The 144,179-nt window shown below is 44.1% G+C and overlaps 1 protein-coding gene across 1 annotated transcript; it reads left to right on the top strand.

Annotated features, from left to right (window-relative positions):
* Window positions 1–71,963: 71,963 nt before the first annotated feature.
* On the top strand, window positions 71,964–136,213 carry R3HDML (R3H domain containing like). Its single transcript, XM_086929039.1, has 5 exons — window positions 71,964–72,224; window positions 106,591–106,709; window positions 110,114–110,246; window positions 127,550–127,665; window positions 135,716–136,213. Exons 1-5 carry the CDS (start codon window positions 71,964–71,966, stop codon window positions 135,846–135,848), a joined length of 762 nt encoding a protein of 253 aa, XP_086785165.1. The 3' UTR covers window positions 135,849–136,213.
* The last annotated feature ends 7,966 nt before the right edge of the window (window positions 136,214–144,179 follow it).

Below are 144,179 nucleotides of genomic sequence, written 5' to 3'. Positions count from 1 at the left end.
TCCAAGTCACTCCATAATCCTGTGGTATTGCAATTGAAATAGACATAAACCTCAATCCTTCACATAATGACAGAACACCAGAGTGACTATCAGTATTATGCTAATGTACGGCATGGGGCACCTAATCGAACACATGACCATCACTTTCTTGTCATCCCACATGAGATCTTTCAAGGCAAGTGCTACTGGAAATCTGAAGAGGAATTTGGTTTGTCAAGGGCTGTAAGATGGCTTGCCTAGATTCTATGTACATGATTTACAGTCTACTCTGGAAGTCTGCAGTCACGTACAAGGTCAGTGCAGCAATCACTAGTATTATTGGTATCAGCATGAAGGAAAAGTATTTGAAGATAAGGGATGTGGATCCATTTTGGTAAGTATTGAGCCTTAATTGGAAATACGGGCAGGTAGTAAGCAAAACAAGAATTTATGATGTTACAATGCAAACACTTACAATGCATGCCTTTACAACGCAGCTTTTAGATCGCAACATCCATTACAATGCATGATTTTACAACACATGCCATCACAACGGATTTTTAGAAACTATATTTACAACAAATTACATATTACTTTTAGGGCAACAGTAGGGTAAGTGTTGGATAGTGTAAGGGTAAAATGTACTATTCTCACTGCAGTGAGTGCAACAGTAGGGTAAGTGTTGGTTAGTGTAGGGGTAAAAATTACTATTCCCTCTCCCGTGAGTGCAACAGTAGGGTAAGTATTGGATAGTGTAGGGGTAAAATGTACTATTCCCATCACGCGCTCGTGTATGGCACCATTACAACAGTGATACGAGCCGCACACACACGCCATGAATGTTGGGGTACGGTGCGTTTCCCGCGCTCCCGTATGGCACCATTGCAATAGTGATACGAGCCGCACACACACGCCATGAATGTTGGGGTACGATGCGTTTGACACGCTGATGCCAATGGAGGGGTACGGTGCCTTCCACACGGTGCTTTTCACACGCAGGGGTACGGTGCGTTTAACACACTGATGCCAATGCAGGGGTACGGTGCCTTCCACACGGTGCTTTTCACACGCAGGGGTACGGCGCGTTTCACATGGTGCGTTTCAGACGCAGGGTTATGGTGCGTTTCACATGGTGATGCGAATGCAGGGGTACGGTGCGTTTTACATGGTGATGCAAATGCAGGGGTACGGTGCCTTCCACACGGTGCTTTTCACATGCAGGGGTACGGTGCGTTTCACATTGTACGTTTCACACGCAGACGTACGGTGCATTTCACATGGTACGTTTCAGATGCAGGGGTACGGTACATTTCACATGGTGATGCGAATGCAGGGGTACGGTATGTTTCACACACTCACGTATGGCACCATTAAAATAGGGATACGAGGCAAACACACGGCAGGGATATAGGGGTACGGTTCGCACAAGGATGTCTATCAAGTACTTGTCATTGCATACTTTCATGTGCAGGCCCTAGGTGTGGAAGCCAGTGATATTGCACAGGTCATCTTATCTTGTTGCACAATCGATGTGTGATGACCTGTGGACACATGTCATGTGTGATGGGGCACTATGTGGCACACATCACCTTGACACTTTTCCCATGTGTATCATTAGGCAGATTTTGTCAAGCACAGCAACACTGGGATGGCACAGTCATCACTACCGACACCTGTCTCCTGATGCCAGAGACTGGGGCGCTTTGTCAACTGACATGTCACGCTCAGCATGACCCTATGTGACTATGTCAGGTGTGTGTCATGTGTTACTATGAGCTTGCTGTTTGTGTTCCGTAAACTACATCTGCTGTTGGTGCATCTAACATGGGTCTGTGTTGAGATGGGAATGGTTTCACATCTACACACACCATGCCACATGTGCATTCCCATGGCTGTTGGGTCTGATGGCATCAGACATCATATTTCCCCAGGCATACATTTTTGCGTCGTGACAATGGCTGTGTTGTTTTGTTGTCACATTTACACCTTAATCGCAATGTGTTTGATATGTACATTTGACATTCCATGTGACCTGTGCATGTGCCTTGCAGTCATCTGTCTGAATGGGATGACATCCTTCCACTGCAGGTATGGTGATGTGTGTCACTCCAGTGATATCTCGGGCTGTTCACTCAGACCGGCCCGCCAGCTCATTTCAGGGCATGTCATGTTTATTTTTCTATCAACAGGTGTATCTGGTTTTTTTGTAGGAGTGCCAGCAAACTGGCATATGTGTCCTGGATGTATTGCACACTCCAGACTCCATAGTGACATGATGTCTAGTAGCAGTTTTGCATGTGCTATGTACATTGCCATTGATGTTGGCTGACTCTTAATCTCCATTATTCCCAAATATGTCCTACAGGGCACTGCCTCTACCAAGGCCATTCCCAGACTTCTCTACCATGAGGGAACGTGCCTGCATCCGACGTTACAGATTTACTCAACAGTTGATTCAGGAGTTGATGAACAAGCTGGCACCACATCTCCAACCGCAAAACAGGTATCCTACTGTGCTAACCCCCAAGATAAAGGTGATGGCAGCACTCAATTTTTTTGTTCCAGGTACGTTTCAATTATCCGTAGCTGATGTTGGTGGAATGTCAAAGACAATGTTCAGCTGTGTCCTGTGTGATGTTTTGGCTGCCATGTTGGAGCGCATTGATGAATTCACCTACGTTCCTACTCCTGAAGAGTTGAGAGATGTCAAGGGTGATTTCTATGCCCTGGGAGGGATGCCACGTTATTGGGTCCATTGATGGGACACATATGGCTATGGTGCCACCACAGGCACAGGAGCAGGCTTACCGCAACCGTAAACATTATCATTCAATAAATGCCCTTGTAGTGTGTCTTGCTAACATGCTGATTTTCCACGTTTGTGCATGTTTTCCAGAATCTGCACACAATGCATTCATCATGCGGCGTAGCAGGGTGCCTCAAATGATGCTGCAGCTGCGCAACGAGCGGGCATGTCTTGTCTTGTTGGTGGGTAAACTCTGTTTTTCCTGTGTGTTTCAGTATCTTTTGCTCTGACGGCATCTCCTGACCCACTTATTTACATGATGTATCTATGTAGGGGAGTCAGGATATCCCAACATGCCATGGCTAATGACACCTCTCCGCAACCCAAGAACAGCTGCAGATCAGCGGTACAAAAATGCACACAGGCAGACCAGGCGAGTGATTGAGAGGACGTTTGGCCTACTGAATAGCCGATTCCGGTGCCTCAATAAGACCGGCGGATCCCTCCCATATGCACCGGACAAGATCTGTAAGATCTTCATCGTGTGCTGCATGCTGCACAACATGGCAGTTGCCACTCATCGTGGATCCTGAGGTGCAGGAACATCCACCCGTTGAGGATCAAGGGCTTGGTCACGATGCAAGTGATGAGGTGGAGGAGGATGATATCCGGAGTCAGCTCATACGCAACTTCTTCTAAAAATTGTGAGTCACTGTGAATGAGTGAGCAAGCTTGTAGCATTGAGTGTCATGTGTTGCTATGTGTGTGTCCAGCTGACTGTATGCAAAATGACTTTGATGTGTGTTCTGATGTGTCATGCAAGTGCTGATGTCATGCCACACAGTAATGCGCAATGAATTTCCTTGACATTTGCATGTGTCCTACATAGTTCCTGTTTCGTAACTGCCCATGTCTTTTGCAAAGATTTTTACTGGTGAACTCTTGTGTGTCTGTCATTCCCAGGTTGCTGTGCCGGTTGTCTGTTCGTGTCATCTTTGTCATCCCGCTATTCCTCCTGATGATTGCAACGTGGGCTGAATCAGCGTGCAATGCACGAACATGTGTAAATGTCAGTTCGGGTAAGAGATCCAAACAGGCTTTATTGTGTTGGTATGGTTTGGGAATGTGTGGGAACTGTTTCTATGCATGTTGTAGTACCATGCATACATGTCTCATCACCATGGATCAAATTACATGTTGCACCACTCCCATGACATGATAATCACCCTTCGTGACAGCCATCTGTAGTGGAGTGTGGACTCTGGTGTAGGCATCAATGTGTGTAAACCTTGCCCCTGACACATTGCGGATACCACATGTTGACATTGTGTGGGACATCACAACAACAGGCCCTATGGGGAATTGCAGCCTCACTGTGTGCAGCAGGATGTGTTTGGCTCATTCACTTAATCTTGTGTGCCAGTACATTTTGATTTCCAACAAACATGTTGTTGTACATGCGGTACATGCCAGCGTATGCACCACATGTTCTGTCAACTCTCCTGTGAGTCTGTTAGTATGGATGCATTGCCCTTTTCTCCCAGTTCTCTTAGGAACAAGCAGACTCCCCCTTCTTCCGGCATCACCCAGACCCTAACAACTACTTAGACCTATCCTCCCCTGTCCCCCCACCCAATTGCCTGACCCCACTCCCCTCTGTTGCATGTTGATTAACTGCCAATCCACCTCTTGTCACGCTACTGAGATTGCGGAGACTATTCTAGTGAAAACATAGACATCGCTTACCTAACTGAAACTCTGCTCAACGCCCACTGCACTCCTATCCTCGACTTACTCATTCCCCCAGGCTATTCCATCATTAAGAAGGACAGGATAGATCAAATAGGGGGAGGCCTTGCCCTAATCTTTAACCCCTTTGATGCTCATGACGAGCTCAACTCGTCATGAGGTACAGTGGAGCTGTGCTCATGACGAGCTGAGCTCGTCATGACCACACCCGTTTTCATTGACCTTCAGCACAGAAGATGAAGATGTGCAGCATCCATGTGGTTAAAGATAAACTTAACATCTCGCTAGTCCATCTACAAAACCCTTCCACCTTCGAATACCTTTGCGCCGATCTCACAATTCCTGGCTCCCCCACCATTCGGTTACACACTATTTACCACCGCCCTGGAAACTGTATCTCCTTTACTGAAGAGATGTTTAATCTTATTATTCAAGCTTCACTCTCCCACTCCAAGAATCTCTTCCTTGGGGATTACAACATCCACTGGAATAAAAATAATGACCCTGCTGTCATCCGATTTAAAGACGCCATGGACATCACTGACCTTACCCAACTCTGCCATTCCCCTACTCATATCACAGGTGCCACCCTCGATGCCATTTTGTCTAGCAAAGATCTGGCCTCTCTCTCTAATATCCTTCTCATTGACTGGTCTGATCACCACGTTATCCTCTTCACCTTGAATAGCTCCATAACTCGCCCCACCCCTACCGGCAGTCTACCTATGAAACCAACTCGCAACCTTCTCCTTATTCCACCTGGCGAATTGGAATCCACAATTAAAACTCGCTTACTTCTTCCCCTCTCTCTCACAGCACCAATGACCTAACCGAACATTAGAACAATTCTATTCTTGAAGCCCTCGACCAAATTGCCCCAATCAAACTCAAACAACAAAAACAACATCCCTCCCAATCATGGTTCATTGCTGAACTCAACAATGAAAGACGGGCCCTTAGACAATCAGAACGTGCCTGGAGGAATCATCCCACACCTAATAATCTAGCGCTCCTTAGAAATGCCAGAGCCCAATACAAAAAACACATCTTCAATGAGAAAGCCTCCTTTCTCCGGTAACAACTTGACCAGGCTAGAAACCGTCCCAGAGAACTCTTTAACATTGTTAAAAAACAAACTTCCTCTGGCCCTCCTAAAATAGTGGCCTCTGTTGAAAGATGCAAAGAAATTGCCAGCTTCTTTTCCAATAAAGTTAACAAGATCGAACTATCCTTCTCTTCCCCCCTTCTCTCACTCCAACATTCCCTCAACCAACACACCCTCCCTAACATTCCTAATATACCTCTGTCCTCTTTTACCCCTCATCACGATCCCTCTCAACCCCTCCCTGCTCTCCCCCAACTTGGCTCCGCTCTTATGGATCACCTTGCTAGAAACAATGCTTCATGGAGTGAATTTAGTCTAGTTTCAGAAAACACTATCATCAACATCATTTCTAAACTCAAACCATCCTCTCATTCCAAAGATCCTCTTCACGCCCACTTTGTTCAAGAACTCAAATACATCATTGCCCCAATATGGACCAACATCATCAACTCCTCTCTTTCCACTGGCTGTGTCCCCGCCTCCCTTCAGCTAGGTCAAATCTCCCCCTTTCTTAAAAATACCTCTGCTGACCCTAATGACCTTAACAATTTACACCCTATCTCTAACCTTCCCTTCCTCTCCAAAGCCCTTGAAAAATGTGTCCTGTCACAATCAGATAACCACATCATCTCCTTCAATCTCCTTGACGCCTTCCAATCCGGTTTTCGAAAGGGATGCAGTACCAAAACTGCTATGCTCAATATTACAGATGACATTCCTTGCTCTCTAGACAAAGGTGAACCCTCAATACTAATCCTCCTTGACCTCTCGGCTGCATTTGACACTGTCCACCATCCCACCCTTCTTAACACTCTCAAAGATCGCTTTGGTTTTTAAGACACTGTATTCAAGTGGTTCTCCTCATTCCTTCAAAATAAATCTCAACAAATTAAGCTCAGTCACTGCCTCTCTAAACCCCAACCTTTCTCACTTGGTGTCCCATGAGGTTCTATCCTCTCCCCAACACTATTCAATCTTTTCATGAAACCACTCACCTTCATTCAAAAACAAGCTAAAATCAGCTACCACCTCTACGCCGATGATACCCAACTATACTACAAGATCAAATCCCACAATGACATCCTTCATCTCAATGATACCCTGAATAGAGTCCAATCCTGGTTCCATCTTAATCATCTCAAACTGAATCTTAAAAAAACTGAAATCATTTTCACCCCCAAAAACAATTCCCTTCCCATTCAACTCTGGATGAATGACATCAAAGCTCTTAACTGCTCCCTCTCCACCTCTAAATCTGTCAAATTTCTAGGCATCAGCATCGATCAGAATCTTACTCTCATCCCCCACATAAAAAATGCAGCCAAAACTGCTCTTTTCACCCTACACCACCTCAAAAAAATTAAACTTTTTATTCCAGCTGATGACTTCAAAATCGTTTTTCAATCACTTTTCCTTTCCAGGATTGACTATGGTAACGCCACACTTGCTGGCACTCCTAAAATCCATCTGGCTCCGATTAAATCTGTTCTCAACCTAGCTGCCAGACTTATTTCTGACTGTAAAAGATTTGATCACATCTCCCCAGTCCTTAAAAAACTCAACTGGCTCCCAATAGAAAGTCGATCCACCTACAAGATTGCATGCATTACTCACAAAGCCCTTCACCACAACACTCCCTCCTACCTTTCAATCAATTTACAAAAATCAGGGTGCTCCAGATCCCTGAGAAGCACTAACTCACTTGTCCTGATCCCTCCAAGACTCAAATGTAAAAAGACCCAATCCTGTGCATTCTCGGGTAATGCTCCTTCGATTTGAAACTCTCTCCCCAAAGATCTTCACTGCAACCCCTCTTACCCTCTTTTCAAAAAAGGCTCAAAATACTTCTCAACAAATATTGGGGTACCTAATGTTACTGATTCCGACCCTGCTCACTCTTTGTTTCCATTCTTGCATCACTCCTATAACCACCCATCTCCCTCTTCTCTTATTCTCCCTCCCCCTCTCTAGACGCCCATCTCTCTTTTAAATTCCAACATTCAACGTCCTCTTAGTGATCTTTCGGTTTCTTTCTCCTCATCGCTCCTTTGAATGCTAGGTTTTAACCCATGTGAGTATTCTGCACATTGTTATTCTTATCCTGATATGTTGACCTACTTTGTAAAGCGCTCTGATACTCTTGGGTCTAGCAGCGCTATAGAAAACCTTTTAAATAAATAAAATAAAATAAATAAATACATTTGTGCCAGTATGTTATGTCACTGTCACGTCGCTTCCTCAGGGCCGGTGGAGAACACTGCTTTGCAAGCCTTCTCTGTAAGTTGATAAGAAATTTCTATTCCCACGAAGCCAAGAACGTTGCGCTGATGACATCACAATGTTGCGCTGTAGCAAATTTAAACGCTTCCTTGGCACCAGTCGGGTGCCGTAAATTCCAGGATTCTCCTGTGATGTGCTGCATATCCTGGGGACAGTAAGGGTGCTTTTGTGCCATTGTTCCTTATTATTATCTCTGTTGGGTTCCGGCCCAGCAGCTTGTTCTGTTAGGCATATGAAAGCCCAGTTGGATGAGCCGACGACTGGCTCTTGCGGAGTTTCCTTGTGTTTACCTAATTCTGTCTCTCGTTGGACGAGCTTCATAAGGCTCTTGCGGGGGATGCGTAATTTCCATTCTTGACCCGCACTGATTCCCTGGGGTAACTTCGGATTGTTGGCTTTGTGTGAGTAATGCTGCATCGCTTTTGAATTTCTGTTTATTGGACCTTATTCACACACTGTAATTTTCAGGATTACCGCATGGCTTAACTTGCCTTGAAGCAGCCTGCAGAGCGTCATACCCCCTTCATATCGCTGCAATACTCTGCTTCCTTTTATGTGTCTTCTTGGATCCCTGTGCTACTTTCAAAATCCTTGGACCAGGAACATAATATTGGCCATTTATATTGCAACTCGTACAACATGATCTTTGGTGTGTTATGGTGTTTCATGACCTTTCCATGTGCTTTGAATTCATGTGCATTGTTCATCTCTGTTTTTACAGCAGGGGCTTGTAGAGCTCTTCCAGAAGTAAGCTCAAATTCCCCAGTTACCTGGCTGTTAAGACTTGTTTGGGTATGTTGATAACTGCTGGATAAATACATGTAAACGTATGGAACATCCTTTGTAAGTGTGTAGTGATGTCCTTGTTTGATCCTCAGATCTAGTAGCTCTTTCATTACTGTGATCCCAACTAGGATACAGTGGCTGTTTTCCTTTATATGTGTAACTGTTACAGTATAGGTTCTGAGGTATTCTGCGATTCAGTGACAAGAAGTGTTGAATCCTTATGCTTGTTTACCTTTGTTTCAGATCTCCCTACCTGCTGTTCCCTTCCTTTCCTTCCCTCGCCTGATCACCCTTTTGAGTCTGCCATTTCTACTCAGACAAAGGGGCTATCGGGAGATGGACCACCTTGAGCATCACATGTTTCAGAGGATTCAAGGCCCTGACAGTCACAGGCAGTCCTGTGCACATTGTTTCATCAGTAGCACAGGTAAACTCATTACATGACTGTTAATTTATTCTGAGCAATGGCACTGGCCATGGACATTGGCTCATACAGCATGGCCTCAACACATACTTGATCCGTTTGTGTAGTAAATGTGTTCAACACAGTACAATGTGCCTCATCACTATCACCACAGATCTCTTGCCTCTTTGCATGCGTCATCTATGGAATAATTGACAAAGATTGTGCATATGGGAGTATGTGTATTTTGCCAACATGCATGCAGTTCTTCATGGCTAATGATCCCTATTGTGCATGAAGTACTTGGTTGTATATGTATTTGTACAGGTTGCTACCCACAAAGGGCCGACAACACCTGCTGACGCTGTGTGTCCTGGGCGCCGTTTGGCCTTTTGGTGCCTGATCCTGTGCACGTCATTTTTGGTGACTTTGCATCCATTTTTTTTGAGTGACCCATGAGTAACCAGACACTCCTTCTTTCCATACACCTGTTACACTGTGCCTTTCTAACCTCCTTGTCTTTGTGTGCTACTTTTTGCCTGGTGTCTCACCCCTTACGCCGTCAGGTGTTTACTCATTCTTGCTGCTGCCTCCCCTGCGGCACCGCACCACCGAGTGCCCTGATTCTGTAACCCACATGCCTCCCAGATGCTCCTCCCTCCACCCATTCCTAATGCAAGCAGCTGGTTGTCTGTGCCACTGTTTTGCAATCTCCGTGCCAAAGGCAGGATCGTCAGCGCCTGCAACGTGCACAGTGCAAGACCCTCTGGTCCTTGCATGACCGACGTAACACAACAGACTCATGCCCCAGCCACCCTCCAAACAATGAACACCAGACAATCAACCACCTGCTATCAGGCAACCCCTAAGCACACGCACGACAGCTTCACATGCTGCGTGTGCAACTCCTACAGCCTATACCGCGCTGCCCCGCCTCACAGACCATGTCCATACAACCTGGTCATGTGCCTCCTACTGCACACCCGCTCCATCCACCAGCACGCCATTGGACTCTGTTACCTTCTCAACACAACAGCCCCACACAACGCCTTCATTACAGTAACCTGGTTGAACGCATTCTCAGTACACAACTTCAACATTGCCATCACAGACTGATATAAGATCACCCGTAGGGACCCACCAACAATCCAGGAGGATGAATTGCAATTCATTCTGAAGTACATCCTCAGAGCCACATACAACAACAGGGACACACTCAGCATTGTGAAACACCTGCACTTCAGGTTTCACACCAACCCCCTGACCACCCTCAGTCTAACACTCATCTACAGACATCCAGGCCTACACTCACAATTCCGCTAAGCCATCAACAACTACATCAGCACGCAGGCCCTCACCTACACAGACTACATGTGGCAGGAGGACAGCAACTTCTGGCTGGAGGACAACCACACCACCATCCTTCATTGGTACATCAACATTTGCATCCAGTTCTCCAACAAGCAACACACAGCCCCACACTCTGCTACAGATGCCCAAGAGATGCTTGACTTAAGTCACCACAGACAAGCTGTGTGGCACCCTCACCCAGGACACTCCAACCAACGCCAGCGCCACACCCTGCAACCTCACACACTGGATCAGCGACTGATACAACACTCTTGCCACATTGGCAGACTTTCCTGTGAAGTACAACAACAGTTAAGGCACCTGGGACAAAGCAGACCTACTGGACTCATACAGGTCTAGCCGGACTCTCGTGAAAACCTTGCGAAACAAACAACCATCAGTTACCTTTCAGTCCTGAAACCCGCCACACACAGCCATCACCATATCATCAATATTTACAACAAGGGGTGGTGAGGGACAGAGTCTCTGAATTAAGCAGAAAGCTCTCACCCAGTCAAGAGATCAGGGCTAGATCCAACACCGTTTTTTAGCTCACTGCACCATCCCAGTTTCAGAACCTGGCTGTATGCAAATTAGTCTGTTCCTGTCCCAGTGCATGATGGGAACAGGGCAAACCAAACTACAAAAGCCAATTCTTACACTGGGAAGGAAACAAGCTCCCGGGGACCGGTTTCTGGCATTACAGCCGTCTTCGGCCCGGTTTGCTTGAATCCTGATGGTGCAATGAGCAAGGGTCTCACATCTGAGAATACCCTTCCACGCTTAGGGTGGAGAAAAATATTTACAACAAGGGGTGGTGAGGGACAGAGTCTCTGAATTAAGCAGAAAGCTCTCACCCAGTCAAGAGATCAGGGCTAGATCCAACACCGTTTTTTAGCTCACTGCACCATCCCAGTTTCAGAACCTGGCTGTATGCAAATTAGTCTGTTCCTGTCCCAGTGCATGATGGGAACAGGGCAAACCAAACTACAAAAGCCAATTCTTACACTGGGAAGGAAACAAGCTCCCGGGGACCGGTTTCTGGCATTACAGCCGTCTTCGGCCCGGTTTGCTTGAATCCTGATGGTGCAATGAGCAAGGGTCTCACATCTGAGAATACCCTTCCACGCTTAGGGTGGACAAAAATATTTACAACAAGGGGTGGTGAGGGACAGAGTCTCTGAATTAAGCAGAAAGCTCTCACCCAGTCAAGAGATCAGGGCTAGATCCAACACAGTTTTTTAGCTCACTGCACCATCCCAGTTTCAGAACCTGGCTGTATGCAAATTAGTCTGTTCCTGTCCCAGTGCATGATGGGAACAGGGCAAACCAAACTACAAAAGCCAATTCTTACACTGGGAAGGAAACAAGCTCCCGGGGACCGGTTTCTGGCATTACAGCCGTCTTCGGCCCGGTTTGCTTGAATCCTGATGGTGCAATGAGCAAGGGTCTCACATCTGAGAATACCCTTCCACGCTTAGGGTGGACAAAAATATTTACAACAAGGGGTGGTGAGGGACAGAGTCTCTGAATTCAGCAGAAAGCTCTCACCCAGTCAAGAGATCAGGGCTAGATCCAACACCGTTTTTTAGCTCACTGCACCATCCCAGTTTCAGGACCTGGCTGTATGCAAATTAGTCTGTTCCTGTCCCAGTGCATGATGGGAACAGGGCAAACCAAACTACAAAAGCCAATTCTTACACTGGGAAGGAAACAAGCTCCCGGGGACCGGTTTCTGGCATTACAGCCGTCTTCGGCCCGGTTTGCTTGAATCCTGATGGTGCAATGAGCAAGGGTCTCACATCTGAGAATACCCTTCCACGCTTAGGGTGGACAAAAATATTTACAACAAGGGGTGGTGAGGGACAGAGTCTCTGAATTAAGCAGAAAGCTCTCACCCAGTCAAGAGATCAGGGCTAGATCCAACACCGTTTTTTAGCTCACTGCACCATCCCAGTTTCAGAACCTGGCTGTATGCAAATTAGTCTGTTCCTGTCCCAGTGCATGATGGGAACAGGGCAAACCAAACTACAAAAGCCAATTCTTACACTGGGAAGGAAACAAGCTCCCGGGGACCGGTTTCTGGCATTACAGCCGTCTTCGGCCCGGTTTGCTTGAATCCTGATGGTGCAATGAGCAAGGGTCTCACATCTGAGAATACCCTTCCATGCTTAGGGTGGACAAAAATATTTACAACAAGGGGTGGTGAGGGACAGAGTCTCTGAATTAAGCAGAAAGCTCTCACCCAGTCAAGAGATCAGGGCTAGATCCAACACCGTTTTTTAGCTCACTGCACCATCCCAGTTTCAGAACCTGGCTGTATGCAAATTAGTCTGTTCCTGTCCCAGTGCATGATGGGAACAGGGCAAACCAAACTACAAAAGCCAATTCTTACACTGGGAAGGAAACAAGCTCCCGGGGACCGGTTTCTGGCATTACAGCCGTCTTTGGCCCGGTTTGCTTGAATCCTGATGGTGCAATGAGCAAGGGTCTCTCATCTAAGAATACCCTTCCACGCTTAGGGTGGACAAAAATATTTACAACAAGGGGTGGTGAGGGACAGAGTCTCTGAATTAAGCAGAAAGCTCTCACCCAGTCAAGAGATCAGGGCTAGATCCAACACCGTTTTTTAGCTCACTGCACCATCCCAGTTTCAGAACCTGGCTGTATGCAAATTAGTCTGTTCCTGTCCCAGTGCATGATGGGAACAGGGCAAACCAAACTACAAAAGCCAATTCTTACACTGGGAAGGAAACAAGCTCCCGGGGACCGGTTTCTGGCATTACAGCCGTCTTCGGCCCGGTTTGCTTGAATCCTGATGGTGCAATGAGCAAGGGTCTCACATCTGAGAATACCCTTCCACGCTTAGGGTGGACAAAAATATTTACAACAAGGGGTGGTGAGGGACAGAGTCTCTGAATTAAGCAGAAAGCTCTCACCCAGTCAAGAGATCAGGGCTAGATCCAACACCGTTTTTTACCTCACTGCACCATCCCAGTTTCAGAACCTGGCTGTATGCAAATTAGTCTGTTCCTGTCCCAGTGCATGATGGGAACAGGGCAAACCAAACTACAAAAGCCAATTCTTACACTGGGAAGGAAACAAGCTCCCGGGGACCGGTTTCTGGCATTACAGCCGTCTTTGGCCCGGTTTGCTTGAATCCTGATGGTGCAATGAGCAAGGGTCTCACATCTGAGAATACCCTTCCACGCTTAGGGTGGACAAAAATATTTACAACAAGGGGTGGTGAGGGACAGAGTCTCTGAATTAAGCAGAAAGCTCTCACCCAGTCAAGAGATCAGGGCTAGATCCAACACCGTATTTTAGCTCACTGCACCATCCCAGTTTCTGAACCTGGCTGTATGCAAATTAGTCTGTTCCTGTCCCAGTGCATGATGGGAACAGGGCAAACCAAACTACAAAAGCCAATTCTTACACTGGGAAGGAAACAAGCTCCCGGGGACCGGTTTCTGGCATTACAGCCGTCTTCGGCCCGGTTTGCTTGAATCCTGATGGTGCAATGAGCAAGGGTCTCACATCTGAGAATACCCTTCCACGCTTAGGGTGGACAAAAATATTTACAACAAGGGGTGGTGAGGGACAGAGTCTCTGAATTAAGCAGAAAGCTCTCACCCAGTCAAGAGATCAGGGCTAGATCCAACACCGTTTTTTAGCTCACTGCACCATCCCAGTTTCAGAACCTGGCTGTATGCAAATTAGTCTGGTTCTGTCCCAGTGCATGATGGGAACAGGGCAAACCAAACTACAAAAGCCAATTCTTACACTGGGAAGGAAACAAGCTCCCGGGGACCGGTTTCTGGTATTACAGCCGTCTTCGGCCCGGTTTGCTTGAATCCTGATGGTGCAATGAGCAAGGGTCTCACATCTGAGAATACCCTTCCACGCTTAGGGTGGACAAAAATATTTACAACAAGGGGTGGTGAGGGACAGAGTCTCTGAATTAAGCAGAAAGCTCCCACCCAGTCAAGAGATCAGGGCTAGATCCAATACCGTTTTTTAGCTCACTGCACCATCCCAGTTTCAGAACCTGGCTGTATGCAAATTAGTCTGTTCCTGTCCCAGTGCATGATGGGAACAGGGCAAACCAAACTACAAAAGCCAATTCTTACACTGGGAAGGAAACAAGCTACCGGGGACCGGTTTCTGGCATTACAGCCGTCTTTGGCCCGGTTTGCTTGAATCCTGATGGTGCAATGAGCAAGGGTCTCACATCTAAGAATACCCTTCCACGCTTAGGGTGGACAAAAATATTTACAACAAGGGGTGGTGAGGGACAGAGTCTCTGAATTAAGCAGAAAGCTCTCACCCAGTCAAGAGATCAGGGCTAGATCCAACACCGTTTTTTAGCTCACTGCACCATCCCAGTTTCAGAACCTGGCTGTATGCAAATTAGTTTGTTCCTGTCCCAGTGCATGATGGGAACAGGGCAAACCAAACTACAAAAGCCAATTCTTACACTGGGAAGGAAACAAGCTCCCGGGGACCGGTTTCTGGCATAACAGCCGTCTTCGGCCCGGTTTGCTTGAATCCTGATGGTGCAATGAGCAAGGGTCTCACATCTGAGAATACCCTTCCACGCTTAGGGTGGACAAAAATATTTACAACAAGGGGTGGTGAGGGACAGAGTCTCTGAATTAAGCAGAAAGCTCTCACCCAGTCAAGAGATCAGGGCTAGATCCAACACCGTTTTTTAGCTCACTGCACCATCCCAGTTTCAGAACCTGGCTGTATGCAAATTAGTCTGTTCCTGTCCCAGTGCATGATGGGAGCAGGGCAAACCAAACTACAAAAGCCAATTCTTACACTGGGAAGGAAACAAGCTCCCGGGGACCGGTTTCTGGCATTACAGCCGTCTTTGGCCCGGTTTGCTTGAATCCTGATGGTGCAATGAGCAAGGGTCTCACATCTGAGAATACCCTTCCACGCTTAGGGTGGACAAAAATATTTACAACAAGGGGTGGTGAGGGACAGAGTCTCTGAATTAAGCAGAAAGCTCTCACCCAGTCAAGAGATCAGGGCTAGATCCAACACCGTATTTTAGCTCACTGCACCATCCCAGTTTCTGAACCTGGCTGTATGCAAATTAGTCTGTTCCTGTCCCAGTGCATGATGGGAACAGGGCAAACCAAACTACAAAAGCCAATTCTTACACTGGGAAGGAAACAAGCTCCCGGGGACCGGTTTCTGGCATTACAGCCGTCTTCGGCCCGGTTTGCTTGAATCCTGATGGTGCAATGAGCAAGGGTCTCACATCTGAGAATACCCTTCCACGCTTAGGGTGGACAAAAATATTTACAACAAGGGGTGGTGAGGGACAGAGTCTCTGAATTAAGCAGAAAGCTCTCACCCAGTCAAGAGATCAGGGCTAGATCCAACACCGTTTTTTAGCTCACTGCACCATCCCAGTTTCAGAACCTGGCTGTATGCAAATTAGTCTGTTCCTGTCCCAGTGCATGATGGGAACAGGGCAAACCAAACTACAAAAGCCAATTCTTACACTGGGAAGGAAACAAGCTCCCGGGGACCGGTTTCTGGCATTACAGCCGTCTTCGGCCCGGTTTGCTTGAATCCTGATGGTGCAATGAGCAAGGGTCTCACATCTGAGAATACCCTTCCACGCTTAGGGTGGACAAAAATATTTACAACAAGGGGTGGTGAGGGACAGAGTCTCTGAATTAAGCAGAAAGCTCTCACCCAGTCAAGAGATCAGGGCTAGATCCAACACCGTTTTTTAGCTCACTGCACCATCCCAGTTTCAGAACCTGGCTGTATGCAAATTAGTCTGTTCCTGTCCCAGTGCATGATGGGAACCGGGCAAACCAAACTACAAAAGCCAATTCTTACACTGGGAAGGAAACAAGCTCCCGGGGACCGGTTTCTGGCATTACAGCCGTCTTCGGCCCGGTTTGCTTGAATCCTGATGGTGCAATGAGCAAGGGTCTCACATCTGAGAATACCCTTCCACGCTTAGGGTGGACAAAAATATTTACAACAAGGGGTGGTGAGGGACAGAGTCTCTGAATTAAGCAGAAAGCTCTCACCCAGTCAAGAGATCAGGGCTAGATCCAAAACCGTTTTTTAGCTCACTGCACCATCCCAGTTTCAGAACCTGGCTGTATGCAAATTAGTCTGCACCATCAGGATTCAAGCAAGCCGTGCCGACGACGGCTGAAATGCCAGAAACGGGTCCCCGGAAGCTTGTCTCCTTTCTGCTGAAGAATTGGCTTGGTAGTTTGGTCTGCCCTGTTCCCATGATGCACTGGGCCAGGGACAGACTAATTTGCATATAGCCAGGTTCTGAACTGGGATGGTGCAGTGAGCTAAATAACGGTGATGGATCAAGCCCTGTTCTTTGGACTGGGTAAGAGTGGTCTGCTTAATTCAGACACTCTGTTCATCACCACCCCCTTTTCTGAATCGTTTTTGGCCACTATCGGTGTGGCAGGGTATACTCAGACATGAGTCCCTTGCTCACTGCACCATCAGGATTCAAGCAAGCCGTGCCGACGACGGCTGAAATGCTAGAAACCGGTCCCCGGAAGCTTGTCTCCTTTCTGGTGAAGAATTGGCTTGGTAGTTTGGTCTGCCCTATTCCCATGATGCACTGGGCCAGGGACAGACTAATTTGCATATAGCCAGGTTCTGAGCTGGGATGGTGCAGTGAGCTAAATAACGGTGATGGATCAAGCCCTGTTCTTTGGACTGGGTAAGAGTGGTCTGCTTAATTCAGACACTCTGTTCATCTCCACCCCCCTTTTCTGAATCGTTTTTGGCCACTATAGGTGTGCAGAATATATTCAGACATGAGTCCCTTGCTCACTGCACCATCAGGATTCAAGCAAGCCGTGCCGACGACGGCTGAAATGCCAGAAACCGGTCCCCGGAAGCTTGTCTCCTTTCTGGTGAAGAATTGGCTTGGTAGTTTGGTCTGCCCTGTTCCCATGATGCACTGGGCCAGGGACAGACTAATTTGCATATAGCCAGGTTCTGAGCTGGGATGGTGCAGTGAGCTAAATAACGGTGATGGATCAAGCCCTGTTCTTTGGACTGGGTAAGAGTGGTCTGCTTAATTCAGACACTCTGTTCATCACCACCCCCTTTTCTGAATCGTTTTTGGCCACTATAGGTGTGGCAGGGTATACTCAGACATGAGTCCCTTGCTCACTGCACCATCAGGATTCAAGCAAGCCGTGCCGACGACGGCTGAAATGCCAGAAACCGGTCCCCGGAAGCTTGTCTCCTTTCTGGTGAAGAATTGGCTTGGTAGTTTGGTCTGCCCTGTTCCCATGATGCACTGGGCCAGGGACAGACTAATTTGCATATAGCCAGGTTCTGAGCTGGGATGGTGCAGTGAGCTAAATAACGGTGATGGATCAAGCCCTGTTCTTTGGACTGGGTAAGAGTGGTCTGCTTAATTCAGACACTCTGTTCATCACCACCCCCTTTTCTGAATCGTTTTTGGCCACTATAGGTGTGGCAGGGTATACTCAGACATGAGTCCCTTGCTCACTGCACCATCAGGATTCAAGCAAGCCGTGCCGACGACGGCTGAAATGCCAGAAACCGGTCCCCGGAAGCTTGTCTCCTTTCTGGTGAAGAATTGGCTTGGTAGTTTGGTCTGCCCTGTTCCCATGATGCACTGGGCCAGGGACAGACTAATTTGCATATAGCCAGGTTCTGAGCTGGGATGGTGCAGTGAGCTAAATAACGGTGATGGATCAAGCCCTGTTCTTTGGACTGGGTAAGATTGGTCTGCTTAATTCAGACACTCTGTTCATCACCACCCCCTTTTCTGAATCGTTTTTGGCCACTATAGGTGTGGCAGGGTATACTCAGACATGAGTCCCTTGCTCACTGCACCATCAGGATTCAAGCAAGCCGTGCCGACGACGGCTGAAATGCCAGAAACCGGTCCCCGGAAGCTTGTCTCCTTTCTGGTGAAGAATTGGCTTGGTAGTTTGGTCTGCCCTGTTCCCATGATGCACTGGGCCAGGGACAGACTAATTTGCATATTGCCAGGTTCTGAGCTGGGATGGTGCAGTGAGCTAAATAACGGTGATGGATCAAGCCCTGTTCTTTGGACTGGGTAAGAGTGGTCTGCTTAATTCAGACACTCTGTTCATCACCACCCCCTTTTCTGAATCGTTTTTGGCCACTATAGGTGTGGCAGGGTATACTCAGACATGAGTCCCTTGCTCACTGCACCATCAGGATTCAAGCAAGCCGTGCCGACGACGGCTGAAATGCCAGAAACCGGTCCCCGGAAGCTTGTCTCCTTTCTGGTGAAGAATTGGCTTGGTAGTTTGGTCTGCCCTGTTCCCATGATGCACTGGGCCAGGGACAGACTAATTTGCATATAGCCAGGTTCTGAGCTGGGATGGTGCAGTGAGCTAAATAACGGTGATGGATCAAGCCCTGTTCTTTGGACTGGGTAAGAGTGGTCTGCTTAATTCAGACACTCTGTTCATCACCACCCCCTTTTCTGAATCGTTTTTGGCCACTATAGGTGTGGCAGGGTATACTCAGACATGAGTCCCTTGCTCACTGCACCATCAGGATTCAAGCAAGCCGTGCCGACGACGGCTGAAATGCCAGAAACCGGTCCCCGGAAGCTTGTCTCCTTTCTGGTGAAGAATTGGCTTGGTAGTTTGGTCTGCCCTGTTCCCATGATACACTGGGCCAGGGACAGACTAATTTGCATATAGCCAGGTTCTGAGCTGGGATGGTGCAGTGAGCTAAATAACGGTGATGGATCAAGCCCTGGGGGGCGTGGCTTGGGCGCCGATGGCGATGGTCGCCTGAGAGCTCGGCTCCGGGACTGAGCCCGGGATTATCCTGTTAATCGGAGGCCGCGGGGCACCCTAGCCCCCGCAAATCATCGTTCGGCCCGACTGGACCCTACTGAGACACCTGGCACAGCCTGGACCGGTGGTGATCCGCCCGAAACTCGAAGTTTGTGGTCCCGAGGAGAGCGACCCAACATGGCGCCCGGACCCCTTTGTCCCCTTGGACGGGACCATTAGCCTGGAAGAACGTCGCTGGTCACAGCGTGCCCTCCGCTCTTTTGTCTTCCTGGAGAGTGAGGAGCTGGACTTTGCCCTGCTGGGACTCTGATATTGGTGATTGCGCCGGGACGGTCGGAAGCCCCTACCATAGTGAACCCCAGCACACGGGCGCCTGGAGGTCCTGACGGTGGGGCCGACCCCCGACGCGGCGCTTGGCTGCATCCCCCGATCGACCCGATCCCATGGGAAGCACAACCCCCTGGCGCCACAAAGTCTCTGGTGGTGTTGGTGGCCCTCGCTCCGGATCCTCGTCAACCAGACGGGCCTGCCCGGCCTGGCGCCGAGTGTCTCCGCCTCCTCCTCAGCGCTCTCAGACGACACGGTGGTGGCGCGAGCCGAAACTGTGGAGATCCACCTGGCTATGGAGAAGAGGATCACCGGCCCTCACCCCGAGGGCCAGCATTCGGGAAAGTTATAGCCGACGCCCGCACTCGGTGGCACCTTCATCTGAGTCCACACTGTGCGCTTCCCGCGACATGGGGAAGCCGAGAGGGGCTAAGGGGACTACCCCGGCCGCCTCTGACTCGGAGACCCCGGACAAGGAGGGCCATGGAAACCCGGGAAGTGCTGGTGGCGCGCCGCTGCAGCAACAGTTTGATCGCGTCCTGGAGGCGATTGCGACCACACGCTCGGCCCTTCAGCAGGACATTGCCCAGGTGGCGACGAGCCTGGGCCTCCTCAGGGCGGATCACGGCAAGTTGTCGGACAGGGTCAAAGAAATGGAAGGCTCGGTGAAAACCTTGGAGCCGGCGCAGCGAACCTTGGCCGCGACAATGAAAGATGCCCTAACCCGGATTTCTGCCCTGGAGCAGCGAGCGGAGGATGCGGAAGGCCGTAACAGGCGCAACAACATCCGAGTGGTAGGCCTGCCGGAGAAGATCGAAGATGGCGACATGGTGGCCTACTTGGAAGCCTGGCTCCGAGACACAGTGGCCCCGGAGGGCCTATCCTCTTTCTACACCCTTGAACGAGCTCATAGAGTCCCAGCAAGGCCACCGCAACAGGGCCGTGCACCGCGTCCAGTGGTGGCGCGCCTCCTGCATTTTCGCGACAGGGACCTCATCCTCAATGCCGCTAGACATAATGGCCCCTTCAAGGTGGAGAACAGCCAGGTGAACATCTTCCCGGACTACACCTATGAAACCCAACGCAGGCGGTTTTCATTCTTGGCGGTCAAGCGCGAGCTCCGGAGCGAGGGCATCCAATACTCGCTCCTATTTCCTGCAAAGCTCCGCGTCATTGTCGATGACAAGACTCAATTTTTTGATACCCCGGAGGATGCCTGTAACTGGCTTGAACTCTATAGAGCTGGGAAAGATGGTTTCGCCTCCGCATCTCAGCCAACGGCGGAGCCGGGACAGCGACGGCGATCTACGAGGGTGCGGAGTCGCCGGGGCCGGTCGGGCGGCCCTTCTACTGCGGAGACATCGACGGAGCGGAAAGGAGTACTGGAGGTGTTGTCTGCACTGTCTGGATCACGAGATGATACCATTGCGGAAGAAGAGAACCCTGGTGACGAGGGGGCATCGACGGACTCGGAGAACTCGGTGACAGATAGCATCAGCACACCGGTGATCACGCCGAAATCGGTTGAGGACCTTCTTGATGGACAGGGTTGACGGGGTGAGCTGCATCCTTTTGGGTGGGGGCCCGTAGCGGGGGTGGCGGGAGCCGATGGTTCAGCATGATCTCCGGAGAAGCGGGGGGTGGGGTGCCTTGCCTTTGCCCCGAGGGTTTCCGTTACTGTTTTGGGCTTGCTTTAGTCCTGGTAGCCAGGGCATCGAGGGCCCACTGCCGCCACCCAGCCCGCACCTGGCCCTTAAGGCCTCCCTACGGTGGCGACCGTAGGATTAGTTGGGGACGAAGGGTTTTTCTGAGGGCATGGTTTGGATGGGAACTAGATGGAGTTATTTGGGTCCTGTTCTGGGGAGGGTGGGCAGGGGTTTGGTTAACATGAGAGTTGTTGAGTTTTGGTTGGGGGAAATGACCGCCATCAGTGCTGGGGTGATTGTTGTTCGCTCTTTGTTGGGACCCAGATGGGGAGACTTTGCACGGACAGTATGGGACAATGGCTGACGTTGCTAATGTGAAGTGTATTACTTGGAACGTGCGGGGGCTTCATACCATGTCTAGGCGGCACAAAGTCCACGCTTATTTAGTGCGTAGGGGAATACAAATGGCGCTGCTGCAGGAGACCCATCTGAACAAGGCGGAAGGGGCGGCGCTACAGCGTAGGTGGAGGGGGCAGGTCTTCTACACGTCGTACTCCGCGTATGCCAGGGGGGCGCTAATCTGGATTAGGGCGGGGGTTCCTTTCCAGGTCACAAACTCAGTGGTAGATCCAGAGGGGCGCTACGTGGCCATCTCGGGCACTCTGGGGGGGAGGGACCTGAACGTTTGCTGTGTATACGCACCTAACATGGACCAGATTGCCTTCCTTTCTAGGTTATCGGACTCGTTGGCCCACTTTTTCACGGGCCCCTCCTGCTCGGTGGGGACTTCAATTCGGTAATGGATGTGGAGACCGATCGCTCGCATCCGCCCCTCCCTGATTCTCCGGTCCGCCGTGTGGCTAAAGGTCGTAGGGACTGGCAGACACGTTGTATTGTATTGTATTGTATGTTGGATTTATATAGCGCTTATAACCCAGGGGTCTCTAAGCGCTTGCCTTGGGAACCCGTCCTGGCTTTTCCCTGTGAGATAGCCCCTACAGGGCATCCCCAAGGTGAAAGCCAGGCATCCCGCCGCGGGGGCCGTTGTGGAGATTAAGCAAGCTTAATGCCCAGAGTTGCAGAGTGTGAACCCATGATTAGGTCAGGCACCGAAGCGAGAGTTATCGAGTCCGTGGACATTTGAGCTCAAGACCCTGCCGCGTCGGGAATTGAACCCTGGTCCCGGGTCTGACCTCTGCTTCAGGGTCTGCCTGCTATAACCAGTGAGCCACACTTCTCCACGTTGGGGTCTGACGGATATTTGGAGAGCGCAACACCCCGACGCTAGAGACTACTCCTACTTTTCGGGCCTACACGAGTTGCACGTTAGGCTGGACTGGTTTCTTAGCTCGACTGAACTGGTTTCAGCGGCGATCCGTTCCGAATACTTGACTAGGACCATCTCGGACCATAACCCCCTCCTGCTGGCCCTTCGCTGGTTTCCGGGGGCGCCGGCGGTGCCCACCTGGAAGTTACGCCCTGAGATCCTCGAGGACACTGTGTTTAGAGCGGACTTAGGTGATAAGATCGAGGAGTATTTCGCGTCCAACAGGGGCTCTGCGAGCTCGAGAGCGCTGGAATGGGACGCTTTTAAGGTGGTGGTGAGGGGTTATTGCATCACCAAGAAGGTAGGTATGAGGCGGGTTATCCTCGATGACTTGGACGTGGCTGATCGGAGGCTTCGTGAGTTGGAACTCCGCCGCCCCGGGCACCCTGAACTCCAGGGACGCACGGCAGAGGCGAAGGAGGCAGTGGCGGCAGAGGTCGAGCGGCTGCGCTGCTTCGACTATAAGGCCTATACGGTTCGGTCCCTCGCAGAAGGGGATAGATCGAGCGCATTGCTGGCATGGCTGGCTAACCCTACGCGCCAGACCTCACTGACGACGTCCATGCGCATGGCGGACGGGACCATGGTGCACACTCAACCGGAGATTTTAGGCTGCTACCGGCACTACTATGATCAGTTATATCGCAGTCGTGCTGCCAAAGACCCTGACCTTCTCGAGGACTATCTGAGGCCCCTGGAGCTCCCAGCGGTGGAGCCTGACGTGGCGAAAGCCCTGGGGTCCGATATTGAACTGGGGGAGATCCGCAGCGCCATTAAAAAGATGGCGCGGAATAAGACCCCAGGTCTAGACGGTCTTCCTGTGGAATTTTACGCGGCCTATGCCGACCTCCTAGCTCCGAGACTGGTGATCGTATATAGAGAGGCGAAGAGGCTTGGCCGACTACCCGGCTCGATGCGCGAGGCCCTGGTGGTTCCCCTCCTCAAGCCGGGGTGGAACTCGACCGATCCGGCGTCCTACCGTCCCTTATCGATGCTGACGGTCGATTATAAGATTCTGAGCAGCATCTTGGCCTCGAGACTGCTGGGCCACATGAGCTCCCTGGTACATGAAGACCAGGCTGGGTTCATCCCCAAGCGCAACACGACAATGAACATCCGTAGGTTGTTCCGCTTGCTGGGTGAACCGCTTGTGGATGCTCCGTGCCCGGTGGTCCTATCGGTGGACTTAGAGAAGGCGTTTGATAGCCTGGAATGGGACTACCTGCACACTGTGTTGCGGCGGTTCGGCCTCGGCGAGGGTTTCATCAGGTGGACCGCGGTCTTATATACCTCCGTATCAGCCAGGGTTCGGGCGGGTCCGTTAATTTCCTCGCAGTACCCGGTAGAAAGAGGCACGAGACAGGGCTGCTCGTTATCCCCACTTCTCTTCGCGCTGGCGGTGGAGCCTCTCGCACTGCTACTCCGATCGGGGGGTCATTACAATGGCTTCTGGACACCTTCGGGCCCGCACCACATTTCGTTATATGCCGACGACCTGTTGCTCTTCCTTGAGGACCCAGTCGAGGCCCTACATGGAGCTGAGATGGCGCTCACGGCGTTTGGGGAGGTCTCGGGCCTACGGGTGAATTGGGCTAAGACATGCCTTTTCCCGGTTCGCAGAGGCACCCCTAGTCCAGTCCTCAATAGAGAGCTTAGATGGGAACCTGACTGCTTCAGGTACCTGGGAGTGTATATCTATCATGACCCATCTGACCTCCTGGACGGAAACATTACCAGATGCAGTCGAGCGCTACGGGGTAATATGGACTTCTGGGCTACGCTACCGCTTTCGTTGGCGGGACGGGTCGCTCTCCTCAAAATGGTGGCTCTTCCCCGGCTGCTGTATTATTTCCGGGCGCTACCGGTTTGGATCCCGCCAACCACATTTAGGCTCCTACGGTCGATGATAGTCGGATTCCTCTGGGGCTCGGGCCGCCGAAGAGTGGCCCTTAAAACCCTGATGAGGCCGAAAGCCGAGGGTGGGCTCGCGGTGCCGGATTTTGAGAAATACTATCTGGCGGCGCAGCTCCAGACCCTCACCCAGGAGATTGCCAGGGAATTCCGAGGCCCGGAGGACAGGAGAGGTATGGGGATGGCCAGGCATGTCCTATCCTTCATAGCTCTACGCCAACGTTTGACCTTGCAAGACCTGACGCTGGAGGAGAAGACCATTCGCCTGTGTTGGAACCGGGCCCACGCCCGGGGCCACTTGCGGATACCGTATGCGCCTGAAATACCATTAGGGATGTTGACGGCCTTGCCCCATGGCGGTGATTGGTCACGATTGGCGGACTGGGAGGACGCGGGGTTGCAGTTGGTGGGGGATCTTTATGAGGCTGGGGTACTCTTGCCCTTTCAGGAGCTCATTGACCGCTTCGAGATTCCCCGTGGAGACTTCCTATTGCACTCGGCCCTGGTCCGAGCGATCCAGGCGCACTGGAAAGGCGGGCAGGAGGAACCTCCTACGTCTCCGGTGTGCCAATACGTCATGATGTCTGCGGGCACGGTGAAGGCGGTCACCTGCCTATACGGTAGACTGATCAATGAAGGGCTGACCCCCCTTACGACCCTGAGGGCCCGTTGGGAGGCAGACATAGGCAAGGAGATCCCGGAAGCGACCTGGTCTCAACTCGTGCGGCGAGCTTGGAAGGGGACGCGCCACGCCCGTTTTCAGTTGGTCCACTATTATATACTCCATCGGGCATACCTGACCCCGGCGAAAATCCAACAGTACTTCGCCACGGGCTCGGCAACCTGCCCCAGATGCCCGGCGCCGGAGGCAGACCTCCTCCATATGTTGTGGGCCTGCCCGGGTTTATCCTCCTACTGGGTGGAAGTGGGGAAGACCCTGACGGAGGTGACGGGGAGACCCCTATCGGTCGATGCGGCGGTGGGACTTTTGCATTGGTTTCCACATACCCCCAAAAACAAAATTTCCAGTAAATTTATTGATTTGGGGCTTCTCTTGGCCAAGCGAGAGGTGACCAGGAACTGGAAGGCACGAGCTGGTCCGACTGGGAGCAGGTGGCACAGTGAACTCTTGAAGTGGGCGGCGGGAGAAAGCACGCTGAGATACCAACTAGCTGGGAGACAGCGTAACGAAAAAGCACAGGAGGCAGCGCTAGAATGGGAGACACTAGTGCAGGCCCTCAGGGACTATTGCGCCCCCAGCGATTCTGATAGCGAGAATGCAGCGCGCCCCGAGTCCCGATAGGCGATTGCGTTTTCTGTTTCTGATACGCTCCTCTTGGGTCCTCTCATGAATCCTACTGCGGCTGCTACCATACACTGATGGCGGGGTTGGGTTGGGGAGGGGTTTCTTTGTAATTTAGTGTTTTGTGGGTGGGACTTTCTTTTGGGTTTTGTGGGCTTGTTTAGAAAAGCAGATGACGGACAGTGGATCATCCGGACCAGCTTTGCTCTCCTGCTGAGCCCCCACTGGATTTTGTCGCCCGACCTTTGGACTGTGGGCTGAATGATTGTATATGAAAACATGCTGCGGGGGTGGGTGGGATGCAGTTAATTGATTTTATTGGATTTATGATGCTGGTCATATATGTAACAGTTTGCTGATTCCTGCAATAAAAATATATTTCACAAAAAAAAAATGGATCAAGCCCTGTTCTTTGGACTGGGTAAGAGTGGTCTGCTTAATTCAGACACTCTGTTCATCACCACCCCCTTTTCTGAATCATCACCATATCATCAGCAAGGACAAGAGGACATTCTTCAGGTAGGGCATAGGCACCAACACACACAACATCAAGGAGCTCATAAACATCGTGTGTGAACTATCTAACCCCCAGCTCTCCATCCAAAAGACATCCCACCCTTGCAAGGCCAAGGGGATCCCTCACAACATTCTACCACTGCAAGCTCATGGACGTACACGGCAGCCTCGCCACACAGAGGCAGACAGCGCTATTATCCACAGGACATACCCCCCTCAGTTCCTGGACTCCCGTCAGCAGCAAAGACACCACCCGGCTCATGTACACAATCCACTCCGGCTCAACTTCAGGACCCTTCCCACACAACATCTAAATCACAGCATACCCCATCCTTGGGGCCCACCTCTGGCACGTCATGAATGTCTCCTTTGAGTACACCACATTCCATGGGAGCTGGAGGCATGTAGAGACCCAGGCCCTTCTTTAACAACGGACGGCAGTACCGCAGGATCGGCAGGAACATCACTCTGCTTCCCTACCCGGCACATGCAATCAAGAAGACCGTCAACGAGCAACTGACCATCTCCCTCAAAGCAAACACCCCCAGGCATCCCGCCCCAATCCATCTTCCACTGTCATCACCCAACTACAACAGCCCTCATTGCCACCACCAACGACATCTTGGACCCTTCTCAACAATGGTGAGACCACCACCCTCACCCCCTCGACCTCTCAACTGCGTTCTACACCATGTGTTACCACACTGTCAGATCACACATCTTCAACACTGGGATCCAGAGGAGGGCCCAGGATGAAATCTCCAAGTACCTCACCAGCAAGGCCCAGGGAGTCTGCCTCCCCCCATCAGCACGTAGTACACTGGGGTCATTGGGCCCATGCCCCAGGGCTCATCTCTCAGTGTCACAATCTTCAATGTCTCTATAACCCCGCTCTCCACCATCACATGCGCACACGACCTCATCATCATGTTCTATGCCATTTACACCTAGCTGCTCCTCACCCTCACCAGAGACCCAGCCACTCCCAGATTCAACCTTCAAGAGGGCATGAGGTGCATTGACGAATGGATGAACATCAGCCACCTGGGGCTGGACTTGGACAAGACTGAGGTCATCATCTGAAGATTGTCCCCTTACAGCTGGGACAACTCCTTGAGTCACACCAGCCTGGGCAGCGCACCAGCACACAGTGCCCATGCACGCAAGCAGGTGTTTATCGTACACTCCTCGCTCACAATAACCATGCAACTCAACACAATCTGCACCTCATGCTGCAACTCCCTCCACATGCTGCAAATGATCTTCAGATAGATCCACTCCTAAGCAAGATAGACATTCACCCAGGTCCACGACACCAGCCGACTCAACTACGGCAACGCCCTCTACGCAGGAGCAACAGCCAGACTCCAGGAGGACTTGTGCATATCCAGGGTGCATCCACACACCTCATCCTCAACATCCCCTGCCACAGCCACATGACTGTCCACCTGAGATACCTACAATAGGCTCAATGTCAACTGCAGAATCACCTTCAGACTCCTCAGCCACACTCAGGAGGCACTCCACAACCCCAGCCCCAAAGACGAACATGGACGTCTCCCATCCAACACCCCATTGCCCCAACTCCGTCCAGAAAACCTTGACCTGGGCACCATTCATCACATCCACAGTACAACTGCATGTGGGAGATAGTTCTCCCACCTCACCAAACAGACCTGGTACTACCTCCATGGGCACCTCCACATGACCCATGACCTCTACGCCTTCATAAAACTCTTCCAAAACTGTCTGTCCAAGCAGTATGGCATGGCAAGCCCACCCTCCTCAGCAGCTCGAAACCATCATGGGTGAGTATTGCACTCCATGTATGTATTTGATGATACATTGTGACCTATGTGTGTCCTCGACCAGACTCAAATCCCAGTGTATGGATGGCTTGAGTTTTTTGTACCACACTTTTTACATATCCCCACACGTATGTTGTTGACGCATGCTAAATGACTGCAACACCAATTTTACTTGTGATTGTTTTGTTTATTTGTCTGTCTTGTGCGTGAAACGTGAGTAAGTGATAGGTGCTGTACATAAATGCCGGGAATCCAAAGTTCACAGAGGGAGATGTGATGACTTGCAGTTCGAGTCAACAGAGTCCAGACCACAGTGCTTGGCATCATTGTTCAGACTGCAACCAGCAAGTCCATGTGGGAGAGTAGACAGTCAATGAGGTGATGCTGTTGCACACAAGGTCAAGGTGCCAGACCAGGTGACATGGGAGATGCGCATGGCCCGCTGCCTCTTACTCTCATTTCCGTGGACGACCCGCCTTCCTTGGGGGACCCTCATATGCAGGCCTTGACGATGCATGGGACGCTCTGTCAGACGATTCCTCCTCCTCCTTCCTCCCTGTGCCTTGTCGCGGTCTTTGCTTAGATGTTTCTTGCCTGGTGACACAGAGAGGTTGCTCCATGTTGTCTGCGATCTGATGGAGTGAATGGCTTATGTCCCTTTGCACCACCAGGAGTACACGGCAGCCAGTCTTGCCTCCATCTGTCCTTGGTTTTCTTGTTGACTGGCGTGTAGCTTGGCCTGCAGGTTTTTAATCTCTGTGAGGGTCCCCAGTACCTGGCTGAACTCCCTGGTGTCCCGCCGGTATGCCTCCATGATGTTGCGTAGTTGAGACATACCGGGCTCTACAGCTGGCTGGTCAGGTTCTCGCCTCCACCTTTCGCCACTCCCACCACCCCTGCCCACACCAGCCTGGCGTGCCGTTGTGGGCACATCGGGTCGACGGGACCCCTGAGGGATGGCAGTGGTGGAGTTATCTGCCACCTCCTGGGTGCCGCCAAACCTTGCCCCTCATTGTCAGACTGGCTCAGTTGTTGACTATGGGCAGGGCTCCGAGATGTTTGCTGGGATGTGGCAGGAATGGTGGTGGTGGTTTGCGCAGATGTTCCTGATCTAGGTGCTACACGGGTTTGGGCACCAGAGGTGCCATGTAGGTCGGGGTCATCCGTGGAGTGGTGAGAGGCGTTGATGTCTGTGGGATGAGGGTCCTGTGGAGCCTGGGACTGTGATTCATCTCCCCCATTGTTGGGGGTAGATTCCGCACGTTGCCCTGCGGGTGTGAGAGACAATGTTAATGTCATTTAATGCAACATCCATTTTTCATACACATTGTAGTTGGCACTGTTCCACCTGGTAGTTTTCTATGCTTTGGATTGTCCTCAATGTTCACTTGTGGATGGGTATGTTGTGGGGTCAGATTGATCTGTGCTCGGGAGTTATTGACATGTGGGGGCATATTTACAATAACTGGCACAGCCCTGCATATCAGCAGGGATTGGCCAGTCATTGTGCACCACATCTATACCAGCATGGATGCAACACATTTACAATGCGGAGCACCATGGGGGAAAAATGTCACAGCTGCAACACGCATCTGTGCCATAGAAGTGGCGCATTGCTGGAGTTGCGTCACCGGCCCAACGCAGCTCCAGCAAAGCTCTGTGGGGCCCTATATGCACAATGCTGCATCAATCCTTATGCCTGCTTCAAGCATGCACTGGGTTTTGATGCAGCATGTGCTTTAAAGTGACTGAGTGAAATCTTGTAGGTTTCACTCAGCCACTTTTGGGAGGCGATTCTGCACCAGAATGCCTAACCCCCCGCCCCACCCACCCCACCCCAGAACACTTACTTCTGGCGCAGGGCTTTAGAACGTGACACATCTCCCAGATGCGTCACCTTGTAAATACACAGCACCATGGTGCCACTTTTGTGCAGCCGCTGCATCACAAAGGTGATGCTAGGGCGGCGTGGAAGAAGCGCAAGGGACTTGTAAATCTTACCTTGCATTTTTGCTTGGATGCTTCTGCAAATCTGTATTGGTTTTGTTGTGTTACATGACCATTGTGACAGTGGGGCACTCCATTGCCTGTCCCAGGAGGGTATGTTTGTGTAAGGGGTGTGTGACAGGCCGTGCTGGTAGTTGCAGTCTTATTTGGAACTGGGAACAGACTACAAGCAGCAAGAACTTGAACCAATGACATGAATGCTCACCTCCTAAAAATACCCCCATGCTGAGATGGGACTATTCATAAATACAACTATTAGATGAGCAAGGGGTGAGAGCGGAAGGGCTAACTACAGGGGAGCTTCCACGACTAACTGAAGATTTAGCAGGACCAGCATTCAGCGATGCGAGTGAACCCTCACCTTCCGTTATCCTGGCCACTTTCAAGCAGATGCAAGAGGAGGTCAGGAACGACAATCATTGGGCTCACCAAGTTTTCAAAAAACTGCTGGGCGCTGTCAGAAAGATAAACAAAACCTGCTCTGAGATTTCAGAGAGAATGACTATGGTGGAGGCATGCACCTAAACTCTTGAAACTGAGGTTGCGCGTATATCCCAGGACCCTAAGCTCTAAACCTGGTATAGAAACTTGAGGAGCGAGAGATCAGGCCGAAGAGAAATAACCTGAGATTATTGGGAATCCCCAAGGGCATCGAAGGAGGAGATCCCAGAGGCTACATAGCCTAACTATTGAAGGGTGCCTTTCCAGAACGTATACTCTGGAAGTGGGAAAAAGAAGTCCAGGGGGCACACCACTTTCCCCTAACCCTCAAGAAACAACAACCGGGTAATACTGCATACTCCCAGGCAGTGTTTGCGATTCCCAATGTGCTCACAAATTGCGCGGCTCAATATTATTAATGAGTCTCTTGCAATTTGCGAGCCCATTGGGAATGCCTGCCCTTCCAGGGATGGTGGCCTGCTGGGCTCAGCAGACTACCATGTCTGGGACTGCTTTTCAATAAAGCAGTTTTTTTGTTTTTTAAATGCAGCCCGTATTCCTTAAAGCAAATGGGATGCATTAAAAGACAATGAAACGTTTTCGTTACATTTTTTAATGGGCAAGCAGTGGTCCCTGGGACCACTGCCTGCCCTTAAAATATTATTGTGCATGCATTTGCAAAGAGGAAGGGGCCCCCTTCCCGTATGCAAATGCATTACCACCTACTTGAAGTAGGTGGTGACTGCTAGTGTTTTACGATCGCAATTGCTGTCGAGAAACATTTGTACATGGTTTTGAGACTTGCTATTTGGAAGGGAACGCCCCTTCCTAATAGCGAGTCACAAAAGCTATTTAGCGAGTCGCAACAAAATTGAGACTCGCTAAATGCAAAAACGGGTTGTACATCTGGCCCATAGTCCTATCCATCTTTGCGGCTAATTAGACAGCACTTTGGAAGGAAATAGCTAAAACAGGTTTAAGGGGTACAAAAAGCAAGATGATATTTTGAAAGCTGAACTATACGTAATTCCTGCTTAACTAAACAGGTGGAAGAATCATACACAATATGCAGAAATGGCATAAGAACTTTGTCAAAATAAGCCTACCTGCCAAGGAGTGGCCAATTATGTTTTATCTTAGATCAATGTAGGTTTAACTCGCTTGAGATGTTTCTTCTTCCAAGAAGCCAATTCGGTGCACTTAAGATATTCCATACACTCTCCATACTCCTTTGGTCACCATACACACTCTGTTCTTTCTTTTCTAGACTTAACATTGGAATCTGGATATGCCACCTGCACCGCTTTGCCCTCTTCTCCTGCCTTTACTTGAGATGTAAAAGATGTTGCCACCAGGATGGTAGTAACTGTAAAGGGTAGCAGAGTCTGTGCAACCACATTCCAGTGTTTGCCTCAAGTAGGCCAACTCACAGTATAGAAACTGGATAGATGAGATGCACACATAGAAATCGGCAGTTGCCCTTATCACTCAAGACAATACACACAAAGTTTTTTACACCATGTTCTGCTTTTGCTATCAAGGATTTCCTTTTACTTGTCGGCAGCACTTTAAGCCCCTGGAAGTTTCCAGCTCAGATCCATAATGAGCCAAACTGTGTACTACTTACTGTGAATTAATACACACTAACTGCAGATTTTCTATCATGGGAAAGGTGATATTTGCTCCACTTTCAAATGGTGGTTATGGCTGCATATGTATGATATCATTCACTCGATCTCTCTCACTGATCTAGAGTTACATTGGGAAAAAGAAGTTCTACACAGTAAAGATAAGATGAATACAGGGGAAAAGGAGACAGAGAGTGTATGGGTGGAATAAAACTATATGTAGTCCACAAATAAAGATAACATTCTAATAAAGGTAATTTGATTGACGTTTAAGAACCTCCATCATTGGTCACAGGCTATCCTTTGGGGAAAATCTCTTCTTCTGTGCATTTTGTCAATCGTCGTTTATCAAGGAGCAAGGGACGGAATGGTCTAGAAACCTGAACCTCGGGCAAGGCTAGTAGGTCAACCAATGGAGGCGGGACTAACACTTTAACCAATAAAACTCCTTGAAACCAATAAAAGAAAATAGGATGATAAATTGTGAATTTTAAACATTTTGTTCAAGCCCAATATGATTTACAAGAGACATATGGATTTAACAAATGCCTATAGGTTACTGACTGAGATCTTTAAAAGGGGGATTTATCAACTGAAAGGCAGCTTCTTCAAATTTCACTACAAAGCTTTCAATATTCAGTCTTCATAAAGTTATTAAAAGATGCTAATGCTTTTTTGCCAATTCTCCAAACATTCCTTCTGTGAAATGACAATGAGCTCATTAAATACTTTTGATTCCATTTCCAGAAAGAGGCTTCTGTGTGACTGTTAACCAAAGGTTCTTTTTAATTCTGCTCATCCGGAAATTGCAACATATGCTCGTTTGAGGCCACATATGTGTACCTATTATACCCAAAATCAGAATTATGATGCTTTTGAAAGAACCAGGCTTAGTTTGACCACTGGCTAAGGTTTCACAATAATTTTTCTACGAAACTTCACTATTTGAAAAGGCTGGACACAGCTGTACAATGTCTTCATGAGGGAAGTGTAGGTGTATTGCCTTTGCATAGATGCCACCCTTGAGGAAAACCACACAAGGCTTACATTAAAGCAAATTCTACATTTGTCTTACAGGGCACTCTGAGAATCTGATCATGGAGGAATTGGTTTTTGGTGGCAGAAGTATGCATCTGTTCAGAAAAAGTATACGTTCAGGCTTCACATAGCTGAGCTATCTCTCAGTCTACACAAAAGGTAAGGCACCAGACACATGAGCTATCTTCTGATGACAATGATTTATTACCACAAAAAGGATCCACAGTCCATCACATGTGCTAGATTTGTTCTGATTAGGGGCTGATTAAGACGTGTGGAACTTTCCGCCTGACTCCTTGTCGGATTCAGTTCTGACTGACCCGCGATCAGCGGTTCAGCACGAACAAATACAATGATTCCAAACACTGCTAGAAAGGACTCTCATGGACTTCTATGGGAGCCTGTGTTCTGACCAAGAACACAGGCTCTTATGGGGAAAAGGGGTGCCTGGGGAAAACCTTGAACCCTGTGGCGGGCATTCTATGGTGCCTGCCACTCAGTGCATGGTCTCACAGGGGGTCCCTTGGGTGCCTCCACGGCCCCCAACCGGAGGCCTCAGGATGAAGAGGTCCCACTAGGGGCCCCCAAAGTCAGTTTCAGACAGCCTTTTCGTGTCGGATAGCCCGAGTCGGAAAGGCTGTCAGGATCCGACAGCATAATTGGTTGGTCGGAAACACTGCCCGTAGAGCTGTACGAATTGGCCTTGACCGACTCAGATTCTTTCACTGCCGGTCGGAACTGATTTGGAATGACCGATCTGTTCCACTTCCAACCACGAGCATCGTAATCAGTCGGTCTAAATTGTTTCCGGCTACGTCGGGTGGATGGGTTCCGACACAGTCTAGGTGAATCCAATTGTCGGTAGGAGCCTTTTCGCAAGACATCATAATTGGTCCGTAGTGTCTTAGCGCACCGACTAAATATACTGAAAACCTATACATCCAGGATTTAAGTTGAGTTGATTTGTTATTTTTAAAATTCAACAAAATTCCTAAGGAATCTTGGTGCTGAACTAGCAACATAATAAAAGCTATGAAAATATTCAATTAAGCAGATGGATGTTAACAGCCATCCTCAACATAGAATTGTCCTCTTTTTTGCGCAGGCCACAATGGAGTGTCTTCCAAATATATTGAACAACAGTAGAGAAAAAGCAATCCTGCCTACACCCACCCTCCAACTAAGTATTTTTAAATTGGGGGACTGCTAGAGAGAGGGAGTAGCCCAATGGAAGAAATGGCTTAGACTTGGAAGCAAACACAAGAGCAGCATGGGATCTGTTTCATACTAGGCTTTGTGAGCAAAGCAGACTGTCTTGAAATTGGTTTATCAGTCATTTGAAAAGGTGTTTGGGAGCCAGTATTTGCTTTGATTAATAGGAAGTTTGAGGCAGGCATTAAAGAGTAGATACATATGCATTTATCCAAACTGTTCCTAATGGATATATGACGTTACCACGCGTACTTTTAGCACGCATACCATTACCACGGATTTTTTACAACGCAGGTCATGTTACAACGGATACCCTTACAACGCAATACACTACAACGCACATACTATTACAACGCATACCATTACAACGTAAGTATAGGTAAGTATATATATTTTTAAAAAAATATTTTGGTAATATTTAATTTAATTATTCATTATTATATTTTAAATAATTATTTTTAAAATATTTTATTTAATTATTCATTATTTAATCATTAAATAATTTTTTTAATGAAATTATTTTTAATTGTAATTTTTTTAAATATATTAAAAATATCCCTGTACCCCAAAACCCATACCCAGCCCTAAAACCTAAAAATACCCCTGTACCCCAAAACCCAAACCCAACCCTAAAACTTAAAAATACCCCTGTACCCCAAAACCCAAACCCAGCCCTAAAACATAAAAATACCCCTGTACCTCAAAACCCAAACCCAGCCCTAAAACCTAAAAATACCCCTGTACCCCAAAACCCAAACCCAACCCTAAAACCTAAAAATACCCCTGTACCCCAAAACCCAAACCCAGCCCTAAAACCTAAAAATACCCCTGTACCCCAAAACCCAAACCCAACCCTAAAACCTAAAAATACCCCTGTACCCCAAAACCCAAACCCAGCCCTAAAACCTAAAAATACCCCTGTACCCCAAAACCCAAACCCAGCCCTAAAACCTAAAAATACCCCTGTACCCCAAAACCCAAACCCAGCCCTAAAACCTAAAAATACCCCTGTACCCCAAAACCCAAACCCAACCCTAAAACCTAAAAATACCCCTGTACCCCAAAACCCAAACCCAGCCCTAAAACCTAAAAATACCCCTGTACCCCAAAACCCAAACCCAGCCCTAAAACCTAAAAAGACCCCTGTACCCCAAAACCCAAACCCAATACCCCAATACTTACCTTTAAACTTACCTAAACTTACGATGTAATGGTATGCGTTGTAATAGTACCTGCGTTGTAAAAAAATGCGTGGTAAAGGTATCCGTGGTAATGGATCCTGCGTGGTAATGGATCCGTGGTAACGGTACTGCGTGCTAAAAATTCTGTGGTAACAGTTACATACCGTTCCTAATGCATGTGTGCTGCACTGTACAGCACCCATATGAGAATAGTTGTAAAGTACACCTCAATATAGTTTATACTAGCAGGGTTATCTATGGTAGAAGGTAAAATTCTACATTTGTCTTATAGGGCACTCTGAGAATCTGATCATGGAGGAATTGGTTTTTGGTGGCAGAAGTATGCCTCTGTTCAGAAAAATTATACGTTCAGGCTTCACATAGCTGAGCTATCTCTCAGTCTACACAAAAGGTAAGGCACCAGACACATCATCTGGTGACAACGATTTATTACCACAAAAAAGGATCCACAGTCCATCACATGTGCTAGATTTGTTCTGAAATTGCTCCAGCCCTACATTTAGGGGCCGATTAAGATGTCATTGGCTGACCATTGCCATGGTTAGCCAATGAGAGGAGATGACAGGATCCACTGGTTCTCACTTTCCTGAAGACTTCAGCTCCTTCCAGAGCCACCATGCTTCTCCCTCCCTGCCACCCGCATGTCCTGCTTTCAACTACTGTGGCCCACCAGGTAAGTGCTTCATTGAACGTTTAATGGATGCACAGGTGTGTGTGTATTTGCATGTGTGTGCTTCTGAATGGGTGTGTGTGTGTGTGAATCCTCATCCCGCATTCATCCCACTGCATCCGTTCAAGGAAATATCAACAATTGCATTGTGTCACTTATCATTTACTGTTAAATGTGGCATTTGCTCGGACAGTCAGTGAAATTCAGAAATGTTAATCAGAAAGTGTACCCACACAAGTACAATCTGGGATGTCCAAATTCAGATGCTCTAGCATAAGTGAAAAAATTTACAATTTGACAATTGCTACAGTCACAGGTATTTTTTGCCACCCGACATATTTACTTTAAATTTAGTCATCTGGGATACAGTAGCCAAGTTAAATGAGTTCCCCAGAATTTCTGTTTGCCAGGTGCTTTTTATGTCAAAAGGAATGACTTTACAGCTAAAAATACAGCTGTGCTGTCATTTGATTAAGGGATCATCGATCTTTTTCAAATAAATTGTGGGTTGAGCTGGAATGGTTCCTAGACGTCTGACGTGAGAGGTCCATGAATACAACTTTATATTTCACGTACCCGCTGAAACTGGAATTCCAGAGCGAACTGGGAAATAAAATATAGAGACCTAGACCCATCAGGATATACAAATTGGAATTGTTAATTTTGCTAAACAATAAGCTCACATACATTCATCATAACCATATGCAAATATCTCAAGAAGTCACCTATCACTTCTACCCACATCTCTTCCCTGAGACCATTTTGCATTTAGCTTGACAACTTGTTTTTGCTAGATCTCATCACCACAACATACAGCCTATGAGGTACCACCCAAAAGAAAGGGTTTAGATTAGCTGGTGTTAGTGGGCACTGGGTGATAACAAATGAGTAAGTGCACCAGTGTGTTGCTATGAATGAGTGTACATGGACAGCAAAAACGCCATTAGTCTTAGTTTAAGTTTGGAGCCAACTGAAAATCCACCGATTTATGAAGGAAACTATAAATATGGAGGATATTCCACTGACCAAATGTCCTCCTTAATACTCCTCTAATTATGGTGTATCCTACATGTCGACCATCTTGGAATGGATATAGGCAGTAGACTACAAAATGCTTTCAAGTTACCTAAAAAGACTTGTGGAGAGAATAAAGATCACCTAACACTTTCAGTTTAAGAGTAGCCCAATTAATGGTGTCCATACAGTAGCGGCTGCTACTGGATGGGGGTGGGGTTGGGTGAGGGGTTAAGGAAAAAAAATAAAAAAGCACTTACCTTCATCTTCCTTCTTCCTATTTCCGGTCCCGGCAGCAAGAAGCACCCAGGCTCCCCTAAGCCAATTGGTCTCAGGGCCGTGGTTTGACGCTCATACGGAGCCAAGTAGCATATGCATGTTCTATGCAGGGCTCTGCATTACAGTCTGGTGGGGAACATACAAAGTGTGCATGAACTGTCATGCGCACTTGGGGAGTGCAAACCACTCCTCCCCTGCTCTGGCCTTCAACGGCCCACATGAAACAGAGCCACTGAATGCAATAGGAAACATAAAATTATAATAATGATACGTTATTGTCATTTTCTTTTTCCTTTTGAGCTGTGGGTTGACCCGCCACTGGATCCATACCTAATTACTGGCAGGGAATGCGTTTGAAAACCATTTTAAGTTAAACAGTAGGTGTGGTATGTTGTGGTAACAGATTGTACCTAAGCTATTTCCACAGTGACTACTTAAATTACTCACTGGTGTCTTTGTGCAATTTCACAAACCATAAATATTTTGCTTATTTGGGTAGTGTAATAATCTTAACTCTAGGAACTTGTACCTGGATTATGCATTAGGGCTAACATTAAACATAACAATATAGGTGTATAACGAAGAAAAGACGGAAAGCAATTGCCTAACTTGTGAATACATCAAAAGTGAGGCACAATAAATGTGACAGCCAGAATCTGGCTTCCGTCTACCAGTTGGTTTGAGTGATGTGGTTGTACTCCTTATTTATTGTACAGTCCACATGGGAGGACGATCCTGTTCTAATATTTTATATGTGTGTCCAAACATTGCTTAATGTGTTTAAGATTGAATGACTTCCCCAAAAGGTGGCGTTGATTTGATTTGGTCCTTGTAACTTCGGGCCTCATCAGAACATTGGAAAAAAGGAATTACCTTTTAAAATGATATATATACAATTTCACCATCTGTACCAGTGCTTAACCTTTTTATTGTGCACCAGGAGTTTAAAAAACCAGGTACAGGTACCTGAAGCCATAGAACATGCAGAACCGGTAGTGACAAGTAAAAGGTTTATGTGGGCGTTGAAGTTTGCCAATGGTACTCAACCGTTTAAACGGTGGGGACCTAGCTGTTATGCAGTCCCAGCTCTAGTGAAAGATCCAGCTAGGTGAGGGGTGCCATTAACAGTGACTATAGGACCTGGCAAAGGTGCTCTATGTTTATCACTTGACTACACTATGCAGACGCATTAAAGCTTAAAAGCTAAATGCTTCGTAGACACTTGTTTGGATGTATCTGTTATTGCTGTTCATAGTCTTTTGAAACTGTGAGATCATACCATGCACCTATATCTCAAACATTTTACAGGTGGCAAAAGCCTTTGTCCGCTTGGGGGTGTGGGTCTGAGAAGAAAGTTTGACCTGGGGTTAAAAGCATGGTTTCTCTGATGAACAAGCACGTGGAGTGTCTCGAGGGAACTTACATCTCCGTCTGAACTCTGGCTGGCATCTGGGACTGAGCAGTGTAGGTCTACGTCCGCTGGTGTGGGTTATTCAGAGTCAAGGAGTGTGTGGTGCATTGTTGCAGGGGGTAGGGGGGCACTCAGCATGTGATGGAAGCCACCAACTTCTGTGGGGTAAGTGAGGAAGCATGGATTGTCAATGATTGCTGCAGCAGTGTCAATACTGCTTTTGTGAGTAGGACAATGCCTGCTATAGACAGTAGATGGGCCAGAGCTATGGGAGAGCTACTTTGACAGCTGGGCACCAGGGGCTGAGCTGGCAGGGAAAGGAGAATCTAGAGGGATCTGTCTACGATGTGACATCTGCTTTAGGTGGAGTATGCTAGAACACCGGCCCGGCACCTAGAGGAACTACACAGTCACACAATTGAGCATGGACTCAGCTTACTGCTCGATTACACCTGGATCTAGCCCAGTTTTTAGTTTTATTTGTTTCCTTCTCTCACTCCACAGCCCACATCCAGAGCAGTATCCATATGCCCTACCAGGGACGTTTGACCCCGACCACGGCACCCAAGCGGCACACGGAGCGTTGCTGCACCACTTGGAGTAAGTGCAGTCACCATGCTTCCCATTTACAGGTGCCCAGCACTCATTTTGCTTTTCTCAAAGACCTCCCACACCAGCCCGTCTAGCCTTCAAGCCTGCACTTTCCTTTGAGCAACACATGCATATGTGCAGCCACTCTCCCCACCGGCCCCAGTCGCCTCCTACTCGCAGTCTCATCTATCTGTTTCGGTTCACCCACCTGACCAGCCATATGGACTTCATTCTCAGCTGTGCCATATGCATACTATTACAGTCACCCCCCAGACCCTAGCAAACACCAGAACACATCACTCGCCTTCTGTAGAACTCCCTTGTCTTGCCTCCAGAGTGGCACCTTTCACCCTCCAACACGCATGATCCAATCCATCCAGTTGCCCTGAGATACAAACACCTCATTTACCTTTTACTTCTAGCACACTCTGCCCAAAGCAGACAGCGCATAGAAGACAGATCCCACTAGCTTCTTTCCTGGCCAGCTCAGTCCCCAGCGCCCAGCTGTCAAAGTAGCTCACCTACTGCTCCGGCCCACCTCCTATCAACCCCTGGTGCACCAGACACAATAGAAGACACTGTCCTACTCACGAAAGAGGTATTGACATCCCTGCAGCCATCATTGACAATCCATGTTTCCTCCCTTGCCCCACAGAAGCCAGTGCCTTCCACCACATACAGAGTGCATCCCATTCACCCTGCGTCAATGCACCCCGCCATCCGTGACTCTGAGCAACCCACAAAAATGGACGTAGGCCTACACCGCTAAGTACCCAGAAGCTGACCAGAGTTCAGAGGGCGATGTTAGTTTCCTCGAGACACTCCATGCGCTTCCTCGCTGGACAGACCTTGCTTTTAACCCCAGCTCATGCTCTCTCCTCAGACTCATGCTACCAAGCAGTCAAAGGCTTTCACTGCTACCTGGGCGTGACCACCTCTCCCTGACTGGCGTACTCAGCATTTTCCTGTTGCCCTAGAAGACTCCAAGGCACACTCCAGTGGACTACAGCATTCACAGCTTCAACACACACCTGTGTTGCCAACTTAGCAAGTGTATGGACAATGAAACCCCATTCACAGTTTGTGCACCTCTGCATGCGGCCATTCATTTACATTATGGCAATAGCCTTGGCCACCTGCAAAATGTCTGAGACATAGATGAATGGCATGATCTCGGAGTTTCAAAAGACTATGGATGGCAATAACAGATACACCCCAGCCCATGTGTCTATGATGCATGTTGCTTTTCATTGTTTATGTGCATGCATGGCACAGTCAAGTGATGAACATGCAACACATTTGCCAGACCCCATAGTCACTGTTAATGGCACCATTTAGCCTGCTGGAACTTTCATCAGAGCTGGGACTGCATTACAGGCAGCTTGGCCCTCAAGGTAAAAACAGTTTCAGAACCATTGACAAACGTAATCTCCCACATAAACATTTTACTTGTCACTACTGGCTCTGCAAGTAAAAATGTAAATTGATACTTGTATAGCGCACTACTCACCCGCAAGGGTCTCAAGGCGCTTGTACAAATACCGCTGTGGAACCCATCCTGGCTTTCCCTGTGAGGTGTCCACTCCTAGGCACCCCCAAGGTGGAGGCCAGGCATCCTTAACATTGTGGGGGCCGTTGTGGAGATTAAGCAAGCTATTGCCCAGAGTTGCAGAGTGGGACTCCATGATTGGAATAGGCACGAGGCGAGAATGATCAGGTCCGTGGAATTTTTGAGCCCAAGACCCGCCGAGGCAGGGAATTGAACCCTGGTCCCGGGCTAGACCTCTGCATCAGGGTCTGCCGCCCTAATCATTGAGCCACACTTCTCCAATTTCCCCATTTCTCCATGTTCTAGAGCTTCAGGTAACGAAACACAGCAACGCCGCCTTTTGAGGAAGTCATTCAATCTTAAACACATTAGGCAATGCTTTGGAAACACATTTCAAAAAATTAGAACAGGATTGTCCTCCATGTGAGACAAACCAAACATCTACCTCCTATGTGGACTGTAAAATAAATAAGGAGTACAGCCACATCACTTAAAGCAACTGGAAGATTGAAGCAAGATTATAGTTGTCACATTTATTTTGCCTTAATTTCGTTGCTTGTAGAAGTTAGGCAATTATTTTCCCCATGTTAATTTGGTATTTATGTATATTGTTATCTTTAATGTTAACCTGAATGCATAATCCAAGTACCAGTACCTAGAGTGAAGATTATTACGCTACCCAATGAGAAAAATAAGTTATGGCTTGAGAAATTGCACTAAGACACCAGTGAGTAACTTAAATAGTCATTGTGGAAATAACTTATATTCAATCTATTACCACAACATGCTGTAGCTTCTGTTTAATTTGTTTTCATGCCCAGGTATTGTGGGGGCAATGTGACAAATGTTGGCACATGAAAGCCATGCTAAAGGTATACTTACCTGCCTTACTGCTGCTGCCCTTGCCGGTATGGAAGATCTTAGCCTGCTCAATAAATTCAGAGACACAGATAGAGCATTTTCAATCACGTTTTACCTCTAATCAGCATCATACAGAGGGAAGCACTAACGGCCACATGCATCATTGTTGGAATTTGCGATTCCTAAATTGCGAAAATTAAGGAATCGCAATTTAGGAATCGCTTTACATTGATTGCTATGGGCCTAGAGGCCCATAGGAATCAATGGGAAGGCATTCTCATTTTGCGAATTCTCAATTAAGGAATCGCAAAATGAGAATGCAATTTCAAGGGTGCTGGGGGGTCCAAAGGACCCCCCTGCACCCCTGAAATGTCACGTAAGTACATTTTACTCACACACATGTCCCAAGGGCATGTGTGTGTGTAAAATATAAGTTTCAAAAATCCATTTTTTTGCATTTTTGAAATTTTTTGCAAATTACCATGAAGGTTTACTTCATGGTAATTTTCCCCTTCCTAATTGAGAATTCACAATTTTAAAAAAATCATGCATAGCATTTAAGAAATCGCAAAATTTGCGATTTCTTAAATGCTATCGCAATTTGAGAAATCGCAAAAAATTGCGATTTCTTAAATTGCTAAAAATGAAAAAAAAATGATGCATCCCAAAACAGGTTTTTGCATTCGCAAACGGCCGAATTTTGCGATTCGTGCCGTTTGCGAATGCAAAAAAGCTTGATGCATGTGGGCATAAGAAACCTGCCGCTTAAGGTGCTGGTGATGCCTGTTAAGCAGACTCTTTTCTGGACCACCTTTTTAATTCTCTGTCATTGAACCTGTTGTGCATGGTGGTCCAGCACCATATTTGCTCATCAGATATTTAGACCTAAAGAGACCCTAATGTGCCTTATATATTTTGGGATTGTACCCATTTGCTTCGGGCCAGAAAATCTCTCTCCCTTTTTTGCATTCTTGCTGGTACTCTGAACCACTGGAGAAGTTTCTGACCTGGAGCAACTTAGGTCTCCAGGTAGTGACGTGTACCTTTGCCCCAGGCTTCCGACCGCCCACTAATTCTTAAAATGAATAATTTAGTCTTCTCTGGTTCTAGTAGACTAGCACTCACACTCCGAGTCACTGCCTCCTTCCAATCCAGGACATCAAATACATTGTGAATTTCCATTGCTTTCACTTGTTTCTGAGCTGTTTCAAATATTCTCATACTTCTTTGGACACAAAACGTAGTTATCACTAACTTGCTAAAAAAGTAACTACTATAGTATTCTGATGGCTTATAGCTATTTTTGAAAGCATTGCCTGCTTAAAAACTCTGCCATACTGTATTCATTTTGGAATTCAGACTCCTGATATAGTTTGCATTAGAGCTCACAAACATTTGATCTCTGTGACCATTAGGGCTTTACATATTGGGCTTGGTTATCTTGGAAATATTTTTCTTTATATATTAAGATATTATTAATGTTATGTGTTAACACATTATCTAGATGGCCGTTTACACTGTTATTAGAACTGCAATGACTGTGTTGTACTTTACCTAGACTTGGTCAAAACCAGCTCCTTTGATATACACCTTGACTGCTCGTGCGTGTGTACCCAGAAACTCAAGGAAGCTTCAGAGGCAAATGTTCTTATGTTGATTCAGGACCCATCACCAGGACAAATTTACTAGTCAAGGAATCTTTATTCGATGATTAAAAATCACCATAAAAGCACATACATAGTTACATGATAAAAAGTCATTAAACATTTTCAAGATCCTGATACAAAAATATTAATGTTAACATGTGACACAAGCGAAGAAAAATACAACACTTTAAAAAAAGGTAAAATCAGGAACACATCATTCATCTCCCCTAGTTAGCCTGAAACGGACCGCTACCTTGATAAAATTCATTATACAACACAGTGTAAAAGGGTCCGATGCTTTTTGTAAAAATACTAATGCCTCCCTGGCATGTACCAGTTTAGCTTGCTTTAAAACTTTTACAAGAAATCTGCGCCTGGGCATTGTAAAAAAAGGGCAGAGTAAAACAAAGTGAAGGGAATCCTGCGGAGACCTATTGTTGCAGCCGCAGGATCCCTCCTGTTCAATTGATGTTGCAAACCCTGCTGGTGATGCCAACATAAATGGGAGTAGGTTCAGCCTAAAACGGCACATCAAAAATCTGTCCTGTGCATTGTACATAAGGTACAAATATGGCTCCATTCCCTCAACGCTCTTCACCAGGTTGTGGGCCCTCACTGTCTTTTTAAGCACTTCAGCCTCAGCTCTACGTTGACATTTCAGCTCTAGGAAGATTTTCTTTACTTGCATCTTGTGCTGGGCTACAATTGTTGTCGGGTTGGTGAAGAGATTCCCAAAGCCTAGCTCCTCTAGGGTGTTCTTTACATAATTGAGCCAGGGAATTCGCATACATTTGTCCCTCTCTAAACAATCCGATAAAATTTCTCTGCTTAGAAACGCATCAGGATTGACCCAGATTTTTAACCAGGCCACGATTGGCCTGAGTTATACCAAATCATATAGGTGTAGCCTCCCTAATTCCCTGTGTACTATGCAGCCAGCGGTACTTGGGGGTACCCTCAGGATGGATTTTAGGTATTTGTTTTCCTCCCATTCGATTCTTGTGGTGTTAACAAAGCCCCATACTTTTGCCCCATAAATTACTTTAGGGCATGATATGGAGCTATACAGGTTCATCACTGAAATGAAGATAAATTCAAGGATGATTAAGGTAGAAGCTTATTTAATCGAAGAGCACAGTACAATTAATCCAGCATAGATCAGCATCAATGGATAACTGACTCTTACAAAGAATGCACATCAAAATGACATATGCAAGGTTCTACATTCAGCAATGACATAGGAAGGAATGTGTGTGGTTAAAGGAGCAGTACAGAAGTAAGCAACACAACACATCCCCCTATCTATAATAAAAAGAAAAAAAAGAAAAGGAAAGAAAAGAAACATATAATGAATAAAACAAATGCAGCAACACTAACAAGGTTGTGATAAGGCTTTGACTGTTACTAATGATATGATCTTTAACTGTTACTAGTAATATAATCTTTAAGCCACGAAGGAACCACCCTCTTCCTCGAGGAATGGCGGAGAGAAGAATCCTCACCAGAAACCAAACAATCCTCCCTAGGGGTGACGACTGACTCCTCAGAAATACCGCTGGGAGAATCTGAGTTATTGCTTCCAGTGACAACCAAACTATGATCTGGGACTTCACACGAATTTGGGCAACTCACAACTCCAGAACCATGGGAAGAATCCAAATCACTATTAGAGTCATCAACCTCCAAATCTTCAGGTTTCCACACTCGACTGGGAACATCAACCTTAAAAGAAGAACCAGGATTGCATCTGGCAACTCTACTTAAATTCCAAACTTTCCCATTACTGAGTTTAACAGAATTTTTCAACACTTCCAAAACTTGGAAGGGTTCAGAAAAAGAAGATTCACCCTTCTGTACCTTGAAAGGTTTTTTAATTCTGACCCAGTCACCAACATTTATTGTCACCTCCTTTGATCCATGTCTCGAATCATGATATCTTTTACTTTTATCGTGGACTTGAACTAACCGTGCCTTAACTAAATCTTTTGAGTAGGGATCAATTTCACCAGAAAATAACCAAGTGGGAATGGTTTTAGAACGTGGGTTCCTACCCTTCATCAAGACAAAAGGAGAAATACCTGTAGAGTCATTCACAGTAATGCGATAGTTCCAAACAACTTTTCCAATCTGAGTTTGCCAATCCAGATTGTTACTAATAGAAAGTTGAATAGTGTTCTTCAAAACCCTGTTAAAACGCTCCACAACACCATTGCCACCAGGATTGTAAAGGGACGTAGTCCTATGTCTAATACCAAGTTTGCTAAAATACCTTTTTGCCTTAACTGATAAAAATTGAACACCATTATCGGTGAGAATGCAAGAAGGAATACCTTCAGTGACAAAAGTTTCATCCAGAAAACTTAAAACAGAATCAGTATCTGCTCTTTCTACAACTTTGACCACAGGCCATTTAGAAAACAAATCAATGATCACAATTAAATACCTCTGAGAACCATCCTGATCCTGAACAGGACCCATAATGTCTACGGAAACCGATTCCCAAGTAGATTCTGGAGGAGAACACTCCAACATAGGAGGACGGCAGGTACGCAAAGTTTTGTCAGCAGAAGCACAAATGGTACAGTCTCTAACAATTTTTTCTATATGAGAATCACAACCAGGCCACCAGAATAAATTCTTTACTAAGGATTTGGATCTAACAATCCCAGGGTGACCTTCATGGCAAAGTTCAATGATTCCTTCCCGCAACCCACCAGGGGGAACGATTCTTTCACCCCTTAATAAGGTGTCATGAGAAACAGAGAGTTCGGACCTAATCTCCCAAAAAGGCTTTAAATTATCATCAAGAACATCTTTTTTATCTGGCCAACCCTCAATAGTGAAAGAGATAACTTTCTGTAAGCATTCATCAGCGAGATAGTCCTTGTTCCACTCTTCCTTGCTAAAGGCTGAAAGTCCTTCATCATGAACATATGCTATTTGTAATTCATTCCACTCATTATTATCAACTTCCTCTAACATTACAGGCATTCTTGACAGAAAATCGGCCAGAACGTTGCTTTTAGCTGGTACATAAATAATCTTGTATATGAAATTCTGTAACCTCATAGAAATCCTAGCCAGGCGAGCAGAAGCATTGATAACTCCTTCGGTAGTCAAAATCTTTACTAATGGTTTGTGGTCACTTCGTAACAAACACATTTTGCCCCATACAAAAGACTTGAAATGATCAAGTGCCCAGGCACAAGCTAAGGCCTCCCTTTCTATTATAGGGTACTTCTCTTCACAAGGAGAAAGGGATCTAGAGGCATAGGCTATTATATTTTCCTTCCCCTTCTCATCAATCTGCACTAAAACCGCTCCCAAACCCTTGTTACTTGCATCTGTGGTAATTACATTCTCGAAAGATGGATCAAAACTGTGCAAAGCAGTGGTCTGGGCAATAGCATTCTTAATATTCAAGAAATCTTCATCACAAGACTTTGACCATTCGAACTTCACACCTTTTTTTAAAAGTTGCCGAATGTTGTATGAGACACTCGCAAAATTAGGAACATATTTTGAGCAAAACTCAGCCATTCCTAAGAACGACTTGATGTCATCTTTGCTTGCAGGAATAGGAGCCTCGGAGATTGCAGAAACCAAAGAGGGTTTGGGTTTAACCCCTTCTGCGTCAATGATATGGCCTAAATAAGTTACACTTTTCTGAGCAAATTTACATTTGGAATGTTCAACTGTAAGACCCTTGCTTTCAAGAATATTCAAAACTTTATGTAGCCTTGATAAGTGCTCATTCTCATCGTCTCCAAAGACCAGAATATCGTCTTGAAAATATCTGACACCTTTCTCTCCCTTGAATAATTGGTACATAAGCCGTTGAAAAACAGCAGCCGCTGAGGCTAAGCCAAACGGCATGCGTTTATAACGGAAGCATCCAAAAGGCGTCACAAAAGACGTAAACTTCATTGAATCAGGGCACAGAGAGATCTGGTGGTATGCAGATGACAGGTCTATGGTAGAGAACCACTGGGCATTACCAACACTAGAGACCATCTCATTGATTTTGGGAAGTGGGAATTTATCAACCACAATGTTGTTGTTTAAATACCTTAGGTCTACACACAACCTGATTTTGCCGTTGCTCCGTCTTGCGACGACAATTGGCGAAACCCATTCACTCGCCTCAATAGGTTCTATGATGTCAGTAGACACAAGTTTATCCAGTTCTTTACTGACTTCATCTCTCACCAAGATAGGCACATTTCTACACTTGTGCACTTTTGGACAAGCATCATCCTTTAGTATGATTTTATGTTCAAAACCAATTAAATTTCCCAAAGTTTTACTAAAAACCTTTGGAAATTTCTTTAAAATGCTATCTGTAACTATAGAACAGTCATCAACTACTAAGACTTGTTCTTTACTATTAGGATCCAAGATAATGTGGAGTTGTTTTTGGTCGAACCACCCTAAAACAGGTGGTCCTTTCTTTGAAATGTACAATTTCCCTCTACATTCCCTGTCTTTGAACCTGAAAACAAACCAACGAAAACCCAGTATGGAAATAGGGTCTCCTAAATAACCTTCAGGGTGGATATCTGATGGTAATAATTTCTCCCCCACCTGTTGAATAAATGAGGATTTCCACATATCTTCATTAACAATGGTATAAGGTGAGCCCGAATCGGCATAAATTTTTACAACCACACCACCAATACTCATTGTACAAATAGGTTTGTTAACCATGTCCTCATCTCTTATTCTTAGAACCAACTTATCATGGACATTCATCACTAGATTATCTTCAACATCATTTTCAAAATTCTCTTCCTCATCAATGTCATTCACGAAATTAACTTTGCTTCTCTTTTTCCTATTACATGCTTTCGTTAAATGACCTTTCAACCCACAACTAGAACACTTGGTTTTCAACCCAGGACATCCTTTAAAGTCAGCCAAATGGTCTAAACTGTTGCATCTATAACATTTAAGTTTAGCATTTGAGGAAGACTGAGGATGTTTAGAAAATTTGTTGTTAGGACCAAAGGATTGCCTAGAACTATAGTTAAACTTTTTCCTGTCCGTAGCGTTAATTTTGCAAACTACATCATTGGACAAAGCACTATTATCATTCTTTATCACATTAGCGCATCTGCCAGACATTTCTGCCTTGCGTGCGATGGCAAGAATATCATCAAGAGGAGAGTCCCCATTTATCCATAACCTATCCTGTATGGAGGTATTGTAAGAATGCATAACGATTTGGTCTCTAATTAACTCTTCTTGTATAACACCAAATTTGCAATCCAAGGATAATTTCTTCAAATCAGCTAAAAAATGATCAATATTTTCTTCTTTAGTCTGTTTCCTAGAGAAAAATGTATACCTTGTTACGCCAATACACACTTTAGGAGCGAAATAAGTGTCTAAATGTAGAAGTGCTAACATATAAACATTTAAATCACCAGGAAAGGAGGGTTTAGTCATAGTTTCATAAACTTTTAGTCCAACAGGACCTAAAGAATGAAGAAGAAGTCTCTTTTTCTGAGCATGAGACATTTTTCCATCCTCATCTAATGCATCAATGTAATTACAAAAATAAGGCTTCCATTCCAACCACTTAAGTGGTGGTTCATTACCAGAAACCCAAAATGCCTGAGGAGGACTAATATTGTAGTTAGGTTGAGTCATCCTAAATTAACCTACTGCTACAATAATTCAACAGAATGTAAAATTAGCTGGATTAATGCTTTAAATCTATCACTAACTGTGTTAAAACACACTTACAATGAAAGCTATGCAAATAAAAAAATGTACTGTAAATCAACCGATCAAAATGTACTGTAAATCAATAATAAAATATTACAATAACAAGGTGTGCGAATCACCGTGGATGGTAACTCGCTTGAAAGTAGAGAAAGTGTGCGAATCACTGTTACTTGTAACACGCTGTTGAAATTGCACTGATCCTTTTCTTCTCTTTTGCGAATCACCGCCGACAGTAACTCGCTAATCAGGTAGGACAAGGTGTGCGAATCACCGTTAAGGTAAACCGCTATTAAAATAATCCAATTAGTTACTCCGTTTCTAAGGTAGAACTGTTTTGTTGAAGTTATCAGCAAACCATGAAACGGCGGTGTCCGCGCCTTCAAGCTTTACTAAAATGGCCGCCGTTACGTGTTACGTCACACGTAAATTCCCAGAATTCACAGCGAAACTCCCAGAATTCACAGCGGAATGTTGAAGAAGCTTTGATGAAGGAACACCGTGGCACAGCAAAGGTACGTTGATTAGAATTGTTTACCTTCGAGATTGATGTGCGCGCTGGAGCAAATTCGTCGGTCAGAATTGTTTACCTTCAAAATTAGTGCGAGCGCTGGAGCGAGCTGAATGCGAATAGGCAAGCGTATTAAATAACGGTAACGCTTAAACAACTTAAGACACTTCTCAATAAAAGCGGTAAACAAACAAAAAAACACTTTCTTTATGTCACCAAATCCATTAGGACAATGTCGTTTCTGTTAAACGAAATGCTGATTTTTAAAGGAGAAGTTAAAGTCAAAGTTCTTGTTACTCTATTCGCAAAAAAGGCTCGTATTTAAAAGTTAAGCGCTTAAAAATTAAGATATGCAAGAGCATATAAGATTGATCCAAGGTAAATGGAGAATACAGTATAATTACCAAGTCCAAGGTTGGATGAAGTCCTTCTTAGAGAATTGAGGAAATGAGATGAAATCCCAAATTAGATCAGGTATCCACGTGGGTTCTGCTCTTCGAATCCCGTCGCCAGTGAAATGAAGATAAATTCAAGGATGATTAAGGTAGAAGCTTATTTAATCGAAGAGCACAGTACAATTAATCCAGCATAGATCAGCATCAATGGATAACTGACTCTTACAAAGAATGCACATCAAAATGACATATGCAAGGTTCTACATTCAGCAATGACATAGGAAGGAATGTGTGTGGTTAAAGGAGCAGTACAGAAGTAAGCAACACAACAATCACCTGTTCCGGGCTCCATCTACCTAACCTCCTGCCGTAGCTTGCTATTGCCCCATTAGAAGCGATCATTTTACTGCAGCGCTCCTCCGCCAGGGAGTTAAACTGTAAGGCACCATCAAAAGTTACACCTAGGTAAAGAAACGTTTTAACCTCTTCTACTATGTGACCTCCTATTGTGTAAGTGAATTTAGAAGGAGTTTTTTACCAGCCAGGAGCACATAGGATTTGCCCAGGTTAACAGAGAGATCTAGGGCACCCATGAACTTCAAATCCGTCAATCAAGATTTGTAAGCTCCTGAGTGTGCGTGCGATCAGGACCGCACCATCTGCGTAAAGCAGAACAGGGATATGACGCGACCCCACCCTTGGGCAATCTGCCTTTAAACCTAACAGATACTGCTCCAGATTGTTAATATAAAGGGAGAACAAAAAAGGGGCGAGAATGCAGCCTTGCCGGACTCCACTCATGCAGGGAAAAGAGTCGGTCAGCCCCCCCTCCCTGTTAAATCGAACCCTAGCCGTGGTGTCACTATGCAGTTCCCTAAGTATGTTGATTAGGCCACTCTCTATCCCCATACGAGACATCATGACCCACAGTTTCTCCCTGTTGACGTGATCGAATGCCGCTGCCAAGTCCATGAATCCCATATAGATCGATTCATCACTGGCCATGGTGTATTTGGCAGTCAGCATGTAAAGGTTCAGGCATTGATCACTGGTGGACCTCCCTGTCCTTAATCCATATTGAGTGTCCGAGAAGATGTTATTTTCTTCGGTCCACTCGGACAGTCTGTTGAGGATCGCCCTACCTAGGAGTTTAGCCGATACATCAATCAGGGAGATAGGACGATAGCACTTGGGGTCGTCCCTATTGTCCTTCTTGAAAATCAGCACAATTATAGCTTTGGAACAGGACGGTGGCAGACCACAGGTGATGGCAGTGTTTATGACCCTGGTCATTAAGGGGGCCCAGAGTTCTATGTTACTCAGAAACAGGTCGGGGGGGGATTCCGTCAGGGCCAGGGGCTTTGTTTTTGGTCAGACCCTCTATCCCAGCAGTAATCTCCTTGATAGTAAATACAACCGTTGAAGCCTGTGTTGGGATTTCAGGTGGCTCTACGGGAGTGCCGGGCTCATGATTATACAGACCCCTATAGTGAGTGACCCACTGTTCTGGAAGGATGTTAGACCCTATCTCAGGGGTGTCGTTTTCCTGGAATGTGGGTTTGTTGATGATTCTCCAGAAACCCGCTAAATCCTTTCTTTCCCCTGCTTCTCTTAGGTCTGCCCACGCTTCTCCCTGCAGAGCGAGTTTCCTCCTCTTGGTCTGTTTCTTATATTTCTCCCTGCACGCCTTGATTTTTTGGGGGTCCCTTGGTTTAAATTTAAGGCTACTTTTAAGCTCCCTCAATGCTTTTGAACAATCTTTATCGAACCATCGAGGGTTACCATGGTTCCTTATGGGCGCACTAGTTTTTAATAGACCATCAATCAGATTGACAATCTGACCGAATGCTTCCAGTAGCCTTGGTCCATGGACTTCTGTATCTAAACAGTCATTGATAGCAGATTTACCAGCGTCCACCAGGGCCTTATAAAACTTTTCCCCATCTATTTTGGACCACTTTAATCTCCTGCCTTGATCTGTTACCCTCTCCGTGATTGTGCGATGGTCTCTGCTTTTTGAACCCACCCTATACATCAGCTCCAAAACAAGTGGGTTGTGGTCGCTGAAACTGCTCCATTCTAACCCTACACTAATTATCTTATTTAGCAGGGATCTTGAGACCAGGATGTAGTCTATAACGGATGAGCATCCTCTGCCCTTGAATGTGGGTGGGAGTGTACCATCCTTCTGTGTGCCTATCATATTAATAGTATGCTCAAGGTCATACTTGAGTCGGAGCATACTGAAAGCTGACCCTGTCGACGTGTGGGAGAAATGCGGCCCCTTCTCCATGGGGCATTGGGACCAATCTGTATTTGGGACCAATGCCGGACAAAGGTGGCAATTAAAGTCTCCCATGACCAGCAGCGCATATGACTGCCCCTTTTTCTGGACTGTTATTTCCTGACCCAACCTATAATCCAATTCAGCTACAAATGAGGTGTGGTCTCCAGCGATCTCGTTGTTGTAGATATTAAAAACAGTGAATCTTAGCCCCTTCCCGGTGAACCGAACTGCTTGAATCCCTTGGGAATTCCAATCTAGGGAAGACCAACTGGCCGGGAGGTCTAAATCTATGTAAATGGATAGTCCTCCCATGGCTCTCCCTGATCTAGATTTTTGCGCGGGTACAAAGAAACACTTATACCCCTGCAAGTGAAAATTGTTCTCCGGGGCCCATGTCTCCTGCAGGCTGATTACATGGAATTTTCTAACGTAATCAAGCCACTCTTTGTTGTTAAATTTGGCTGCCAAACTTGCTATGTTCCAAGAAATCATTCTCAGTTCCTCACAACTCTGCTCTGTTCCCCCATGAGGCCCCATTTGTATCTCAATCTCTGACCCTTTTGCGTCCAGCCCATGTCTCCCTCCTATACTTTCAATGTCTATAACCCTGGGCCCATCTAGCACAAACTTCCCGACCCAGCTAGATGAAGTTTGCTGGGCCAAAGGAACTTTGCTGCTCCATCTCCTCTGTCAAAGCCCCTTTTTTCCCATCTCCTAAAGGGACAGTATCCGTTTGTCAATCAACCCCCTCAAGGCCGTTCAAACAATCGAACCAGTTGAAAGTGTGAAAGGGTGGCTCTGGGCGGCTAAATAGTGGCCTGGGGTTAAATTCGTGATATCTTCCCCTCCGACCAACCCTCGTCCAGCTATCATAGATTTGAGACGGGTGTACAGGGGCAGGGATAGGGGGAAAGAAGAAAGACACATGAAGGGTTTGAATAGTTGATTCCCGTGATCTATTCTTTCCTTGACATATGTGAGAGACAGTTCCAGCATCCCTGAAGCTCACCAATATACAATCCCCTATTATGGATTTGTGTGTTCTCCCCACCCAGGGCACTCTTCTAACCATTATGATTTCATTGTTTAGGTGTACCAGGAGGGGTCTGTTCACGTTTAGCCACTTGATTACCCTGCTTTTTAAGAAGCAAAAGTCCTCAGCTTCCCCCACTTCAAGTGGGGGGACGCCCGCCATGACTACCGTGTAATCATTTGCCTCTGGGGGTAGATTAGGCCTACGTGGCCTGGGGGAAGGCTTTATTAAAGGTGCTGCAGCAGCACTGTCTGCAGGTTGTGCTAGAGCGACAGGGTCTACGGGGGGAGCGGACCTATTGGAATTAAGTGACTTGGTTGGTACAGAGTTAGTCCTTGAGGGTTGTAGAGGGTCCTCGGCATTCGCAGCCTGTGGGGGGGGCTGAGCTCACTGAACTGTTTGGAGGCTGCTGGGGAACCGTAGGAATGGGAGTGAGCTCCGGAGATCTTCCCTGGAGGCCAGCCGGGGTTTTCATGCTGCTTAATGTAGCCTCCAGGATAGTAAGTCTGATCTCAACCTTTTTGATGCTCTCGCTGATTGGTAGTAGTAACGACCTGAGCAGAAATTCCAGGTTACCTTGCGGGACAACAGAAAGGGGGACATTAGCAATATTATTTCCTGTGTCTTTTGTCAAAGCGGGAGCAATGGCAGCCTGTACAGAGGATTTGGGGTGTACTTCATCCACTGATCTCTCAGTCGGAGGGGGGAGTTTTGATGTCATCCCAAACTCAGAGTGAGGAATTTTTGATTTATTTTTACCCTGAGCACCCCTCGACTTCCTCCTACGTTTGTTTGGGGGGGGGGGCCATATGCTCCTTGTGCAGCAGCTGGCTTGGGTTTGGCTTTCCTAGCTTTGGGGGCTGGGGGGGTTGGGAAATTAAGTCAATGGTCACCCTGCTTGGGCTCGGGTTGATGGCTGGGGTTAAACTCGTAGATGGGACTAGTGGGGTGTTGGTGCAATCCCTCAGCAGGAGGGGGACATCGTCTATAGAGGTCGGCTCTTCGCTGAGTGAGGTAGAATGTTCACCAAGGGGCCTGTGTTTCAAGTTATCTATAGAGCGTCTCCGCTCTGCCCTGAGCCGGATTAAGGTGCTCTCCTTATCCCCATCTCCCACGGCCCGGGGAAAGTAGTTATCTAGGGTCCTGTTTTTAACCCCTCCCTGCTTCATGGGGGTACCCTCCCTTGCCGGAGAAGGCATTTCTACTTAAGTGAGATGGTAGTGTATGGAGAGCTATATCAGATGATAAGACCAGAACTCAGGTATCTAACGCAAGAGGGTAGGCCCAGCCCAGCCTACTCCGGCCTATGACAGCCTTAGACGGTCCTGCCCTTGTCCCGGGCTTCTCCCGGGACGCTCCTGCGCTCCTGCGCAGCGGGGATAACAAACGCAATTTATGGGAGGAGGGGTGAAAAGGGGGCGTGTCCAAACAGGGAGAGCTGCCCAGGTGACTTGGGCAGGTCAGCAACAGCAGGGACTCCTGGGAACCGGAGTCCAGTTGCCAACACGCTCGCAGCCCTGCAACACTTACGCCCACAGCAATCCTTTCTGACTCCTGCACCCAAAAGTCAAGGACCACGAAGCGGGACCCGCGGAGCGGGTCCGGCGAGGAGCAGCGTTTTTCCAGCTGTAAGCACGCGGGGCTTCACATCGCAAGTTCGCTACACCAGCAGCAAGGGTCCAAATCCCATCAGGCAAGGCAGTAGAATGACGAATCCCACGATGTTAGCAGGTCCGGTGAATTTGAGCAGGCTGATGGGGGCGTGTCCAAACAGGGAGAGCTGCCCAGGTGACTCGGGCAGGTCAGCAACAGCAGGGACTCCTGGGAACCGGAGTCCAGTTGCCAACACGCTCGCAGCCCTGCAACACTTACGCCCACAGCAATCCTTTCTGACTCCTGCACCCAAAAGTCAAGGACCACGAAGCGGGACCCGCAGAGCGGGTCCGGCGAGGAGCAGCGTTTTTCCAGCTGTAAGCACACGGGGCTTCACAGCGCAAGTTCGCTACACCAGCAGCAAGGGTCCAAATCCCATCAGGCAAGGCAGTAGAATGACAAATTTACTATTTTAACTCCAGTTCTAGCCAATTTAGGTGCTAGAGTCAAGTAGTGATAATGGCCAGTGTTTGGCATTCAGATGTTCTCTTTAAATTAAAAGTTTTCAAAATAGTTTTTTTTAACTAAAGATATCAAATGCTTTTGAAACTAAAGATCTTCAGCTACTTGCATAATACGAGAAATACCTCTATCATCACCTTCCATCATTTTAAAAGAAATGTATTTCTTACAAAGAGCTGCACTAAAAACGGAAACCTAATTCATATTTGTACTGTTCTGTTTAGATGTTCTCCTCACTCGCATTGCTTTTAGATGTGGCTGACTTATCTAACTGAATTGACAGGGAGCAGCAATTTCAAAGATGTTTGGAAATTATAAGTTTGTTATTAGAATGTGTATAAACACCCCTGCCTTTAGGATGACCTTGAAGTACTATGGTCTGTATGGGCTGTGTAGATTGTGTTTCCAAATGATTTTGGATTTCTTTGCAAACTGGAGTGTGGGTTGTCATATGAGGAGGTATTTGTTTTTTTTAATTCGGTTTCGCTCCTAGGACTGTTGTTTACAATCTGTGAAGGAAAGTTTGTGCATTGGGTTGCACTGCAGGAGGTCATTAAGTGGCCATATTAGTTTGGTGTCTCCTGTTGATTGAACTATGTGTGCATAATTTGAGTGTGGTTGGAGTGCTTTACCGTTTGTTTATGACTATCTTCCATCAGAAGGATACTCATTGCCTGGGTTAGGTATATTGTGTGTGATTGTGCTGGTTATGTGGTGTGTCTGAGCATTTGTGGGTGCGTCGGTGATGCTCTGTCTAATGCGTTCTTTTGTGTTAGAGATGTGTATGTCTCCTTAGCTATTAATGAAGCTGGGAGTTAATGATTTATGTTGTTGAGAGTTATGTGTTCACTTGCATCTGGAAAATCTGTGACATCTTGACTTAGTGTGATACACATTCCAAAGTGAGCTTGTGCATTGAGTAAATGAATACTTCAGGATATTTCTTGTCTTTCTGGTTAGTGCATTTTGGAGGCTAGTGCTGTTAGTTGGACGTGATAGCAGACAGTTTGATGTTGCTGTACTGTTCTATTTGCATAAAAGATTTTCTCCTTAATGTGTTATGTTGCTTTTCTGTGTGGCCTATCTTTGCTCTTGGATTGTTGGGAACAATGTATGGTTGACGTATTTGACATTCTCGTGCTGATGTGGAGGTATGTCGGATTTGCACATATTTGTAGTTAGTGCTGTTAGAAGCCAAAGGATTGATAACTACATACCTGTATTTGCTGCACTGGATGTATGTGTCTAATACGTTCTGTCTAAGAGAAACTCGTGTCCTATTAAATTGTTAAATGCGGGGCCCACCTGAGAGCCAAATTCGTGCTCTCCAATAACTTAAATGTAATTGCAAGACACATCTCAGGGTGAGAAAAGGTGGTTCCGGGAATAAGCAAACTTCTTTGGCTGGGAAATGTGCATTTGTTTTAACTGATGCATAGTAAATTTAGTTGCACATTTTTTTGTAATGTGCTGTGACTATATGATAAAAGTGGTGAAATACAATCTAGCTCCAGTAAGTAAACTGTAGGTTAGTGTTCAAAATAGCAGCTTATTTTTGGCGCAGTCTAAGATGCTGATAAAAGGGTTCGCCTTATTACTTGCATTGTCAGTTACATTTAGGCATGAATACAAAGTATACACTTTACTTTTAAACACCGGGCACGTTTACAAGAGAACCCCTCACTTTACACAATGTATTCATATACTGAGGATTATGCAATTTTGGGAGAAATGATACAAGCGTTTACTGTTTCTAGTGTGAATATTTCTTTATAATATGGTAAATAACAACAGGATTTTGGGGGGCAGCCTTTCTATCAAACATCAGAGAGGTGCAATAAAATGGCAAACGTTTAACAGCCTCTACCATTAGGAAGAAATATAAACGTTGCTGTTTTAAGTCTCCCATCTGCTTCTTTCTGGTTTCATCAGCGCTTGGAGACCATATTTTGTGCCATTGGCGCTCTAAGAATCCATGAGGAATGAAATGGAATGTAGGGCACAAAGCACTATAGTCTATTTAAGTTAACCAAGTCTAGTGATGATAGCTATTTTTAGCTACAATTCTTTTCGGGCACTGGCCATGATAGAGGTAAAAGGTCAACAGAACAATGAACAGACGGGCGCCATTGTTATGGGTAAGTATATGGCATGAACCTGCGTACGTTTTCATTCTTTCCTAGTTAGCGGAATGTTAAGTTTGAATAAGTTGCTGACGTTTCTCAAACCTTTTATGCTGACTGTCAGAACAAAAGGCCACGTTAAGACAACCGAAAGGGGCCATTTGTTCATTCATTCAGCAATAAAGACATCCTTTTCGATTGTCTCATTGGCTCATTGGGGAGGGCATGGAAACACAACCTATGACGTCACCGCCATTGTCCTGGGCTTGTTCCATTCACTGCTAATGACTGAAGAGCGGAACTGAAATCTGATGCCTTGTCTGGTCTTTCATCAATTTTGTCTGAGCAATTGTTGTCAAAATATTTGAAACCACGCGTTTTCACAGTACAGCATTAGAACAAAGAATAATCGTTTTGTTAGCGTGCTTAATTGTACGACGACTTTATAATTTTTTGTTTTTTCCACAAGTGCCAACATTTCATCTTTTATCCACTTCCAAGCGCATCTGTTCGTATTGGGTGCGATTTCTGAGTGGATACATCTAAGTGTGACATGGTGTGAAGTGAAGAATTAGTGTGATTAACTAGATTACTTCTATACTTCCAAATTGTCTCCTTAAGTACAATAGTAACTTTTTTTTATCGCTTGCTACTAGAGTTTTTCTCCTTAGCACTTTAAATAACATATGATGCTTTTATCTTGCGACTCAAGATCCTAAATTTATCAACTCGCCAGTATAAAGGGCTGGCAGACTTCAAACTTCTATGCATTTTAGTGGAGAGTGATTAACTGCCACAAACATGTTGCTGGTAGTTTATGGGAAGGACTGAGAAAAGAAAGACATTAGCAGAGGGGTGTGTAGAGCAAGGTCCTGGAAGTTAGGATCTAAGAAGTTAGAAGTTACTTGTTTACTGGGTCCAGTGCATAATTTGTACAAAAAATAAATGTATATGAATACACACAAGTGCTTGGCCCAAATATTTTCTTGGCCAATGCTGGTGTTGCAGAATAACAAGGCTGCTGGGTTTTAAATCCATCTCATGCCTATTTCTTACACCACCCTACACCCCTGTCTCTCAATCTTACTCTTTCAGTTTCCCTTTCACCCTTTGTGACTCATGGACGTCATTTAGAGGTTGCCAGGGTTCACCCTGCTACCGCCATTGTGACCACTTACCTCAAAGGTGGCAACATTATTGCCAGGAACATAGTGACGGTTCCATGTTCCCTGTTTTCATCCAAATTTTTTATCATACTGAGAGTGAATAGCATTTTATTATTCACTATTAGTGTAAGAAAAAAATGGAGCACACTTAGGGGGAATGAGACCTTTGTTGGCAGTTCTGGTAAGTAAAAATTGTGTAAAGAGTATGTTTTGTGTGTGCTTGTGGGTCAGAGTGTGTTTATATGACAGAGAATGTGTATATGTGAGACTGTGTGTCCGTATGTGTAAGCATGAGTGTGTTAGTGAATGTGTTAGAGGCAGTGACAGGTGTAGAGTGCCACATTTACTATTCTTTGGCAACTCTGCACCTGCTTGATGTGCTGTCTTGCATCAAAGTGAGAGAGAACAATATGTCATATGTCAGCTATGTGCCAACAAACACACACCCCTGCACCATAGTGTAGGGTGTGTGCGTTATCTGAAGCATAGGTTGTGTACTGTAGACAAACTATGCTTCAAACCTTTTCCAACTTTGTATGTGTACTATACAATAAAGATGAATTAGGAAACACAAGGTGAAATGAAATCATTTCTCCTTGTTAGGCCTGCCTCAATGAGGCATATGATGTTGTGCAAATTCCTCACTACCAATTTGCGTTAAAACCCATGAGTGGTTGCATGTGACAGCCTGAAGGCTGAAGTGCATTACCAAATTAATGGAAACTGTGGTTCTGCATGTGGGGGGTGGGTCAGAGCGTGAGAGTGGGGACAGGGTCAAAGGTGTGTCTAAAAAACTAAATATTCTGTACATTTTTAAATTTTTCACCTTTAGGTAACTACATATGAAATAATGCACAACTTAAATGAAAAATAAATGCAAGTTAAGTTAGTTAGTGGGAAACTATGAGACATCTATTAGTTAATACAATGTAGAGGTTTGTGTGTATAACCAGAGAACCACAGAATTGAAACCTGGTTGGTGCATCGGAGAATAGTGACTTATAGTGACTTGTGTATGTTCAGTCCCAGTCTGTAACAGAAAGCATTGTGCAAATGCAAGTCATTATTTTAAACTTGCATTAGACACAGTATAAAGTAGGCTGCTATAAAATGTGAAAAAAGTTTTCAGATAAACAAGTGAACGAGGATGGGGTCTAAGGGGTAGGGCGGTCGATCCCAAATCTAGGGAACCGGGGTCGAGCCTCGGCAATGACGCTCAACATTCTGTGATTCTGGGCAAATCCCTTAATCTCCTGGTGCTCATGTAAAGCGCTCTGATACTTTTGGGTCAAGTTTGTGCTCTGTAAAACTCAGAAAAAAAAGTGCTTCTAAAAATATGGATTTTAGAAATACCCAGACTGTACGTATTGCAAATTTTTGTCTAACTGGCTTTTAAAAGCACACACTTCACAACTCAGCTGGAAACTCCCTTGCAACACCACTCAAATAGAATGCATATGTGTCAGCAGAAAGCTTTAAGTGATTCCATCAGTTAAAGCCAATACTGGCTTCCAAGCACCGTTCACTTTTGCCGATTGACCAGTTTGACACTTTTACATTTCTTTCAGGCTTGCACCCTGCAAGAAGGCTTGTTTAGTGGTCTGCCCATCCCTTCATTTAACAGCATAGGAGACTTGCTGCTCTACACTTCAGCGAAAGCCATTCAGCTGTTGGAACTAATTCAGGACAGTTGTCTTTTCAAAAAAGGTAGAGGAACTGTTTTTCTTAAATTAAAAAGGAAAGGGCGTATTGTGCCCCTCAGATGCCACCCACTTAAACCACTGGGATTGCCCACGCACCACTCATGGAATTCCCCCCTTCATGCAAAGTAATGCAAAGCACAGTACAACAAAACATTGCATTATTGTGGGATACTATCCAATGCAAATTCTGGTTTGTGTTGGATAGTAAATCCTATCTTAACGCATTGCGCTAGTATTACATCCGAAAAGTGATGCAAACCTGGTGCAAAGATTTAGTAAACTTGGGCCTGAGTTTCAATGTGAGATAGTGGATTAATAATTAGCCTGGTTGTGAAACCTCACCAAGTGAAAATGTTAATATTGTATATCAAGTCTAGTTACGTTTTTAATCAAAACTTGCTTTTTTACTTATGAGCCTTTTATGCCAACTGAGATGGAGTGTGGGTCGGATGCAGAGGCCGAAATGGTCCCGTTCTAAATTTTACCTTTGCATATAGAAATACTTTAGTTTTTTTTCTGGTTGACTGGCTAGTTGGGGGTCTTTAGCAGCTTAAATCCAGAGTTGGGATCAACGTCAGTGGAACAGATGTCGTCCAGCAGTCCAGTGGGAAACTTTGTTCTCGATGGGAGTTCACGGTTACCTGCATACCAGTAAAGCTGCTCTAGTATATGAGCCTCTGATTCTGTGTCAGAAATGTTTATCTTTTATTTTTAGGTTCACCATTGCAGTCCTGTTGGAAGAACGAGTGCACCAGGCGCGGCCCATGTAGGTAAGAGCAATAGGGTAGGGGGCGGGGTGGGGGGAGTTGACATATGACGACGCAGGAAACTTAAATGAAAAAAAGAGGGATACAAATTTAAAAAAAGGAAACTACTTACCTTTGATGCGGCAAGTGCAAGTTAAGTGGTTTCCTTTTTTGTATTTAAGTTTCCCTCGTCGTCATATATGTCGAATTAACCCTCAAACCCACCCCGCCCCACCGTTCTCAACTGCACAAGTTGCACCTGGAGTACACTCTAGCACCAACCAAGGGTACAGTACCTGGGGGCGCCTCTTAGGTGCTAGAACCTGATCTCACAGGCTGTCCAGGGCAGGTTCAGTGGTAACTGGTCAGCTGGGCATATGCAGGTGCAGGACTTCTTCACCTTTTGTGCCTCAAGAGGCTAGTCTATTAGCCATTCAAATACACTCACTTGTCATTGGCTGAAGTGAGAGCAGGTCCAGCCCTTAGGAGTCTCTTTCTCCATGAAGTCAACAGCAGGAACACCTCATTTCTTTCTGGAATCCTGTCTTGGTTCAGCAAAGTGCACCTTCCTTTGTAAGGTCCACAGGTTCAGCATATGCTGTCCTACTTGTGCTCTTCGGAGTCAGTAGTGTCCTGAGGCTGGTAGCTAGGGGTGCCACTTTTATGACAATTTCGAGTTTGTGGGAGGGGATGGCTCCATATAAAATGAGGTAAAAATGTCCATGGCCAACCCTAGCCATTCCTACATCACTTCCTGGGAGATGGCAATTTAACAATCCCACAGTGCATCTCTCTGCCCAAATCCAAATCCAAGGTGTCAGAAACTTTCTTTAGTTGATCATAACTATGGGCACACCCCAGAGATGTGTCCAGTTAATGGGCAATACCTCCTAGAATCCCAGTTCAGAAACAGGTTTTCCCATCTGGAATAAATGCCAGTCTGTCTACCTACACAAAAGAGAGGGAAAGCTAAGGTGTGCCTTGCATTTGCCAGTGACATGCAGCTAGCCCACTGAAGCTTGCCCATTTGTGACCGAGCTCTCTGGCCATCTTATCAGGAGGGAGGCCATACCTCCACACACCAATAGCCCTTTTGATCCCCTTTCCTGTGAGCCATTGATACCTTCTGCCAGGAATGGACCAGGCTGTATTGGTTGATAACTGCTGCTGTGAATCAGCAACCGCTATTAGAACTTTGGGGCAAGAAAGTAGTGACTTTCTAAAGTCACCTTAATATTACAAGTTACCTTAAAACTGACTTCAGTAGTATGTTGAGTTTAATGTAACATATATTTGATATCTTAAAGTAATATATTTAATGGTCGCAAATGGAGTTAGCAATTAACAGTTGGGCTAGTGTAACCCCATGTTGGCAAATGGGAAAACCAGCCTTTTTAAAGTGATTACGACAATGGCAAGTTTATACAGTCAGGCCATGTAAAACATAAAATAAACATATCAATATTTAGCACCGTGCCTTATGGGCTACTAAGCCCTTCCCTATGGGTGACTTATAATTATTAAAAAGGAATGTTTGGACCTGGCAAAAGATTTATTTTGCCATGTTGGGTTGACAATTTAAGAGCTGCCCTACTAGTCTGCAGTGGAAGACCTAGAGACATGTTTTTACCTTGCTACTGCACTGAGGGCACAATTGAATGCTGCCGTCCACTAGTGACATTCAACTTACCTGCCCTGGGTACAGTTTGGCCCATAAAATCGGGATTTGTAGGTGAGTTAAATATGTCAATAAGCGATTAGCCAATTGATTAAACACTTTGAGGGATACAAGCACATGCACTGGGACCTGGGCAGCAGAGTCGAAAAACCAGCATCAGTCCAGAAATTTGGGAGGAAGGGGTGATCACACAAAAAGAGTACTTTCCTTACAGCCAGTAAATATGCATGAGTGAGCATTCATGAGATTAAAAGTGAATGCACGTGAGTAAGAATGAATGAGTATAAGGGGGTGTAAGCACTGGGTATTGAGTTTACAGACAGAGAGTAAGGGGTGTACTAGAATATCCATTCTGGGTTTCCAGGAGTCATGATTTAAACTATAGCAGTTACTCTTTGTGCTTGATGCTCAAGAGACAAGGCCTTCTTTATATTTTAGCAAATAGGAGTTGTCTACTGTGTCATGCACCTGAAGCTGACAACCCCCACATGGTGTGGAATTGCCCGATAATAATGTTTTATTGGAGCACAGTGTTCGAAGTGCTGAAGCGCATTCTAACCAGAACATCCATGCTAGATCTGAAATATTGTAAGTTGGGAAACTTTTCCAAGGAGAAGAAGCTGGGGAATAAGTTCTTAAGCCTAGCATTGTTCTTAGCAGAACATAGTATAGAAATGTCATGGGAGACACCACAGGCCTGATAGTGCAGAAATGGCCAGGGCAGTGACATATTGGGCAGAGTTAGAGTTGGATGCCATGTACAAGGACAACTATAAAGGCAGAGTCAAAGGAGAAGACATCCCAATTTTGGAAGGCATACTAACAGAATTTAATAAACAAGACCTATAAAGTATAGTGAGAGTATCTTTGACAATTGGATGATATATCACATACCAGAAGGGTTGTAGGCATAGGTCGTAATATTCAATTGACCCGTGGTCTACAGGCTCTCTGAGGCCCAGTGTTGCCTGTTCACAGCTCACAATCACGTCTTGCTTTACCGACATATTGGACTTTGCTAGATTCCATACAACCACCACCCCCACTCCTGCACTGATTGCCTGTTGTATGAAACTATCATCAGAGCTGAATGGCATAATGAGACATGTATGTTGTTGAAATCAAAGGATAACAGATGCCATAATGGTGGTGTACATGATGATTGATGTACTGTATTACTTATAAAAGTTTAATAATGTTTTTGAAAAAGTTGTAAGAGAGTGACTGTAAGAATACGTGTGCGTGAGCGAATGTGAGTGTGAGATAAAATGTGACATGATGTTTGAGAGTTTGTCATTGAGAGGTTAAGGCGGCAAATAAAAGCAAGCAGGCACTCGAAAATAAACTGGATGCGCTGGAAAATTACAAATGGAGAACCAACTTGCGAATAGTCAGAGTCCTGAAAGGGCTAGAGGGCTCCAATACAGTACAATGGGTCACCTCATTCATAAAACAAAAAGTCATTCCAGAATTTGAAGGGGGCCTGACTATTACTCGGGGGCACCGGGTACCTGCATGCCCTTTTCCAAACTTTACGCTGCCACGCACAATATTATTACATTTTACAGACTTTCATATAAAAGAAACAATACTATCCAAAGCTATACAGCAAAGACAGTTTTAGTTAACGAAACAACAAAGTGTCGTATTTTCTCGGACATGTCTGCAGCGGCGGCACGCAGGAGGAAGGCATTTTTTAAAATTCTCCATCTGGTCAAAGCTAATGGAGCTCAGGCCACTATCGCCCAACAATCCAAAATGAAAGTTCTGGTGAAAGGCAAATTCTTTATGTTCTCTGACGTGGATGAAGCTCAGAAATTATTGAAGGAAATTTCACAGGGCCATAAGGGGTGAATGAAAGGAAGTGAAGCAGAGCTAAAACCTCTGTTTTTCCAAATTGGTGTGTTCAGTATAAAGACTAAGCTTTATTTTCATAATTTTGGTTATGGATAGCTGGTCTGTATGCTATAAACCAACAAGTTTAGATTTTGGATTAACTAATCCTCCACTAGATATTTAATGAATCACTAGAGGTTAAGCATGCTAATGTCTTCCCATGGCTGGGGGGGCGAATGAGGGATTACATGGGTGTAATAACAGGACACCCAGGATGCTAGGGGGAAGGGAAGTGTGGTTGGCGTGGGGGAGGGAGGAAGGACCACATTCTTGGGGGAAGGGACACTGGGGTAGGTTTAGGAACACTATGGAGGGGGGAAGGGTCACAGGGGGTGGGTAGGGAGCAAAAGCAAGGAAAAAATGAAGTCCTTTATTTTGTTGGTTTGGTTATTTTTTGATCAACGTTTTTTATATTCTCTTATGAGGGTGAATCTACTGCAAACTTTGTTAAACTAGTTTGATGACTAGCAAGGAACAACTGAAAGTGGTATCATTTAATGTTAATGGTTTAAATAATCAGAAGAAAATGCGGGCCATAGAGATGTGGATTAAAACAGAAAACCCCCCTGTAATTTTTTTTACAAGAAACTCATATTTCATCCATATAATTATCTGATTTCTCTATGTTTAGGGCCTGGGCTTTGTACCGAGATTTCTCCTCAACCTCTGCGTCCCATAGAGGGACAGCTATTTTTTTAAACAAAAATATTCAAGCAGAGGTTATATATTCTGAAAGTGATCAGTTGGGGCGCTGGTGTTGGGTTACATGTACAGTTAAACATAGACAGAGACCTATAACCTTTGTTAGCTTCTATGGGCCGGTTGAAGACAACTTTAAGATATATGAAGAGCTGTTTCAATCTTTATTGACTGTTATAGGTGATGTGATTATTGGGGGAGATTTTAATATTCTTATCAATCCGATAATAGACTCCTCTACTCAGGCAAGAAGACAACTAAAACCTACATCTTTGAAAATTCTCCAAAACTACGGAGTTACTCTTGATTTGCAGGATCAATGGCATATGAACTTTCCAACTAAAGCAGAATGTACGTGTTGGTCAGGTAGATTCAAGTCCTCATCTCGTGTAGATTTTATTTTAGTCTCTAGAAATCTTTGTTTTAGTTAGCAGAGATTTCTCTATAATGGATTTTCTGATCATGATATGTTAGTCTTAGAGATTCATTTAGAAAATTCTGTAAAAACTCCCAAGTAGTGGGTCTTTAACAAACAATACTTGAGTGATGAAGTATGGCTGGATTCTATGAAGGTAGAGATTAAAGAATGTCTTACTCGAAATTATGAGTCCGCTCCATTAAACATCATTTGGGACTCACTCAAGGCCTTTATCTGGGGAATTATCATCGGAAAGGATGCAGCTAGCTTAAAGGAAATTAGAGCAAAGAAGAAAACTCTAGAGGAAAGAGTGCAAGTACTTAGCACTATAAGGCTTCATAATCCATCTATTTCTAACCAACATCAGCTTGATCAGGCCAAACATGATCTTAGTGCTAATTACTACGGTCAAAGTGAAGCTGTCTTTCGGCAACAATATCAAAAGATATATGAAGAAAGCAACTTAACGGGCAGATTTCTGGCCTGGCAGGCTGGGGAACATGATGCCGCTAACCTAATTAAAGCTTTAAAATGTCGTCTCACTGATTTAGATACAGACGACCCGGTTAAAGTAGAGGATATAATGCTTAAGTATTATGAATCCATCTATAGTCAGCATCAGAGTGTAGATTCCTTTTTGCTAGAAACCTTTTTACATAATAATGAACTACCTGTGCTTTCAGAAACAGAACAACAATCCATGGCTAGTCTATTTTCCATGGAGGAATTAAAGAGAGTTATTAAAGATCTTCCTAATGGTAAGGCCTGTGCCCCAGATGGGTTTCCATCTGAATTTTTAAAGTTTTTTTTGTGCATTTGCTGATTTCTTTCTCACATTAATAAATTCCATGTTAGAGGGAGGTACAATACCAGATTCCTTCAGACAAGGAAATGTAGTCAGTTTCTTGAAAAAGGGGATGGACTACAAAGACCCAAATTCTTATCGTCCGATAACATTATTAAATTCAAATTACAAAATAGTAACGAAACTTCTATCATTGCGTTTTAATCAATGTACAGCAGAATTGATTCATCCAGATCAGAATGGTTTTATTGCGGGCAGACAGTTAGCTACTAACACTCATTATTTAATCGAGGCTCTGGATTATTTTGAGACATGAGGGATTTCTGCTTTAGTTTTATTATTAGATGCCGAAAAGGCTTTTGACCTTGTGGTTTGGGAGACACTGTTTATTATTTTAGGGCTCTTTGGGGTTTCTGCTAAAATTATATCTTTGATACGTAATCTGTATACTAACCCTAAAGCTAAAGTAATCATTAACACCTCAGTGGCTGGGTCAGTCTTAGTTAAACGAGGTACAAGACAAGGATGTCCCCTATCGCCAGTCCTTTTTGCGGTTTTTAATGAGCCCTTGGCAATAGCATTGAAGAACTGTGCGGAACCCCCCCCCCCAATTATATGCAGATGACATCATGCTTATTATAAAACCTGAATTGCGAGTTCAAGCTAAAGTATTTCAACTTTTCCAGGACTTTGAAATCTTAGGGGGATATCGTATAAATAAAAAGAAAACGAAAATACTGCATTGCGGGGGTGAAGCTTTGGAGTTACATTCTGACATTCTTTCTTGTACCAACACTAGACCCAAGAGATATCTGGGAGCTTTTTTTCGGCATCGGTTAGGGATTTATATAATCTGAATTTTGATCCCCTTCTTCGAAGAATTCAAACATTGTTCTCACCTTGGAACTCTCTACCACTATCTATTTTAGGTCGGGTGGCTTTGATCAAAATGTCTGTTCTTCCCCTGTTTAATTTTTTGTTTTAAACTATCTCATATTTTTTACCAGGCTCTTTCTTTACTCGTGTAGAATCTATGTTTACAGCCTTTATTTGGGCAAAGAAAACGCCTCGTATTGCACTGAGCACCTTTTATGAGGATCAGGGAGAGCTTGCCCTGCCAAATCTCAGGGATTATTACAATGCATATTTTGCACAGTATCTATCCAGATTTAAATCTCAACTTCATACTAAAAAACTATTTATAAATACTTTTATTGACTTAATGTGCAAAGAAAATCAGATACATGCTCCTCTGCAGGTGTTTAAATCTCCCAAATTAGTCTGCTATAAGTCCCTACAGTGTTTTTTTTTTACAAACGTCAGGCTCTGTATAAAAGACATTCTATCCCCGTTATCAACTTAACACCCTTATTATCCAGCATTCTCCCACTGACTGGTGTTACACAATGTGTAGATCTCGCTGTTAATTGGGCTGCGGCAGGGCTTCCGAAAGTTTCAGACTTTTTGAGAAATGGGAAATGGATTACCCTGGTGGAAATGTCTCAATTAATTAGTAGAAACTTCATCTTATTAGGATCATACAACATTGTGTATAAGTTACTTTCTCAATTGGATATTACTCAGTTAGATCAACGAAACCAATTAATAAATGAATTATTAGTTGATGTACCCGATAGAAAACCGGGGGTATGGACGTACCCAATAGAAAACCAAGGGTATGGTAGCGCCATCTTGCCCAAAGCAGGAAGCTGGATCTTAGCCAGAAGCGATTAAAAAATGGCTGGATCAGGAAAATCAGGCAACGCCTTTGAATGTTTGGTCAGTTGTTAATAGATTTAAGTTTAGCACATTACGAGGGGCGACTTGGCGGAGAATGTTATTTTTAGTAAGTGGTTACTTTATCGTCCACCTGCTTCCATTTCCAAAATGTATTCTAATCATTCTCCACATTGTTTTAGATGTATCCATCATTCTCCAGCTAACTGGTCACATGTCATGGTTCACTCCGCTAAGATTGAAAATTTTGGGGAAGAGATTTCAGCTTTTTTCAGATTGAATGTGGTATCAAGATCGTAGTGAATGAGAAATTAATTTTGTACGGTTTTGATCCTGATCTTTCTTTTCCTGACCAGATGGCTAAATTGCTATATATCGCTATGGCAGGGACTAGATCTCTTTTGTTACAACAATGGCATACAGAGGAGATTCCATTCATGTATAAATGGTTACAAAAGATGAAACGGGTTAAAATTAGTGAGCGGACCTTTTCATTACGAGTGGGGGTTATTAGAAGATTTGACAAGATCTGGGGACATTTTTTGATTAGATTTGATAGGAATTACTGTTATTATGGGAGGGAGCAGTTCTTATAAGCTTTACAGCATATTACATGTTTATACTGTGACTCTAATTGCTTTGCTACAATACTTGGTGTATGCTATATGTTTTATCTGTCAGGCTTTTGTAAATGTCTTTCTATGCTAAAGAAGTTTTAGAAATGTTGATGGATTGTATATTATTCATAATTTTGTATTGTTATTAAGGACTTCAATAAAAAATATATATAAAAAATAAAAAAGACAACCATTGTAGCCATAGGCAGGCATCTGTAACACTATATTGCTTCATTGTTCTTGGCTATTTATAAACACAGCACAAAACCCTGTAGGTATCCTAGCGCAAGTGAACAAGTGCCATAGAAATAAATCTGGAAAAATACTTTACAACTTTAATTATCACAAACAAAAAAATGTGGCTAAATACTGAAAACCATGGATATTTCATAAGAGAAACTTGCCATTACACTCATCCCTCATCTGTGCAGCCATTGGTCTAGAAGTCCTTTTGAAAGTTTAATCAAAAGCATATTTAACTTTTTTTTCCCTCAAATGTCATAAATAAATAGAGATAGAATAACAGATTTGTGTCTATCTGTATTTATAGGGAGAAATCAGTAAAAATTAAAGCTGCAAGTAATCAGTACTGGGGCTTAGATCTTAGACCAATCCTCACAAAGGAGAATTTGATCCAGGCTGTCTACTATGGAACTCCAGGTTCCTTACACCCTTCCTCAGCCTAGATTGTATAAGATTGTCTGAGTACTTCGGAATTTCTAACTGGTATTTGAATAGTTAAGACTGCAGGCAACACTGATGGCTCTAATTAGATAATTACTTGAAACAGTGGACAACTGTGGTCGTGGTAAGGAGGTCGTTTCTTGGGGCAACAGTGGTGGTACATGACAAGTTATCCTTTGCCCATATGACTTAGGGGACCCTACCCTGGTTAGCTCACTGTGGTTAATAAGGGAAACTTTTCCAGTTACTGACACTTACGTCTCTTCGCCTTATCGTAGATGTCACTGACAAATGAGCAATAAGATTCCATTTCATTGTTTAATCCAAAGGGGGTGGTATTGTATAGTGACTTTCAAAGAATTTAGTTCTGAGCCACAAAAAAAGAAGTCTATAATAAGAAGTCCAAAAAACAAAAGTTTAGGGCCATTCACTGTTTAACTATTTTAATCAGAAAGTAGAGATGATTGCGTGCATAGGTGAATGGGTAAGTACGCAATGTGGCACCATATAGCCTTCAGGCCCTCTTTTAAGTTGGGATAGGAATTCTGATGATGACAAAACAAAAACAAAAGATTTCTCAGTGTCAAACATGAGGCATTAATGGACTTTGCTGGCTGAACAGAGTTGAGTGCGTGGTTTATGCACCTGCAGTACACAAAGTGAATTCATTTAGGCTGATTTTTTTCTGAATTTGTGTTTTCTTTTAAGCTCAGAAACAACGAGCAAGGCTTGTCTGTCTCTGCGCTTCTTGAAAAAAATAGAAATCGGCTATCAAGTTAAATTAATTCACTTTACACACTGCAGGCGCCTAAAATAGGCGCTGAGCGCTAGATAAGACCATAGTCCTGCAGACAATGGTAATTTTTTTGCATACAGCAATGTACTCACCTCTCCTTGTGACCAGTCACTTCGACATCTCCATCTACATTTTCCCACTCACATAACCCCCGCAATTCGTCACTCGCCCATCTCTCCAGCCCCCAAACAAACACATTCTTGTCTAACTTTCATCTTTCTCCTCTGCGCGCCGCGCACCGCTCGCAACAAGCGCGGAAACCTGGAGCGCCCGCGCGTGTCAACAGAGACCAGCAGTAAATCACCAATGGGGAGACGCTCCCAGCGGCAGCGCGCGCCGGGGGGACGAGCCAAGGATGCACGTTTTGCGTCAGATGTTCCTGACAGAAGTGCTCGAAAGAGGCTCGGCTCGACCTCTCTGCCACATGTGTCTGACCAGGCTGCAGGCGAAGGTCGTCCCAGTCTCCATCCCGCGCAGCCCAGCAGCTCTTGGCTTCTGCAGCGAGGTACGTACAGCCGGGACATCTGTTCCCTATTCTTCACAACTTTAAACGCATAACTGCCAAATTTCTATTAAGGTCTTCTTCATGCATGCGAGAAGTTGAAAACCCGTAGTATTTATGTTCTATTTCATTTTTTAGTTTTTCTGGTAATGCACGTTTCATCTAAAACCTTAGTTTATTGGTCCTTTAAAGTTTGAGAGTTTAATCATCAATGGGAGATTCTGTCTGTCTGCATTAGAAAAACAAAAATGTAATTTAGTTTCCTGTATTATAATAAACAATTGAGCACCTATATAATGATGGCAGTTATTTAAAAAATAAATCTATATACAATCTTGATTTGCAGTGGTATGTATTAATGTATACATGCAATTATAAAAAAAGTTAATAAATTAGTATAATAAAACTGAAATTTAAAAAAAAAAATAGTCACCTGCATAATACTCAAAGAACTCTGGTCAAACGTGTGGAAAAAATGCAAAAGTTCAGTCAGGTTCCATTTTTTCCACAGGAAATCCTTTTAACATATTTGTTTCACTAAAACGTGTTTTACCAATATTTAATAGATGTTTTATAAGTTTATAGAATGCAGCTACATCAAAGTATTTCAGAAATATAAAATGTGTCTTTTTTTATAATTCTTTAGCAGCACTAGAGTGGAGCAAAGAAGATCTGCAGCACTGAGAAGACAAAAACAAAAAAAAAAGATTCAAAAATGACTTTGCTGCACATCCATCTGTACTTGACTGGCTTGGGACTCTGGGTCATACAGAAGTCCAGTTCGCTGGTGCTCACCAATGCGAGTGAACTGCTCTATCCAACCAACAGAACTGAGGCAGACCTTACATATGGCAGTGGGTTTCCACGAATCAGACGAAGGCGCTACATTTCTCCGCGGGACATGAGCGCTCTCTTGGACTACCATAACCATGTGAGATCACAAGTCTTTCCCCCGGCAGCAAACATGGAGTACATGGTGAGTAAAGAGTTAAAAATTATAGTATTAGCAATGATAATTCAATTTTCTGTAACATTCATCAAACTGAATTGTCTCTAAGCACTAACATGGTAGTTGCTATGATTACACAACTCAATAGCACTCATCCAGTAAAGATTTTCAGCCAAACACATGGTCAATCATTGGTCATCCATGGGCGGGTTTTGGCAAAATTGTATACAAGTATAGTTTGTTCATAAATCAAGACTGTGCAAAAAATTGCAAAAAGTTATATGACGCAAAATCACAATTTTTTTCAAATGTTTTCCAAATTTGCTAAGAGCAAAGTTGATGGATAATCAATAAAAAATTCAAGCTGAAAAGGGGGTGTTGTGCTAGGGCAGGAACTTTCCCATTGCCTTACAAGACTCTTTTCCCTAACTCTGGTCCCAGGGAGAGAAGGTGATTCATCTGGGCAGCTTGAACTGTCGGTCTCCGCTGTCACCTGAGGGGTTCCAGGGAAAAATCAGGATTCCTTAAAAACAGAAGGATGAAAGGCCTTGAATTTATAAAAAGTGACCTGCAGGTTTCTGTATAGTTGATGAAGCTTCCTCACCAACAAATCACTGAGACAATGTGCATGGTTTGTAATGCCCAGAAAGGATGGATTCATACCAGAATGTCTAGATTTCCAAACGAAATTCAATCTCGATGGAAATATTTTACATACTCAGATCTGTCTAAACTACAGCCATGAGTCATTATTTGTCCTACAACTGACTTTTCAAGACCGCATGTCCATTTAGGTTTAACCATATTCTCTAAAATACATATCTATTTGTAAAACTGATAAAAAGTTAATTTGAAATATGTTGGGATACATGTATAGTTAGTCTTACATTATTTCAATGCTTTACGTTACTTTGCTTGAAATTCGGTCTCTCTTACGAAGACCTGCATATTTTTTAATGGCGATTAATCAGGATTGGCTTTACCGTGGATGCTTTTTGTGTACCTATGTGTTAACCCACACTGCAGTAATCATATGTTTGCATGTGAGTAGGGGAAAGATACTGTCACTTGTCAGAGGTCTCGTAATGCATCATAACTCATCAAAATCTGACTAACTAATTGTACTAGCCTGGGACTCCACCCTGCTTTTATGTTCTTTGACTAATCGTCTATCGGGTAGACACAGTCAGCCTGAGTGCTATCTAGTGGCGGTACCTTAGGGCTGCTACCGACATTCTTGTATGGAGGCGCTGGTTCTTTGCATCAGTGTGTGTTGTGTTGTGTGTTTTTGTGTCTCCAGGTGTGATAGTGCAATAGCATCAGGTGCTGCTGCATGTTTGGGCTGATATACATATGGAGAGCTATCTGTTTACCTGCCTACTGGAACAGCAATGGGTTTTAGTAGTTGAAATGAGGTGCTTGGACAGAGCTCTGGCAGCGGTATACAATCCCACAGAACATAGACAGATCTGGCCCTCATTTCCAATGAATATGTTTACCCTCACCATTACCACAGAACAAAGAAAATGCTTCTTGAATTTTAAAAACAACTTAAACCGGATGAGTGTGCGATTCATACACATGTGCACTTTTGTACAATGCTCTGCAAGTACTCATTAGTAGAGGTGGAAAATATGAAGTTTAATGTCACTTCATGTTCTAGGATCCACTCTTGCGTCAAAGTGTGTGTCAAAATCAACAAGCAGTGCCAAAGCAAACAGGTCTGCCTTCTTATTTAGTGAAACGTGATTGGCAACTTATGGGCAGGCTCTCTGTGCTTGTTTAGGTATTTATGGGCGAACCAATCACAGAAACAGGGGTTATCTGAGTTAATAAATATGGATGGATGAATGCTAGGTGACTGTGTACATGGATGGATGAATTAATGAGAATATATTGCTAAGACACATTCACCCACCCAACGATCCACTCATCAATTTATTCATGCACCCTATCACGCAGTTTCCCATCCCCCACTGAACTATCCAGACAGATACACACACAAATCCCTCATCAATGCGGCAGTACATTAGTTCTTTTTCTAACAGACCAATTGATTTCACCAGTGCTTGTTTACTGCTTTGCCTCCTCTTCCCTTTTTCGCTCCTGCTGCTCTGCAATTACTTGCATTGTAGTCAATGTCTCCTCAAATTGCCTTTGCCTCTTGCCCACTGGTCTTCTCATCACCACCGCTTCACGTCTGCTGTGTGTGGGTCTGTCAGTGTGTCCTTCAACAACCGACTCAAGAAATAAGTAAAAACAACTCAGTAAAAACAGCTGATCTTTAACTTCTGGGAGAGTTGATCTACGATGCATTTGCCCATGTTCACTTCATATAGACAAAGTAAATATCCCCTGTGTTAAAAGTATACGATAAACAGCTGCAAACATCACGGCGTTTTTCAGAGTTCCCAAACTATGGGGCTGAGTAGAGTTCGGCGAGCGAGCAACTCGCCACAAACGTGACGGATGTCCCGTCAGCCTCATGACTAGGAACATTGAATATCACGCACTTGTAATACGGCGAATGCATTGCACCTGGTTTGATTTTAAGAGTTGTACCCTGCAGAAAGCACACTCTTAACACCTAAATAACATAAAGTAATATTTGTTTTAAATCAACGCAGCAGGCTCAGAAAATAGTTATAATCTTAAAAATTGTTTTGGCATTACAAAACAGTGTTTAGATATTTAGGTAGGTGGAGTGTCTTTATACAATTTTGTGACAGGGAACTAACCCACGCCTCTGTAGTGCTAGGTACAACCCCCACTTCTAGGAATTTCAACATAAATAATGCTACATAACCCGTTTTTTTAAAGTAGAGCACACACGTGTGAAGAGATTTGTTGGTACACATCCATTAAAATTCACATTCTGGACGTGCTGGCTCTGCACCTGAATTTTTTTCAGGATTTCTTTTTTATAACAACCAGATGTGGCTGCTTCTGCATCTAATTTCCAATGAGGTTTCTAGGTATTTTTGCCTTGGATTTTGTTTACACTGGTATAAGTATTTAGGTTTGAGCTGTTGTGATTTGGTGTTCCTCTCACCTGGAAGCTTTTGCTCACAGAAATCATAACATATTTGCTTATTGGGGGAACAGAGGTTGAAATGTCAGTGACGATATCTTACGAGTTTTTAGCATTTGCTTAAAAAATATGAAGTTTCCTTTTTTTTAAACAATAGTCAATGGAGGTGATAACATTTTCTAGTGATCCGATCAAAAACCTTGGATAAAAATCAAACATATAATCCTTTGATGAACAAAGAAGTGTTGTAAAGAAGGAAGCACTCTGAACATACTAATAGTTTGTTTTTAAATATCTTTCACACGGATGTATGACGTTACAACGCATACTTTTACCACGCATACCATTACAACGCGGTTTTTACAACGCATACCATTACAACGCATAGCGCTTTGGGGTGCTGGATAGTGAATAGTTTAATTTACTATTCCAACTCCAGACCCCGTGGACACTAGGGAAGGTGTTGGATAGTAAATTAAACGTATTCCCTATCCTAGAGCGCCCCCCCAGCGCAATGCGTTGTAATGGTTTGCATTGTAATTACTGCATTGTAATGGTAGTGCGTGGTAAAAGATTTGTTGTAAAGGTTGTATACCCTTTCACACCCTAAGCGTTGTGAATAACAGGTGTTCTATGACATTACCTAATTTAATGGGTCTCAATGTACCTACACACAAAATAGAAGGCAGAGTAGGACGTGCTGAGATTCAGACTTGTTATGTGCAGGCCACACAGAGGCGCAACTAGAGACAAATTTCGGGGGGCTACAAAAAATTTCGGGGGGGGCTGATTCTTCCAGCAATATGAAGAGTGGAGATGCAGGGGCTCTAAGAAGGGGTGAAAACGCAACAAAGCCTTGTTAGCAGGTAAATGGTCTTTTAAAGACCTGTGAAGTACTCAGTGCAGCTGTGTGTGTGCCCGGGAAGTTGTCTTAGCCGGGCTGACTCACACAACGGGGGGGGGGGTACTGAAGCCCATTGAGCCCAATGGGCGTTGCGCGCCTGAGGCCACAACAGATGTCAGTGTGTTTAGTCGCTGAATCCCCTTCCTGATATACTAGAACACACACAAAGTCAGTGTTGGCTTTGGCGGTGCTTCCAGACAGCCGCGGTCTGTGCAGGTAACAGCGGTGGGGCCGGGTGAGGGGGGATTTCGAGGGACGATGCTGAGAGAAAATGAATTATTTATGTAATTTCCCCTTGGCATTGTCCCTCGAAATCCCCCCTCGACCGGCCCCACCACCCCACGGCTGGTACCTGCACGGACCACAGCTGCTTCCAGAATCGCAAAGCAAGCATCCCAAAGCCAATAGCAGTTAGAGCCTACCCTAAAAAAATATTTTGTTTACTACCAGGATTCCAATCACATGCGTCATATCGGCCCCTCGTCACAAACTGCTCTTTGTAGTACGTTTATTGGTGCTAAAATAGTACAACTCACGTACTAGAAAATGCTGTTCATTAACCTGTGTGCGAAGACCTCCACCTTTGTCGCTCCTATCTTTTCTATCTATGTTTGCAGGTTTACTTCGCCATTCTTGCAGAGATCTCTGCAAACGTACGCAGGAGCTTTTTAGGTTAATGTGGGACGGGCAGCTGGTAATTGGGGAATGCTTACTAATAAACTTTCCCGGGAGAGGTTTAAGCTGGGGTAGGAGGGTTGTAGGGAGGTTTAAGGAGGGGGCATATAAACACCCCCTATAAAAGAGTAAGTCCATTTCGATTCACAAACTGCGCTTCTAACATTAATACAGCTGAAAATGTCCCAAAACAGTCTTAAGTGTACTGCAGTTTCGACAAGGAGTAATTCAAGCCACTAAAACAGAAACACACTTCTATAGAAAATAATTTAGGCAGGGACTTAAAATAGGAAATAATGTAAAAATAAATTAGCTTATTTCAACTTTAAAAATATATATATAAATTTTCTTTATTACTAAAACATACACCATATTAAAAATGAATAATATTTTACTATACCTTTGAATGCAAAAAATAGATTGAACTTTTATTTTTTGGGGCTTTTTTTAAATTCAAATTAATTTTATACCTAAGGTTTAATATATTTTATACATATTAAGCAAGAAATAACCATTGTACTGTAGGTGCATAGATATGAAGTAAATCTTTAAATAAATAATTATACATTAACAAAATATATGTAAATGTATTATTTTTAACATACTTTTCAGATAATAGTCCTGTAACATTTTTGCTCATTTGTTCTAGGTTTAAAACAATATTAAATGATTGTACCCATGTATGCCCATGAAATATTTTTACTAAATTATTTTAAAGCTAAGTAAATATTTGTACTTTCCCCTATAATTTACCATAGGGAGCTGTCCAACCTATTTGTGGAGACTTCCACCTATTTGTGAAAAGTTACTAATGGTCATCTTACACTGATAAACATTGCTCTACCACATGTTTCAGGGCATGGGGACAGTAAAGTGTATCTACGCATGCAAATGTACCTTTGTGAACATGGTCTATTCATGTAGGTTATTTAGGGGTCACCAGGGGTCCCAGCTGCGACCCCGGGCTTGCCTCTTGCTACCCCTGGCCTCAGAAATTGCAAAATCAGTGCCTAGAGCACAGAGGCAGCTCTTTATAATGGATGCTGGTTGGAGCTCCACTTGCCAGGTTTCTGTTCATTTTTTTTATTAATCAAATAGTGAATAATATTATTCACTATTAGTTTAATAAAAAATGGAGTACAATCACTGGAATATGACCCTATCTGGAAGTTAGGGTTAGTAAATGCTGTTAAATGTATGTGTATGCACGCTTGCGGCTGAGAGTGTGTTTATGTGAGTGTGTGTGTGAATGCGTTAGTAGGTGTGAGCATGTGTGCGTGAGTCAAACTTAAGGTCAAATAGCCTGCAATGTCACTTCTGCGACCCCAGGCATTTTGGTGAATTGATGTCAATGGGCATATTGTGTTTGGATGCAAAGTGACGGCCATCTTAGAAAAGTATAACAAAATAACATTGTTATCTAGTTAAAAAATTGCCTTTTTTTCCTAGTTTAAAAGAGTGTAGATTCAACAGACTCTACTTGTAGAAAAGCAGCTATGGCACAAGACTTATTTGTGGTTATTCATTTATTGGTACAGCTGAAGACAAAACCCAAACAAAATAAGTTATGATATGCTATGCAAAAATCCAGAATAAAAATACCTACTGTCAGAACTTCCTTATTATAAATAATTATGGTCAGAAAATTGTAAGGGCACATTAGTATTCCATGTATTTTGAACAATGTTTTTGGCACTACAAGAAGAATACATTTTGTTTCCATAACAGATATCCCTCCCACTAATAAAAAAAATGCCATTTTATTGTACTAAGTGCAACCTGGTAGTGCCACCCTGTGGCTTTTGGATTATTTTACCTTATTAAAGTGCTGGGCTTAATTGTAATTGTGTTATGGCAGTGAAAATGGGAAGTTGGTCGTGCCATAGCAACGATTTTAAAAATAGATTTAGTTTGCAGCAGGGGGATTTACCTGACACCAGAAATAATGAACAAAAGCCTTCCAGTATAGCTTAAAGAGGTATGGCTGAGTATCAGTAAATAGGGGGTACGTGGTTGACAGAAATATTCAGAGTGGATAGATTGGGAGGGCAAAGTTAGAGTTCTCGATGATGTCACTTAGGAAACCTAGTTGACAATTCCTATTTATTTGAGTGTACATTTATGTTATGTACGCCCCTCACCCTCTTACTTAGCTAATGTGAGCAGTGCAGGGCTAGAGGAATTATTTGTGATTCGTGCATAATCTAGTTTCTTTGCATCCAGGACCCCCACCCGATGCATTAGATTCCCCATCACACTTAAATATAAAGAAATGGTTTGGTCTCCTGCCATTCGCCCCACTGCGTATGACATTAACCCCCCCCCCCTCCATCAAACAAATATGAAAAACACCACCCACCTATCCACATTTGACATTGCCCTTGCCCTTACATCCAAACAAATAATAAGTATCAATTGTACTGTCGCCATCCCCATCAGCACTCTGTCATTCCCTTCTCTTGCCCTTCTCCCCGTATAAAGAACACAATACCTGGCATCCTGCCAGCCTCCCATGCCACCTTCTGCATATTCCTTTCCCTCACCTTACCCCATACCCAAAAGCAGCTGCTTGTCGGTAGCAGGAGTACCTGCCGGGCGGTGACGTGGTGAGGGGGAGGGTCAGGGTGGGGGGTAGTAATCTATGGATTACGGAGCTTTACAGGTAAGTAAACATATACATAAATAAAACGAATTTCGTTGCGCGCACGTCATCGCATTTGGGGATGCAGGTACACCCACTACCGACTCCGGCTGCCCAAAGACCTACATGGCTGAACATCTTCACAACATCGTTTAGGATGGCCTAATGCTTACCGAACTCTGTTTTCAAAATCATGCATGCAAGCCTCGTCCCCAATATCTTATCCACTGGTTTGCCATCAATAGCTACTCTTGCAGTACAGCACACCTTCCTCTACTCACTACTGCTTTCATTTTCTCAATTTTCTCCCAATCCTGCTTTCATACAAATTCGTCCAATAAAACCCAAATAATTACATCATTCCAATATTATATTGTTTTCAGCAACTGTAGGAAGCTAAACCCGTTAGCGCGTCGAACATTCCGCCCCAGTGCGGACGTTCGATCGCGCTAACGGGATTCGGACGTCCAACGGTCGTGCACAGCACCAGCGAGGTAGTGCACGCGACGACCGTTGGACGTTCGCAGCACGGAAGGGGTTAATACAATTTCAGTGAACGTTTTGCCAATATTGAAGTACAGGACCATGGCATTGTGGCACGAACAATGCAATCCTGAGTCATAAATGTATGCTATAAATTGTCCTTTAAATGAGTCGGTCCTAAATCATGATTAATCACAGTAACACATCAGCTTTGAACAGTCTGGCAAACACCAAGGGGCTATTTCACGAATATTTTACCATCAATTAATCTCGTAGTACTTCTGAATTCCAAGAGTAAGCCAGGAGTTAGCCAGGAATACTCCTCGCCTACTCATGAAGCTCATGAGTAAATCGCAAGCACTATAAACCACACTAAGGACCAGATTTTGATGTTAGCAGATTAAATACTGTGTCACAAATATGATGGATATTTCGTCTTCCGTTTTACAAGTTCCATTATATGCTATGGAACTTTTAATACTGCGGATGGGTATGTGATATGTTTGTGACGGAGTATCCCATCTGCCAAGATTGTAATCAGGCCTTTTGTAAAATACCAGTCTTTGTGAATTGGAACTAACAACTCTTGTTGCACGCAAGGGTGGAGCGTGCCTTGGGGTTGCACGCGACAACTTCAAGCCTTTAAGCATTACAAATAAATTTGTAGTCTGAGTGCATCCTACCATTTTTGCAGTTATACTAACAACTCTTATGCCTGCATAAGTGCCACTGGCTAACATTCTTCTGCATCTGCCCCAGTGGTCCCGCCAACATGAGTAGCAGTTCTCCAAAATGGAGCAGTAGCAGAAGTGACATTACCCAAGCACGTTGGTCACTGAGGACATCAAAGAGTGTCCCGTTGACCCAGTCTTAGCCATTCAACAGCCCACTGACATAAAGGAACATGAGGCCCCCCCCCCTGCAAGGTACGTGGATGGGGGCCACTCAGGAATCAGTTAGGAGCTCTCGGCCAGAGTACTGTGCTGAGGGGGGCCCCTGGAGGTTGGGGGGGGGCCGCACCGCTGGGGTTTTGGGAGCCTGTGTCATGCCACTGCAACTGCTGTGTATTTGCTGCTAAGAGGCTAATGAAATGGCAAGGAATGCAAATCAAAGAAAATAAACGCTGTTCTTATCGCCCTGTTTGGTTTCTATGGCTTCTGTTGCCTTCATGTCCTCTGATACCAATGGCATCAAGAGCAGAGACATTTATTTGCAAGAGAAGGCAAGCCAGAGATAGCAGATACTACCCCTGGTGACCCCAAATTCACGCCAATGTCCATCATGCTCTACTTGCTACACTGTTGAAAGGTTGTTGGCCATGATGGGTTGCTAGTTCACATGCTTTGACTGCCCTGTGGTGAAACCTTTAAAATGGAGTCTCGACACTTATATCTAGTATCTTCTAGCTATGTCACAACAGCGTTGACTTTGGCAGAGAGCTCTTTTACGTCAATAAATCATGTTGTATTTGCTGTATTTGACCTCTCCCTGACATTTAACAAGGTTTTGATTTCTCTTCCTTGCCAACATAATGTACTCAATTCACATCAGAACTTTGTTAAACTAGATTTATTCTTGTAGCCTCCGGCCAGCCAGCTGCTTCCTTCGCATAGTTCATGCAATACCAAGGACACATAACAGAAAGAAAATCTAAAAATTCCGAACACACTAAAATGTGTTACTACAGAATGTCAGCAAAGGACACACAGGTAGTAGAGGAAGTTTAGTTTCTTGTATTGCAGGCCTACATTGTAAAATATTTTTTATTTAGAATTTGGAACTGACGCAGAAAACAAAGTCAGTACTGCTACCTTGTTGAATGTTGTACAGCACAACTTTTCATTTGATGTGGTCCTTACAGTCACATTCAGGTCACATGGAAATTAGGGGTTATACATAACGGGCTTTAACTCGGGATTTAAGGTGCAGACCCTCTGACTCCGTATCTTACAATATACTCTCATATAATTTACTGTCTTTAAATAAATAAATAAATAAATTGACAACACACTGCAATAAATATAAAGCTTTGCCTTCTATGGTTGTCCTTATAAAAGCAAGAAAGTGATGGATGGAAAGACTGAATGAATTTCAGACACTTCTAGTTACTTGGGCTGCTTTCCAGTCCATTGTTTTCTTGGCCACCATGTCACTCTAAACAGGAACCATGTGTATGCAAATCAAACTTGGTCCTGGTCCAGTAGGAACAGTCCCACCAAACTGCCAGGCCATGCCTCCTCCAGATGGGACCTCAAGCAACTCGTATTTAACCTATTCATGCCTCATCGGTGAAGTGCAGCTTGAGTCCAATGACACACAGAGTACAACTAGTATGACCCAGATCTGGGCCCAGTGATGGGAGCTGGAGGATGCAATTGTTGTCTTCTATGAGCCACATCCATCGTTCACATACCATGCTTTCAAACAAGTAAGTGTTCCTGATCAGTTAAAGGTAATGATAACATGTGGACGGGTATTAATTTCAGTAGATTTTCTGTAGACACATGTTCAATATTCATGATCAATAATGACAAACATATGAAATTACATTTTTGGAAATTTAAAAAGTTGAAAACCATTTAACACATAGGGGCCGCCATCCGCCCCAAGCCAATGACTTAATTTACACATTGAAACCACTGCATTCAGAATGCTCTAATAAAAATAGAGTTCCCTGGATTCCCAGGAGGGTTAATAACTCCCTTGGCTTCTAGCATTTCCAGCTTCCTTTATTTATGTTGCTCCTTCTAGTAACTGATCGAGCCACGGCATTGGCCACTCTGTGTGTGACGCTTACATTGTCCTGCTTTAACTTTCATTGAGATACCAATGAGAGAGACAGGAGCAGACAGAGCAAAGCCAATACTTTGACAAAGGACAGCTAGCACTAGCCTGCCAATCTACTGGGCACATCATCTCTAGATAATGGAGAGACACGGATGGAGTAGGGGGTTGCTTGTGCTCCCAGCTGGAGAGGACCTGGCTAGCAGTTCCCATCCGAGGAAGACCTAGGGGGATTTGCAATTGGCAGGTTTCCAGCTCTAGAGCGCTATAATGGATGATACACAATGGACTGGAACATGACCCTGAGTGATCACCAGAGGCTGAGAATAATTTAAGCAGTACATTCATCACCTTGTTGCTTGCCGCAGTTTTCCAAATTTAAGCCTCATATATTCCTCTAAAATTGTGAGTACCAATCACAACCATGCTTTCCCTTCTTTCCATTTGTCTTTACAAATATAGAGCGCCTAGTTTATCTTGCACCGCGTTGATCAAGTTACTATCTCTGCTCTTTTGAAAATTGAGACTATTGCATCATTCGCTTTACACATGAGTCTATAGATGCTTATATAATCGATAGTAGGCTCAAAAATCTATTAGCATATTTCTATTATCTGGATGAATGCAGAGTAGTATTTCGCCCATAGTCTTTGATCAGTTTTGGTCCAGCAGTGGTGGGTGATGTTATAGGTGGGGAAGGTGGTTAGGTTGGTAGTACGCAGTGGATTCATGGACATGGGAGGTCATGTTCAGACCAGAGCTTCCTGTTCTCCAATCATGCCAACATTTTCAAGTTAGTGCTATTTAGTAGGAGTCATAATGACCTGCGCGATGCACTGATATGTCATCCTATTCCTGAGACATTCAATGGTCTCCCACAATCCACACCATTCTCTCACAGTTCACTGCCATTCTGCCTTGCAGTATCAGGCCAGGACTCAAGCACTTACTGGGTTTACACATTAGACCTCCACAATGACCTCCTCCATGCACTAATAATCCAGTGCTGAGAGGGTAGAACAAGGTGGTAATTGATGAGTGAAGTGAACACATATTGCAGAGAACGTTGCCTCCTTCAGGCTGCAGGTTAACTCTTAATAAAGTAGATAAAGGGACTGAACATTTGCCAAAGATATTTGTATGTGTATATGCTGGGCAGAGGCGCCAACGTGAATAAAGCAGCTTGAGGGTCAATACACTAGCTGAGGAGATTTGTTTGAGTGTTGCACATGCGTATATGCCCATGTACATCATGCACGTTGTAGGATGCAATCTATGTACAAGGAATAGCACTTGTTACAATGCGTACCAATACAACACGTACCATTACAATGCGTGCATTATTAGAGAGCATGTCGGGTTAATTTATCAGCTGTTGATGTTTGCATTTACTGATTAGATAGCATTTTCCATAGCTAGTGATACAGTGAAGATGGTATATGTGCTTCACTGCCAATAGAATGGCTTAGATCAGACGTGCCTAAGCTGAGATCCACAACGCCTGTTCCGGTGGTCCACAACTGTTTAGAAAAATAAATAATAATATATAGTGTCATGCATATTGCTTCGTCTTTCAGAAAAAAAACTAAGATGTGAGAATGTCTTACCTTCCCACTAAATACAAATTTGATATTTGTATATTTGTGTTGGTGAAACAAATACAGGATTTCATAATTTGTGCATTTGTTTGATGTATACTGGGTTCTATATTTTTGTGTATTATCATGAGGATCAAATTGTAGAAATTGCTTAGTCGGGGTCCTCAGCTTCCAGTAATGATTCAGTGGGGTTCCATAGAAATCTAAATGTTAAGAACCAATGGTTACATTTCCCAAGGAAAGATGTGTGTCTTATTTAGGGGGTCACGTGCTCTCTTACCAGTAACACAATTCTAGTTTTCATTTGTCTATTGCTTTGTCTGCTTTATCCTGCAGGTGATAGGTTGTATTGTATTCAGTAGCGACCTGTCCGCTGCCAAAGTTGCGGGGCATGCCGTGCCGGCAGAGGGAGGTGGGGGGAAGGGGTTTAGGTCGGGGAACAATAAAAAATCAAAGGAATAAACTTACCTGCTCGCCGCCGTCTCCGCTCTTCTGTCTTCTGGGAACAAGCTCCCAGAATGCACTGCGGCCAAGCCTGATGCTGCATGAAAGTAGCGTCAGGATTGGCCTGAGCGCCGGCAACTTGCCCCCCAGGCGGACTGGAAGCCTGTGCCAGCTCTCTCCAGACCCAGCAATGCAGCTGGAGAGAGCTTCACTGCGTATGAGAGTTTGGTGAGCCCGTGGCCCCTGGCCAAACACCTCATACGCAATGAAGGGAGTGCCCACCACTCCCCCACCAGCAGTGTCACCCCCTGGACCCGCCCCAAGACTCGTCAGAGTCATGGGGGCGGGTCCAGGGGATTAAAATAAAACGATAATAAAACAGGTTTAGAAACTGTTTTATTATCCCTTTATTTGCTGCTGGTGGAGGGGGCGGCGCTCCTTCGCACTGATAGAGCAACAGCCACTGAGGATTTATCAAAGCTTAGAGCAGTGTGCTGGAGATGGTGGAGCCTGATGCAGAGGTCAGCATAGTGCCCACACCGCCAGCGCTCGCTCCGCATTGCACTTTATACACTTATATACCCAATAAAACTCATGAGACATAATTGTGGGTAAACGGTGCTGCAGGTTTATTTCGTACAAACAGGTAGTTGTTAAGGTGGGTCATCTTACAGGCGATCCAATGCGGCAGCCCCTCGCTGACCCGCATGCCTAAGGAGCCATCTTGCACGGCGAGTCGATGCTCTGACGGTGCAGTAAATTACCATTTCGTTATACTCCCGCCCCCCCTGTCAGGGCGGAGCGATGAGGCACACCCCCGGTCGGTTCAGGCCCCCCGACCGCCCGAAGGACTAACGGGGCGCCGACGCTGTTTCCTGGGCCTCCTTCGGCTCCAGGTGCTTGGCTCAGGCACCCTTACTGTGCCAGGCAGAGGTATCTAGACTGTATCCTTCTGCCGCAGAGGTACCCTTACTGTCCATCTGCTTCCAGATCGCCCTGTGACTCCGCCTGCAAGACAAAACATAACCATTAAAAATTCACAACTTTCACCCTACCGCTCTGCAGCTGGGTCAGAGGTCAGGGTGGGATTAGCGCAGAGCCTAGGGGAATCCAGGCGCGGGGAGAGAGGCCGAGCCAAGGTGCTGCGCCCTTTTAAACTGCGAGGAACGCCCCCATCCCGGGGTGAGCCCTCCCTATTGGCTGATAGCTCAGGGAGGGGGCCATGCTAAGGGCTCTGCTCGCCTGTCGTGTGGGACTAGGGCGCTGTCCCGCCCATGCTCCCCTGCGTGTCACGCGGTCAGCGGCATAGTGCCCACACCGCCAGCGCTCGCTCCGCATTGCACTTTATACACTTATATACCCAATAAAACTCATGAGACATAATTGTGGGTAAACGGTGCTGCAGGTTTATTTCGTACAAACAGGTAGTTGTTAAGGTGGGTCATCTTACAGGCGATCCAATGCGGCAGCCCCTCGCTGACCCGCATGCCTAAGGAGCCATCTTGCACGGCGAGTCGATGCTCTGACGGTGCAGTAAATTACCATTTCGTTATACTCCCGCCCCCCCTGTCAGGGCGGAGCGATGAGGCACACCCCCGGTCGGTTCAGGCCCCCCGACCACCCGAAGGACTAACGGGGCGCCGACGCTGTTTCCTGGGCCTCCTTCGGCTCCAGGTGCTTGGCTCAGGCACCCTTACTGTGCCAGGCAGAGGTATCTAGACTGTATCCTTCTGCCGCAGAGGTACCCTTACTGTCCATCTGCTTCCAGATCGCCCTGTGACTCCGCCACAGCTCTGGAGGAGGCCTCCGTTGATGACAGAGCCCCCCACCCACCTTGCTACTTTCGCTGTTTATCATAGTACCCTTCCGTCTCTTCTTTGTATTGGTACCTGCCCAATGAGGATTTCTCAGATATGGTTCTCAGGTCATGCTCTCAATTACATAGGCCACACCACTTATGGAGATTTCTTAGGACGGTTCATAAATCACGCCCTTAGTTACATAGCCCAACCTCTTATGGGGATTGCTTAGCTACGGTTCTTAGGCCACGCCCCTTGTTACATAGGCCACACCCCTCTTACAGCGATGCCTTTGATACAGCTAGTTGTTTTTTATCCGGACATATTACACTGGGGGTCAGCACGAGACTATTTGCATCATTGTATCCGCTGAATGGAAAGCCAGGTAGCTGTAATAGTCATGACAGTGAATGTCTTGGCAAATCCCTGCATGATTATTACTTGGGATTGGTTAGAGCACATACTAGCAGATGCCCATAATCGTCAAATGTCATTCCCAGTTCTTAGTTTAAGTGTTTGACATTATTGCAGTGCTCTCCTTGTACCTGTGTAAGGTACACTTTGGTACATGCCACGCCACTCCTCTCCTATAACACACTGTTTGCTATTACTCACGTGTTGTTCGCCTTTGCACTTGCACAAGTGTCACCGTTGCCTTCGTAACGTTTGTACTTGTACCTGGACGTCTAGCATGTATTGCAGTATTTTACCTCCAATTATACTGTATTTTCCCTTGTACCCTGCACACTGTTGTACTGTTTGCTACCTACTGTGTTTCGTTTATTCACAATTGTCACTCTTACATCATGTAACTTGTCTGCACTCCTTCCCCTATACCCACCAGCAGGACCTCCAAGCATTATTCTTGGTGATGGAGCTACATCTTAAGTGGCAAGGCAGATGTTGTAGACAAGGTGCTGCGCCCTTTTAAACTGCGAGGAACGCCCCCATCCCGGGGTGAGCCCTCCCTATTGGCTGATAGCTCAGGGAGGGGGCCATGCTAAGGGCTCTGCTCGCCCGTCGTGTGGGACTAGGGCGCTGTCCCGCCCATGCTCCCCTGCGTGTCACGCGGTCAGCTGCATTTAATCAGCAGCTCTTCAATTTCAATACCCGTTTGCTCATCTTCCTAAGAGTCGTGTGTGCATAGTAGGTCGACCGTGCTAAGCCTTACAGAAGCTCTTTACCGCTTCTAGGTGATGCTAATACACATATGTTTATAACATAGGTCTCACAAACTTTTGTGTCTTTAGTCTGCTCTAGGTACGTGAATGTGAAACCAGAATACACATTCCCTGTTTCAACCTTTTCAAGACAAAAAAATGTGGGCCCTATTTGTCCAAAGAGCAGAAAATATGCTGAATTTAAAGAGAAATATTAACCCATTGCTCGTCTCTCCCATTACTGCAAAGCTGTTTTGGCAATTTGCGAATAAACAGATGATAAAACAAAAACTGATACTGCCAATTTTGTTCTGTGAAGTGAAAACGTTTTTGCCAGTCTTCAACAATACACAAGGTTGGCACAGCATGGATAGAAACAGGGCAAGCTATTTTAGCAAAAGAACAGGTACATATCTAGCAACTGCTGCAGCAGAACTGCAAAACTCTAATGCACCCACACGCAAAAACGCACACACACACACACACGTACTATTACTTCCCTATTGGTTTTAGCATTACAAGCAAGTTCAAAGAGAAAGGTACACGTCTAACATGCGGTATCAGCGCAAGTTTCGCACACAGGGCCGGACTGGGAACAGAAACCGGCCCTGGCACACTGCTCAGCCATCACCCCCTGGGGTGAGGGGGAGTGCAGCAAAGCAGTGTGCGAGGGCCGGTTTAGGTCGAAGTATGAAGTCATGGCAGAGAAGGGAAGAGAGGAGTAACAGGAGGTGGCACATTCATCAGTAAGGTACAGGCGGGTATATCTCAGTTGAAGATCAAATCCTGTTAGCTGAAAGTCTGATGTCAGTGTCCATTCAGATGGTTCCTACATTGGTGGAAAGGTCTTCTCATCAACATAGACCCCATCCTCATGGTCACATGGGTGTTCTGGCTTCCTCAGGCCTGTGGACCACCTCACTAAGATGAATTTGCAGAGGCAGCCAGCCAGTAAAGATGCAATGGAAACTGTACCTCACCACCCAGTGCCGTGGCTCAATACAGCAAGCATATGCTAGAGGGCACAAAGAGCCCATTATGCACAAACAAAAGGCGAAGAAGGAAGGATACAGCGCTTTAAGTCAATTCCTCAACAAGCGACTCTCTTCACCACCTAGAATAACTTCCCTAACCTTGTGTGACTGCACCACTAGGGCCAAAACATGCCAATTGGAAAGTTGTTTTCTAGGGACAGAACACAAGAAACCCAGATCTAACATCTCAAAGGAAAGCTTTTAAAACTTTTGACTATTCACCTCACTTCTTATCCAGCTCCTATTTAGCTCAGAGTTGGATACCCAACACCTCAAGCCTAATTTAGAGTTTGGCAGGAGGGTACTCCATCACAATGGTGACTGATATACCACCCACCTTACTATAAGTGCATTAATGCACTCGTAATATAGGGGGCTGATATATCAGTCTCATGAGTACCAGTCACCCAATGTCTAAATCAGCTCCAAGGCCTCAAACGTAACACCAAACCAAGGATTTATAGGGAAGTGCCAAGGATTTATAGGGAAGTGCCAATGATTTATAGGGAAGTGGGTGTACCATTCAGACATATACCCTTGTGGGCTTAGTCTGTGTCCAGCTAGTCACTCTCTCCTCAATTAGGCAGTACCTTCCCTGAAGGTGCTTCATTCCGGCTTACTTTCCTCCATCTTCAGGCAGTAGCTGTTGATGCTTGCTGATTCAAAAGAAGAGCAGCAGCAAACCATGGAAAGGCCTCTAATCTTTTTCGTTGTTCAGCAGCAACTACATCTGTAGTGAGTCTTGCCGCTGGCTGCGCTACCTGTGGTCTTCGCTGTGTAAGGTCTAGAGAGTCTAGTGGAATAAGCAGCTAGAGTGGACTGAAGGCATAAGAGAGGTTTAATACCCTCACAACAAAGCCATATTTTAAAGTGTACTCAATCTGTGCCCCCTTTCCTCCTAAAATGCTATCCGTGGTTGAATGGGCTGTTGGTTGGAATCTGTTTAAAAATGTATTGATGGTTCATTCAAAATTTTGGGTCCCCAAACTAGGAAAATACTCTTCCCTTGGGCTCTTCTGCAAAAATTGCACTTTTTAATCCCACATCTCCAAACCTCCTCCAGCTGCGATCTTGAAACTCACAAAACCGTCCACTGAGATAAATGATGGTGATACTTTCTAATGGAAAATGTCAGATGTTGAACACACTTCAGAGTGCTGTGACTCGCAACAGTACAATTGTTGGCTCTTTCTGGTAAGGGAAGTTGCAGCGGACCAGAAAGGATGGATTATGTTGTTGAGAGTAAAACATACTCATCTGGATTTTCTTTCTGCGAGTTGTACGCTTATTTACATCTCGATCCCTAGTTGTTGCAGCGGTCACTATGCAAATTGATAAAAGGAATTCAGAATTAGTGTAGGATGACCCGTTGCAGATCAATCAAACATTTCTAAACCGGTTTCCCACACTAATGTCTTCTTTTATAAGTGTTGCATGGTAACGTGCAAAGCTGAGTCCTGAACCTATTTAAACACAGCAGAACAGCTGCTTCTTCCACTAGATTTTTTCGTGTAAACGTTGCTCTTGTTCCTGGGCAGGTTCAGCTGACAGTTAAACGCTCTACAAGAGGATAGACTCTAAGAATATGCGTGATCTAGTTGAACGCTAGTGATAAATCAAATCCATTAATAACAGCTGCATAGGCCTCACTTTAATGTGTGAGATAGAGCTGCCTATCTGAAGTGTTGGTGGTGCCAAGAATAAAATGATCTATCCTGTAATGCATCTTAATATATTCCAGTGTTTTAAAGCACTTGGCTACCCCAAGGCTTCTTGGCACTAGTTAAATGCTTTTAATTGTGACTGTGAACTGATCCATGCTCAGGTTTTGCAGACTAAGGGGCTCATTAGGATTGCGGATTTTCTGGATCCTCCGGGCCGGCGGAAGCCACCGCCGGCCCGGAGGATGCAGAAAATCCGCTGCGGACCCACAAAAGATCCACCGCCACATTAGGATGGCTAATGGGTCCCGGTTTCAGTCCGCTGCTTTTCCGCCGCGGTTGGCTTACCACCGCGGCGGAAAAGCTCTAATATGGTGACGGTGTCTCTCAGACACCGCCAGCCATATTAGGATGGGTTTTAAAAAATGCCTTTCCGCGGCCGGTTTTCCGCCGTGGAAAAGCGTGTGGAACTTCACTGCAGGGGCCCGTTGCGGGCCCCCTGGGTGAAGGGGAGGTGGGGGGGTGCACATGGGGGTACCTATGGTACCCCCTGCATTTGTATGCAGAAATCGGCAGGCACCGCACGGTGAGTATATGCCGCTATACTTTAACATGAATGAGTCATGTGCACTTCAAGGGTACTTTGCAACAAGATCTGTTATGATACATTTTGCATCAGACACCATTTGAATACAGAGTTAATGAGCGTTTTTCCTGTTTCTAAATATGTACTCATTGTAAGATGGAGGACATATGGGAACATGGGTTCCATCAATACATCCTATTACATGAGGAAATAGGGCAATGCGGTAAACATTCAATTTGGCTAACTGCAATTCCTGAGCTGTGCGAGTTTTTTTGTTTCCATCACATCCAGGAAAGCCTTTAAAAACCTGGAAGGGGATTCTGTGAGATCCTACCTACAGCAGCAATGACACCTTGGTAACTCCCAGAGGCTAAAATATATTGTGAGGAGTGGCATAACACAGTCCCCCACAGCCCCTGTGGTGCGGGGGGCCCCAAAGCTCCATGGGTCCCCCTCAGCACAGTACTCAGAATGGAGAGCTCCCGATTGAGTCTGAAGGGGGCCCCTCTACCTACCTTGCAGGGGGACACCATCAAGTTTTGTTACGCCAGTGGTTGTGAGCATAGTACCTGCACATGGGTGGTTATGGTTTTGCTTCTGAGAGTGTTTCTCTCAAGGTGAGGCCTTACTTCTGCGATTAGATCTAAAATAACAACACTACTCATCCTGTATTCTATCATATATTTCCTCCTCTGTTTGTTGGAAAAGTGTAACCCTCACTCTGAATATCCCTCCCTTCCTGTCTCCTCCTCCTTCTTTGCAGACCTTTGAGAATCCGCATCCTACTTGCAATTACGTACAGCACTTCTATTGTGGGACACACTGATGCATTTTGGGCCTTTTTAAATAGGTTGCACTTGGCTAACACCTGATTAGAGTTGATGTCAATTTGCATGTGCAAAATCCACATTTTGCAATTTGTCAGTCTTTGCGAAAGGTTGAAACATACAATTTATGTATCAGTATTAGGAAATTGGTAAAAGCGACTCACAAACTCTGGTCCCTAAAATTCCAATTCGGTAACTTGTTGCTTAGGTCCATTACCACCCCCTTTTGTACCGCTTAGGTAAAACAGCATAACAAATGCTTTTAGTACATTTGAAATTACATTTTTGCTATCGGTAACCAGTTTGCGACTGGTTACCGGTTTGCCAATGCTTCATACATCTAGCCTTGAGTTTACTCCAATTAGGGTCAACATCCAAGTGATGCACTATACACCCATCTCTAATTTTTTTTATCTGATACAGCATCTATTTGCATTTCACAGAACCGTTAATTTAGTCACCAATGGAATCCTAAGTTAATCACCAATTTATTCCTTACATGACAGCATTAAGTCACCTCGTGGTAAAAAGATTTCTGGAGCACACTGCTGCCCTCAGAATGGATCTTCCCGGCACTAGTTGCAGGTAGGATGACAGCAGTAGCAGAAAAGCAGGTTAGGCTTAGGAGAAGAACAACCATGTGTTTAGTTGTGTCCGAAAGCTTCATGGTGTTGAGGCTCTCTTAGCAAAGGCGGCATAAAGTTTCATAAAGCTGGGGCTAGGACTTGGAAGGAGTGTCCATCCATTCTGGCTCATCTGTGGTGGGATATAGAGGCAAGACCCAGGTCTGCAACACACAAGGCTCTTGTAGGGGCACAAAATTGCATCAAAGAAGCAAGACTTAGACTCCTTTTTATAGAGGAACTTACGGGAAATGCATAGTATTTTAAACCTTGTGCGCTTTTCAACAGGAAGCCAGTGGAGCTTGGAAAAGAGCAGAGAGGCCAAACAGAATTTGGGGAAGGAGAATAGAAGCCTAGCAGCACCAATCTGGATGACCTGCAGTCTGTTCAAGACTGATCTTTTGGCGCCCAGGGTGAGGCTATTATAGGCGTGAGAAGACACAGATTGAACAATCAGTTGTCAAACTTGTAAAGTACAGAATCCTATGATGTATTTTAGGCTTCCGAAGATGCCAAAGTAGTGGCATGCTAGTGTTCTAACCTGGGTTTCAAAGGATAGCGAGTCCTCCATCCATAAACAAAGGTTGTTAACCACTGTCTTAGATTTGAGAGGCACTTCTGGCCACCAATGGACTTCCCATAGGTGGGTGTGTCTGCCCAAAAGAAGGATCTCAGTCTGGCTGGCATTATGTTTTAAGCAATTTTCGTGCATCCAGTTAGCAACAGCTGTTAAACACTTTTTAATTTTCACTGTCACCGGCTGACCCGAGAACAAAGAAATAATTAGCTGAGTATCATTGGCAGAGGACACTGCAGGCCTGGAAAAAAACTTTTATTTAAATCAGTTCAACCTGTGACTTACAAAGGTGGTCGCCAACTCCACGCCTTCTTTTCTTAAGGTCAACCACTGAAGAATGGAGCATGAGTCAACATCATCTCAATGAACACTACTTATTATGCCCAGTCTATAATGAAAGTTTTAAATTAGTTCAAAAACTTTTATTTGTCAATAAGAGTTTAGTATTTTAGTATCTTTTTTCAGATTAGCAATTATATAAATCAGTTTAAAGAAATATCAAGAGAGTGTTGGTTAGTGTCAATGAAGAAAATGACAGCGTTTTCCATAAAGGATATGGTAAACAGTCAGAATATCGAGTTTTTATTGTCGACTTGCACTAATATTGAGTGCAAAATATCAAAGTACAAAAATATCCACTGTCAGAATATCGTGGTAAAAAATATCGAGTCTACGGTAAGTTATATCGTTTTTAACAATATCAAAGTCATTATTATCATTAAAAAAATATCGAAGTAGTTAATGTCATATGCAAAAATATAGTTGTTAAAAATATCATTTTTTATTTAGTGTTATGTATTTGGTATGTATTTTAAATGTATGTGTTCTATTTTTTTGTTTAAGTATTGCATTTGTTTTTTAATATATGAATTACAGTTTTTGGAGTTATTAATTTTAGTTCCGTAGTGTGTTGTGGGTTTATAGGGGAATAGGGTGGGAAGTAATTTAATTATAATTAATTAATTTATATTTGTTGTAATTAATTATTATTTATGCATTTAATATTTATTATCGTGTGATTAATTTATTAATAATTATTATTAATTAATTGGTAATTATGTTAATTTTGCCATTTTTTTAGGAGCAGGTTGTGGGTTGATAAGGCAGTAGGGTGGGAATTAATTTAATTTTAGTACCTTTTTTACTATTTATAATATAATATTTATTTAATGTTATTTTATAGTGTTAATTGTGTAAATTAATTTATAATTAATTGTTTTTATTTTGCTTGTTAATTGTTATAAATTAACTAATTAATTGTTAATTAATTATGTTAATCGTGTCATGTTTTACAACATTGATGGTGTCATTTATAGGGGAATATGATGGGAGGTAAATTATTTATAATTAATTAATTAATTGTTAATTAATGCTAATTGATTAATTAAATATTTAATATGCTAATTGTGAAATAATTTTAAATGTGAGATTTATGGGGTTTATGGTTGTAAATATTGGGAAGAATTAAAAAAAAATTAATGATTTGTTGTTAGTTTTTATTAATTTTAATAATGTAAAATAAGTTATGGAAATTGTGTAAATATTTTTAGGTGTGTGTTTTGGTGTTTGTTGGGGTGGACGGTGGAAAGTAATTTGAGGATTTAGGTTCAATAGCTGTTATCTTTGGTTTTATCCCCTCCACTATCCAACACTTCCACTACTGTTGCACTCTCTGGAGTGGGAATAGTCATTTCTATCCCTCCGCTATCCAACACTTTCCCTACTGTTGCACTTGCTGGAGTGGGAATAGTAAATCATTCCCCTCCGCTATCAACACTTTCCCTACTGTTGCACTTGCTGGAGTGGGAATAGTAATTTTTACCCCTCCGCTATCCAGCATTTTCCCTACTGTCACACTTGCTGTAGTGGAAGTAGTAATTTTTACCCCTACACTATACAAAACACTTTCCATACTGTTGCACTAGCTGGAGTGGGGATAGTCATTTTTGCCCCTGCACCATCCAACACTTTACCTACTGTTGTACTCCCAGGATAGGAATAGTGGGAATAGTAATTATTACCCCCTCACTATCCAACACTTTTCCTACTGTTGCACTCATTGGAGTGGGAATAGTACATTATTCCCATCTGCTATTCAACACTTTCCCTACTGTTGCATTAATTGGAGTGGGAATAGTAAATTATTCCTCTCCGCTATCCAACACTTTCCCTACTGTTGCACTCATTGGAGTGGGAATAGTAAATTATTCCCCTCTGCTATACAACACTTTCCCTACTGTTGCACTCGCTGGAGTGGGAATAGTAAATTATTCCTCTCACCTATCCAACACTTTCCCTACTGTTGCACTCGGTTGCGTGGGAATAGTAATTTATTCACCTCCGCTATGTAACACTTTACCTACTGTTGCACTTAATGTAGTGTAAAATGTAGTTTTATTAGGTCTCGCGACCTATCAATGCGCGAAAGCGCATTGAGTGGAGGGAGAATTCATGTCCTCAAAACGCTCGTGAAACCAAGGGTTTCGTTCGTGCAGTTTTGTTTAAGTTCACGTGAATCACGTGACCAAACAAGCATGCGCATCAGCCTCCCTCCCTCCTTTCACGGCCGCACAGCACATCAAAGGGCTTCTGCCAGCATGTGCTGTGCGGCTTCTCCTCCCCTAATTATTCATGGCTGGCCGGCCGGCCGTACTTTCAGTTTCCCGGCCGCTCATCTTCTCGCTTGTTAGGGTTGCAGTGGAAAATAGTGTTTGCAGTCTTGGTTAACATTACTTGCCCCACAAGCTTTAACATGCTTCAATGCCAATCATTTTCCCAAAAAGTAGCACCCAATATTAACTAAGCAAGGCTTCCCACAAGTTAGCGATTTGTATTTATTGCCCTAGTCTGTTTTTGGTTCCAGCTGCCTTTGACCCCGAATAACCGTCTCCTGAGGCTCGCATGAGTGCACTTAACATGGATAGTTAGTCGCAGCACTACGGCGCGAAGACCGAAGTTGATTTCTGCTTTACAGGCCTTCAATAGAGTCCCTATTGATTGGAGACTACAGAGGCCAACCACCCAGTAAACACAACAAACACAGAATCAATATTTTTCCCCAAGGATTGATGTCTCACAAGCAGCGTATCAACAGATACAAAAATGTAGCGCCTGGAACACGGCAACGCCACACAAGCGCTCAATCGAACCTTCTGCACATTAGCCCTTGATGAAGTGTAGAAATGGCATCTGATTTTCGAAGTTGCCGTCTCACCCTAACGCAGTTTTCATGGGAGTTAAGTTATCAGCAACACAAGTTGCCATCTCACCCTAACGCGGTTTTCATGGGAGTTAAGTTATCAGCAACACTCTAATACCCTGCAGTTAAAAGGTACCCTTGTTACTATGGAGATCCATTCCCTGCCGCTTCATGGCACGTTATGCACTTGACAGACCCCTGCACACTGCCAGGGGCTGCTATTCACCAGCCTAACACGCAGCGGAGCTTTCATAGTGGACACCACAGCGCATCCTTACAATAAAAAAAAAACAAGTACAGCACGAGCGAGCAGATCCTTTGCACATAACAGGGCACTGTAGCCTGCAGTAATAGTAGACTCGATCCTCACATGATGAAATCTTAGCAAGCGAAAACATTCTTACAAGCACAGAGTGTTTAACAAGAACGGAGATCAACAAAAACAGAGGTGCGGATTATGGCGGTTCAAGTTGAGTGCCTAGATTGACAAGCTCGTATAAGGCAGCCATCTTGTGCACAAATGACGCTTCTGATCTCTAGTTCTTGTCACACAGTATTTAAGTGGCAGAATTCTAGGCTTGCTGTGATTAGACCTGTGTGGAGCGCACTCTAACAGGTTAAAAGTCGCCCATATCACATGGGTAAACCCACTGGACGTTTCTCTGTCAGGTAGCACAAAGTCTGAGGCTAAAGTTACACTCGACTCCCGGTGCTGCTTGCGCTTTGATGGGTCTGGTGCCCCGTTAACCCTCCGAAACCCTTTCTTGTAACTCGTATATTTGGATGTGACTGTCAGAAGACATAGCGTGCTCAAAAAACCTCCTACAACATGTGTATGTACAGAGAGAGCGATATAGGTAGGTGGTCTTGGTTGAGACATTCACGTTCACACCTAGAGCACAAGGCAGAGGCGGGACACTGTGTGGGTTATTTCATCCAATAACTGGGCAGAAGCAGGACATTTGAAATAATATCCAAACCTTTAATGCAAATGAATTTCGCACAGTTAGTGTATTTGTATCATGTGTACAACTCACGCTCCACTGGAGCAGAGGAGCGTCGCCGCACTTTTAACCCCCCCCCCCTAAAGCCCTAGAGATGAAAAATAAAATGGTAATTACCAATTTATTTTTCATGCCCTGTCCTGAACACAGTGTCAGGACGGGGGCGCTGCTGAGTGACTGCTGCATGTCACTCAGCAGGGAGGAGGGAGGGCTGGCTAATGCACTGTTAAAAATGTGCATGCCGTCTTGGGCACCCAGCCACACACGTGCAATTTAAACCTCTTGGGTTGAGAGTCAGTGCAGGCCACCAGGGCACTGTGGAGCGCCACGAGGCAAGAGTCCTTGGTGTGCAGAGTCCCGCATTGATGCCGCTCCCCGCCCCCATCAGACCTGGCGAGAGCTTCACACTTCAATGGAATGCTATCCCCCGCCCCCATGCCTCTTCTCTCACCCTTTCTCTTCTCCGTGATGCTTCTCCAGCGCGGCTTGGCCCGTTCCCTCCCACTCGCTCGTATCCCGCCCCCCCAACAGGCTCTACTGCACAGTCAACACAGAAATCGTACAATTGGGGATTGCATGTTGTTTAAAGACAAACAGTTAGAGAATCTGCACTTGCATTTATATTATTTTTAAAGGAAACTTAACACGAAATGCAAATGTGCCCAGACAGCGTGTGATTTTTAAAAAAAAACTAAATCCAGAGACAATTTTGGAATGCGTGTCTGTAGGCAACTTTGTAACACATCACCTGTTTGGTTTTTACACTGCGCTTAACGCAACATACACTCCAAATACCACTCAGTGCCACATAATTACATGCCACACAATTACACTCTACTGAATACAACATAAACTACACACAATACCACTCAGTGCCACATAATTATATGCTACATAATTACACTGCGCTCAACGGAACATACACTCCAAATACCACTCAGCGCCACATAATTACACGCCACATAATTACACTGCACTCAATGCAACATACACTCCAAATCCCACTCAGTGCCACATAATTACACGCCACATAATTACACTGCACTCAATGGAACATACACTCCAAATACCACTCAGTGCCACATAGTTATATGCAACATAATTACACTGCACTCAATGCAACATACACTCCAAATACCACACAGTGCCACATAATTACACGGCACATAATTACACTGCACTCAATGCAACATACACTCCTAATACCACTCAGTGCCACATAATTACACTCCACATAATTACACTGCACTCAATGCAACATACACTCCAAATACCACTCAGTGCCACATAATTATATGCTACATATTTACACTGTGCTCAACGCAACATACACTCCAAATACCACTCCAGGCCACATAATTACACTGCACTCAATACAACATACACTCCAAATACCACTCAGTGCCACTTAGTTACATGCCACATAATTACACTCTATCGCATCACCACAGCATCACTCAGCAGCACCAAGGGGCGCCACCACATCACTCAGCGCCACCACAGCATCTGTGCAACCATTCAACAACAACTGGTTCAAATATGTTCTCTCAATGTTTCAAGCTTTATTACAAATGTCACATAAAGATGTTAATATTTCACTTCTGTTCTTGGATTTTCGTCACAATAAAATACACTGAACATAATCTTCACAAAAGTTATTTACAAAATTTTAATCTATTGCCATTATAAATTACAATAACTTTTATTAATTAAAAAAATTAAAATCAATGGTTATATGTAATATCAATACATCCAAGTAACGTAAATACAACACATATTGCATTACAAATGCTATAGGTGTCACATTTGCGAAAGTTAAAAGTATTGTCTTTGTAAATGACAAAGCTATTAATTTCGCCATTTTCAAAACCAACACATAAATAAAAAATGTGTCATTTACAATACCAATAGCTCAAACTTTCCTAATGCGAGACCTATTGGCAACACCAGTGCTTGATATATATGTTACAGGTGCATGTATATATATGTATTTATAATGTCTTTATATATTTCTAACATTTTATAATATATTAAAATAATTCTTTATTAATTCTTTATTAATTATTATTAAGTAAATGTATATATTACATTTACTATATGTATGTTTAATTTATTTATTTTTGCATTACATTTATTACTTATAATTGTTAACATTTTCTAATAATTCTAAAGAAATAAGTTATATATATATATTATTTAATAGATTTTACATAATTTTTGTATACATTTAAAAAAACTATATTTTTTGCTTCAATATTTTCAACAACTATATTTTTTTCTCAATAATTTAGTACTTACTAGTATGAAGATAGGATGTTGATATTTTTTACATCGATATTTATGTCCCGATATTTTGCGAACATGATATTTTGTCACTCGATATTTTGTCACTGATTCAGAGGAAATATTTGCTATTCTTACTCTACCCTAGCAGATCCTCACCTACAAGAACTCCTGAAGAGTCCTTCCAGAAAAGAGCAAGATTTGAAGTAGCATTGAAATAGAATCAGCTTGTATTTGAACTTTTATTGAAGAGTAGTTCTAGAAACTTGTCCGAGTCTCCGCTTCCAAATAGTATCAGCAAACAGTCTTAGTAACAACTGTTCAGAGTTAATCTAGTAAAACAATCAATCACTGTCAGCAGTAGCTCCCAGTAAATAGGGCCAAAGGCTAAAGGAAAGGATGGTCATGGAGGAAATAGCCTGGACCAGTCTGGGCAGCATAAAGCTCTCAGAGCGTGCTCATAGGAAGAAGTGTTGGGAGTGCGTACAAGTCTAACTTGCAACACGTATATTAAACACAAAAACGCATGTATCGGTCCACACCGGTGTTAGGTTATCTCGAACCAATGGAAGCGGATTGTTCAATTGTCCATTGCTACTTTCTTCATTCCGACGATAAACGTATGAAGTCTGCAAGGTATAATCTACTAAATGTCTACTTAGTTACTAACATTCATGTGTGTTAGAGTCACTCCGAGTCATAACAAAACCCTACAGTCTAAACTATTAGCTATTCAGAACTCCACTGTTTGACATTGAAATATTCTAAAGCAGAAACATTCTAGTTACAACTTCACTGTATTTGAATCCGTATTCGTTATTGTTGACATGAAGCAGCTAAATTCTAGCCAAATACGATGAGAACATGTAGCTTAGGAAGGAAAGAACTACATTCTGAAAGTCAGCACATTTTACTAAGAATTATTTATTTAAGACAGCACAGTTCAGCATTTACTAAAAGCATTTATTTATTTAAGAAGAAAGTTATAGAAAAGAAAGATAGGGTATGGCAAAAATAAAGGACAATGTAATTACGATAGAAATGAGTGTTTACGACAAAAAAGGTCATACTACACGTTAATGTGTACGTTTAAAGAAAGGCACATTTTCTTTTATTTCAATCTTTAAGTATTTTCATGTTAATAGATTGCACAATTTAAGACACTTATTTTAAGCTAAATTTTCCTGCTCTATCAACTTTCTAATTCAAATTTTAAAGGATTTTTTCAGCCAAAGTACTGATGCATATTTTGAAAAGAGAGGAGCTGAGCGCAGAGCCCTCAGAGAAAACCATGCGCTAGTGGGAGGATGCGAAAGGAGGGGAAATTACTCAGAAAGACCGGTCCTTTAGAAAGGAGGTGAGCCAGCTTTGCCCCGCACCCCTAATTCACTGAGGTGGCGTAACAAACTGCATTGGAGACAGAATGAAAGGCAGCACTTAGGTCCAGGGTGATCAGTGACTGGGAGTTGCACGTGTTCACAGTGTTGTGCAAGGTCTCTGTTACTGTCAGGAAAGCAGTTTTTGTGCTGTGTGCTGGCCGAAACTCATTCTGTGAATGATTTAATTTGGTTTTGCTCTAAAAAGTTTGTCAGGAGATTGTGCACGTGCTTCTCCACAAACATCCATAGGAAAGGTAATAGGGAGATGGGGCAGTATCTAGCAAGGGTTTTTTTTGGAGAGGAATAACTTTAGCATGTTTCCATTCAGTTGGCACCACTACAGTACTTAGAGAAAGATTTGCAGTTCCAGGAAAAACTGGTGGAATACTCTTCTGACATTGTAAAAGGTATTCTGGCTTCTGTAGGTCTTCTGAGGATCCTGATTTAACCTTGTGCATTATGGCAGAGATAAAAATCATTCTCTACTAGTGGTAGTTAGTCCAGGGTCGTCCCTTGTGCCAAATCGGTCATCTTCATTGGAGAGTCTGGCCATGTTTTAATGATACTCTGCACGATCAACGTTACAGTCTAATTTGGAAGCGCTCTCCTCGAAAAACAAGAAAAAGTCGAGGTCAAAGTGTGCAATATTTTTCTACTCATTTTGTTACTCATCCCATGGGTCTCTTCAAAGGCCCATCCTAATCAGAGATGCATGCGCAGAAGGACACCCAGCTAGCACAAGGGTCTGAATTGCAGAGGGGAAAGAAAATAAGGCCAATGTTTGCCATGTGTGCTTTCTTTGCACAAGGCTGGCAGACTGAGGGCAGGATTGGCCCTGCATTGTACCATCAGAGAACAAGTTCACTTCAGGACAGGCTCCACAGAAGGCTGGAGGAGATAAAGAATGCAGTTAGGCTGGCAGCCAGCAGCCATTTCAGACATTGTGCGACGTTCGGAGTGTGCAGTACAAACATAATTTAAGGTTTTCTTCAAGGCTGCCAGTACATATGGCTGGGCGAAAGCGTGCAGTGATGGCAATTCACCGGACAGGAAAAGCACAAGGCTGCCCCCTGTGCTGGCAGTGCAGAGGGTGATAGAGGCAGGCATGGCAGTGTGCAAGCCTGTCTTCAGCCATGGCACTTTTAAAATGCAAAGCCACCTTTAAGATTGGCATTGAGAAGAGATTACAAGCAGTGTGCAGGCAGTGTGCAGGCCTGGCAAACGGTGTGGAAATGTCTTCAGAACTGACAGGTTGAAAGGCTGGCATAGCTCACTGATGCAGAGTGAAGGGCTGGCAGAGTACACAGGAGAGGTGGCTGATGACATTTGAAAGTTGGGCGGTGTAAATGTTTGGGATTAGTGACCTGTGGCGAGCGAGCATAGCTGAGCGTCATCAGGAGGGTTCGGGAGGGATCTCCCCTTGAGAAAAGTTTTAAAAAAGAGTGGGAAAAAAGTGCATTTTAAAGTAAATTTCATAAAACTAGAAGATTAATAAGGCAATTGTGAAAGTGTACGTATGACATCAATAAAGAGATTTCATATGATAATGATGTAGGTAGCTGCTTATTCAGTATAACCACAGAACTACATAACAGACTTTGAGATAACAATGCTGAATAACGCAACACATGCAAAAAGAACAATTGGTGGACGGAATGCTGAACAAAGTCAAACATTCACCCCAGTACAGAGATCCAGGCATAAATCAATTGTTTTTTTGCTCAAAATGCCATTCCAGTTTGAACCCAGCCATATGCAAAACAGTCATGACCCTGCTCCCAAGGGATACAGTCCAGGCCAGGGCCTCCCTGGACCAGAAACAAACATCCTGGGACTGGTTGCAGGATATCACCCCTCATCAGCCTGGCTAGGTTGACTCCAGTGGTATGGAGAGCATAAGACACACGTCTGGACAAACCCATCCCACTTAGGGCGACAAGTGCAAAAAGAACAATTGATGGACGGAATGCTGAGCAATGTCAAACATTCACCCCACTACAAAGATCTGGGCCTAAAAACATGTTTTTTTTGCTCACCATGCCATTGCAGTTTGGACACAGCCATATACCAATCAGTAGATCACAAGGGTACATCATTACTCACAAAGTGTACTTAGTTAATGTTGATATAAAACATTGCACACTGATTATAGCTATATTATTGCATTTTATTTATTTGAAGTTTACTACAGTGCAAGGAACGCTCCCTAAGTTAACAAAGTGCTTTACGTGGTGGTTGGTATCAGAAAAGGTATAAAAACATGTACAAGGTATAAGTAAAGGTATTAAGCTGGTATAAACTAGAAATAATGAGTGGATAGGGTGCATATTCATAGTTATCAATTGGTGTGAGTCGACAGCGTTCAAGTATAGTTCTGACTGAGTAACAAGAGACTCAAGGAATAGAATGTCGGGTGGGAAACATGGATTTTAGGGTTCTTCATATATTTAATGTTCCTTGAAAGTGAAGCTAAAAGAGTTAGATTTTGAGTTATCTCTAAAAAGAGCTGCAAGGAGATTGGAGCAGCTTTAGCATGACCAAGATAACCAGTTTCTGTCTGAGCTCTGTGACCCTCCGATGAAGGCCTGAGGATGGGTACGGTTATGTAAATGTAAATGTACAGGAATTTATATAGCGCAAATCACCGAGCGGTTTCTAAGCGCTTGCTTAGGGAACCCATCCTGGTATTCCCCTGTGAGATAGCCCCGGCAGGGTATCCGCAAGGTGAAAGCCAGGCATCCCCCCGCGAGGGGCAGTTGTGGAGATTAAGCATGCTATTGCCCAGAGTCGCAGAGTGTGAACCCGTGAATTGAGTAGGCACCGGAGCGAGAATTGTCGAATCCATGGACATTTTTCGGACTCAAGATCCTGCCAAGCCGGGAATTGAACCCTGGTTCCGGGCTGACCTCTGCTTCCAGGTCTGCCTCCTCTAACCAGTGAGCCACACTTCTCCTTTGGTTGGAAGGAGGACAAGATAACTCAACTGAGCACCGGCGCTGGATGGCCCGATGGGTTTCTCAGCCCGCTGGGAGGGAGAGCAGAGTAAGGGGTAGCCAGGACGCATTAAGTGGCACCGATAACACCTCGGGACCCAGGCCTGAAGCAGTTAAGCAGAGATGGCAAGATCACAGACACTTATTCTTCCAGGTCTGGGGTGAGTGAGAGGCCTTTTAGAGTTATAGGGCACTGGGGGAGGTGCAGGCAGGATGCCTGCTGCTCTATCAGACTCGGCACTAATGAGACTCAGTGTGAAGCAGGCCCTTGTTAAGGTCGAGAGGAGGGCTGTTTTAGGACCGGTATGCCATGGCAGTGGGGGAGATCCACGGACTGGCCGCACCACTGATGGGTGCAATGAGGAAGCCATGCCCATTTACTACTTCGCATGTGCTCAAGAGCCACCATGAAACCTCTACAAATGCTCCTACTCCTCCATTATGAATTGTACTTAATCCCATTTGTAAGCACCACGATTTCATACAGGAGGCAGACTGACCCATAAGTAAATCATGAGAATTCAGGAAAGCATCTGCCTGACATGTGCCTCTATTTGAAATCTGGATGACTATAGGTGGCAAGTGGCTGACTCTACCCTTAGCTCTGCTTCAGAAGCACCAATCCATTCTCAATAATCAATTGCACATACATGTTCGTTTAGGGCAGTTCATGCTTGGCAGCGTGGAAAAGGAATCTGACCTATAGAGCCGCTTGACCAGCTTCTCTAATCAATGTCGTACCCCCAGGCATGGCGTGCATCAAACTTGTGAGTGATTTGACCGCCAGCTAGGCCCTCAGCCCCACCCCCAACTACTGAGCAAATCTAGATGCTGCTCCAGTGCTGTTTATGTTAGGAAACATCATGAGAGCAGCCCCGACATTGGCTTGGCCAGCCTCTGCCAACGCTCCAAAGAAGAATTGGGGGCTGTGGCAGCAATCCCCTGACATCTCTACATTGTCCATATTGATGAGGGTACAAGTGCGCATATTGGGCTGGGCAGCGCACACACCCGTCCAATCCAACATGCACACTTCACCCCAGGGAGGCCCTGCAGCTGACCTGTCAATCAAGCTCCTATTCCCTCCCCCACACGTCTGCCCACCTCACTCTCCTGTTCGAGGAAAACTTTGTCTGGGTCATGATGTGACACTACAGCTAAAAAAATGTAATTAGAGTCAGAAAACATCATTGAATATGGGGCAAACGGACAGTGGTGCGACGCCCCCACACCCAAATAAAGAAAATACCACTCGTACATAGTTCCCTTCAATGCCAGCATTTGATTAGGGTTGTCAGCCAATGGCTGGCATACACCACAAAGCTGTCTTTAAGGCTTACAGTTAGAATACTTGGCAAACAGTGTGCAAGGTAGCTAACAGTATGAACGTATGGCACGGTTCAAGTTTTCGTGAGCACAGGTCCAGAAACTCCTTTTTTGGGCAGACAGGCGAGAATGACTATATAAAATATGTCAGACAAGGCAGACGTCTGCATTCAGGCTTGGCACACTATTTAGGCAAGTGATGTGCAATGCTGGCAGGCACAGCGCTGCTAGACACCCTGCACGATATAGGCAGTGAATGCAGATCTGGTTTCTGCCCAGAACATGCCCACGTATCCAATCTTTCACCCTCATCAATACGATAATCTATCTATCCAACATATTTATACATTCATCTAGCAACTCAAACCCATGCATTCATCCATCCAGTTACACACATACATCCATGCTTACATACATCATTAAAAACCCATCATAGTCACTGCATACTGGCCACTGGGTGGCTGGACAGTTACTGGTATCCCCCAGAAGAGAATTGCCACCTGCCACTCATCATTCTGACTGTATTTTCTCCCCATAACTGTGCTCTCCAGTTGATTTGATTAAACTTCACTCCTCTTCCCTGTATTCTCATCCCTGTATTCTCAACTCTGCCTTCCCTTCAGTCATGCTCTCCTTTGTTTTGCCCCAGTTTTCCGGTATAAACTTCCCTCCTGTACATCACCTTGTTGCTTTTTAGATAGATTTGAGCTATGAAATCCACATAAGTACAAGCAAGTCCATATATTTATCTGCTTATCTATATGCCCTTCCAATTCATGCATATATTTATCCATCAACCCATGCAACCATGTATCCGTTGTCCACTGTGTGCACGTGTGTCTATTGTATGTGTTGTATGTCAGTAAATATGAACTTGTATCTATGTTTGTTTAAATGGGTGAGATAATAGGTGTGTTCCATGTGTGGCTATTGGTGCCTGCCATGTGTAATCTATGTGTTTATGGGCATGTGTGCATGTGTGTGTGCTTGTGTGTCTGTGCTGCATATGCACCTGTATACCTGCTGTTCTGTGTGCATGAAGGCCTGTTTGCATGTTGATCTTTCTGAATAGGTGCATACATTTGCGTTAGTGTGTGTATGTGTGCATGTGCACCTGCAGGTACACTGTTCTGTGTTTTTATGCGTTGTGTGCGAGAAAGAGAGAGAGAGATGTGTGTGGGTGGATGTTAATCTGGGCCTATATGTCTGCTGGTCTATACACACGAATGTACGTATTTTGGTCTATGTAAATGAGTGCAGAGATCTGTGTTGGCATGTGATACCCGTAGGCACATCAGTCCATGTCTGTGTGTGGGTGTCTTTCGAATATCTATCACTGGGTATGTATTGCTTTCATGTGTCTGTTATCTTTTTCCGTTTAGATGTGGGATGAACGACTTGCAAGGTCTGCTGAATCCTGGGCATCTAAGTGTATATGGGACCACGGTCCTTCCCATGTTATGAGGTTCTTCGGCCAGAATCTGTCCGTCCAATCTGGAAGGTAAGAGCAGCATTTTCTTAGAGATCACATTTAAGAATGTCTCTGATTTGTCTAAAACAGGATACAACAAAGGTTGCTAAGGAGCTCTTAACCAGATCAGCGTGATGTCGAGGATGTAATACAAAGTTCAGTATAACATCTAAACATGCGGTATAGACAGGGCCAATGGAATTATGCAGCAGGATAGGACCAAAATATGCGACAGGGCTGACTAAATTATGTGGCAAGAAAAGGCAGATTTGCAGCATAATGCGGCACATATTATGTTAAAATTTCCTTATTTTGGAATTTACATATAGATTCGTCAAAGTCCCCTTTTGCGAGTCTGTATTAGCGATTATTAAGGAATCACTATTACAGACTTGCAAAACGGGATGCATGTAGAAATCGCAATATTTTTTAAGATTTCTGCTGCTTCCTTATTTGCGATTCGCAAATTGCTAATCGCAAATAAGGATGCGATTTCCCATTCATTCCTATGGGCCTAAAGGCCCATAGGAATGAATGGGGAGTCAATCCTTATTTGCAATTAGCAATTAGCGAATCACAAATAAGGATGCGATTTCAAGGGTGCCAGGGTGTCCAAAGGACCCCTGAAATGCAAATGTACACAGGTGTTGCGCACACACATGTCCAAAGGACATGTGTGTGTGTAACATACAACTTAGAAAAATGCACTAAAGTGCATTTTTCTAAGTTTTCGCTATTTACCACGAAGTTACACTTCGTGGTGAATAGCGGCCCCATATTGCGAATTCGCAATTTTTAAAAGGTTCATGAATAGCATTTAAGGAATCTCTAATTGAGATTCCTTAAATGTGATTCTTCGCAATTTAGCGAGTTCTGTAATTGCGATTTTTGCATTTGGGATGATGAATCCCAAATGCAAACATAGCGCTCGCAAAGGGCTGGCCTCTCAGAATCTGGCCCTTTGCGAGCCGATTTTACTTTGATGAATCTGGCCGTTAATTCTTACACACGTTAACACAAAGGTTTCACTTGATTAGTACCACATTGACGTCCAAATGCAGAAATAAGCTACAGCAAGGTGACCAGTAAATCTTCGCGAAGGGCCTCCCACTGCGCAGCAACACCTGTTGCAGTCCTTTTAGCAACTTTTGATCTTTGAATTTTTTTGTGTTAAAACAGGATTATTCACTCTTAACTCAAAAGAATATTTTTTTGGGCACAGCTTCAGGTGGCAGATCTTGTAATAGGCCTAGAGGCGCAGTAGTGTGAATAGCACTGACAAAACCAAAACATGCCTATAACTAGGGCCACTGTATTATGCAATTTGTGATTGCTGCATTTTCTGAATAAATATTGATTTTCCGAATTTGCGACATAATCCATTATATGCTGCATTATCTGTGGATTATGAAATATACATGTTAGACTCTACATTTAACTAGCAGCAGAACATGAAGGTGATCACATTTATATAAATGGATACATTTTGGGTGAATAGTATGAACAAGTCAAAAATGAATTCCACAAATGATGCAATATGTTTGAGCATGATGAACATTTTACACAGATTTTAACATAACCAGAATAAAAAGAGGTAGTGACAACAAATGATCTTCACACTTAAAGACTTTCGCTTAGTAAAATTCTCTCATGTCTGAATGGGGCAAACAGTGAGGGTCTGATGTAGATCTCGGCGGACGGGTTACTCCATCACAATGGTGAAGGGTATACTGTCCGCGGAACTATAAATCCCATTATATCCTATGGGATTTATATTTCAGCGGACGTGGTATCCGTCACTGTTGTGACGGAGTAACCCGTCCACCTAGGTCTAAATCGGGCCCTAAGTTTGGAAAAAAACAAAGACCTTGGATTGATATGGAAAGTGCTCCGAATTTGGAGGCTTGAGTGTTTCGAAAAGTTTGGACCAAGAGCTGTTGCAGGCAATGTCCAGAGATGTATTTGACAGCCTAGTATCGGATCAGCTGCCACTCTCAGTTCATTTAAGAGCACAACAAGTCCTCCGAATGGCATGTGCATTGAGTTTCCCTCGATTTAGGTTTTGCCCAGGTTGGGGCCTAAAGGTGCTCAATAAACACATTCTTGTTAAAACAGTTTTTCATAAAGATTTATTCCAAATTTCTTCTAAATACTATGGTTTGTATCACACAGTTGGCACTTAGTTTTTCTCTCAAAATCAATTGAAGCTTTCACAAGATACTGTGATAATCTCACTTCCTTTACCCAACTCAGCAGACACAAATCTCATGTGGCTATAATGTATTCACAGTATTTAATATTACAGAAACCAGTTTGTCCTAAGCAGCTGTAAACATTGATTCCAATTTGTGCAACAGTGTTTCTAGTTGAGCCTTTTGAACTGCGGAGCACAAGGCATCAAGAGGCCTTTCTGAAATGCTTTCTAGCAATGCTCCACAAGAAGGCAATACCATATGCATATCCTGCTAAGTAGAATGATTTGTGCTTCAAGAGATGTCTTTCACTTATTTCACATAGACCACGCCCCCATACAAATTAAGGGTACACAGATTCTACATAGTACAGTAGCAAGAGTTGCCCTACCATAATGTTTATTACAGAAGGGGCTAGACTAGTGCCTAAGGACCATATTTAGGGGCAGATTAGGATTGCGTTTTTTCCGCATCCTCCGGGCCGGCGGAAGCCACCGCCGGCCCGGAGGATGCGGAAAAATCGCAGCGGACCCACCAAAGACCCACCGCCACATTAGGATGGCTGGTGGGTCCTGGTTTCCGCAGCTAATAGCCCTAATATGGTGGCGGTGTCTCTCAGACACCGCCAGCCATATTAGGATGCCCAAAAAGAAATGCTTTTCCACGGCGGGTTTTCCACCGTGGAAAAGCATACGGAGCTTCACTGCGGGGGCCCGTTGCGGGCCCCCTGGGTGAAGTGGGGGGGGGGGCGCACATGGGGGGTACCTATGGTACCCCCCTGCATTTGTATGCAGTAATCGGCAGGCACCGCGCGGTGCCTGCCGCTTTCTGCATACAAATGCAATGTATGCATTTTTAACATTGCGGCGGGTGCAGCTTGAAGCCGCACCCGCCGCAATGTTAAAAATAGAGGATGTGACCGCCAGGGTGGCGGTCACATCCTAATTGGACAGGAGGGAACTCCGCAGGCCATGCGGAGGTTCCCTCCTCCTCGATTGTCGCGGACGGACTCAAGTCCGTCCGCGATCATAATGAGCCCCTTAGTGTTCAGTGAGAAGGTTACTCAGTCCGCGGAACTCTAAACCAGGCCCAAGGATCACTTCCAGAGTATTCAGTAATGTGACTCCAAGAGCCCGCTAACTACCATGGTTTGATATCATTTGTTTTGTACATTTCATGTGTTTAATAATAGTCATGTGATATTATCAACTGTGCAATTGATTCTTGTTTTATCATTTTCAGGTATCGATCAATTATAGATTTGGTTAAAGCTTGGTATGAAGAGAGGCAACAATACTCCTTTCCTTATCCACGAGAATGTAATCCCAGCTGTCCGAGCAAATGCAGTGGTTCTGTTTGTACCCACTACACCCAGGTATTGTAACTGGAAAATTATCTGCCTCATAACCAATTTTATATAATCTCACAGAAGCAGAAAAAGGCAGGAGTTGCGCTTGTAGCTGCATCCACCGAAATGCAGTGCTTAATTTGTGTAGGTGATTGCAGGCGGTTAGCGCCAGCACTCAGTTATTAGATATCAGGATTTACTTTTCATCATCAGACTTTGGCCCTGTACAAGAGAGTGGAAAGCATGTGTCACATTCACAGTACTGTCACCTTTTAGGAGCACCTTGTACAAGTATTACATTATACTGTTCATATTGATTTACATATTCTTAAATGAGATATGTATAAATACATGCACTAAACAAATAACTGAAACTTACTCATCTATCTCTGGTATAACACTATTGTCGTGGAAGTCCAGGGAAACACTTCCCCCACAGGGACCACTTTATTGTTGCATACTGAGAGAAAATGCACTGGTAATCTCAGCAGTTTCTAACCTAAAGTCCAAACTGGGAGACACATTCAATGATATATGCTCCACCATTGCAGATATTGCGAACTGCCAGGCCCAACTTGAGAAGCAGGGAAAAAGCAGTGGCTAGTTTAGAATCCATGCTACACAGCACTCACAACTTGGGACAAGAAGTGTGGCATCTTATCAAACTGTCACAGACTTAGAAGTCAGGGCACAAAGAGACATCTGCTTCCATTGCATTTTTGTAGGGTTGGAAAGGGACATCATGGAGGTCTTCCTGATCACATTTTTACCTGGCTCTTGGGGTCGAGTTTATACCGGGACTTGAATTCTAACATGCCTAGAGCATTAAACCCCACAGAGTGGAAAACTCCAACAACCTCGCCCAATAATTGTGTGTTTTGTTAGCCATGTATAGGCCTGGCTAGTTATTTAGGCAGCCAAGAAAAATAGCCCATATGTATTCAAGGAACGCAACCTACACATCTCAGCAGATTTGTCCTTCAAAACCTGTTGGAAAATGGCGCTCTCCGAAGGTCCTCCCCATACTGTCTCTGCCTTCCAAGTGGACTGACATTTCCTAGCAAGTATCCTTCTGTCTATGTACCATACCCAGGAATCCTTGGTTCCAACAGCACTGCCCCTTTCCGTTCTAGTCTTTGATTCCATATCTGTGCTTTCCTCTCAATTGTTCTGTCCAAGGGATTTGTTGAAACCTTTAAGTGAGGCCGTGGCCATTTCATTGGTCCCAAATGAGACACTAGCTAGTCCCAACTCTTAACACCTCTGCCCATCCAGTGGATTCATATTTCGTTTTTACTTAACTTTTGTGTCTTCTACATACTTATTTCTTGCATGCACTTCAGCCAATGTTTCAAAGAAATGGGCATACATACAAACACTATTTATTTCCAGCATCACTGCACCTCTTAGCCTCAAAAACTAGGAGAAAAACAAATACATCTACAGTGCCTCTACTTCCATCTGCTGCCGGGTAAAAAATAACCTCTCAATCTCCTTCACTGCCACCAAAGACGGTGCCTTATCATCTGTTCCTTTATGCCCATCTTGGCTCAAACCTGAATGAAGGCACTGTGTAATCCCTTTATCCTGTTCCATCTGCATCCTGCCCTTTCTCATGCCTGCCAACACCTGGTAACTCATCATCCTTTCCTTTCAATCCATCAAACACTGCTTTCAACAAAGTTGTTTCCTTCTGACTTCTTGGTATACTCTGATAGGAACAGGGTATGCAGCCACGGCCAGTGCAGGTAAGAGTGGTGGGACCGGGTTGGGGTGGATTCGACAGATGACCACACGGGAAAATTAAATAAATAAATAATTCCCCCCGTCGTCGTCTGGCAAAATACCCCTCACCCGGCCCCACCGCTCTTACCTGCACGAGCCACGCCTGGGGGTAAGTTTCCTGAGTCACACAGCATATTAAACCAATCCTCACTGATTGGTCATAGAGTGCCGGAAGCCTCTTACCTGAATATTTGGGTAAAACAATGGCTCCATCCTCTTGTGACCCTCCCTCTGCCTCTTCGCTAGGAGCAGACGGCCGTTCAGGCTCCTCCCTTGCATGTGCTGAAGGGAAGTCTAATCAGCCAAAGAAAATAGGAACACGTTTGTTTACATTTTTCTTTGGCTTATTGGGCTTCCTTCTTATGTAGAGCAAGGGGAGGATCCCAGGCCGCTCTGTGTGGACCAGCAGGGAAGAGTGTTCCCGCTAAGCTGTTACAAATGGTTGGAAGGTGCATCATTGTGTGAGCTTGGGGAATTCTCCATGGTTAACCCAGCCTTAACTGGCTTCATGGACTGCCCTTGTCTTCACTCTATGTACACACAAGCATGTGCACACACACACACTGATGCACCCGCACACACACATAGATATATAGAAGTAAAACACTTCGGACACAAGTGCTACACAAATGTACAATGGTTTATTGTTAATATGATATTAATAACACCAATAACAAAAACAACAACAATAATAATAATAATAAAATATTATTATTATTAGTCTATATTATTGTTATTACTATTATTATTATTGTCGTTATTATTATTAATATTAGTAGTCGCAATAGTACTATTATAGATGATAATGTAATAATAATAATAATAATCATAATAATAGCAATATTAATGACGTTGCTAATAATAAAAATAATATTAGGGAGAAGAAGCGGTTGAAGAGATATACTAGTAGTAATAGTACTCTAACAAGTTTAATTTTGTGGCTGTTACTGATTCACTTGATATTCATATTATAATAACGCTGTTCTTACTGCTATCATGATTATGAGTTTGGAAGCATAATATAAGAGAGAATAAACATAAAATAAGAAGCAACCGGCAAAGCACATGTAATTTGTCCAGTTGCATGATGGGAAAAGTTCAAGTGAATACTGGGAGCTCCTCATTGTCAATGCAATAACAACAAACGTTCAGACTGTTCCTGGCTTCTAGATAGTAATAGTAGAAACATCTGTTTTTAATAGTTGCTCCTGAGTTTCCTGTAAGTGTTGTTTTTGGACAAATTCCACCCGAGGTCACCAGAATAACAGCAAGCGGTGATGACTTCGACGAGGGAAAAGGCATAATCCTCATGGCACCAGGACTAGTGCATACATACCCTCAATTTCAGTGGCCTAGTCCTTCCTCTTTGTCTGTTTAAAATACATTGTCCTTGTGATTTGTTCACATTTCTATGATACCTGATCCCATCATCTCACCACACCAAAGGAAGTTGGCTCAATACCTGCAGCCTTTAAATCTTGACCTTCTCTCTCTCTTCTGAACGTGATTGGTCTAAGAGCACCTATTCAACAATCTTCTCCACCAATGAGGATCCGATAATGTTTAAAGCTGCGGTTGTGCAATATAGCAAACAAAAAACATTAATTCAACCACCTTTCCAATAATCTGCCTATATAGTTGATTGTTGCCTCCTTTGGTGTGGGTACATGATTGGTCACCATTTCTAGGAGGGAACAAATCAGCTACAAGATCCCTCTGTGCAGAGTTTAAACGGGATGAATAAACTGGAGGGTCTCTCGAAGGGGCATGGCCAATGTAATTAAGAGCGTGGCTCAAAAACATGTAAACTAAAAATCTGTGCTTAGCTTAGTGTGCCACCAACTGGTATTTGGCTGCTTCTGTCATTGCCGCCACATATATAACACAACAAATAACATTACACCTAGAACAAGCCAAGACTATTGGCTTTGTCAATGGTTGTTAGTTGCATAAGATAGATAACCAACAACTATGGCATAGCCGTGCTGAAAAAAACAACCCTCAAAGACACCAGCAAGAAAGAGAGCCAACTGGTTCACCCCAGAACTCCTAGCGTCAAAGCGCACCTGTCGGAAGTTGGAGAACATATGGCTCAGCGAGAAGTCACCGCACAGCCCACAAAGATGCCATCCGCAACCACCAAGAGAACCTCCTTCATAGACCGCCTCAACAATAACGCACACAACAGCAAGGAGCTCTTAAACGTCGTGAAGGAACTCTCCAACCCCAGCTCCAACGACATCCCACCGTCCCAAGCCCTGTGCGACTCCCTCGCCTCCTTCTTCTACCGCAAGATCGCCGACATCCACAATAGCTTCAACCCCTGGATGTCCCTAACAGGCCCCAACACGCCGGAACAACCTCACCCCACCGACGACGACCCCCTGACAACCTGGGCCAACGTGAGCATAGAAGACACAATCAAGACCATGGGCACAATCCACTCCAGCTCGCCGTCTGACACTTTCCCACACCACATCTTCAACAAAGCCGGCAGCTCCATTGCACCCCACATACGCAACATCATCAACCTCTCCTTCAAAATCGCGACCTTCCGTGAAAGCTGGAAACACGCCGAGATCAACGTCCTACTGAAGAAACCCAAGGCAGACCAAGCGAACTGAAAAACCTCCGGCCCATCTCCCTGCTTCTGTTCCCAGCTAAGGTCATCGAGAAGATAGTCAACATCCAACTCACCCACTAACTCAAAGACAACAGCATCCTGGACACCTCCCATTCAGGGTTCCGCAGCAACCACAGCACCGACCCCGACATCAGGATACTACTGGACAACGGCGAGACGGTGGCCCTCATCCTCCTGGACCTCTCCGCCGCCTTCGATACCGTCTGCCATTGCACACTACGCACCGACTCCATGACGCAGGGATCCAAGACAAGACCCTGGACTGGACCTCCTCCTTCCTCTCCAGTAGAACCTAGAGAGTCCGCCTCCCCCCGTTCCAATCCCAAGCATCCAAGATCATCTGCAGTGTCCCGCAGGGATCCTCCCTCAGCCCGACGCTGTTCAACGTCTACATGGCGCCTCTCGCACGCATCGCCCGACATCACGTCCTCAACATACAGCCATATTCATCAACCTGAATTGCGCTCGCAAATGGCCAGATTCTGAGAATCTGGCCATTTGTGAGTGCGATTTTTGCATTTGGGATTCATCATCCCAAATGCAAAAATCGCTATTTGCGAAATCGCATATTTGCGAGGAATTGGATTTAAGGAATCTCTAATAGAGATTCCTTAAATCCAATTCATCACCCTATTTGAAATTGCGAATTCTCAATATTTGGTCGCAATTTACCACGAAATCTGACTTCGTGGTAAATTGCGAAAAACGAGTAAAAAGCACTTTAGTGCATTTTTTACTTTTGCATGTTACACACACACATGTCCTCTGGACATGTGTGTGCGCAACACCTGTTCAAATGTGCATTTGCGGGGTGCTACAGGGTGTCCTTTGGACACCCCTGGCACCCTTCAAATGGCAATCTTATTTGCGATTAGCAAATTGCTAATCGCAAATAAGGAATACTCCCCATTCATTCCTATGGGCCTTTTGGCCCATAGGAATGAATGGGAAGTTTTTCCTTATTTGCGATTAGCAATTTGCTAATCGCAAATAAGGAATCAGAAGGAATCGCAATAAATTTTGCTAATCCTACATGAATCCCGTTTTGCGAGTCCTTAATAGCGAATCGCTATAATTCGCTATTAGGGCCTCGCAAAACGGGAGATTGATGAATCTGGCTGATAATCTCCTACGCCGACGACATGCAACTGACCCTCTCCCTCACCAAGGACCCCCTCAATGCCAAATCCAACACAAACAAGACAGAGATCCTCATACTCGGGCCCAATTCCTCAGCCTGGGACGTTTCCTGGTGGCCCGCATCTCTGGGACCCCCCCCGCACCCACCAACCACGCACACAACCTGGGAGTCATCCTCGACTCAAAACTCACCATGACCAAACAAGTCAACGCTGTCTCCTCCTCCTGCTTCAACACTCTCCGTATGCTCCGCAAAATCTGCAGATGGATCCCGACAGACACAAGGAAAACAGTCACCAAGGTCCTAGTCAGCAGCAGACTCGACTATGGAAACGCCCTCAATGCCGGAACCCCAACAAAAGCTCATCAACAGACTGCAAAGAATCCAGAGTGCCTCTGCACGCCTGATCCTCGATGTCCCACGCCTCGACCACATCACCCCCACCTGAAGAACCTGCTCTGGCTCCCTGTCGACAGAAGAATCTCCTTCAAGCTCCGGATCCACGCACACAAGGCACTCCACAAGACCCGCCCAGCCTATCTCAACAGTCGACTCTCCTTCTACGTACTCAACAGGAATCTCTGCTCCGCAGACCTCTCCCTGACTACCATCCCACGCATCCTCAGAACCACAGCCGGAGGCAAATCCTTCTCCCACCACGCCGCCAAGACCTGGAACACCCTCCCTCTCATCCTACGACAAACCGAAGACCTTCTAATCTTCAGGAGACAACTCAAAACCTGGCTGTTCGACCAGTAGCAAAAGCACCCCCTTCCTCCCTACCCCTCAGCGCCTTGAAACCCTTGCAGGTATGTAGTGCGCTTTATGAATGATATGATTGATTGATTGATTGATTGATAGCTTTGTTGTATAAAATATGGAAAGGGTGGTACTGCTGCAAAGAGAAGATTTTTTTCCACCCTGGTGGCGAGGGTAAAAATGAAGAGCTCGATAGGGACCCGTCTCAGCACCTGCTTTTTAGAACATACGGAGCTTATCACCGGCAGGACCCGCCCACTTAAAGCCCTGCCCCTGTGACAAACATCCTTATGTGAATAGCACATGTGTGCTGTCTGCTTCAGAAGGCTGCAGTTAGCTGCAGTTCTAGAGCACATTTGGCTATTGTGCCACAAGAAATAGAAGAAGCAAAGCGCACAATTCTTCTTCAATAATACTTAGTGCACATTCTATACAATTTTGCAATGACATTCATTAAATTAACCACATCAGGAGCGGCCCGTGTAGGTAAGAGTGGTAGGGCGGGGCGGCGGGATAGTCGACATATGACGATCAGGGAAACTTAAATAAAAAAAGAAAATCATGGTTTTCTTTTTTTTAAAGTTTCCTTTGTCGTCATACGTCAACTACCCGCACCCCTTCCCCCACCGCGACTGCACACGATATGTTCATACATTAAGGGGCCAGATGTCCTAAATGTTGGTAGAAGGAAAGTGGTACCAACCAGCACTTTTGTAACCACTATAGAATACTACAAACCGACTAATGTATTAATAGTTCACTTTCTATAATTTCGATTTAGAGTGGATAGTAATCAGACCTACCTCATGAATATTAATAAGGTAGGCCACAAATTGCGACTCACTCAGATTTATACCCATCACACAGATGGTGTCAAACTAAGACCACCATGTCTGTGATTGCCTGTAAATAAAGTAAACCTTTTTTTCAAAAAACGCACCATGTGTTCCTTAAAGGAAATAGTGCTGCGATTACAAAAAAATGTTGACTTTTTCATAGTTTGTTTGAGAGTTGGCAGTGGTCCATTGGGCCACTGTCTACATTTGAACACACTTTCCCAAAGCGAAGGGGCTCCCTTCCCTTTCTTAAATTGGTTACCATGCCAGCTCAGGAGTCAGGAAGGTTTCATTATGGTCGCTAAACATTGACACATCAATATGCAAATTGGCATTTAGAAGGAACCCCTTACACCCCCCCTTTCATAATACTAAATAGGTATAGGATCGCAATACATTTTAGTAGTCCGTAAAAGTTTAAACCTTTCAAAATGGGAATGGTAGAAAAAGCATTTTTGCCTTCACAAACTATAAATTGTAGTGTTTGTAACTGCAAAAATGCTTTGCACATCTGGCCCTAAATTTCTTTTCTACCATGGGCATTAAAATATATTAGAACATTGGAATGTTGGGAGCTCCATTGAAAACAATGGAGTGCTCTGGGCTTATAATGGCTGGTATAAGCCTGGAGCTCCAACATTCCAATGTTTCTTTGTTCACAGCTCCGGCTGTGAACAAAGGCTTCAGGGAACCTGAGGGGATTCCAATCCCCTCGCGCTCCCAAAAGGCTTTGTTTTTTTGTTAGAACATTCTGTCCTCTAGTGGCAGAATGTTCTAATAGCCTTATAGCCCTTCGTAGATGGGCTATACCGCTATTAAAGCCCCTCTCCCTTGTTAAAGGCCCTCGCCTTCGGCTCGGGGCCTTTAACGCTGGAGAGGGCCTTTAATAGCCGGTGTAGCCCTCTACGGCGGGCTATAAGGCTCAATTATATTAGTGTGTCCCACATAATGAAATGCGGCCATTGGCTGTACCCAGAAACTGCAAGGAACATTTAGCATAGATCTCTGACTTAAGCGACAAAGAGTGGCTTGCCATCCGCCACAGCTATCTATAAGAAACATTTTTCTGGAAGAAAGTGTTGGCAGATTCTTAACATAAAGAGACGGGCCTGCTTTCAAAAATAAATGTTGACATCAGGGAGTGGCTTTGGGGAGGATGCAGCAGTGGGAATTCAGTGCCTGCCAGAAGTTTGGGAATGTTAGTGCAAAGAAAACGCTACTGTGCATGACTGTGAAATGTGTCTTCTGTTCAGAGGCGCAGGTGGTATCTGTTTAACAGCTATTGCTGCACTGAAGGGTGGAGGCCTTTTTCATCAAAATGTCTGGTTTGAGTTAGGACGAGCTAGACACAAATGCAAGGTTTGCATTCCTGGTAGTAATACGGTTTGCTTACTGCTGAATTCATTGGCAGTGTACTGCTTCCTCGGGCAGACTTATCCAGCATTAGCCGCCATATGATGGAGCATTTTACTGGCACACAGTCTGGAAGAAAAGTAGAATTACTGTTCCAAATTTTCATATTTCTTCCACGTGACTGTTTTTTATTGCCTCTATGAACTTTGGCTTGGTTTTAGAAGAGGTTTACCTTCTGGGGCGCAGATGCACAGTATTTAGATTGAACAGCACCACCTTTGCTTCAGTTTTCCCACCGTGTGTATGTTTCTATAAGGTTTTTTATTGGCCATAACAATTTGGCCCTGCATCACTGAAGCCAATCCGGCTGTGACAAAACTGCCAGATCAGGTGTGCAGTTTGCAAATGTTTCTGCTTGGACGTCTGTGTGTATCCCTGCCTTCTCTCTGCTAAAAATCAGTTAACAAACAATATATTACCATCAGAGTTCTATGCAAAGCAAAGGGAAATTCAGTGTCAAAAGGAATCAATAACAAAAACTGCTTATTTACCCCCCAAAATATGATCGGTGGGTCCTGCATGAAAAAAACATACAGCTAATCTCTACCTCTAGCAAGCCATGGAGAGAACCAAAAAAAGAATGAAAAAGGGATCCTTTGGAGAAACTGCACAGACATAGACCTCAGTTTCAAAAGGAACACTTTGTGCTGCCTTACCTTCAAGGGTGGAGACTTGATTTGGAAATGAAAAGACACAGATAATGTGTGAAATTTTGTGAGTCGCCATTGTGGGCAGCTCTGCCCTAGAGCATACATTTCCCATGAACCAAGGAAAAGCAGCCCTCTCTGGAGTCATTGCTATTTTCAGCTTTCTATGGAATAAGGGACAAGTAATAAAAGTCTGTCTAATCGTCCAAATTATGCATCCAAAGTGAAGTTCCTCGAAGTCCCTTTGGTCTAGCAAAAGCCCAATTGCCTCTGGACTACTGCTCTCCGGGCACGGTGAAACAGTGGTTCTCTTTGGTGAAGGCTAGTGTATGCCTTATGCAACAAAACTGCACTATGATGACTCTCCCAGGTACAGTAGACTCAGGCGAAACTTTTGAGTGTTGAGACTTTGTCTCCCTGACTGTGTGTCAGTGGTCAGTGGTGATTAAGTGATTGTGGCTACTGACTTGCCAGAATGGGCTTCTTCAGTTTTTGAGGCGCTGGGGTTCTAAAAGGAAGTCAGTCAGCTCACTCTTGCAGACCACCTCATCTGTCTGGAGCTTGGGAGCTACTTGTCCTCAATCCAGGCACCACAAACACAGTCTTCTCTTTGCTAGTCCAAGGATCAACATGTGCAGTCAAGCGGTTTGTGCAGCCTCTCTTGCCAAGTTAGTTTCCCTGCTCGCGTATTTGTTTCTCTGCTCGCGTATTTGGTTCCTAAACTCCCTCAATGTTCATTTCATTTTGCCCCGTAAATCAGATAGTTAACAATACTCGTTTGTCACGCTGCGTCGCAGCACTCATGACTCGTCTTTAACTTCATGTTATTTTGATGTTATACAGCTATTTCTTATCCACTGGCTGACCCGAATAAGATGCTATTTTAGTACTGAGTGTATAACTAGCCTTTCCTGCTTCACAAAACGTCCCCGTACATATGAACATACCACCACGTAGAAACACCTCTGTTTGTTGTTGTTTGATTTATCATGTAATATGTATGTACTTCGTTCTCGACTGGATGCTAAGGTCCTGTATGTTTTCTTATTATTTTTGACAGGCCCCTGATGAAGGGTTAGTCCTCGTTAACCCGAAATGCAATGGGCATAACATAAACTTCTGAATATTCATGAATGCAATGAATTTTTGGCAATACTATTGAACTTTCAACAAGAAGAAATAAATTAATAAAAGAATATGTGCAACTAACGAATATATTGGCTATAGTTTCATGATTTCATGGAATGGAAAGATACCACAAATAACATATGAATGAGTGAGTGAAGAAACTCTTCTGTTTCATATAAAAGGAGCGCATTCTTCATGGTTTGTTGACCACATTGTGCATCAATCAATCTAAAAGCACTGCCAGACACAGTGCGACAAGGATAGCGCCACCAAGAATTGGTTTCAACCTATCGTTTAAGTCAGGTGTGCACGAAGATAACATTGTTTTGATCCTTTTACTTATAGCCTCTGGCCGCACCCAGCCAGAGGGTGATGCACAAGTATCCGGGGCAAAGGTCAGCCCCGATAGTGGTCAGGTAGCTCACCACTCAGCTGTCTAAAGTTTTTCTTAGGAGCCCTTAGCTGACACAACTAAATGCCTGGGCTGCTGAATCCCGGGATTTCAGAATACCAAGACTTCAGTCCTCAGAATGCTATCTTTTCCACCAATCTACCCCTCATGATACTTTATCTTGCTTTGCAGATTTTTTATGTTCGTGCTTTCTCCCTTTATCAATAGTTTCCTTTTTAGGTTTCGGCTACCGTCCCACTGCGTAAGCAGTGGGTGGGCGGAGCCGAAATCTTTTGTTTGTAGTATGGGGGCCTGAAAACGCCCCTCTTCTCCATTGGCTGGCCTCGTAAATGCTGGCCAGCCATTGGAGGAGAGGAGCGTCACTGAGTTCAGGGCCCGCCTTGATGCGATTCGGGGGCGTTTCCATGTCTTTTTTTAAGTCACGCCCTCTCCTCTTCCCATTGGCTGGAATTTTACCTTCCAGCCAATGGGAAGGGGAGAGCACGCCCCCGAATCCCTACACGCACTCCCATCCCACCCCGTCCATTCAGTCCCCTGTCCTCGCCCTCCCTCTCTCTCTTGAAACACCTACGCTGTGTATTTTACGTTGCGCAAGTCCTGCTGGCAGAAAGGTGAAGCCAGAGACGCAGTGCCGGCTTGGACAGAGTTTCCTTCCGTTATGGTCGTTGTTTTCAAGGCTGCGTGCAAGGCATTATGACTATCAAAATGATTGCGCGACAAAGTCTGCCCTCGTGCCAGATAAGAGCACCAAAAAAAAAAGCCTGCCGTATCTATGGCACCCCCTCTACCACTCTGGCCCCCGGCCCTCTGCCTGCCTTCCCTCCCAGCTGAACACGCTGAAAGCGAGCTGCAGGCGCTACCCAGCGTGGCAGGCCAGACTGCTGCGTGCCAGGGTGCAGACATACAACTCGTTAAGGATTATAATACTTAACGCTAAACTAAAAGTATCATAGTCAACCATGCTATGGGATTGGGTTCCCGTTTCATCTACATATGTCCCGCGCACGGTATAGTGCCAAGAAAGGAAGGAACAAGCAACAAGACTACAACTCCCAGCGGCCCCTGTCCAGGAAGAGGTTGCAAAATAAAGGCAGCCGGTGCTGGCAGGCGCTGTGAGGTCCAGGAAACCGTGGAAGAAAGTGCTACTTTGCTGAACCTGGGGTAAAGTTCTTCCCTGCCTGCCCGGCGTCAGCCCGCACTCCACGAGCCCCACAGGGCGAAGGAAAGACTGGTCCAGTCTGACTGGCTACCATTTTAGTTTCCATGGGCTTTTTCGTGCGACATGCTATCAGAAAGTTAGATGTTGCATGCATATCTACTTTCATCTTTGCCGGCTGAGCAAAAACAGACCAGAAAGACTTGAAGTCGATTTTTTAAATTACATTACTGCGACCCTGTTGAAGAGGACTCCCGGGGGGTTGAGGTTGGAACTGCTTGGCTGAGTCGGTCCCCAGCCGCAATGGAGACCGAGCCAGCCGCTGCTCCCGCCGACTGTGGAGCGGAGCTGGTGCGCCAACCCGGACTTCGAGGCGCCTGAGCGGGACGCCAAAGCCAGGACTTGCTCCTACTCCTCGTCGGGCTGCTCGGTGACGTGCGTGCTGGAGCCAGGTAATGTTCTTTACGGGTATATGGTGCACATGGGTATGGAGTTGATAGCGCCTAGTTCTGCCCAGGGTTGTTTCGTGGCGCTTAATGTGAGCACTTGGGGGATCCCACACTTCCGAACTTGCACTGGTGCCTTCCCCGAGGTCTCAAGCTGCCTGCACCACGTGTGAGTAGTTTCTCGAGTACAGATCTTTCTTTCGAACGTGCTATTTGCATTTTTACTTTCCAAATGTCATATTTTTGTTTTTAAGTGTGAAGGCACACTCTAATACTATGCTGTAACTTTAATTCCTCGTCTGCGTCTCCTCTGCCGGCCCGTGGGCAGAGGCTCCTGCTCCGAGGCAGTATTCACCCCATCGCATCTTCTGTGGTACTTTACTCCCGCCCTGTGAGCTCTACACACCGCTTTACTTTCACACGAGGTGGGCGAGCCCCAAAAAAATCAAGAAAGCCGAGCCCAGAGCCCCAAAAAAATCAAGAAAGCCGAGCCAATGGCCTGGCTCTAAAATCATGCGCACGAGCCGAGCCTTGAAAAATATTTGGTGCTGTAAATCATGCAACACATACCATGTAAAATATGATGGCCTCTTCATTTTTTAATTGTATTGCTTTTGACATGTGGTCAGTGCTTAATTGTGGTGGTTGTTGATGGGGGGCCACCCTCATTTGGTGGACCGGCACTTCTTTTTCCTCATCTCACATTTATGGCGAGCAAGCAGGGAGGAAAACGTACAAAAGGAGAATGATGGGGATGGGGTGGGAGATATATGCGGAAATACATCAAAAGGGAGACTGTAGGTACTGGGAAGAGTGAGTTAAAAGGGGAGGGAGTGATGATAGTGGAGTAAAGAGGCACTGAAAAAGCATCTTTACTTTTCGGCGGGTGGACATTTAAACAGCTGGCCACGGGCTTCTGCACGGTGTTTTGGGCTGCGCTCAATATTTTTACAAAATAAGCACTCATAGCGTTTTCGCATCAAGATATATCCTTCGCTGCAATGAAGGTAATAGTTTAAAAAAAACATACCTGCCTTCCCCAGAAATGCCAATAGTGAACTAAAATGTGGGTCTGGTGTCTCAGTGGACTAGCACCCCCTGTGTTCGATCCCATGGTCCGGGTTTCGAATCCTGGCGGGTCCGCTCAGCCCTTCATCCTTCTGAGGTCGATAAAATGTGTTCCGTTAATTTGGTAACAATAAACACCTGTTATTCAGCGCGAGGTTATCCGTTGTCCTGCATCCTTTTTGTGACCTGGATTCTTGCTGTACATGCTGCAGCCTCATAGTTTATATTCAGTGCCAGAGGCTCTCGCACAGAACACCTATTCTTGAAAGCATGCATCTGAAGCTTCTCCCATATGTCTCAGTGAAGAGGAATCTGCGAGAAACAACCCATCGCCTAGAATCCCACGATTTGGTTATGCAGAGAAGCGAGCTTGATCTGAAATGTTGTGGTTTTACTTTGAGGGATCCCACCAGTACATAGGCGTTTGATTTCCTCTGCCTGCTTACACGAAAGGCCTTGTCTTTAATTCTTGGCGCCTGTGAATAGTGTGGGTGGCAGACAGACGTCACATGTAAGCTCGGCTCGTTTGGGCTCGAGTCTCCAAGAGTTCCCTGGGCAGAGCATGGCATCTGGCTCGAGCTTTTATGGGCTCGCCCACCTCTACCCTCCCCTTGTCCAGTTTACTGCCCCAGAGCCTCCTCTGTGCTACCACCCTGTGTGCTCTTAGGCCCATCTTGGCTGCTGCCACCTGTCCTATTCGCCACATCTTTATAATATTATCCTCTTGAATGGCCCTATCATGCATACGATTAGAGAGACTTCCCGTTTTTTTGGTTGGGTGAGCAAGCCTCAGACTTTGCTGTTTCTGTAAATCCTCGATCGTGGCAGTCGCCATTACCCCCCCCCCCCCCCCTCCCCCCTCACCACCACCACCACCGCTCACCACCACCCATGTTGTGTCAGCTAGGGCTGCTGCAGCTTCAGGACACACAGAGTTCTTTGGCTGGTGTGTGCTGGGCTGCGCTGCTGATGGGCTCCAGTTCCAGCCTCGTACAGGGTATTTCCTAGGTCATCCAGAGGTTGAGGTGCATAGAAACAACTACGTGAACTTTGATGCTGAAAACAAAGTTGGTGACGTGGCTTAAAAAACTAAAACCAAATGTTCTGCAACAATTTTGTTCCCCTTCACCTTGAGGTAATTACAGATAAGATACCTTAATTGAAAAATAAAGTGTGTGTGTGTCACTAGGCAGTCAACCAACTGAATCCTGTTTGGGGCACTCGTAGAATAGTGGTGACCGCTTAAAGTGCCTCGAGGTCCCAGCTAGTGACTGAAAGCATTGTGCATGTGACAGTCATTATTTTTTAAATTCTATTGCACACAGTATTAAAACAAGCATTTACAATGCAACGGTTTCGCCTTTGGAAAAGTTTGAGCTATTGGCATTGTAAATGACAACATTTGTATTTATGTGTTGGTTTTGAAAACAGATAAATAAATGGCATTGTCATTTACATTGCAAATAGCTCTAAATTTTCCAAAGGCGAAACCGTTGCATTGTAAATGCTTGTTTTCCTTGTTCCTTCTTTCCCCTTTGCTGCCTTCCTCTCTCTCTCTCTCAATTGTTCTGGGTCAAAGTAAGATGATGAAAAATCCGGCGACCCCAAATCTACGTGCTGGTGGCCACCGCATACAAATAACCACCACAAACTAAGCTCTTTGTTCTATAAAGGAATAAAGAAATTCTGAATACGGAATGCATTGATATTGAACGTCATTCTTTGAGCTTTATGTTGAGGAATTTTTACAACTCTTTTGGGATCAAGCTGTGACTAGGGGACGTCACCCAATCAAGGGGCACGCTGTTTGGACTATTTTGTTTTATAACATTCACACATTACTGACTTGAGTATTACTGAACTATTTTAGCACATTATATGATACCACGCACCATGGCACCGGACCGTGGGTGCACAGATCTGAAACTATGCAAAATGCTTAGCTATTTCAGATGAACATTTATAGATATGTTAGAAATAATTTGCAGATATTGGAGACGTGGGCTCCTGTCTGTGCTGCACATTGCAGGGGCGGCTCGTCCATTTGAGCGGAGGAGCGTTGCTCCACTAACCGAAATGCACCAAAAAAAAACAAGAGATTAAAAATAAAATATTAATAAAATTTATTTATTACCACTTTTTTCATCCTCCCTGTATTAGGACGGGTTGGGGCTTGTTACGTAGTAGCAGCAGGGAGGAGGGTGGGCTGCCTGTGCACTTTTCAAAGTGTGCATGTCCCTTTGGCCGGCTGTCTTGCGACGGCCAGCCCGACAAGCACACTTTGAAAGCTCTAACCTAGCTGTCTTAAAACAGCTGGGTCGGAGCAAGTGCAGGGCTCCAGTGTCCTCGGGAGGCTGCTCCCTCCAATCCTGGTGCTGCTCTCATGCAGCATGAGAGCAGCACCAGGATTGGTTAGGGGAGTTGTTGAGGGCCCTGCGCTGGAGGAGAAGACAAGAAGATGAAAACCGGAGTGCGGAGGACGTTTGTGAAGCTAAGTATGTTTTTTTCTTTATTTAATGTGTCCCCCACCCATTTGCCCGCGCAACCACTCTCTAGTGGTGCCAGCCATGACTGACAGTGATGTGAGAGGACAGCATAAAAATTGAACATTTGTGGCTTGCGAAACTGACTGTAGTTTTCTTTCCGAAAGCCCTATCTCAACCATCTGATGGGAGCTTGAGGTTCATATATCAGTCTGTATTATCTGCAGTGTGATCCCCGAGAGAGAAAAACACCGGAATTGCTTTGTCAGTACTTAATTCACAAAATAAATAATTGGAGGGCCCCAAACATTTTCTATTTGGCAAAGCTGGCGTAATCAGCCAGCGCTGATTAAGCCAGCTTTGCCAAATACAAAGGCTGCCTCGCCTTGATTTAATCTAATATCTATTTCTTCCACTACTCTGCACTTCAAGCATATTTATCAACAAGCAAGCACTAAGACGCCTAGGGGACACAAAGTAGCACTAAGTGTTGATTCGTGAATTACTTTCCAGTGCAAAACTTTTTGGGAAGATGGAAAATTACGTATAGTAATGCACAGTAGTACGCTGCACTGCTTTGCACTACTTTGCATCAAGGTGCAAATAATAATCACAACTGTACCCAATTTGTTAAAGTTCAGGGGTTTTATGCACCTCTAGGAGTTTCCGTGTGTAGGTGGAACCAGGGCTTTAAGTGGTCCGGGTCCCACCGGTACTGAGCACCGGCAGTTTTTTAAAGTGAGTCTCGAAACAGGTCTATATCGGGCTCTGTTTTGTGCCCTGGCACAGGCGATCCGTTTTTTTTCAGGCACAGCGCTGTGTGCGTACTCACACTGCTCACTTCTCACTAGTGGAGAAGTTACGGCATGACGTTATGCCAGGTGAGCGTTGGAGGGGAAGGGAAATCCTTTAAAGAGAGTCATATTCTCTCTGGATTTCCTTTCTCTTTTTGAAACTCAGGAGCAGCAACATTGTCGTGATGTCCCCAGGGCTTTAATTGGAAGCTTTTTCAATATTATATCCAATCCATAGTAGCTGCTTATTTATCTTATGCAACTAACAACCATTGACAAAGCCAATAGTCCTGACTTGTTGGTGGTACACTATGCTAAGCTCAGATTTTAAGCTTATGTGTTTTAAGCCACGTCCTTAATTACATTGCCACGCCCCTTTGAGAGAACCCCCAGTTTTTTCATCCCGCTTAAACCCTGGGAGGAACCGTTTTTGCAAGGAAACAATGAATCTCTTTTAAACACCTATGATATGAAAACATACATCTTAGTTTTTGTTTAATTTTTAAAATACTTGTAGATAGAATGTTGTAGACAGGATGAACCGTGTTGTTTTTAAATTGCATCTGCTGTTTCTAAATAAAATTAAAATACAATATACCATGAATGTGTTTTTTGCAGATGGTTTGGGCCTCAACCAACCGAATGGGCTGCGCGGTTCACACCTGCGCTAACATGAACGTCTGGGGAAGCACGTGGCGCCGAGCTGTTTATTTAGTTTGCAACTATGCCATCAAGTAAGTTCACATTCAAATAAAATATGGTATGTTTACTCAATGATCCTCTCCCTACCACGGCGAGGCAATATATAGCGCCAGGACACCCCAGGGTAACCGCTGCGCTCAATAAATTTAATTAACATAACATAAAATAACATGCCAGTGCATACTACTTTAATACTTCGGCCGAAGCCTCCAAGTCCCCGCGTGCTCTTTTGGAGGGCTGTTGTTAAAAGGGTGGTGGACAGAGTAAGACCAATGAGGGACCTGTTGACGGAGGTGCATGAGGTTCAAAGACATGCTTCAAAGAAGTATAACTTCTCCCTGTCTAGATCTTCACATTTCCTCCGGTAATTTGTGTTTTCACAGATGTCTTTAAAATTGACAATTATATGCAAAATATAATGGAGAAACAGGTGACTAACAGATATGCATATATTCTGTGTATTTTTGTTTAAAATGTTTCATTTACAACTGGTCCTAGACAAATGATGTTTTTCATTTAAGCTTAAAAGCTTGCAATATATTAACAAATGTTCTGTAGAAATAATGGGGCTGATTCACAAAGAGGCTCCACAGTGGTGGCATAGGCCTCACCACGAGGATTCTCATTGCGTAGATTTCGCCCCATGTGTGGAGACTCCCCTGCGACTGCAGGCCCACCGCCACCAGCGCAGAGGCCTTTTGAACATCAAGCACAATGTATTTATCTCATTTACATTTGTATACTCCAAAGGACATCTATCTCTACATGTAAGCACCTCAAAAGCCCCTTATATCTTGTCAATTGTTGCAAATACTGCCGTGTGCTTAGATGGTTTCCATGACCTGTCTGCCCATGCTTGGAGATTTATTTAGAACAGGACACCTTCAGCTCAGAAAGCGGTAAAAGAAAAATGTGATGACCACCAGTGGTCGGGACAACACCGCACTGACTTTTTCAGCAACATATGGACTGGCCCACAGGGGCATGCAGTAACGTTTGCGTTGGCCACTTGGTTCAGAAGTCGTTTTTTGTTTACTTTCAGCTGGTGCAAGTGTCCTTGCAACCCAAATCCTGCACCAATGCAATTTAGTTAAGTTGGACCTGCTGGTGAAACATTGCACCACTACCTGGGCAATAATCCTTCCTAAATACAAAACAGTCATCACTAATGAATGACAACAAAATAAATTCAGAAAAACTAGCTAAGATATGGAATGCTTCAAGAATTAATCCTAGGAGTGTCATTAAATAACTAGCTAAGATTCGGAGTGATTTAAGAATGAATCCTAGGAGTGTCATAATAGAACTAGATAAGATTCGGAGTGCTTCAAGAATTAAACCCAGGTTTGTTAATATAGAACTAGATAAGATTTGGAGTGCTTAAAGAATTAATCCTAGGAGTGTTATTGAAGAACTAGCTAAGATTCAGAGCACTTTTAGAATTAATCCTAGGACTGTTATTAAAGAACTAGCTAAAATTCTGGGACTTGCAAAGATGAGTCCTAGGAGTCTTATTAACCTCTTGGCTGCTAGGCGTTTTCCCGCTGTGTGCTGGAAAATGCCATTTTAGTGGCACCATGACGAGCTCAGCTCGTCATCAGCACACAACACCTGTGGGTGATGACGAGCTGAGCTCGTCATCAGCATCGAAAGGGTTAAAGAAGTAGCTACAATTCTGAGTCCTTCAAAAATGAGCTCTAGTGTTATTAAAGAACTAGCTAAGATTCTGTGGGCTTTAAGAACTGGCCTAGGAGTGTTATTAAAATGGACCTCTTTCTTAGCAGTCTAACTGCTTAAAAGTATGTTAGGTTCCCATAACATTAAAGTGCTGCTAATACAGAACTTCAAAGTTGGCAAATATGGTCTATGTTTACTGTTTGCAATGTATGTAATATTAGCAGAGTGCAGAAGAAGCAAGAAGGCCCTCCTATGTTTGCAAATGTACCGGGCTAAGTGACATGAGAGCCTTTCATTCTTTTACAGAGGCTTGATTCTTCTGCAACCTATTCTTGAAATTGCGATTTCCAGTGGTTAAGTGGGTACCCTGGACCCTCAATGTCACTTCTGTACAGAGATAATCCAGCTCCTAATTGTAGTAGCGAATTTCTAGTGTTAATGATTTAGCTCTATGCAAATTATGCAAATGCCATGGCAGGCTATGCTTCAATATGAAATGCTCAATTAGGAAAAGCAGATTTTAGACCACTCTGAAAGAGTTTTAAAAAACCTACATCCCAAGAGAGGACAATGTTAAAATGTGAGCCAGTAGTTCCAACAGCACTCATTGTGGGGGACCAGCATTTATTTTTCCTCATTAGACTTCCAACCAAAACTAAGAGAGCCAAAATAACAAAAGGGGGGGAAACAAGGAGGAAGAGAAAGACTGTAAAAAAGTGATAAACGGAGAAATCAGGAATGCCAAAGAATCTGAAAGAGTGAGCTGGAGCAGAGAAAATGTTTACTCTTTACACCTCACTATTGATTAAAATGCGTTTAGCACGTTCCCTGTGTGGCCTAATGACATTCACTCAAGATGTTACACGTGACATCATTATTGAAGTGAATTCACTGTAGAATTAGAGAATCTATAAATAGCACTGTGTGTCTTAACCATAGTAAATGAGATATTCTTTGGAGACTTGATTAATAAACCATTCTCACATATTTAGAGTGTTTATTCTAGAAACGACAATGGATTTATGTAGTGTGTGCACTAATGATTCATGTATATTTCATATAAAATATAGCTCCTAGCCATTCTTACACATGTTTATTAAAGGATATACTATATGACACGAGCAATATGAATCTAGTGTACCAGCAAGTTATATTAATCAGTGTTTAAAGTGCACATGCATATTAAATGTGCACCTTTGACTTAATATTCTAAAATTGCCCTTCATAGGCCTGTTTTCCATTCTGCATAGAATACTGTATTACACTTTTGCTTGCATGACTTTTCCCTTGCAGGTGTGTTCACACACATTCAAGGGGGGTTGGGCACGCCGCGGACATGCACAACGAAATTACCTTTTGCATCATGGTAAATGTAGTTTTCAAAGTTGCTGGTTTGTCAAATTTCATGGCCAGTGCCCGTATCCCTATACAGGTGTTTCAAAATTCCTTTCTCTTCAGTAGGGAAAAAGTTCATAGGTTCCTGTGCATGCTGCTGTCATCTTATCAGGAATATTACCACTCTCAGCATGCAACGCGCGCCCCTGAGCTCGTCAGCTCGCGGCTCGTGGGAGCCTTTTAAACAGTCAAGGGGGGTGGGGCACGCCGCGGACATGCACAACGAAATTACCTTTTGCATCATGGTAAATGTAGTTTTCAAAGTTGCTGGTTTGTCAAATTTCATGGCCAGTGCCCGTATCCCTATACAGGTGTTTCAAAATTCCTTTCTCTTCAGTAGGAAAAAAGTTCATAGGTTCCTGTAGATGCTGCTGTCATCTTATCAGGAATATTACCACTCTCAGCATGCGTCGCGCGCCCCTGAGCTCGTCAGCTCGCGGCTCGTGGGAGCCTTTTTAACAGTCAAGGGGGGTGGGGCACGCCGCGGACATGCACAACGAAATTACCTTTTGCATCATGGTAAATGTAGTTTTCAAAGTTGCTGGTTTGTCAAATTTCATGGCCAGTGCCCGTATCCCTATACAGGTGTTTCAAAATTCCTTTCTCTTCAGTAGGAAAAAAGTTCATAGGTTCCTGTAGATGCTGCTGTCATCTTATCAGGAATATTACCACTCTCAGCATGCGTCGCGCGCCCCTGAGCTCGTCAGCTCGCGGCTCGTGGGATCCTTTTTAACAGTCAAGGGGGGTGGGGCACGCCGCGGACATGCATCTTTTCTCAACTAAAGGTAACCCGATACGGTCTACCTCAAGAGTTGGCTGCCATATTTTGAACCTTTTACAGTCAGCAAAAACCTCTGAAGTCATTAACCCGGGTGGTTGGGGGGCTGCTGCTTTACTCCCAGAGACTGCAATGGTTGAGGCATTGATGGGGGCAGTATTGTTAATTGCTGGAAACAAAGAGCTGGTGAATCTTGAAACCAGAACTGCTATGGAATTACCGCTACCATTTTCTCAATATGAGCCTGAAAATACAGATAATATGCAACAAATAGATACATCAATGTTTCCCAGGGATATGGTTACCATTAGTAATGAATTGATTGGAGATCTCTCAGAAACGCGATCTGGCAATCAAATAGTTGCACCGTTGAATATTAGCTTAGCTCTACAGGAACAACAGGAGGAGGCGCTGCCCCAGGGATACGCTATCATAGTGAACCCAGCAGACCAAGACATGGAGCTAGATACAGATTCTGAACCTCTACAAGCTGATATGGATGGGGGAGTAGCTTCTACACCGCAACAGTTACAATACCCTATTAGTTCCTCTCTTCTTATCAATGATGGCTCGCTAGAGATCAGTCCTGGGGATAAGGGGGGTCCGCATGCTGCTAATACTGCTAATGATTGTTGGGCTACTAGATCTATCAACAATGAAGGGGGACAGACAGAGCCTATTGAACTTGAGGATTCATTATCTAGATGTAAGAAAGGGGGAGCTAAACCTAAGACTCAGAGATTGAATAAGGAAAAGGGAGTTGACAAACAGTGCAATTTTAATTCTGGCAAGTGAGCTTCAACTAGTAGCCCTCTCCGAAAGTGGGTTACGAAAAAGGGAGAAGTTAAGAACCTAATCTCATGGCTCTCGGGATCTGGCTTAGCAACAAGTACCCAATCCAAGTAAACACTTCAGGGACCTACGGCTGCCGGATAAGGAAAGGCAACTTTTGCACAACATTAGTGGCAGTGGTTCTAGCAGCTTGGTAGAAACTGTACATCTTTCTCCTTTGGCTTCCTCAGCTACTTCTATGCCCACAGAGGGAAATGACCAAACTGGCTTACAGGCAACACCGGATGAGGCTTCACTTACAGTTATTCTTCATGAACAGAGGGCAGAGGCTCATGATCACTATACTCATGCGAGGGCTGATAGCTTTGTAATCAAACAATCTCTCTCTGAGGTAAAAAGCCATGTGGTCTCTCTTACATCTGATATGACGAAGCTGCAGCAGTGGGTAGCTGACACAGAAGATCATCTGAATACTGCAGTTAAAATCTCAGAGGCACATGACATCAAGCTTAGATCGATGCAAGTAAAAATTGAGGATTTAGAGAATTGCCAACGGCGAAATAATCTTTGACTTTTTGCATGGATTCTCGTGCATATATTGTTCAGCTTTTTCAGAAAATCTTTCCAGATTTTTCTGATTGATATGGCCAGATTCAACATGCACGTAGGCTAACATTGGTTTCTAATAAACCTTCAGGACGTTTCCCCAGGTCTTTTCTAATCCACTTTGAAAACTTTTTATTAAGGCAAGGGGTCTGTATTAAGGCTCACCCTACTTCTCCTATCCGACTGGATTCCTTTTCAGTGTTTGTAAGATCAGATTTTTGTAAGGCCACAATGGACAGCCGATGGAAGCTACGTCAGTTCATGGGCACTTAAAAACTGAAGGAGCACAATTTTATCTGCAGGAGCCTGGACGCTTAAAGATTATTAAAGGTGGACACTGAACAAGAGGCCCAAGAAGTTCTGAACAAATGGCGACAGGGGACTCCCAAATAATCAGAATTGATAACTTCTTCCTCCTCTTTTTACCTTATTTTTTTCCTCTCTTTTGTCTATCTTCTTACTTAAATCTAGATTATTTTTTCTTACTAATGATCTCCTTATTTGCAGGGAATCTTTAGATCATATATACCTTCTTTCTTTTTTTCTCTCTGTTTCTGGTCAACTGGGTAAGACAAATGGCTCGGTGGCACTCTGTGTGCGACCTTCCTCCAAGGCTGCCTATGTGGTAGCAATTAGGTGGGTGATTCCTTTCTGTAGATAGGGGGGGTGCTGGGAGGGGGCGCAGAGAAGGGGGTTGTTCTGGGTGTGTTGTTGTTGGGTAAAAAGCATGGGTGCATTGAATTGAATTTTTTTGAGTTTGGGGGTTGTTCTTAATTGGTGGTATTGTAGGAGTAATTAGTAATTGAGAAGTATTTTTAGTTATACTATGGGGATAATAAAATGTTTATGTTGGAGGTATCTAGGTTAAATGCCAGACGTTAATTTCAACTGGTGCATGAGGAGCTAAAGATGTATCGACCCCATCTTATATTTCTAACGGAAACTCACTCAGCATATAAAGATTGGGCATTGCTTAAACAGCTTGGATACAATATAGTTGCATGCTCAATCAGGGGCGTTGCTATTTTGGCTAGTAGGACGTTTGTATAAACAGCTCATAAAGTGCTAGCTGATTCTAGGGGGAGGTGTGCTATTGTTCAACTTGAAATTATTGGAATTAAATATGTTTTAGCTGTTGTTTATGGGCCTAATGTGGATGATCCTGTGGTGTTCAATTCACTCATGCTAACTTTATTGGAACTACAAGTGGTTTTGCTAGTCATGGGCGATTTTAATTGAGTTATGAATCAAATTATTGATTCTACTACCTGGCGGTCAACTTTAAGAATACCAAAAGTACAAGCATCAATTTTGGAGCTTTCACACTTACATAACATCTTTGATGCATGGAGGAATTTATATCCGAATCTCATAGGATTTACACATTACTCATATCCGCACAGACAATATTCACGGATAGACATGGCCTGGGTTAGTGATGTAGTATTGCGTACAGCTAAGATGGAGGTCTGCCCTAAGATCACGTATGATCACAACCCCATTTTGTTATCTATTCAACAGTTACCGGCTATAAAGTCAAGGCGCTCTTTTTCTTTTCCACATTACTTGTTGTTGGACGATGATTATATTTCACATATGGGGAAACTGCTGGCGGAATTTATATATTTTATTTTCAATACCGCTTCATCTTATATGGTTTGGGATGCTATGAAGACATTTATTAGGGGCATCACTCAGCAATTCATACTAGCAAAAAATCAAATTAGGGAGGCCTCTATTAAAGCGGCTTGCATAGCAATAACTAATTTAGAACTGTCCCATGCGATGGCCATTTGACAACAAGATGGAGATCAATCCCACGCTTACATTAAATTGACAGAAGCAAGAGAGTTAGTAGTAGGGATACTCAAGGAGAGAGTGGCTATTGCCTATAATAAATATAGTTCTACGCAATATCAATATAGCCAACAGGTGGGCAGGATATTAGCTTATACAATAGCTGATAATAAGGCTAAGAGCTTAATTACTGCAATTGAAGGGGTGGGTAATGTTTTTTATACAGAAACTCATACAATACTTACACAATTTGCTTCTTTTTATGAAGATCTATATGCCATGTCAGATCCAAAAATGGTAGAGGAGGTCTCTAGTTATCTAGCTAGGGCACAACTCCCCTCATTATTAGCTGAGGATGTTACCCAGCTCAATTCAGAGATATTGTCAGAAGATATACAGACGGCTCTGTCTTCACTTCCTTCGAGTAAAGCCTCAGGTGAAGATCAGATACAAGTTGAATTTTACAAAATCTTCAAGAGCGTTATAATCCCACTTTTCATTAAGGTCATCATAGAAATAGGTGATCGGGTATTGTGCGACCACCATGGGATATTACTGATATAGTTAGTTTTCTTGCTGAAAAGGGAAAGCCATCTGAAGACTGTGGATTAGCCTTCTCCAGAGCTTGGATTTCCCTAAGACCTTGCAATGCAGTAGAATGGTGGGCTATTGTTATGGAGGTCTTTGGGAGAAGGCCTTGGCTAAAGTTAGAGGCTTAAAGTCGATGCAGAGATTAAATGGGGTTTGGCATGGAATGAGTCAAGATTGACTGTTAAATTCTGTGGCACTTTAGTATGCAATCATTTTTCCTTTTTTTTCTTCTTTCTTTTTTTCCCTGTTGTGCTCTACTCCCCTGGTGATAAGACTGTATGTGTATTGAAAAATATAATATGCTGATGTATCTGCTTTTCTTTTGCCTCCATTGCAAAAAAATAAACAAGTATAAAGAAATAAAAATAAAAAAGATTAAAAACTCTCCTCAAAGCATTATTATTTAGCAGCACCACTAACTATGTACCCATTTCTGTATTTTTCAGAGGCAATTGGATAGGAGAAGCCCCTTACAAGATGGGAAGACCTTGTTCAGCTTGCCCTCCGAGTTATGGTGGTGTTTGCAGCAACAACCTTTGCTTCTCAGGAGCGAAATCTAACAAAGTCAACTGGTTTTAGTAGCTTAATTATGTTTTTGACTTATGAAGAATTAACATGTATTTAAGTGTAGCACAATTTTTTAAGTATTGTGAATTTTCATGAATTTATATGAAATAGCATTCTATAAATTCCAGCTCATGCACATTTCAAATTAACAGTTAATTTAAAGACACTGGTGACCCCAAAAGAACCATACACACACCAGTTTCTTCATTTTGTTTTGGGGCAATCAATGTATTTGTATTGTTCCATGATCTAGTTTCTCTTTGAGAGAATTTAAATGCTACCCTATATATAGATATCAGTATTACACTGATTTTGAGTTATGCACGAAGAAGTAATTACAGTATTTACCATGTATAATACCTGTAAAAGCTAGGAAATATTTATATAAGATGATTCATTTATTTTTCATTTGTGTAAAAAAAGAAATATGCTTTAATGTCAAAATGTGGAGTCAGTTCGTAGAAGTTGTAAAAAGACTGACTTGCACTGAGTTCTTATGTTTTTTTTGTAATTTTAGTATCGCATAGAGGTAGGCATACATAGGGTGCCTTTTGAGACAGTGTCACAGAGGGGTGGATATAAAAACAGTGATTTGGAAAGGGTATTATTTTTGTATCTAATTTATATTATTAAGATGGAGAATAATTTCAATTCTGGAATTATGAAGGGGCAAACATAAAATGCTGAATGATGACTATACACCATTGTGAATGCATGTCCCACCTCACTGTGAAGAAGGTAGAAAATCCATTTGATATCAAAACTATGGCAGTAATGCAGTAAATCTGCTGCCATAATCACAGGTTTTTTTCACTGGCTGTCAATCGACGAGTAGACATTTGGCAATGCTCAAAATTCACCTGCAAGGCAGGGCACCTGAAATGTACTTCCTTAGACCAGCTACATTGTGAGTACCCACATGTCTAATCCCATGAACACACAGGCCTGTCTCATCATGCCTACATTTGAATACAATTTTCACAAACATTTCAATTAAGCCCTTTTCATAACACAATTCTTTTTATATTACAAACAGTGTTCGCCTCAGTGTATGTCAGATTTACCTTATCCATTTTAACAGCTTTCCATCTGCTCACATTAGAAGAATTAATGGTTGTAGAAAAGCCATCACAGTAATGTTTATTCTGACCAGGTAAATTCATAATTGGCGGATTTGCCATTTCTGGGAAATTCATTGCATCTGCCACTTTGTATGTATTTTCCATTATTGCTCGGCTCTGAATCAGTCTGCCAGACAGGGAGGCTCATTTCTTGTGGCTGACTATCCAAATATTGTCGGGCTGGTGCATTAAGCACTCCAACTTGCTGGGTAACATTCACTATATGACATTACATTAAAGACTCATTCCAACTCCTTGCAAATCCCAATTTGGGTACAACGTCACTTCAATGATCAAATCAAGTTTCTAAACAATGTACTCAATGTATTGCTTATTTCAGAAAAAATCCCTAAACCACAGCAAAATGAATAATATAAATATAAAAAAAACAGACATTTCATTTGCCAATAAAACTATAAAAGCAAATTCATCAAAGCTCATCAAGATCAAGGGCAGGCCAATACTTAATAATAGTACAAACATAGAATGAATGGAGCCATATAAGAAAATGTAGTAAAGAAGATGACCTAAGTTACCAACGGCTTGTGCAAACATTCTTCCACATTATCCACACAGTGGTGGAAAATGTGGCCATGCTGTGGACTATAAAGTCATCTGTGCATGTTCTAAGACTTTTAAGTGCCTTTAAGTGCTGCCTGACTCCTTGCTGATGGCAAATTGGTAAGATCCATTTTCTACGCATATTATTATAGACTTTGCAGATGAAAAACAGATGCCGCACCATTTCGGAAGCTTTCCCACAAGTCGGGGGCTGCAATCACTCCCGGTATTTGCTCTGCTCCAATTCAAGCAAAACACCATTGATAACAACATTCCATGCCTAAATTTGACATTAAGCTGCTAGGACACAAAACGCGATATATCACCTAGAAAAGGCTCAAAAGAAGGGGAACACTTGTGGTTCAGATATTTGTCTGTTGTTGAACCATGTTTGCATTTGTTCAGTTCATCTTCCCATAGAAAGCAATTTAATCTTTATTTGGGAACAAATGTGTTAACCAAGTTGCTCAAGTCAAAGCCTTTTAAAGCTCTACCAGCCCTACTTGATGCAGAGAATCTTTAATGTGCACAAGCCAAGGAATAGTCTGGTAGTTGCTGAGATAATTGAGATCCTCCAATGTTGTTTTAATGGGGCTAGTTCAGGTATGTGATGTAATCTGCACCAATACAGCATGGATCTCAATTTTAAGATGTGTGCAAGAGGGCGATGACCCAGATCAATAAAAAACAATATAAGGTGTGCACTCTGAGGGAGATTTAAAAGAGACTATGGAAATGTATTTTCCATTACTGACAGCATATTGGCCTTCTCATTCTCTCACAGCTCTACCCCGTAAAGAGTGGACTACAGTGGTTTTGACTTATGAATTACCAGAGCCAGGTTCACAGTTCAATTTTTTGTTTTTTCTTAAAGATTTTTGCGATAGCTGCCGATTCATGCTCTAGTAAACCTGGGTGGTGAACTCTGCTCCGTTCGCGAAGTTTTCTAAGTTTTTAGCACACGGAGCTTGCGAAGTGCAATACACTCTGCTCCCCATAGTGGAGGTGGGATTTTCCCCTGCTCACGGTCACCAACGGTAAATTGGTGAGCGAGATTTGCCACTCAGGTAGAAATTCTACCCGAGATGCAGGAAGATCAGCTCCCTAACTCACGATCGGCAATGGTAAGTTGACGAGCGCGAGCTGCCACTTGGGTAGAATTTCTACCCGAGGAGCAGGAAGATCACCTCTTACTGAGCTTGGCAGAGTTTGTTGTCACTTTGCGGAGCTCTTCATAGCAAACCATATTGAAAGGGGTATGAAGTTACTGATTTTAATGTGCAAAACTCCTTGCAGAAAACTTCCTAACGCACGTGTAGTATTCGAAGTATTTCAGAGAATTACGTTCAAGAGAAAAGCTTCAAACATCCCTAAAGTAGCAATATTGATAGGTAACATATATTTTTATTTATGCCATGGCCCAACAACTCCTTTTATTTAGAGCAACTGTGCCAATACAAACACATTCACACATTTATTTCCACAGTGAAGAGATCAAATTACAGTTTAGTACCACAGCAGCCTAAAATATCGATGATAAAAATCATTGTACACTGCCCCAAAGATTGTGTGTTACAAATACTTTACATTAAGAAATACTCTTCTAATAGCAATAATGTGGGTTTTTCCTACTGCACAAATGTATACTTCTGCATTTTGGTGTTATTTAAATTCATTTTGTTAAAACAAGTAAACATGAATAAATGCCAAGTCATAATCAATATATGCAGGTACGCAGAGTAATAGAAGCTATTACCATTGTTTAGAGAGGCGAGGGGCATCATGACCAACATTAGGCTTCACCCCTGGTGAGTAATGGCCTCTTCCCTACACTCTGCACCATTCAGTGATATATATATATATATATATATATATATATATATATATATATATATATATATATATATATATATATATATATATATATATATATATATATATATATTTTTTTTTTATATATATATATATATATATATATATATATATACATATTTAAATTTATATATGTATATATATATATATATATATCCCAGTGTAAATAAATGTGCCCCATTAAACCATGTTATAAAGAGTAGAATTTATTGTCACAGTGGAGAGGTCTTTTGCCATGTTATACCTAAAGTCTGGCCTGAGTAACTTCAAAACTCACTGAAGTCCACTGCTCCTAAGATCTTATTTCAAAGCCAGCATACAAAGCAAATCATCCATTAGCTAACTGCCAATTGGTCATGAATCTTTCTGGAGGACATTCGGTGCCTTGCCTTGCAAAGTTTGTAGCTTTTAGAACTACTAAGAGCAACAGAAAGCAAAAGGAAATTATTTGAGGGGGAAATACAAGAGTTGCTTGATTTATTTTACTTATATACCAGATTTATGGGCCAATATAAGCAGAGTATTTAGATCATAGACCCAAAATAAGACCTCTTTTCATTTAATTGACGCCCTTTCAGAATATTACAGTACCCTGTAAGTAAAACTAAAGTTAAGCAAGTCATTAATAAAATCATAAATACAATTTCATAAGCAGACATGGATGTTACAAATATTCACATTTCTCTGGAAGAGAGGCCCAGTGTATTAAAGGAGCTCTATAAACTACTCCCAAAACTATTAAATTACTATCCCAGACTTTTCTTTCTTCATTCCTCAGTAAAGACGTGCAGGGGCATATTTCCAAGGAATTAACTCCACCAGTATGTCACTTTTTCCGATTATCTTGTGGCGATAAGTCCTTCGCCTTATTAACATGGCTTAACGCCGCCTTGTAAATAATGCCCCTATTCACTCAGCACTTAGCATGAAACGGGCATGAAATGAGTGTTCTGCCCAACACCCATTGCTTTTTGACACTGCCCCATATTTAAGGATGGAGCAGCACCAGAAATATCACCAGGGAATACCTGGTCTTAAGCAGGATAGAGGAGACATTCTTCATTTCTCCTGGTATTTTGATGTTTCCATGTGAGCTGCATTCTGCAGCACACATAGAACCAGGAACTCACCTGTAAGGATTGTTTATGCGAAGGAAAGTGTTCTCTTGCAGCGTAGGCACCCTTGCAACATGGCACAAGAGTGCCTGCACTGGCACTAGGCAGCTTCTTTAGTTCCAGAGATACAGGAATTGCAGGGGTGTGCCACATTTTTGTAAATAAGGCGCATACCAGCGTTTTGAACCTGACGGAGCACAGTGTTACCAATTTTGCCATAAAACCTTGCTCCTCCTGTTTCTAGAAAATATGCCCTGCAGTTTCTTATTAACTTCTTAGTGTGAAGTACTTTTCTCAGAGTTGAGCAAGTCTCCCAAAAAAAACAATGTCTTTTAGCCTATAGATCTGCAATTTCTAATGAGGTAACTCCTGTACATGTAAGCAAACAATATGGCATAAACCATACCTGTAGATGCACAGAGAGTTTTCATTGTTGAGGGCGGGAATTGGCATCATGCTTCACTTGAGGCTTCACCTCTCGTAAATCATAGCCCATCCCCACACTGATAGATTTGATATCTTTCTTTCTTTCTATCTATCTATCTATCTATCTATCTATCTATCTATCTATCTATCTATCTATCTATCTATCTATCTATCTCTCTATTTATTTTTCTATATCTATCTATCTATCTCTCTATCTACCTATCTATCTATCTATCTATCTATCTATCTATCTATCTATCTATCTATCTATCTATCTATCTATCTATCTATCTATCTATCTATCTCTCTAGCTAGCTATCACATATACAGTTTCTCACTTTATATTATCTTATTGGTCAGAAAATGGTATGCTTCGAATACAATGGTACTATAAAATGTTGATGTCCTCAATAGGTGTATAGTTGAACAGATGTCATCCACTGTATATTTTAGTGATTTGTATTGTCACCATAAACTCAGTGACATGTACTGAATGTAATGGAAAAATTCAGCAATGATGGTGTTCACTGAATTTAGTATTAATTATAAGGCTAATATGAGAATAAGCTCAGTGACTAAAAAACACTGGATGGAATAAGACTGTGAGAGGATACCTTGCACTCCGCTGCATATGTTGATGTGTGTAATAACCTGTGTTATGTATTTGTTAAATAAACAATAAATCTAAAAAAATACTTTGAGTTATTGCCTGGGCTCTGATGATAGCTATTATCGCATGTTGAGCAATATGTAGTGAAGCACTTGCAATAAATGAAAACTCTCTAATCAAAGAAGGGTGGCAACTTAATGCTGCTGAATGTTAATTCTTTAGGTTTGAGACACAGAAATTCAATATGGGAGAAAGCAGTTCTACAATGTGCTTGTTAATGCAGCCTATATGTTAACAGTAAACACTGTCTCTGATTTCCACCACCAGAAAGTACAGGAGTGGCCAAGCTAATAAGTCTGCCTTTTTTTAAACATGTGAAAGTTCTTCTTAATGATAGGGGAGTGTGTTTCTGTATGTTTGTGTGTGTGTCTGCAAAGATGTGTGTGTGGCTACATGCTATAAGGGCAGTGAGATGGGGTAACACAAGTCTGTGGGGCAATTGGGCATGGGCTGTGTGGACACCAATCTGCTAGGGAGGGGCAGTGTGTAGTGGATGGGGCAGCGTATGGAGTACAGAGAGCAAAGGGGGCGGTTGAGGCCTGCACCGCACGCCTTGTACATCACAGCTCTCTCCCCAGGGGTAACGAGCATGCCATGGAAAGGTGCCTTTGCATCCATCTCAACGATATGCTATCTGTATTACATACTACTCTAGTATAGACAAAGTGAGAAGCAATTTTAGTGATGATTATTAGAGAATTAGCACAGGTAAGTAATAAAAAAGAGAATGAGGCGAAGATCCCAACAGTCGATAAAACAGTCTAACGGAATCTTGTCTTATTTTTCACTTTTGTGGGGAAATGTTACCAGCCTTACATAATTGTTCCTGTGTTCCTGCTGTGAACTTAGCTCTCACCCTTGTTCAAAGTTCAAGTCATGAACAAGGAGAATAAGTGTTCCTCATTTCACGTGTATCCCAAGATAACAATTTCAATTGTACAAATCTCATCTCTCTACCAGCTACATTTGTAAGCTTATTATACTGTGCCATACTGAATAGTGAACATGTGAAAAGGTAATAGATGTGCCCTCTACAAACTTGACAGCTATCCCATCCGTATTATTACTAGCGTCATAGGATAAATGCAGTGCACCGGCACTTAATCATCAACACCAGAGCTTTTCATGAGCACCAGTTAAGTACACATTAATTTACGGGGAGATAAGTGATTTGTTCAGAATCACAGAATGTTGAGCTGATACGGAGACTTGAACCTGGTTCCCCAGCTTCGAAATCTGCAGCTCTGGACATCACGCCACATTCTCTCCCCACTTTAATGGTCAGCAGTTGGTCCTGTTTTAGGCTGCGCTAACAGGAGAAATGGGCTGGTGAAAGCTGCCTCCTGGCATGAGCCCCAGCACTTATTTTTTTTACAAATTAACCACTGGATATATAGGCACTTGTAATAAGGGATACAGCATATCCTTCACAATTTTTAACTGAGTAACTCATCCATCGAACTCTAATCAGGCCTGATTTGGAGTTCGGCAGAGGGGCTCCTACATCACAAACTTGAAAGATATCCCATCCGCATTAATACAAGTCTCATAGGATGTAATGCATTTGTAATAAGGCTGAGGAGATATCAGTCATGTTTGTAATGGAGTAACTTGTCTGCTACACTGTAAATCAGCACTAACTAAAGCTCTGTCACCTCATCTGCCCAATGAGTTAGGCCATTGGAAACTAAAGGAAGGGTGAAGCTATTTTGAGAGCGGCAGAAAGGTAGATCTTCTGAAGCTTACTCTTTTATTTAGTGCAGCAATAACCTGCAAAAAATTAGCAGTGTGACCCAAAATGTAATACAGTTACCAATGTTTCAGCTGCATCTAAGGGCACGATTCTGATCTCCTGAGGAAAGCATCCACGACCGATTCGGATCTGGAATGCTTTCCGAGCGGTCCAGTGTGCTGGAGTCCGGCCGAGCGAGTACGATGCAGCCGCATGCTTACGGACTCGGTTCGCTCGGACTACTATTGAACTCTATGGGAGACTGTATTGTTGCAGGGTTTCCGTTCTCCCACAGAACTGTGCATAGAGATCTAGAACCTTAGTGAGTTAGGATGATCCAAAAACTCATCTTAGTGTCAGAAATCTCGTTACCTAGCTAGCTACAGTGTCTCATGGATCATTATGGAATGATACATGTATTAGACAAACCAGAACATGATCTTTAGAATACCTCAGGAGTCGTGGAACACATGAACACTCTTTCGTTATATAATCATTTCAAACCAAAACTGAGAGTCAAAGAACACAAGTGCAAGTTTGAAATATTTATTATTCAATGCAAAGTTCTCAAACGCAGTATCTTGTATAATACCAAAATGCAGATTATAAAAATCAGAGTCAGCAGCATAGTCACTAATCCATAGTAAGCAAAAGGTGCTAGCATGTTATAATGCAATTTCTATAGAAATCTATATCACCTATATTTCGCGCACCCTATCTAGCATATTATATTATATCTAAGAAGGTCTCATTCGGGCTTTAGCAGGGCGACCCCATACCTCTCAATGTCAGTAGGAGCAGTTCACATCAACCGCTACCAGCTCTCTTCATGCGCAGCACCAAGTG

This window comes from Lissotriton vulgaris, chromosome 7, assembly GCF_964263255.1.
Source record: "Lissotriton vulgaris chromosome 7, aLisVul1.2, whole genome shotgun sequence".
Taxonomy (NCBI): domain Eukaryota; kingdom Metazoa; phylum Chordata; class Amphibia; order Caudata; family Salamandridae; genus Lissotriton; species Lissotriton vulgaris.
This window is presented reverse-complemented; position numbering and strand designations above follow the sequence as displayed.

What these genes read in the sequence shown, in the direction of transcription:
- R3HDML (XM_086929039.1), top strand. Translation starts at nt 71,964, where the DNA reads ATGACTTTGCTGCACATCCATCTGTACTTGACTGGCTTGGGACTCTGG. An exon ending in CTGTCCGTCCAATCTGGAAG is followed by an intron (nt 106,710 to 110,113) that starts GTAAGAGCAGCA and finishes TATCATTTTCAG; the next exon opens with GTATCGATCAATTATAGATT. An exon ending in GTTTGCAACTATGCCATCAA is followed by an intron (nt 127,666 to 135,715) that starts GTAAGTTCACAT and finishes TGTATTTTTCAG; the next exon opens with AGGCAATTGGATAGGAGAAG.